The 120,870-nt window shown below is 41.5% G+C and overlaps 2 protein-coding genes, 1 non-coding gene and 1 pseudogene across 11 annotated transcripts; all 4 read left to right on the top strand.

The window, feature by feature from the left end:
• Window positions 1–3,055: 3,055 nt before the first annotated feature.
• LOC121498377 lies at window positions 3,056–3,189 on the top strand. The gene has a single exon (XR_005989756.1). It is a non-coding gene; the product is annotated as a U11 spliceosomal RNA (small nuclear RNA).
• Window positions 3,190–19,740: 16,551 nt separating this feature from the next.
• GMEB1 (glucocorticoid modulatory element binding protein 1) lies at window positions 19,741–63,091 on the top strand. 9 transcript variants are annotated; one of them, XM_041767893.1, is made up of 11 exons: window positions 19,741–19,862; window positions 20,524–20,624; window positions 35,072–35,228; window positions 41,362–41,474; window positions 42,394–42,518; window positions 43,353–43,456; window positions 47,904–48,061; window positions 50,577–50,708; window positions 52,255–52,392; window positions 56,850–56,972; window positions 59,778–63,091. In XM_041767893.1, the coding sequence occupies exons 3-11, from the start codon at window positions 35,101–35,103 to the stop codon at window positions 60,476–60,478; spliced, it is 1,722 nt and encodes a 573-aa protein (XP_041623827.1). In that variant the 5' UTR covers window positions 19,741–19,862; window positions 20,524–20,624; window positions 35,072–35,100; the 3' UTR covers window positions 60,479–63,091. The 9 variants fall into 9 exon arrangements, with proteins under 9 accessions (XP_041623827.1, XP_041623830.1, XP_041623825.1 ...); XM_041767890.1 differs by lacking the exons at window positions 19,741–19,862; window positions 20,524–20,624 and adding exons at window positions 27,752–27,893; window positions 28,169–28,320; XM_041767896.1 differs by lacking the exons at window positions 19,741–19,862; window positions 20,524–20,624 and adding an exon at window positions 26,566–26,936 and having other exon boundaries at window positions 35,075–35,228.
• Window positions 63,092–73,874: 10,783 nt separating this feature from the next.
• LOC121498243 lies at window positions 73,875–74,130 on the top strand (annotated as a pseudogene).
• A 2,237-nt stretch (window positions 74,131–76,367) lies between these two features.
• On the top strand, window positions 76,368–109,349 carry YTHDF2 (YTH N6-methyladenosine RNA binding protein 2). The gene is given in 6 exon segments (XM_041767640.1): window positions 76,368–76,722; window positions 77,220–77,244; window positions 77,828–77,907; window positions 81,021–81,595; window positions 81,597–82,308; window positions 108,501–109,349. Coding segments are annotated over 6 exon segments (1,443 nt in total). The 5' UTR covers window positions 76,368–76,695; the 3' UTR covers window positions 108,525–109,349.
• The last annotated feature ends 11,521 nt before the right edge of the window (window positions 109,350–120,870 follow it).

The following is a 120,870-nucleotide window of genomic DNA, read 5'->3' as shown; positions in this document are numbered from 1 at the left end:
GCCAATGTGGCATTTACCCTAAGATGAAGAAGAACCCACAAACGTAAAGGAATGTACAAAGGGTTGTGACAGCCCAAAGTGAGCCATGGTAACTGTCCACAGTAATCAGAAGAGATGTCTCCCGCCTGTATGTATCAGTGCAGTAACCTGCCCTTCTTATCTCTCTCTCTCTCTCTCTCTTTTTTTTTTTTTTTTTTTGTAATGTCTATATCCCACATAGGGTTCAAACCCAACCCTGAAAGTCCCACACTCTTCTCCTGAGCCAGCCAGGTGCCCCAGTGCCCTCCTCGTCTTTTTATCTTAAAATCCCACCAAACTCCCATTCCAGTCACCATCTACACTGCCACCAGATCCGAATTCTTAGATTCAAGTCCCCTTCACCATTAAGTTTTAAGCAGTCTTCCTTAGTCTAATTTCCCTGATACTATTCTCTTCACTCCTAAGGATCTGGGCACACACACTCCCCCCAACTCCCATCTTTCTTTTCTTTTTTTTTTTTTTTTTAATTTTGTTTTTCTCCCATCTTTTAAAACCAGTTTAAATGTACATTCAGGGCAGCCCGGGTGGCTCAGCAGTTTAGCGCTGCCTTCAGCCCAGGGCCTGATCCTGGATACTGGGAATTGAGTCCCACATCAGGCTCCCTGCATGGGGCCTGCTTCTCCCTCTGCCTGTGACTCTGCCTCTCTCTCTCTCTCTCCTCTCTGTGTATTCTCATGAATAAATAAATAAAATCTTTTAAAAAATAGTAAATGTACATTCATTCATTCAATAGAGTGTTCATTATGTGCCAAGCTATTTGCTAAATGCTGAGTCTGTTCTAGTAGATACCACAGACAATAAATATCCTTGTCCTTAGTTTACAATCTACAGTAGGAAAACAGACCATCAAAAAGTACACAAAAGTGTAAGAAGGGAGAATACAAGAATAAACCAGATTTATCTAACTGGGTGATGGGCGGGCCCTGAGCTAGGAAAGCATCTTTAAGGACCAAGATGGCCAACGTGGCTCTACCTTCATAGGTTATGGGGAGAGTGGCAGGTAAAGAGTTTGGAGAAGCAGGCAGGATTCAGCTCAGGCAGGACCTTGTAGGCTATGGTGGGAACTTGGGGTTTATTTATAAGGGGAAGGCACTGGAGTGTTGAATAGAGGAGTGAAATAATGATTTGTTTTGAAGAGATGTGCTTCTCCCTCTGCCTGTGTCTCTGCGTCTCTCTCAGTGTCTCTCATGAATAAATAAATAAAATCTGTTTTTTAAGAGATGAGTGGTGGATTATAGGAGGAGGCCCCAACAAACAGCTGATTGCCCATATCTAGGCTTTCCACGTTTATAGTACAAGTCGGCTTCCTATTATAGTGTAAGAGCTGTTTATGTGAATCCCTTTTCTTACAGCTTCTTTGTAGAGGCCAGTTACCTCTGTATGATATTAAAGTGCCTGTCTATAAAAATCTACATATATGTACACAGGAAACAGTCTGGCAAGAGAAAGACTAAACTTTTAGTAGTAGTTTGGGGAAAACATTCTCACATTTCTGTATTCTTTCAATTTTTTTTTACAATTAGCACATGTTGATTTTATATTAAAAATGAAGTCTATGTGAGTAGTTCCATTTTTATGCCACTCTGGAAAAGGCAAAACTACAGGGCCAGAGGAGCACTGATTACCAGGATTGGGACTAGGGGGTGTGGGGGTTGGCTAGAAAAGGAGACAAAGGAACTTTTGTGGGTGATAGAAATGTTTGATATTTTGATTTGATTGTGGTAAAAGGTACATGTCTATATTAGTTGAACCATATGATTAAAAAAAGGTGAAATTAATATATATAAATTACATATCAACAAGCCGGACTTTAAAAAATGAAATATAGGGAGGCACCTGATTGGCTTAGTCTGGAGAGCATGTGACCCCCCCCCTTTTTTTTTTAAGATTTTATTTATTTATGCATGAGAGACACCGAGAGAGGCAGAGACACAGGCAAAGGGAGAAGCAGGCTCCATGCAGGGAGCCTGACATGGGACTGGATCCCAGGTCTCCACAATCAGGCCCTGGGCTGAAGGCGGCGCTAAACCGCTGAGCCACCCGGGCTGCCCCCATTTTGCTTTTTAAAATAATTATAGGGGGGGCACCTGGGTGGCTTAGTGGGTTAAGTGTCTGCTGTCAGCTCAGGTTATAATTTCAGGGTCCTGGGATCCAGCCCCGCATCCCTGCTGAGCAGGGAGCCGGCTTCTCCCTCTCCTCCCCGTTCTGCTCTCTCTCAAATGTTTTTTTTTTTTAAAGGTTAAAGTATGTGGCATTAGAAAATATACAGCACTGTTTTATGTAATATGCTCTTTATTAATGATATGTGATAGCCTATTCAACCCCTTTTATATCTGTTTGTTAAAGATCTACTTTAACCAATCCAAATTTAGCATTGCTTTTTTTCCCCTTCACCTTAATGGCCATCACGCTGTACCTGATTCTGCAACTCAGTACTCAGTGGTGTTTGGTGTCTAATTCACTCCTTGGCAGCGCAGCAGATACCATTCATTCCACTTGAAGAACACACTACGTTCTGCTAATCCATTGGTCTTTCTCTCCGTGTGTCTCCAATGTTTCTATGGTGGGGCCGCTGCAGGGTAGATGGCTAGGGGTGGCCCAAGTTTGCGCATTTTCAATTTTAATAGAATGGGATTCGTGTCTTCCCCAGATGGGTACCCACCGCGCCAAGAAGCGGGTATCGTGCGCAGCGTACAACAGGTGCGAGCCGGCGCGCACTGCAGCTGGCCACAGCTTCCCGGCTCGCCGACTCCCTCTGCGCTCGCCGGCTCCTTCCCAGCAAGCACCGCGCACATTTGCATATTAGTTACGTCCTTGCCTTTACTTGCATATAAAAAATCGAAAGGACAAATCATAAAAGTCTCCCTGTGAAGATTGCCCTACGGCTCAGCATGTCTTGCAGTTCCCCACTTCAACTTGAGGAAGAGGAATTAGGAAATTGCTTGCACTTTGTTTTCACCTTTATCGAAAGAGGGGTTCGCCAGCACTGCCACCCTGTTTTTGGGCGCGTTAAGGCAAAAAGGGCTTCTGTCGTGAGTGGCACACGTAGGGCAGCTCCATTGCTCTTCGTGCGGAATCGACATCAAGAGATTTCGGAAGCATAATTTTTTGGTACCTGGGCAGCTGGTGATCGTTGGTCCCGGCGCCCCTGTCAGAGGTTAACTAAAATAAGAGCTTTTTGTGTTGTTCTGTTGTGTGTTTTTCTTAACAAGGAAATAACTGAAGTCTTCAACGTGTAGAAGGTCGACAAAGTGCTGGTTAGGTTAGCTAAGTCAACTATTTACGAGAAACATCAAAGAACCGTGGTTACACGCTGTGGTTTTTTCACAGTAAAGCGGGTGACGGTTGACGTAGGAAAAGCGGCTATTTTTCCATTTCACAGATTAGGGAATGGAGGTTTGAGCAAAGTTAAGTTACATGTTTATATAAAGGGCACTCTGGAGTCCAGAGGGACTATCCAGACTAAGTGTCTGCTTGCAGGGGTGATGGAATCAGCAAGCATAGCTGATTTTATAAAAATTCTTCCCCTCAACCAGGCGTATACATCCCTTTCTAAAGCTGTGTTAAAAAAATAATAATAAATAAAAATAAAGCTGTGTTAATGTTCTTTCGATAGCTTTTGGCCTTTAAAACCAGAAGCAATAGGGATCCCCGGCTGGCTCAGCGGTTTAGCGCCTGCCTTTGGCCCAGGGCGCGATCATGGAGATCTGGGATCAAGTCCCACGTCGGGCTCCCTGCATGGAGCCTGCTTCTCCCTCTGCCTGTGTCTCCGCCTCTCTCTCTATGTGTCTATCATGAACATATAAATAAATCTTAAAAAAAAAAAAAAACAGAAGCAATAGTTTTTTTTTTTTTTTTTTTTCATATAGAAGCAATAGTTTAAAGTATCAGTTTAGCACTTTCTTACTGCTGGCTACCAACAACCTTTCTGGATAACCATTCAACAAAGAGGTAAGAATCTAAAACCTTCAAAAAAAAAAAAAATCTCTCAGAGCAGTTGGGTGGCTCAGCCGCTTGGGTGGGTGACAATCTGCTCAGGTTGTGATCCTGGGGTCCTGGGATTGAGTCCCGCATCCAGCTCCCTGCAGGGAGCCTGCTTCTCTCTTTGCCTGCCTCTCTGACCCTCTCTCTGTGTCTCTCATGAATAAATAAAATTTAAAAAAAAATCATCTCTCAAGAATGTATCCTCATATGTAAAACTGTTTAAAAGGAGATTTAGGGGGGATCCCTGGGTGGCGCAGCGGTTTGGCGCCTGCCTTTGGCCCAGGGCGCGATCCTGGAGACCCGGGATCGAATCCCACATCGGGCTCCCGGTGCATGGAGCCTGCTTCTTCCTCCGCCTGTGTCTCTGCCTCTCTCTCTCTCTCTCTCTCTGTGACTATCATAAAAAAAAAGGAGCAACTAAAAAACTAAAAAAAAAAAAAAAAAAAAGATTTAGCAAGGGGTTCATCCATTGTAACAAGTGTATACTAGTGATTCAATATACAGTTGACCCTTGAACAACATGGGTTTGAACAACACAGTCCACTCTTATCGTAATATAAATGTATTTTCTCTCCTTTGTCTTTTTTTTTTTTTTTTAAGTAAGCTCTATGCCCAAGGTGGGTCTTGAACTTACACTTCTTCAAGAGTTGCATGCTCCACTGACTGAGCCAGCCAGGTGCCCTTCCCTTAGAATTTTATTTTATTTTTTTAATTTTTTTTTTTTGATTTTTATTTATTTATGATAGTCACAGAGAGAGAGAGAGAGAGGGGCAGAGAGACACAGGCAGAGGGAGAAGCAGGCTCCATGCCCTGGGAGCCCGACGTGGGATTCGATCCGGGGTCTCCAGGATCGCGCCCTGGGCCAAAGGCAGGCGCCAAACCGCTGCGCCACCCAGGGATCCCTAGAATTTTATTAATAGCATTTTCTTTTTCCTAGTTTTTTTATTAAAAGGCTGCAGCATATAATACACATAATACAAAAACATGTCTTAATCCACTGTTTATGTTATCAGTAAGACTTCTAGTCAACAGAATGCAGCTTTAGGGGAGTCAAAAGTTATACTGGGTGGGGAGTTATACTCGGATTTTTTTAAAAAGACATTTCTCTTAAAGAGGGGGTAAATGTGATGAGTGAGAGCAGGGTGAGGAACAGAGGGGGAGGGAGAGGCATAAGCAGAATCTTCGCTGTGTGTGGAGCTTGGTTGAGGCTTGATTTGGGGCTCTATCCCATGACCCAGAGGCCATGTCCTGAGCTGAAATCAGGAGCTGGATCCTCAACTGACTGAGCCACCCAGTTGCCCCTATAGTGGTATATTTTACAGTAGGGAGAGTGGGCGGGGGTTGGCACCCCTAACCTCTGCATTGTTCAAGGGTCAAGTGTAGTAGTGATCCATCAAGTGTCTAACTTCACAAGGCTTAGTGAGGGGAGAGAGAGCAAACTGAGTACTATGCTGAGTTTGGCTGGGAAGGGGAGTTTCTGGGAAAGCTTTCCTAAAGCAAAGAATTTGAAGCTGAAACCAAAAGAAGAAATAGAAGACCACCAAACAAAGTTGTTGGGGGAAGGGCTGTTTATGTAGAGGCAAACCATTGAGGGTGGATCCAATGTACTACAGTCCCAGAGCTGAAAGACCAGAATGGCCAGCATGAAACCAGCCAGGTGGCAAGACATAGGGAAGCCTGAAGAGACCAGCCCCTGAGACCTGGTCTCACAGGCCTTGGATGTTCCTTGCAGTATTTTTTATGAAGCATAAGAAATGAAGAATTATCTACACAATGTATCAGCAAACTTTCTGTAAAGAGGCTAGATGGTGTGTATTTTGGGTTTTGTGATCATAGGGTCTCTGTTAGCCACTCAACTCTGTTGTTGCAAAGCAGTAACAGACAATATATAAACAAATGGGTGTAACTGTGTTCCAATAAAATTTTATTTATAGACCCTGACATTTGAATTTCATATAATTTTTGTATGTCATGAAATAGTATTATTTTGATTTTTAAAAAATCCTACCAGCCATTTAAAAATGTGAAAACTAGGAATACTTCGGTGGCTCAGTGGCTGAGTGTCTACTTTTGGCTCAGGTCATGATCCCAGGGTCCTGGGATCTATTCCTGCATCAGGCTGCCTGCGGGGAGCCTGCTTCTCCCTCTGCCTATGTCTCTGCCCTCTCTGTGTCTCTCATGAATAAATAAAATCCTTTAAAAAATTAAATTAAAAACTTTTTTAAAATGTGAAAACCCTTCTTAGACTCCCAAGCAATAGCCAGGGAGCATAGTTAACTGGCCCCTGGCCTACATATTCAAGAGCAATGGTCAAACCAACTAAGGGATAGCCACAAATGGGATACAACGTACTCATTAAAATGTTGCATAGAAGCTAGTGCAGCCACTCTGGAAAACAATATAGAGTTTCCTCAAAAAATTGAAAATAGAGCTAACCTATGACCCAGCAATTGCACTACTAGGTATTTAGCCCCAAAGATACAAATGTAGTGATCCAAAGGGGCACCTGCACCTCAATGTTTATTTATTTTATTTATTTATTTTTTTTTTAAGATTTTATTTATTTATTCATCAGAGATACACAGAGAGAGAGAGAGAGGCGGAGACACAGGCAGAGGGAGAGGGAGAAGCAGGCTCCATGCACTGGGAGCCCGACGTGGGACTCAATCTCGGGTCTCCAGGATCGCGCCCTGGTCCAAAGGCAGGCGCCAAACCGCTGCGCCACCCAGGGATCCCCGACCTCAATGTTTATAGCAGGAATGTCCACAAGAGCTAAACTATGGAAAGAACCCAGATGTCCATCAACAGATGAATGGAGACGATGTGGTATATATACACAATGGAATATTACTCAGCCACCAAAAAGAATGAAATCTTGGGGCACCTGGGTGGCTCAGGGGTTGAGCATCTGCCTTTGGCTCAGGTTGTGATCCCGGGGTCCTGAACTGAGTCTTGCATCAGGCTCTTGCAGGGAGCCTGCTTCTCCTTCTGCCTATGTCTCTACCTCTCTCTCTGTGTCTCTCTATGTCTCTATGTCTCTATGTCTCTACCTCTCTCTCTGTCTCTCATGAGACAGATCATAAAATAAAATCTTAGAAAAAAAGAATGAAATCTTGCCATTTGCAATGATGTGAATGTAACTAGAGGGTATTAGGCCAAGCAAAATAAGTCAATCAGAGAAAGACAATTATAATATGATCTCACTCATGTGGAATTTCAGAAACAAAACAGAGGATCATAGGGGAAGGGAGGGAAAAATAAAACAAGACAAAATCAGAGAGGGACTCTTAACTATAGGAAACAAACCGAGGGGTGCTGGAGGGAAGGAGTTTGGGGAGATGGGGTAACTGGGTAATGGACATTAAGGAGGGTGTGTGATATAATGAGCACTGGGTATTACATAAGACTGATGAATCACTGGACTCTACCTCTGAAACTAACAGTAAATACACTATATGTTAATTAATTGAATTTAAATTTAAAAAATAATACAAAATGTTGCATAGAGGAGCACCTGGCTGGCTTAGTCTGTAAAGCATGGGACCCTTCATCTAGGGGCCATGAGTTCAAGCCCCATATTGAACACAGAGCTTACTATAAATAAATAAATAAATAAATTAATTAATTAATTGAAATGTTGCATAGGAACATTTATGGTAATGGCTCACCTCTGTGGAGCACTTATCAAGTGCCAGGCCCTTTATTGAGCACTTAGTATGCATTAGCTCCTATTACTCATCACATAAATCAATGAGGTAGGTAGTATTATTTTGCTCACTTTACAGATTAGAACACAGAAATTCCAAGAGGCCCAGATCACACAGCTAGAAAATAGCAGAGTCAAGAGGTGAGCTCAGGTCTTCTGACAGGAATCAGGTGCTCTGACTGCACAGAATGCTCCAGGAGAATGTCAACTACAGCAGAATCTGTTAGGAAAGATTTGTCGGGTGGACGCCTGGGTGGCTCATCAGTTGAGCATCTGCCTTCTGCTCAGGGCATGATCCCAGAGTGCAGGAATCTAGTCCCACATCAGGCTCCCTGCATGGAGCCTACTTCTCCCTCTGCCTGTCTCTGCCCCTCTCTCTCTCTCTCTCTGTCTCTCATGAATAAATAAATAAAATCTTTAAAATTAAAAAAAAAGGAAAGATTTATTGGGAAAGTGAAGCTTTTTTTTCTTTTGTTTACCCATATTTTCCTATTTCATTTTTTTTAAAGCTTTATTTATTTAACTAATCTCTATACCCATCATGGGACTCAAACTCACAACCCTGATATCAAGATTAGTACACTTCCAACGGAGCCAATCTGGCGCCACCATATTTTCCTATTTTCTGTGAAAGTACCGAGTGCACGAAAAGGTTAGAGAAATAATGGAGATACAGAGTCACTGAAAGGCAACTGATGACAAAACAAAACCACAAAGTAGCCAGTCACAGAAGACCAACTATTATATGATTTCTTTTATACAAAGTGCCCAGAAAGGGCAAATACAGAGAGACAGAAAAAAGATTAGTGGCTGCCTGTGGGGTGAGGCTTAACTACAATGGGTATGGGGGGTTTAGGAGAGGTGAAGGAAATGTCTGAAAACTACATTATGGTCAGAGGTGCCCATCTCTATAAATTTATTAAAAATCATTTGAATCATACACTTAAAATGAAAATTTAAAAAAAAATAAAATGGATGGGTTTTGCTCTTGGAGAAGATGTGGTGGCAGCTACAGCAGAGCCTTGGATGCCCTGCTCCTGCCTCGCTGCCATTCACTCTCCCTGGGGAACAAGTCAGGCAGAAAGCCACACCGGGAGGACACCGGCGGAACCAGAGGTGGCAATTCACTGAAGTAGAATTACTCTCACCAGCTGCAGCATAAAATCTTTGGAAGAGGTATGTGTTGACTTGATCAGAGGCACAAACAAAGAGAATCTCAATGTAAAACAACCAGTTCAGATGCCTACCAAGACTCTAAGAATCACTACAAGAAAAACTCCTGTGGTGAAGGTTCTAAAACTTGGGATAGTTTTCAGATGAGGATCCGAAAGCAACTGATTTGCACAGTTCTTCTGAGATAGTTAAAAGCAGATTACTTCCATCAGTATTGAGAAAGGAGTTGAGGTTGAAGTCCCCATTGCAGATGCTTAAACCGACCTTTTTAATAAATTACCAGTTGTTAAAAAAAAAAAGAGGTTTTGTAGTATGACAATTTTACTTGAATAAAGACATTTTTTAAAAAGTTCAAGGGCTAGAAGGAGAGTATACTCAGCTAGGAGCCTGAGAATCTGTAATCAGTTTATGGAATAAGTTCTCTAATTTATAAACTTGACCTTAGTGAATTTCCTGCATGCTGAGCTCCTGTGTGTTAGCTGATTATGTCACTGCCCCCCTCTCCCGCCTCCTCCTTCATTTAAGATCCTTCAGCGGCGCCTAACTAGTTTGGGTTAACATCCTGTAAGTCTCCATGACTCACCACCCTCTTTGTTCTCAGGGTTCCAGCCACACTGGTCTCTGTATATCTCTGAAGCCACTACTCTCTCCTCGCCCCAGGGCCTCCAAAAAATTTATCTTCTAGCTGAAAATGTTCTTTTTCAATAGGTCCTCCTCCTCCCCTCCTTTCCCATCATGGCTAACTTCTTCTTCTTCATATCTCAACTCAAATATCACTTCCTCAGAAAGGCCTTCCTTGATTGCCCACCCTTTACTAGGTTAGCTCTCCCACTCTGTTACACTCTTTCATGGCACCATGTACTTCTCACCAGAACATTATCATAATTGTTATTAATGCATTTACAAGTAATGTAAAATTAGTTGTTCAATATTTATGTTCCCCAGCCAGAATGTCTCTGATGTGAAGGTGTGGAACCTGTCTGTGTCTTGCATACAACTTACATCCTTGGTGTTTGCTGTAGTATCTGATTCAATATGTATTTAGTACACAATATGTACTTAGTACTCATTCAATATGTATTTATACAATCTTCATAATCCATAAGGTACTTATGTATATATGAGTATATTCACTGCTATTTATTAAGCACCTACTATGTCATAGGATATAGCTATAAACAAGACAGATTGCTTCTGTCCATTCTTCTAGGTAGGACAAGAACAGTCTTCCCATTTAACCGGTAGTCTAAGCCTACACCACCTGTAAGGAAGTTGCAGGACCTTCTGTAACTAGAATGGAACTCCTTCTAATCAGGTCATAGATTCCTAATAGGATGGATTTACTCCAGGTGGGTGGAGGCAAGGGATGTGGTTCAGGGAGATGGATTTTTTAATTTTTTTTTAAACAACTTTATTATTATTATTTTTTAATTTATTTATGATAGGCACACAGTGAGAGAGAGAGGCAGAGACACAGGCAGAGGGAGAAGCAGGCTCCATGCACCGGGAGCCCGACGTGGGATTCGATCCCGGGTCTCCAGGATCGCGCCCTGGGCCAAAGGCAGGCGCTAAACTGCTGCGCCACCCAGGGATCCCCAGGGAGATGGATTTTTTTTTTTTTTTTTTTTTTTAGTTTTTATTTATGTGAGGGAAAAAGACAGTACAGGGGCCAGGAAGGGAGGGAAAGAGAATCTCACACTCCTTGCTGAACACAGAGCCCAATGGAGGGCTCCATCCCATGGCCTCAAGATCATGACCTGAGTAGAAAACAAGAGTCAGGGACACCTGGGTAGCTTAGCGGTTGAGCATCTGCCTTCAGCTCAGGTCATCATTCCGCTGTCCCAGGATCAAGTCCCATATCAGGCTCCCTGCATGGAGCCTGCTTCTTCCTCTGCCTATATCTCTGCCTCTCTCTGTATGTCTCTCATGAGTAAATTAATAAGATCTTCAAAAGAAAAGAAGAGTCAGATGCCCAACCAACTGAGCCACCCAGACACCTCCAGAAAGATGCATTTTGAGAGGCTGTGAAGCTTTGGCATTTTAAGGAGAGAGGAAGAGAGTGTCAATTTGTCAGAGGGGAAGAGAGCATTTCTAACCTTCAGGTAGGCAGAGATGCAAGCATGGCTCCTCTTAAAATCAACCAAACCTAGGGGCACCTGGTTGGCTCAGTTGGTAGAGCATGCCACTCTTGATCTCAAGGTCATGGGTTCAAGCCCCATGTTGTGTATAGACCTTACTTAAGAAAACAAAAACCTGGTCCCTGTGCTCCCCTATTGGTCCATATCTACAATATTGGGATAATAAGACGGTCACACAAAAATTGTTTCTATACACTAACAATCCAAAAAGGAAATTAAGAAAACAATTCCATTTACAATAACATCAAAAAGAATAAAATACTCAGGAATAAGTTTAACAAGGAGGTAAAACTTAACCAAGGAGGAGTGTAAATTGTACATAAAAACTACAAAATAATGGGGCACCTGGGTAGCTCAGTGTTTGAGCATCTGTCTTTTGGCTCAGGTCGTGATCCCGGGATTCAATGCAATTTCTATAAAAATCCTAACTTCTTTTTTCAGAAATAGAAAAACCCACCCTAAAATTCAGATGGAATCTCAAGAGACCCCAAATAGCCAAAATACTCTTATAAAAGAAACAAAGTTGGAAGATTACACTTCCTGATTTCAAAACTTCCTACAAAGCTACAATAAATAAAACAGTGTGGTTTTGGTATAAGACAGACATATAGATCAATGAAATAGAATAGAAAGTCCTGGTATCAAATGATTTTTTTTCTTTAAAAATTTTATTTATTCATTCATGAGAGACACACACACACACACACACAGAGAGAGAGAGAGAGAGAGGCAGAGACACAGGCAGAGGGAGAAGCAGGCCCCATGCAGGGAACCCCATGTGGGACTCGATACCGGGTCTCCAGGATCAGGCCCTGAGCGGAAGGTGGCGCCAAACCCCTGAGCCACCTGGGCTGCCCTCAAATGACTTCTGATAAGAGTGCCAAAACTATTTTCCATTCAGTAGGGGAGAGACAGTCTTCAAGCAAATGGTTGCAGGGAAAACTAGGTATTCACATGTAACAGAGTGAATTTGTTTTTTTCTTTTTAAAGATTCTATTTATTTATTTATTCATGAGAGACATAGAGAGGGAGAGAGAGAGGCACAGAGACACAGGCAGAGGGAGAAGCAGGCTCCATGCAGAGATCCTGACATGGGACTCAATCCAGGGTCTCCAGGATCACTACCTGGGTTGAAGGCAGCACTAAACCTCTGAGCCACCCGGGCTGCCCAATAGAATGGGCAATAGAATGGATTCGAACTCTTACCTTATATCACATCCAAAAAATATCTCAAAGTGTATAGAAAGTTTCAATGTAAGAGCTAAAACTATAAAACTCTTAGAAGAAAACAGGGGGAAAGCTTCATGATATGGGATTTGGTAATTTCTTAAATATGATACCAAAAGCACAGGAAACAACAAGAAAAAAATAAGTAAATTGGAATTCATCAAAATTTGAGACTTTTATGCATTGAAGGCCAATAGGAAGATAGTGAAAAAGCAACTCCTAGAATGGAAGAAAATCTTTGTGAATTACATATCTGATAACAGCTGCCATCCAGACTCTATAAGGAACTCCTATAACTCAACAGTAAAAAAAGGAAACTCAATTCAACAATGGGCAAAGGACTTAAATAGATATCTCTCTAAAGATATAGGAATGGCCAATAAGCACATGAAAGGATGCTCAACATTAGTCATTAGGGTTATGCAAATCAAAATCACAATGTGTGGGGATCCCTGGGTGGCGCAGCGGTTTGGCGCCTGTCTTTGGCCCAGGGCGCGATCCTGGAGACCCGGGATCGAATCCCACATCGGGCTCCCGGTGCATGGAGCCTGCTTCTCCCTCTGCCTGTGTCTCTGTCTCTGTCTCTCTCTGTATGACTATCATAAATAAATAAAAAATTTAAAAAAAATCACAATGTGTGGGCATCTGGGTGGCTCAGTCAGTTAAGCGTCTGCCTTTGGTTCAGGTTATGATCTCGGGGTCCTGGGATGGAGCCCCAGGTCAGGCTCCCTGCTCAGCAAGGAATCTATTTCTCCCTCTTCCTCTCCTTCTCTGTCTTCCCCCTGCTCATCCTCTCTCTCTGGCTTGCTCTAAGTAAATAAATAAAATCTTTAAAAGCGAAAAAAACCCCAAAACAAACCCCAAATCACAATGAAATACCACTTCACACCTATCAGGATGGCTTCTATTAAAAATAAACAGGGGAGGGCAGCCCCAGTGGCCCAGTGGTTTGGCGCTGCCTTCAGCCAGGGGGTGTGACACTGGAGACTGGGGATCAAGTCCCACGTCGGGCTCCCTGCATGGAGCCTGCCTCTATCTCCGTGTCTCTCATGAACAAATATATAAAATCTTTTTTAAAAATGAACAAACAAAAAACAAATGTTGGCAGGACACTTGTTTAGCTCAGGAAGAGTGTGCAACTCTTGATCCCAGGGTTGTTAATTCAAGCCCCAAACTGGATGTAGAGATTACTTAAATAAATAAATAAACTTTAAAAAAAGTGTTGGCAAGGATGTCGAGGAATTGGAACTATTGTGAACTGCTGGTGGGAATGTGAAATGATACAGCAGCTGTGAAAAACAGTATGGCAATTCCTCACAAAATTGCAAGTAGAATTGCCAGATGATCTAGCAATTCCATTTCTGGAAATTTCTGGGTATATACCCAAAAGAGCTGAAAGGAGAGTCTCAGAGATATATTTGTACACCCATATTCATGGCAGCATGATTCACAATAGCCAAAAAGTAGAAACAATCCCAACGTCCATCAAAGGGTAAATGGATAGACAAAATAAATAAATATCCACATAATGGAATATTATTTGGTCTTAAAAAAGAATGAAGTACTGGTAACCACTACAACATGGATGAACCTTGACATTATGCTAAGTGAAATAAGCCAGACTCACATGAACAAGTATCATGTGTGATTCCACTTACTTGAGGTACCTTAAATGGTCAAATTCATAAAGGCAGAAAGTAGGACAGTGGTTCCTATGGGCTAAAGCGGGGGATATGAGAAGTTATTGTTTAATGGGCACAGAGTTTCAGCTGAGGATGATGAGAAAGTTCTGGAGATGGATGGTGCTGATGGTAGCACAAAAATGTGAATGTACTTAATGTCATTGAAGTGTACACTTAGAAATGGTTCAAATGCTAAGTTTTATGTTATGGATATTTTACCACAATCTTTAAAAATGAAAACTGAATACATCAAAATGAAAAATTTTAAAGGAAAAGAAACGATGGTAAAGAACAAGGTTTTGGGTGTGCCTAAGATGTCTCCTGCATCAAGGTGCCTTGGCTGGCTCAGTCGGTAGAGGGTGTGACTCTTGATCTCAGGGTTGTAGGTGCCAGGCCCACATTGGGTGTAGAGATTACTTAAAAATAAAATCTTTTTTTTTAAAAAGTCTCCAGCACTGGGGCTGGAAGCTGGCACCAGCTCAGGGAGCAAAAGAGTGTGTAAGCCAAGTGCCTGACATGGAGCGTGTACTCATGAAATGTAGCTACTAATGGGCCCCATCATAGATAAGGAGACTGAGGCCCAGAGAGGTCCTGTATCCAATAGAGGCCCCAGCTGACTGGGCTCTTGAGTTCTGTAAGGCAGGTGAATGTTGCCAGTTGGAGTATTAATAGTAATACCAGCTGGTATTTCTTGAGTTCTTAATACATTCCAGACATTATTCTCCATCTTTTTAACCCCATTTATTCTTCACAACTCCTCTGTAAATGAGGTACCTTTACCATCTTCTTTTTACAGATGAGGAAACTGAGGCTGAGACAGAGACAGATCCAAGTTCAAGGAGTCAGCATGACTTAAATCTTGGCCTCTCCAAAACCAGAAATTAAGCTTTTTGGTTTGGTCATGGTGGTGGACAGTGGGTGGTGGGTCTGGGGTGGGGGGAGTAGGTGACTCACTTGACAAAATCTAGATTCAACCCAGATTTTTTTTTTTTTTCACTCACTGGCAGAACTTCCTCCTTTTTTCTCTCCACCTATTTTTCTGATTCACTCTCCATCTGTTAGTGGGTTCTGGCTTCTGAAGATGTGATACAGAGGGTAGGGTAAGCTGTGGGAGTGGGTAAGTAGACACAAAAGCGTAGGCAGCCCTTAATAAATGTTTTTTGGGAACTCCCCTCGTACCAGGCAATGTTCTGGAGGTTGAATAAAACAGACTGTGTCCCTGCCTTCAAGGGGATTCCATTACAGGGTACATAGGCATGTCAGTGGCAGGTTAGGGGAAGAGAAGGGGATGGACTAGAAAGGGAAGTGGGGGAGGGGGAGGGAAGTTGATACAGACAAGGAAGATGTGGCCAGTGTCTGTAAGGGCTATAAAGGAGATGTGTGAGAGAGTGACTGGGGAGCAAGGCGAATGGAGACAGTGAGGACAGGGCAGGCCTGGCTCAGGAACTGAGGTGAGACCTGGAGCATGGAAAGGAGCCAGCTGAAGGTATGGGGGGAAGAACATTCCAGGATTCTTTGGGGAACAGCACGGGAAAGTCATGCAATCCATGTGTTGGAGGAACTTAGGAGAAGGCCAGTGAGGCTAGAGCAGGGTGACAAAAAGGAGTCAAGAGAAAAAAACAATTAAAAAAAAAAAAAAAGAGTCAAGAGGAGATGCCAGAGCCAGCTCACGAAAGGTCTTGTAGACCATGATGAGGAGTTCAAGATTAATTGTAAGAGGAAGAGAAGACATTGGAGGAAGTAACAGTGAAGCCTGGGAGGCAGCTCATGGTGGGAGCCCAGGTGTTGCTACATTTTTTAATGCAGGTCTTGAGATGTTTTTTTTCTTTTTAATTGGTATTTTTCTTGTCTTTTTTTTTTTGATTAATCTAAGGATTGATATGGTTGGGGTTTTCTTTAAAGATTTTTTTGCTTTTAATATAGTTTGTTTTATTAATTTTGTTAATGGCTACAAATATTCTAAACTGACAGGCCCGAAAATGCGTTTTCTGAAAGAGGCTGCTAACTCAGCGAATTTTAGTGCGTTAGATGCCAAGGCTCTCATGGTGGGGAGTAGCAACACGGGCCAAACATACCTACATGGCAGCGTCAAAGTAAGGTGAGTGCATCCATCACCCCTTCAATCAGGAGCGCTGTACGATTCTCAACGCAGGGTTTAGCGAGTCACTGATTCTGGGAGACTCCAGGATCGATCCCGAGACACCAACACGTCAGGCTCCTTGCATGGTGCCTGCTTCTTCCTCGCCCGTGTCTCTGCTTCTCTCTCTCCTCTCTGGTTTTTCTCAGAAATAAATAAATAAAATCTTAAAAAAAAAAAAAAAAAGGAGGTTCTGGCTCAGAAGCAGGTGATGATGGTCGTGTGGACTAGGTGGGATTCAGAGAGGAGGCAGTTGGGAGGTGACTGAGTGACGGAGGTACCATTCTCTGAGGTACAGGAGACAAGAGGTGGGGGAAGAGGGGGTTCTAAGGTGAAGTGGGGATAGAAATCATGAATTCAGTGTGGACATGTTGACTTTGCAGAATCCGTGGCTGGTCAGGCAGCTGGAAGTAGATGCCTGGGAAGAGAAACCAGACCCTGCCACCTGGGACCCATAGGCCACACCTCTTCACAGATGGGCAAGGTAGAGTCCAGAGTCCCTGCTTGAAATTTTGAATTGTTTTCATTTTTTTGAAATTGGTTATTGACACAAATCCACAGATATCAAATAAAACTCCGGATTTCTATTCCTCTTCCAAATTGAATGCTCTAGCCACACTGGACCCACATTCTGGTTCCATGGCAGACTGTGGCCCCTCAAAATAGGGCACAAACTCTCCAGCTGGTCTAACCCTAGTAGGTCTGCTCAATGCTTGGTCCTGGTGGTACTGATTTCAATCTCTGGCATGGGCAGGAGGTGATACCATAGAAGTGGTAAAAAGTTGTCCTGAGACAGAGCCTAGACTTTGGATGGACCCATGCAAGTGGCAGTTCAGCTGCTTCTCAATCTTGCAACCCAGAGTGTACCACTTAACTTCACTGAGTCTGTCTTGTTTTTTCTGGAAAATGAGATAACAATTCCTATGTGGAATTTCATCTATGGGAAAGCTCCTACACAGTAGCAGACACGGAAAAGGGGCTCAAGCAGTGTTTATTTCAGGGTTATGCAAATCAAAATCACAATGTGTGGGGATCCCTGGGTGGCGCAGCGGTTTGGCGCCTGTCTTTGGCCCAGGGCGCGATCCTGGAGACCCGGGATCGAATCCCACATCGGGCTCCCGGTGCATGGAGCCTGCTTCTCCCTCTGCCTGTGTCTCCTGTCTCTGTCTCTCTCTGTATGACTATCATAAATAAATAAAAAATTTAAAAAAATCACAATGTGTGGGCATCTGGGTGGCTCAGTCAGTTAAGCGTCTGCCTTTGGTTCAGGTTATGATCTCGGGGTCCTGGGATGGAGCCCCCAGGTCAGGCTCCCTGCTCAGCAAGGAATCTATTTCTCCCTCTTCCTCTCCTTCTCTGTCTTCCCCCTGCTCATCCTCTCTCTCTGGCTTGCTCTAAGTAAATAAATAAAATCTTTAAAAGCGAAAAAAACCCCAAAACAAACCCCAAATCACAATGAAATACCACTTCACACCTATCAGGATGGCTTCTATTAAAAATAAACAGGGGAGGGCAGCCCCAGTGGCCCAGTGGTTTGGCGCTGCCTTCAGCCAGGGGGTGTGACACTGGAGACTGGGGATCAAGTCCCACGTCGGGCTCCCTGCATGGAGCCTGCCTCTATCTCCGTGTCTCTCATGAACAAATATATAAAATCTTTTTTAAAAATGAACAAACAAAAAACAAATGTTGGCAGGACACTTGTTTAGCTCAGGAAGAGTGTGCAACTCTTGATCCCAGGGTTGTAAATTCAAGCCCCAAACTGGATGTAGAGATTACTTAAATAAATAAATAAACTTTAAAAAAAGTGTTGGCAAGGATGTCGAGGAATTGGAACTATTGTGAACTGCTGGTGGGAATGTGAAATGATACAGCAGCTGTGAAAAACAGTATGGCAATTCCTCACAAAATTGCAAGTAGAATTGCCAGATGATCTAGCAATTCCATTTCTGGAAATTTCTGGGTATATACCCAAAAGAGCTGAAAGGAGAGTCTCAGAGATATATTTGTACACCCATATTCATGGCAGCATGATTCACAATAGCCAAAAAGTAGAAACAATCCCAACGTCCATCAAAGGGTAAATGGATAGACAAAATAAATAAATATCCACATAATGGAATATTATTTGGTCTTAAAAAAGAATGAAGTACTGGTAACCACTACAACATGGATGAACCTTGACATTATGCTAAGTGAAATAAGCCAGACTCACATGAACAAGTATCATGTGTGATTCCACTTACTTGAGGTACCTTAAATGGTCAAATTCATAAAGGCAGAAAGTAGGACAGTGGTTCCTATGGGCTAAAGCGGGGGATATGAGAAGTTATTGTTTAATGGGCACAGAGTTTCAGCTGAGGATGATGAGAAAGTTCTGGAGATGGATGGTGCTGATGGTAGCACAAAAATGTGAATGTACTTAATGTCATTGAAGTGTACACTTAGAAATGGTTCAAATGCTAAGTTTTATGTTATGGATATTTTACCACAATCTTTAAAAATGAAAACTGAATACATCAAAATGAAAAATTTTAAAGGAAAAGAAACGATGGTAAAGAACAAGGTTTTGGGTGTGCCTAAGATGTCTCCTGCATCAAGGTGCCTTGGCTGGCTCAGTCGGTAGAGGGTGTGACTCTTGATCTCAGGGTTGTAGGTGCCAGGCCCACATTGGGTGTAGAGATTACTTAAAAATAAAATCTTTTTTTTTTAAAAAGTCTCCAGCACTGGGGCTGGAAGCTGGCACCAGCTCAGGGAGCAAAAGAGTGTGTAAGCCAAGTGCCTGACATGGAGCGTGTACTCATGAAATGTAGCTACTAATGGGCCCCATCATAGATAAGGAGACTGAGGCCCAGAGAGGTCCTGTATCCAATAGAGGCCCCAGCTGACTTCCAGCTGCCTGACCAGCCACGTAAGGCTGAGTTCTGTAAGGCAGGTGAATGTTGCCAGTTGGAGTATTAATAGTAATACCAGCTGGTATTTCTTGAGTTCTTAATACATTCCAGACATTATTCTCCATCTTTTTAACCCCATTTATTCTTCACAACTCCTCTGTAAATGAGGTACCTTTACCATCTTCTTTTTACAGATGAGGAAACTGAGGCTGAGACAGAGACAGATCCAAGTTCAAGGAGTCAGCATGACTTAAATCTTGGCCTCTCCAAAACCAGAAATTAAGCTTTTTGGTTTGGTCATGGTGGTGGACAGTGGGTGGTGGGTCTGGGGTGGGGGGAGTAGGTGACTCACTTGACAAAATCTAGATTCAACCCAGATTTTTTTTTTTTTTTCACTCACTGGCAGAACTTCCTCCTTTTTTCTCTCCACCTATTTTTCTGATTCACTCTCCATCTGTTAGTGGGTTCTGGCTTCTGAAGATGTGATACAGAGGGTAGGGTAAGCTGTGGGAGTGGGTAAGTAGACACAAAAGCGTAGGCAGCCCTTAATAAATGTTTTTTGGGAACTCCCCTCGTACCAGGCAATGTTCTGGAGGTTGAATAAAACAGACTGTGTCCCTGCCTTCAAGGGGATTCCATTACAGGGTACATAGGCATGTCAGTGGCAGGTTAGGGGAAGAGAAGGGGATGGACTAGAAAGGGAAGTGGGGGAGGGGGAGGGAAGTTGATACAGACAAGGAAGATGTGGCCAGTGTCTGTAAGGGCTATAAAGGAGATGTGTGAGAGAGTGACTGGGGAGCAAGGCGAATGGAGACAGTGAGGACAGGGCAGGCCTGGCTCAGGAACTGAGGTGAGACCTGGAGCATGGAAAGGAGCCAGCTGAAGGTATGGGGGGAAGAACATTCCAGGATTCTTTGGGGAACAGCACAGGGGAAAGTCATGCAATCCATGTGTTGGAGGAACTTAGGAGAAGGCCAGTGAGGCTAGAGCAGGGTGACAAAAAGGAGTCAAGAGAAAAAAACAATTAAAAAAAAAAAAAAAGAGTCAAGAGGAGATGCCAGAGCCAGCTCACGAAAGGTCTTGTAGACCATGATGAGGAGTTCAAGATTAATTGTAAGAGGAAGAGAAGACATTGGAGGAAGTAACAGTGAAGCCTGGGAGGCAGCTCATGGTGGGAGCCCAGGTGGCTCAAGCAGTTTAGCACTGATTCTGGAGACCCAGGATCGAGTCCCACGTCAGGCTCCTTGCATGGTGCCTGCTTCTTCCTCTGCCTGTGTCTCTGCTTCTCTCTCTCCTCTCTGTGTATTCTCAGAAATAAATAAATAAAATCTTAAAAAAAAAAAAAAAAAGGAGGTTCTGGCTCAGAAGCAGGTGATGATGGTCGTGTGGACTAGGTGGGATTCAGAGAGGAGGCAGTTGGGAGGTGACTGAGTGACGGAGGTACCATTCTCTGAGGTACAGGAGACAAGAGGTGGGGGAAGAGGGGGTTCTAAGGTGAAGTGGGGATAGAAATCATGAATTCAGTGTGGACATGTTGACTTTGCAGAATCCGTGGCTGGTCAGGCAGCTGGAAGTAGATGCCTGGGAAGAGAAACCAGACCCTGCCACCTGGGACCCATAGGCCACACCTCTTCACAGATGGGCAAGGTAGAGTCCAGAGTCCCTGCTTGAAATTTTGAATTGTTTTCATTTTTTTGAAATTGGTTATTGACACAAATCCACAGATATCAAATAAAACTCCGGATTTCTATTTCCTCTTCCAAATTGAATGCTCTAGCCACACTGGACCCACATTCTGGTTCCATGGCAGACTGTGGCCCCTCAAAATAGGGCACAAACTCTCCAGCTGGTCTAACCCTAGTAGGTCTGCTCAATGCTTGGTCCTGGTGGTACTGATTTCAATCTCTGGCATGGGCAGGAGGTGATACCATAGAAGTGGAAAAAGTTGTCCTGAGACAGAGCCTAGACTTTGGATGGACCCATGCAAGTGGCAGTTCAGCTGCTTCTCAATCTTGCAACCCAGAGTGTACCACTTAACTTCACTGAGTCTGTCTTGTTTTTTCTGGAAAATGAGGATAACAATTCCTATGTGGAATTTCATCTATGGGAAAGCTCCTAACACAGTAGCAGACACGGAAAAGGGGCTCAAGCAGTGTTTATTTCTTTCCCTTTCAATCTGATGAGCACCTAGTCTCAGGAAATCAGAATGGTCAGGCCATAGCAGAGGCTGAGGTGAAGAGTTCAGATTCTGGCTCTACCACTTGCTAACTATTGCAACCTCCTATCTGTAGGATGGGAACATCTATCACACCAAACTTGTGGGAATTAAATAAGTTAAAACAAAGTGTTTAAAATGGCATGGCACTGGGGGATTCCTGGGCAGCGGTTTAGCGCCTGCCTTTGGCCCGGGGCGTGATCCTGGAGTCCTGGGATTGAGTCCCGTGTCGGGCTCCTGGCATGGAGCCTGCTTCTCCATCCTCCTGTGTCTCTGCCTCTCTCTCTCTATCATAAATAAATAAATAAATCTTTAAAAAAATAAATAAAATAAAATGGCATGGCACTGAGTAAGGATTAGATTGGCCCTTGCATGTGGCTGGCCATTAGAGTCTTCTAAGGACATTTTATTTATTTTGCAAAAAGATTTATTTATTTATTTTAGAGAGAGAAAGAGAGCACCAGCTAGAGGGCGGGAGGGAGAGAGAGAAAAGCCGAAAGAGTCCACAGTGAGTACTGAGCCTGAGGCAGGGCTTGACACAGGGCTTGATCCCATGACCCTGAGATCAGGACCTGAGCCAAAACCAAGTCTGACTATTAACCAACTGTGCCACTTAGGCACCCTTTCTCTATCCTCAGAGATCTTCTCCAAATTCATCTGGGGTGGAGCCCTCGTATAGGTATTTTATAAAATCTCAAGTAATTCTATGTACAGCCAGGAATAGGAGCTCCACAATAGAGAGATAATTAAGAGCATGGGCTCTGGAGCACAACTTCCTGTGTCCAAATCCAACTGAGCCAATAAATAGATGTGTGAACGTGGGCAAGTTCTTAACCTCTCCTGTTAAATTGGGTTAATAAAAGGACCTAGGAGATTGTGTATTTTTTAGATGCTTACAGCAGTGTGTGGCAGCTAGCGGGCCCTTGGCAGACCTGGGCATCAGCATCCCTCAGTTCCCCTATTTCTTTTTTTTTTTTAATTTAATTAACATATAGTATATTATTAGTCTCAGAGGTAGTTTAGTGATTCATCAGTTGCAGATAACACCCAATGTCCATTACATCAAGTGCTCTCCTTAATGCCCATCATCCAGTTACCCCAACCCTCCACACACTTCCTGATCCCCTGTTATTTCCAAACTGACTGTAGCCACTGTAGGCCTGCATCCAGTTCACACTCACGATCTCCCCACAGGGGCCTGGATGCCTTGAACATCCCTCTCCTAACTGCTAGCTGTCTCTTAAAGTTGTTGATCCTTCTATTATTCAGCTGTTTTTTGTTTTTTTTTTTTAAGATTTTATTTATTTACTCATGAGAGACACAGAGGGAGAGGCAGAGACACAGGCAGAGAGAGAAGCAGGCTCCATGCAGGGAGCCTGACATGGGACTCGATCCTGGATCACCAGGATCAGGCCCTGGGCTCAAGGCAGCACTAAACCGCTGAGCTGCTGGGGCTGCCCTGCACTCTACAATTTTTTTTTAATATTTATTTTATTTTTATTTATGATAGACATAGAGAGAGGCAGAGACACAGGAGGAGGGAGAAGCAGGATCCATGCCGGGAGCCCGATGCGGGACTCGATCCCGGGACTCCAGGATCGTGCCCTGGGCCAAAGGCAGGCGCCAAATCGCTAAGCCACCCAGGGATCCCTCAATTTTCTATAGTGAGTAAGTAATTCACAGGGAAAACAAGTGAAAAAAAGGAAAGCTTTCACATGACTTTATGTCCTCTTAATCATCTTACTGCTTTGTGCCTTAGTCTCTCGTTTCTATCAAAAACATTTCTTTAAATTTTTACTTATTTTATTTAAAGATTTTATTACTGGGACGCCTGGGTGGCTCAGTGGTTGGGCATCTGCTTTCGGCTCAGGGTATGATCCTGGAGTCCCAGGATCGAGTCCCACGTTGGGCTCTCCATGGGGAGCCTGCTTCTCCCTCTACCTGTGTCTCTGCCTCTCTGTGTCTCTCATGAATGGATAAATAAAACTTTAAAAAATAATATTTTATTATTTTTTAGTTTTTAATTTTTAAGTAATCTCTACACCCAAAGCAGGGCTTGAACTTATAACCCTGAGGTCAAGAGTCACATGCTCTTACCAAATGAGCCAGCCAGGTATCCCTCTATAGAAATAATTAATTAATTAATTAATTAGAGAGAGAGAGAGAGAAAGAGAGGGTCTTAAGCACACTCCATACCGTGTGGAGCCTGACTTGGGGCTTGATCTCACGGCCCTGAGATCATGACCTGAGCTAAAACCAAGAGTTGGATACTTAAACCAACTATACCACCCAGACGCCCTTATAGAAAAATTTAAAAAAACTGTCTCCACTGGTTGGTACTGTTACTTCCCCTCCCATTTACTACTTGATCCACTACAATCTGGCCTCCTTCCCAACCTCAGAGGTGACCCCACCCTGGAAGGATCAACAGTGAAGTCTTAGTTGCCAAATTCAGTGGCTTCTCCTTTTTCCTTGTCAGAGCTTTCTGCAGTATCAGACATGGTTGGTGCTTTCCTCTTTCTGTAAGCTTCCTGCCTGTTCTCTGAGCTTCCTTTCTCCCCTTTGTCCAGGGACCTAACTTTTCTGACCATTTCCGGTTGGTCCCTGCAGGTTCCTCTCAGCTTAATGTTCCCTAGCTTTGGGCAGCTAGCCCCTCCCTCTCTGCATACTCTTGAGTGGCCTTAGCCACTCTTGGCCTGTATGATCACATCCACATGCCAGCTCCTAGATCCCAGCCCTGGCCTCTTGTATGGGACAAGTCAATCCAACTTCCTTTTGAACACCTTCATTTGGATGTCCCTCAAACACTTTACACCCAAAGGTCCAAACTGACTCATCATTTCTACTTTCTCTCAACCCCCACCAACTTTTCCTCCTTTGTTTCTTCCCTGGGAAGTCATCATTGTCTCATTCTTTCTCTCACCCCCCACATGCAGGTGGTTACTAACACCTATTGGTTCCAATTTGAAACTGTCTGGAGCACATCAGCTCCCTGAGGATTTGTTCTGGCCCTGCTCTGCAGGAGCCTCCCCACCTGGACGATCATAGCATTCTCTCTGACATAGCATCCTCTTCCTGGTCTTTCTCCTCCCCGTCCATACCTTAACATTTTTCTGATTTTTCATTCCTTCAATCAACAAACATTTGCCACGCACAAACGCTGCTCCAAATACTATGAGGAGTGGGATGCCTGGGTGGCTCAGTGGTTGAGTGCCTGCCTTTGCCTCAGGGCATGATCCTGGAGTCTCAGGATCGAGTCCCACATCAGGCTCCCTGTATGGGGCCTGCTTCTCCCTCTGCCTATGTCTCTGCCTCTCTCTGTCTCTCATGAATAAATTAAAAAAAAATACTATGAGGAATAAACAATACAGATTGACCCCAAATAGGTATATAAATAATCTAGGGGATTTTAAATTGTGGGGATTGCTATCAAAGTAAGCAGGGAGATTGAGAGAACGTAGGGCATGGGAAGGAGGGTTTTTCTCAGAGGTGGTCTTTGCCCTGGAATAGTCCCCCAGATGAACATAATAGTTGCCCTGATGGAATTGGGGGCAGTGATGATAGTAAAGAATGTGCCTGGGGACTCCACTTTAGGTTGGGAGCCAGGAAAGGCCTGTTAGGAATGAAGGATGAGAATGAGCTCGGCAGACCTGAAGGAGATGCTTTCCAGGTAGAGGAAAGAGTTAGTGATAAGGCCCCACAGGGTTCCTGGCACACAAAGGAGCCCAAGATGTCTGGAGCACAGTGAGTGAGGGGCAGAAAGAGGAGGGCAGGAAGATCATGCCTGGTAGCCCTGATGGTGGTGGTAAGGCTAGGTTTTATTCTGAATGCCATGGGAGGCTACTAAGGAGTTTTTAGAGGCACCTGGGTGGCTCAGTTTGTTGGGCATCTGCCTTCAGTTGGGGTTGTGATCCCAGAAGCCTGAGATCAAGCCCTGAGTCAGGCTCCCTGCTCAGTGGGGAGGAGCCTGCTTCTCCCTCTCCCTCTGCTGCTCCCCTGCTTATGCTCTCTCTGTGTCAAATAGATAAATAAAATCTTCTTAAAAAATTAAAAAGTAAAGAGCTTTTAAAGAAGCCACATTTGACTTTATCTCAATACATTACTCCCTCCAGGTGCATAGGTTGGAGAACATCTGAGGGTGAGGTGGATAGTGTGTCTGAATGCTAGGAAATTATTGCAGTGGTCAGGCAAGTCCTGTGGGTTGGGCTGGGAGTTATCAGTGCAATTGGAGAGGACCTAAACCTTCCTTGGGTCCCCAAGTCCTGCTTGCTAGCTCCATACTCCTTGGGATGACCATTTGGTTCTAGCTTCCCTCTTCAGCCCATCTCCCATCATTTCTTCTTTGTATTTGCACATGTTGTACTTTCTGCAATGCTCTTCCCCACTTTCCCTTTGATTTATCCCTGAGACCAGGCTCAAATACCCCCTCCTTCCTAAAGCTTTTCAGGAATTCTCCAGGGAGGGCCCTTTGAACTTTTTTAGGGCTTAGGTTATATCTCTAGGATAATATCTATCAAAAGATATACATGGTCCCACTATGGAATAATTCATACAGGTCAAGAGTACAGTCTTGACCAGCCTGTTATATTCAAAATCACCTGAAAATGTGTAAGTCCTTGATCATAAGAACAGATACTAATGTGGGTAGTACATCTCATTTGATCCTGGAAACAGCCCCGAGGAGTGGTCGCAGTAGGAAAATCATCCCTATTTTACAGATGAGTAAATCAAAGCTTAAGTTAGATGAGACTTGGCCAACATCTCATCCCAAATTCAGTTCCATTGTTGACTCCTGGGTCTCCTCACCTGTCCTCAAATCAAGAACTTGTAAGACTTCCTGGTCACCTCTTCATGGTGGAGGAGACATCCAACAGAGAGATGACTCACAGGAGGTGGCAAGATGGGGAAGCAATTCTCCTTCCCCCTCAAAAAAGTGCCCCCCACCTCATTTTTCCTACTAAGAAGAGCAACCATCTCAGCGATTAGACCCTTAGACTCTGCAGAAAGAGTGCCTGAAGTGAAAGCCTGCCCATCTCTACTATTTACAGGTTATATGACTTCTAGGAATTAGTTAACTTCCTTGGCCTCCCTGGGTCTTTGTTTCTATTTTGTTTGTTTTTGATCCATAAAACAGCAGTCAAAAGAAGTTACTTAAGTAGGATTGCCGGGAATATTTACTATAGGAGACAAAGCATCTTCCCCAACGCTTACCTTATAGGAAGGTCTTAATACTTGCTAATTAGTATTACTGGCCCCAGGAATCTTCTTCAGCATTTTTCAACTATCACCTCTTTTAACACTCACAACAACCTATGCCTTCGGCGACATACAGGCTTGCAGCTGTTAATAACGCCCCCCCCCATAAGTCAAGACTTGAACCCATAACCTCATGACCAGCCTAGGCTTGGCAAACACGCGTGGCTCAGAGAATGCAAGCAGCTTGCTCAAGGACTCGTGACCGGTTACTGACTCTATACTCAACCAGATCTTTGATTCCGAATTGATAGTTGGGCATAACTTCTGAAGGTCTGCAACACGTAAGCTCCATAAAACTGGATTTGGGGAAAAGGAATGGGCAGTCCTCCAGAGGAGTCGAGAGACCGGCTTCTGCCCCTGATTGTGGATGAGGCGAATCTTTAGCTCAGACCTCTTTCTCCTCACCGTCAATTGGGGGAAGAAGAGTCATTAGGGTTCCCAGAGCCCTTCCCAATACTGACTCTACAGAACAGAAGACCCCGGCTCAGGTAAAGGCTCACTCAAATCCCTCCGGCTGAGGTTCATCCTCCGCGGGGCCCGCAATAGGGACGCGTCCCCTTTAAGGCGCCAGCTCGCCGGCGGCGGCGGCCGGAAGTGTTGAAGCCCGGCCTGGCGGCGGCGGTGGCAGTAGCGGCCGTGGCGGCCTCTGCGCATGCTCCGTCGCCCGCCCGCCCTGGCCGCTCGCCGCCCGCCCGCCCGACGGAGACGGTGAGGAGGGGGAGGGGTGGGCGCGCGGGCGCGGGCGCGGGGTGGGGTGGGGGCGGGGGGGCGGGCGCGGGGGCCGCGCGGCGGCCGGCGAGGGCGGGCGGGCGCGCAGGGGGCGGGGGGCTGCTGCCTCCGCGGGCGCCTCCCCACGCCCTGTGCGTGCCGCCGCCGCCGCCGGGGAGCGAGCGGACGTCGCGGCGCCGCGGGGGGGTGGGGGGACGCTGCCGCTGGGTCCGCCCGAGCAGCCGGGCCGCCCCCAGCGCGGCCGGCCGCGCCGCCCGGGCTCGGCCCCTGGCCGAGGGCGGCGGGCGCGGGCGAGCGGGGCGCCGGGGGGCCCCGCGCCCCCGCACCGGGGGCCCCGGAAGTCCTAGTCTGAGGGGCCCGGAGGGGCCGGAGTGACTCCGGACTGAGAGGCCCGGACGCCCAGGACCCCGGCGAGGGGTCCGGGGATCCCTGGGTATCCCCAGAGGCGGGGCCCGGGAGCTGTAGGCCCTTAGACGCCGAGCTGGGGAGGGGCCTGGGTCGCGCTTGGTTGGGGGCGGGGGGGCGGGGGGCGGCTGGAGAGGGAGGGTGGGACGAAAGGTGAAGGAAGCCCGAATGCCCGCCGGGAAGGAGACCCTCAGGAAGCGTGGCGGGAGAGCAGGAGCAGAGAGTGCGTTCTGCTGAGGGAAGGAGGCCCGGGCTTCACCCGAGGGGCGCGTTAGAGGCCTCGGCCATTCAGTCCGGGGGAAAAGAAGCAGGTGCTGTTCGGAAGGCGTGGCGACAGGGTGGGTGGTGGGAGCAGGGGCCGAGGAAGAAGAGCTCCAGAGCCCCTGCCTCGCCAGAGGTGAGGGGGCGGTAGGAAGGCGCCTCAGAGCCTCCTCAAGTAGGACTGGGAAGGGACCAAACCTGTGAGGGAGCGAGTACTTTCTGATACATAGGTAGAGAGGCAGGCAGCCTGGTGTGTCGGGATGGGAAAGCCCATGTGTTTAAGTACGAGGGAGAAGATCGTTTGAGTGACCCCTCCTTTCTGAAGTGGCAGGGGAATTGGCCAAGTGTACCGTGAGAGGCAGGGACGATGACAGAATCTTACCTGAGGGTCCTGGAGAGTGACCCACCAGACTAACGCCTGTCAAGCCTTGACCTGGGGATCGGGGGAAGGCTCCACCATCCAAGGAACAGGAGAAGGTCTGAATTCTCTTAAGATGAGAGAAATCTCAGAAGGACTTCTACCAGACACAGAAGGGGCCTTGTTTGGGGTCTTATCTAGGAGAACCAAGAAATGGGATTCCTCCTTATCCTGGAGGATTAGGGAAACAGAGGGGTCAGATCATTCTAGACTCACGGAGTGATCCTTTTCTCCTTTGCTTCTGCTAATGGTTACCGAAGTGCTTTGGGGGGACTTTTTCGTTAAATGGTCCCTAATTTATGAGCCTTTAACAATTCAGAATATTTAATATCTACTGACTTGATAACTTTTTCGTTAGTCAACCATTTATTCACATTTACTTCAACAAACATGTATTAAATAGCTAATTTGTATTCAACTTCATTGGGTTGCCTTGGGCCCCAAATTGGTCTTGTCCTAAGCAGAAGTCCTCTAGATTCCAGTGTGATGACCCTTCAAAGAACCCTTTCATCTGGTTACTTCCCCCAAACACTTACACAGTAGTCTCCAATATATGACTTATCCCACACTTCATTTGTTTTGGCTGTGTCCCTCACAGTGGTCCTGTGTAGCTTTCTTGTTGGCTTTATTACATCTTATAGTGGTGCCCTGGATCACTTACTGAATGTATGGGAAGGAATGAAAGAGACCAAAAAAAAAAAAAAAATCCAGGAGTTTTGGCCTCAAGTAATAATAAAGTTTTAACTTGGAAATTTCTTAAGAATAGAGTCTACAGTTGGGGTACCTGGATGGCTCAGTCCATTAAGTGTCTGACTTCAGCTCAGGCTCCCTTTCAATGGGGAGCCTGCTTGTCCCTCTTTCTGCCCCTAGCTTCACTTATGTATGCTCTCTCAAATAAAATCTTTATTTTTTATTTTTATTTTTGTAAATGGATGTTTTTATTTTTAAAGATTTTATTTATTTATTTATTTATTTATTTATTTATTTATTTATTTATGAGAGATGCACAAGCAGAGGGAGAAGGAGGCTCCATGGAAGGAGCCTGACATGGGACCCGATCCCCAGTCTCCAGGATCAGGCCCTGAGCTGAAGGCGGCGCTAAACCGCTGAGCTGCCCAGGCTGCCCTCAAATAAAAATCTTTAAAAAGAAAAAAGAATATTTAACATAATATACACATTACAATACAATGTGGAATAAATAAATGCATTTTGGGGTTAGAAATTTTCAGGATATGTGCTATATCTTTTATTCCTTTTCAACTACCAACTCTGATGTCCCTCCAGTCATGTGACACTCATGTTCCTGCCATGTTTTATTTTTATTTTTTAAGATTTTATTTATTTATTCATGACAGACACACAGAGGCAGAGACAGACAGAGAAGCAGGCTCTCCACAAGAAGCCCGATGTGGGACTTGATCCTGGATCCTGGGATCACACCCTGGGCCAAAGGCAGACGCTCAACTGCTGAGCCACCCAGGCATCCCTCCTGCCATGTTTTAAATATCAGTATTCAGGGGTGCCTGGCTGCCTTAGTCAATGGAGTGTGGGACTCGACTTGGAGTCATGAGTTTGAGCCTCATGTTGGGCATAGAGATTACTTTAAAAAAAAAAAAAAAACAGCAAAAAAGAAACATTAGTTTTCAGAACGTAAGTCATGAATTTAATCCAGAGTAGGTCAGATGTCATTTGTTTTTCAGTAGCTTATGTGAGTCGTCACGTGCCTACTTTCAAGATGTCTTTTTTGGCTTTGAAAATAACTACACAATTTTTTTTTTAATATTTTATTTACTTATTCATGAGAGACAGAGAGGCAGAGGCAGAGGGAGAAGCAGGCTCCATGCAGGGAGCCGGACCTGGGCTGAAGGCGGTGCTAAACCTCTGAGCCACCCGGGCTGCCCAAAAATAACTCTTTTCACATAAATTTGACATCTTTCCCTTATGTGTCTTCCCCTAGAATTACAGGGTGTTGTGTGATTACACAATGAATACTCTAAGGTCCCATCCCTGAAATACCCAAAGGAACAACTCGGTCATCTTGCCTCAGGAGTTTCTGTTGCTATAAACAAGAGCTACTTTTCAGTTTATACTCACCTCAAAAAGATGACCTTGCATTTAGCGAGTGTAGTCTGTAGAGCTGGTTTCGGGTTACTTGTTAGGAATGTGGTATTTAGGGAAATAGATATTCAACCTATACTTGCTTCTCTAAAGAATGTAAGAATTGCCATGTTGGATCAGACTTGTGTCTCTTACTGACACTAAGAGACATATTGTGGATGATTATAATTACCTTCTCAGGTAAACTCAGAAGGTTAGAGAACATTCCTCTTGGGTTCCAAGGTATGGAAGGGCTAAGGAGTAAAATATGAGTTCCCATTGAGGAAAGTATTTTTTTTATTTTATTTTATTTTTTTTTTGAGGAAAGTATTAATCAAGTAGTTAGTCAACCACTTATTCAGAGTGTTGTAGAGAGGACTCAACCTTAGAGTAGAAGGTTAAAACTAGAAGCATCCTTCTAATTCTCCTCCTCTAATCCATTAATTTACTTAAGCTATTTTTAAAACTGTAAACCACTGTTTTAAAATAATAAATTCCATAAGTTTGTTACATGCTATAGCTTGTACCTTTTAAATTCATTAAGTATGTAATAGTAGTGCTTGACTAGTGTCTTACAAATATTAGCTGTGATTATTTTCATTCAAGCTACATTTTTATGGTTCAAACTTTGAAAGATATCCATTGGTTCAGTTATTCTAGGATTTGATAGCATTTGTATGCTTCGTCATATCCTTTTTTGTCTTTTTCTATACTCCAAGGTCCTAATTGTTTTGGTTCTGCTGGCAGCCAGCTGAACCAGTCCATTGATTCTCTTTTTTATTGCTAGTTTTATTTTTTTTATTTTTTAAAGATTTATGTATTTATTTATGATAGACATAGAGAGAGAGAGAGAGAGAGAGAGAGAGAGAGAGGCAGAGACACAGGAGGAGGGAGAAGCAGGCTCCATGCCGGGAGCCTGACGTGGGACTCCATCCCGGGACTCCAGGATCATGCCCTGGGCCAAAGGCAGGTGCTAAACAGCTGAGCCACCCAGGGATCCCCCCTAGTTTTATTTTTTTAAAGGTTTATTTATTAGAGAGGGGGGGAGGGGCAGAGGGAGAGTATTCTGAAGCAGACTCCCCCATGAGCTCAGAGTGCTGCAGGGCTTGATCCCAGGGCCCTGATATGACCTGAGCCAAAATCCAGAGTCATCTGCTTAATTGACTGAGCTGCCTAGGTGCTCCCCATCCCCTAGTTTTAAACCTTTCATTTACAGAAGTTAAGATAGTGTACTGTAATATCTTACAGTTAATTTTTTTCTCTAGTATGTAACAATGTCATGCATATCTTTCCCTTCTTTAGTTCTGTAAGAGCAGATCTTGTCCTGTCCCTTTTCATATCCATCAAGCCCAATAACTCTGTGCCTGACGTTTAGTAGAAACTACACGTAGTAAATATTGTGTGTGTGAATTACTCGTCTTGCCCTCAAAGACTTCCAGAATTTCCCACTTTTCTAAATTAAGGGATATAAATTTGTTAAGTTAGGCTAAACTTATTGCCTGTCATTATGGCCAGTTCAACAAATATTTACTACTACACAAAAATTTATTACATACAGTTATGTGCCAGATTTCCTTAGAAAGTTTTAGGTGGAGAGTTTTGTAAATTAAACTCTGATTGTTAAAAATTTTATTTACTTCTGTGTCCTGGGTACTGAGCTAGGCATGAAGAAGAAAAGCAATCTTTGCTCTCCCAGGATGTACTGTGCGTGGGGAGAGGCTGACAAAGTGGGGGTAATGGTTATGAGAGGAGTGCTGCAGCAGGTTCCAAGGGAGCAAGAACACAAGGTTAACATCTAGTCAAGGAAGTCACAGGCCTCCCTGTGAATGAACATTTTGTGTGTGTTTGGTATGTATTTTTAAAGATTTTATTTATTTGACAGAGGGGATAAGCAGGGGGAGTGGCAGAGGGAGAGGGAGAGACAGACTCCCCACTGATCAGGGAGCCCAATGTGGGGCTCCATCCCAGGATCCTAGGATCATGATCTGAGCTGAAGGCAGATGCTCAATTGAGTGAGCCACCCAGACACCCCCCCATACCAACACTTTTTAAGTAAACTCTATGCCCAATATGGGGCTTGAACTCATGACCCTGAGATTGGGAGTTGCATGTTCTACCAACTGAGCCAGCCAGGCATCCCAGGAAGTGATGTTTTAAATAAGTTATAGAAGTTTAGCCTCTTTGGCTAGTCACTGCTAAACTTCTATAACTTAGATGCACCTAGAAGAGAATTCTAGGTAGAGGAAACAACTGAAGGCTCAGGTGAGGAAATATTGAGAAACTGAAAACAATTCAGTGACAGGAGCCCACAGTGTGAGAGGAAGAACTATGAGAAATCAAGCTAGCACAGTGGACAGGGGATAGTTTTGGAGAATTCTGTAAGCACTGTTAAATGCTTACACTTTAATAGCAAAGAGAGTCCACTGAAGGATTCTGAAATGGGGAAATGGCCTGTGGCCTTTAGTAAGATGACTCTGTTGATTCTGTAGATAATGGAGTGGAAAACAAGACCAGATATTAGGATATAGATGAGAGAGAAGCAGCTGGAAAAATTCAAGTAACAGTGTGGCATCTTAGGATATGGTGGTAGCAGCACAGATGGAAAATGGGGGGTGGTTAAAAGAGAAATATAGATGATAGAATGGATAGGATTAAAAAAAAAAAGAAATGGATAGGATTTGGTAGTGGATTGGATTTAGAGAGAAAAGAATGAAAATGAAAGAATGAAACTCCCAAGTTTCTTGGGGTTTCTCAAGTCTTTAGTTTCTGACTTGAGAAAATGGGTAGAGGATTGTGCCATTTACAGAGGCAGGAAACAGGTTTATGAGAGAAAATGAGTTTAAGGTGCCTACAAAATAAATGTTAAGGTGCTTTTGGGTGCAGGAGGTATAGCATATAGCAGGAGGTATAAATAACAAAGTTTGAATGTGAGAATCATAAAAGGCAGAAGCATACCTCTGATATGAGGAATTTAGTCAAAAACAAAAGTTGATTGAATCAATGTGTCAGTGCCATGATAAACAGTGCTGTGGGAAACAAGCTTTTTAAAGAAGCAGCTCCTGCCCTTATAGAATTAAAAATGCCCCCAAAATTAAAAAACAAAAAAAGAGAAGCAACTCATGGAGAGTATAGTGCAGTTATGGAGATAGAGGTCTGTTCAGTCAACTATAATACAAAGCACAGTGTGATAATCATTAGAGGAGAGCTACAAACCAAGTGTTAGGGGACTAAAGACAAGAAAATGGTTTGGCAGGGGCTTTGCGGAGGAGTGAGCTTTGAACTGAGCCTTGAAAGGAGAAGGAGACAAGAAGAGAGTTTGGGCTTAAGGAATAACAAAGGTATAGAAACCTGAATGTACATATTGTATGTGCAGAGTATAGGGGGAGGCTGGTATGGCTGGCAATTAAGATTCTTGGGGAATTACAGTTGTAGATGAAATTGGAAAACTATTTGGGGGCTAGATGAGGGAGTTTTGAGGGCTGTGCTTAAGTATGCATATTATAGGCAAACAAGTGCTGTGACACAGCAAACAAGTGCTGTGGATTCAGTTGTTTGACTACCAATCACATACTCAAACATGCATCCACCATGTGCCTACTCTGTTCAACATGTCCTAATCATCTCACGTATCTAAGTAAACACAGTGGCTCCTACCTATACTCTCTTAAGTGACTCCTTTCTTTGCAACCGTGAGGACTAACTGCTGCAGAATGTCCTGGGGCCCTCTGAGTTTTCATTAAAATTGGGATAATGCTTTGAATTACATTAGAGTCAAGGAGCATATGGTGCTGGACACGGCTATCCCCAACAAGTCTGCAAGGGAGATGTCAGGCAAAATCATCCCTCCATTCAGTCTGAGGCAAAGAGGTAGTAAGAAGTTCCTAGAGGTCGTGCAATTGGATTCAGTATTTATTAAACAATCATGTAATGCAAGTCATTCTTCTTCCTACACAGTTTATTTCAGTTAGCAGGTACTTATTAAGTAATTCACAAAGGACAGAGCACTTAATGAGGTGTAATGGCTGGTTGCATAGAAAATAGATTATTCCTACTTTCTTGGGGTTTATTTGGGATGGAACTAGTAGTGTGCTGTAAATCAGTTTTCCAGAAAAAATAAAAACAAACAACAACAAGAACAATCTTGATTTGTAGTGCTTGCCAATTTCTGTGGTGTATAAACTCCCAGCATCACTGATTTCAAGCTACTAATTCGATGTCCCCAAACTTGGAGTTGGGAAGAGATGTGCACTGTTGGTTCTCAAGAGCAGGCTCCAGGGTGCCTGGGTGGCTCGTTCAGTTAAGTAACTGCTTTTGGCTCTAGTCATGATCTCAGGGTCCTGGGATTGAGTCCCACATTGGGCTCTCTGCTTAGTGGGGAGTATGCTTTTCCCTTTCCCTTTGTGGTCTCCCTCTCTCTCTTTCAAATAAATAAATGAAATCTTAAAAAAAAAAAAAAGAGAGAGAGAGAGAGAGAGAGAGAGCAAGCTCCAGTACAGCACTGGGTGAATCATATATACTAAGAAGCCCTAAATCAACAAGTGAGTACTAAGGCATTTCTGGAAAGATCAGAGCCTAGGTCAGCTGCTTCTCACAGTTCCCATCCTTTCAAAGGACCACGATCTTGGAATTGGTAGTCATAATTATCTTGGTGTTGCTTTCCTATGGTAGCCATCTTTTCATACCAAAGTCATTGGTGCTTCTTGTTTCTGACAGCAGTCCAGCTATCTGACTTCATGTGAAAGATGGCTAATGCAGAAGTGAGTGTTCCAGTGGGGGATGTGGTTGTGGTACCCACTGAAGGAAATGAAGGAGAGAACCCTGAAGACACTAAAACCCAAGTGATCCTGCAGTTACAGCCTGTGCAGCAAGGGTAAGTTACTAGAGATTTGGATATTGTGAAAAATTTGGGAGGTTTAAAGAGTGGGGAAATTATAACTGTATGATTGCTTAGCATGAGGGAACATTCAACATCAGTCTCTCAGAGCTGGCTAACATCTTTATTAAGTATTATGTGCTATATTTGTCATTGTAATACGACAGTGAATCGTGTCCTTGTCTCTCTCCCTCTTGTCTACTGTAAGCTCTTTGAGGATAAGTTACATGGTTCCTTCCTCTTATTTATCCACACTGTCTAGCACAGGGTCTTGGTACATGTTTACCAAAAGACAGTGTAGTTAGTCAGAGGAGGTTAGGCAAGGCAATTACAAAAGTTTTCCTATCAGAAGCAGTCTGGACTCTAAGAGATGGGCAAATTTTTTTTTTAAGATTTTATTTATTTATTTATTTATTCATTCATTCATTCATTCATTCGAGACACACACAGAGAGAGGTAGAGACACAGGCAGAGGGAGAAGCAGGCTCCATGCAGGGAGCCTAACGCGGGACTGGATCCTGGGTCCCCAGGATCCCGCCCTGGGCTGAAGGCGGCGCCAAACCGCCAAGCCACCAGGGCTGCCCGAGATGGGCAAATTAATCAAGCTTAGCTTATCAAAAAATATATATTAATGACCCTACTATTATCTAGGGTATTACAAAGCATTGGAAGAAATATAAATATAGCACATGGTTCCCACCATCATGGAGCCTGCAGTTTAGTTGTGCAAACCAAAATACATATATGTAAATAAAGAGGTCACTTCGCAAAAATCTAAAAAGTGCCAAGTATTATGGTTAGCAAGTAGCTTGAATTCAGAGGATCATTATGAATTTGAAAGAAGAGATAGGATCTTTTATTTATTTAGTTATTTTAAGATTTTATTTACTTATTCATGAGAGACACAGAGAGAGGCAGAGAGAGAGGGAAAGACAGGAGAAGCAGGCTCAAAGCAAGGAGCCCAATATGGGACTCCATCCTAGGACTCCGGGATCACACCCTGAGCCTAAGGCAGAGGCTCATCTGCTGAGCCTCCCAGGCATCCCGAGATAGGATCTTTTAAATGGTATTGAAGTTTAAATAAGAATTAGATCTACAGGGCAGCCTGGATGGCTCAGCTGTCGTGATCCTGGAGACCCAGGATCGAGTCCCACGGTGAGCTCCCTGTGTGGAGCCTGCTTCTCCCTTTGCCTGTGTCTCTGCCTCGCTCTCTCTGTGTGTCTCTCATGAAGAAATAAATAAAATCTTAAAAAAAAAAAAAAAAAAGAATTAGATCTACAGAGAGGAGGGAGGGGTATTTTATCTTCAATGTATGAAAGATTCTTTTTTTTTTTTGAAAGATTCTTTATACAGTTAGAAATGATCTTGGGGTTCCTGGCTGGCTCAGCCAGTAGAGCATGTGACTCTTGATCCTGGGGTTGTGAGTTTGAGCCCCGTGTTGGGTATAGAGATTACTTAAAGAAAGAAAGAAGAGGGGTGCCTGGGTGACTCAGTTGGCTAAGCATCCGGAGTCTTGATTTCAGCTCAGGTCTTGATCTCAGGGTTATGAGTTCAAGCCCTACATTGGGCTCCATACCCAGTGTGGAGCTTACTTTAAACAAACAAAAAACAACAAAAGAGAGAGAGAGAGAGAGAATGTCCTTGGGCAAACACATAATTCAATCTCAGTCTACTAAGTAACATACCTTGTTTTTTTGTTTGTTTTTTTTTTAGTATAGGAAATTTGAAATATACCCTAAAATTTAAAAAATACTATAATGAACCCTTGTGTACACACCCATCACCCAACTTCAACAGTTATCAACACATGGCCAGTCTTATTTCATCTCTACATCTGCCTACCCCTAAGTTTTTTGAAGCAAATCCTAGACATTAGTATGTGTCTTGTAAAAGTAAGGATTTTTTAGTTTTTAAAATATAACCATAGTCTGCTGGCATTTCTGAATATTGAAGGCAATATTCTAAGATCTGTAAGGGAAAGTTGACTTAAGTACTGATGGGGTGCCTGGCTGGCTCATTTGGACTGTACAATGCTTGATCTCAGGGTTGTGAATTCAAGCCCTACATTGGGTGGAAAGATGGCTTAAAAAAAATAAAATCTTAAGAAAAAATAATTACTGACATATAGTGGATACAGTGTTTAGAATTTTTATTGGCACCTAAAGATTATGCATGCTTATTTAAATTCACTTGTTTGGGAATTTCATTTCTTACCTACACACATATTCATAGTTGTTGCCCTTTGAGAAAGGGTAATGAGGAAGAATTAGCAGAAGATTCTTTTGTGCATGGCAGCTTTATTTTCTCTTGGAGTCATTGTTTCTTCTATTTTTCCTAAAGTGCTCTAATTGTCACTTAATCCTAGTCCTCCTAGAGACAGAAAACACTTAGAGACTTAATTATTTTGAAGGTCAGTTCCACTTGTTTTGTGTGTCTTTTTTATTTTCCAAATAATACTGCTTTTTTTGGAAAAGTCTCATTGCTTGATTAGATTATAGGCATCTTTGTACAATACGTTGACTCCCCAATCTACTGTTTACTCTAAATTTGCCATATGAGGGGATCTCTGGGTGGTGCAGCGGTTTAGCGCCTGCCTTTGGCCCAGGGCGCGATCCTGGAGACCCGGGATCGAATCCCACGTCGGGCTTCGGGTGCATGGAGCCTGCTTCTCTCTCTGCCTATGTCTCTGCCTCTTTCTCTCTCTCTCTCTCTCTCTCTCTCTCTCTCTCTCTCTCTGTGTGACTATCATAAATAAATAAAAATTAAAAAAAAAATTGCCATATGAGCTAATGAATACATTTTCAGGTCCTGAATTTTGAGATGGCTGCCAATCAATGCTCAGCTGATTTCTCTAGTTATATTTTATTTTGTTTTACTTATTATTTATTTATTTATTTATTTTATTTAATTTTAAGATTTTATTTATTTATTCATGAGAGATACAGAGAGGGAGAGAGTAGAGACACAGGCAGAGGGAGAAACAGCCTCCATGTAGGGAGCCTGATGTGGGACTTGATCCTAGGACTCCAGGATCGACCCTAGGCCAAAGGCAGGTGCTAAACCGCTGAGCTACCCAGGGATCCCCCATACTTATTTATTTTTTTGAGAGAGAGAACATGTGTGTGTACTTGCCCATGCAGGTGTGTGTTTGGGGGGGGGGGGGTGGCACAGAGGAAAAGAGAGAGAGAATCCCAAGCAGGCTGCACACTGAGTGTGGAGCCTGATACGGGGCTCAATCTTGAGACCCTGAGATCATGACCTGAGCTGAAATCATGAGTCAGACACTTAACTAACTGAGCCACCCAGGCACCCCAGGAAATTTTTTCTTGATAAAACCCTGTTTACTTACAAAAATATAGACTGTACCCCACTTCCCACCACAAGTGCAATTTACTGGCTGTTGAAATTATATATAAATAAGAATTTCTTCTTTTAAAGGATTTGCACATATTGGTCAATTTATTTTTTCTATTTTTTAAAGATTGTATTTATTTCTTCATGAGACACACAGAGAGAGGCAGAGACATAGGCAGAGGGAGAAGCAGACTCCTTGTAGGGAACCCGCTATGGGACTCTATCCCAGGACCCCGGGATCATGCCTTGAGCCAAAGGCAGATGCTCAACTGCTGAGCCACCCACGCGTCCCCATATTGGTCAATTTAGAATGAGTTTACAGAACTTACTTAAAGCAGCGATTTCTCATGTTTATCATAACACTCATTCACTGACTAGCCCTTATTGGGTGCTTTGCTATGTTTTAGTTATATTCGATACACTAGACATACAAAATTGAGTAAATAAATAAGACAGAATCTCTGCTCTCAGGGGCCTCTTAGACTATATCCAAGGGGAGGCAGACAGCTAAACAAACGTATAATATTAAGTGTTATATGTGTTGTGACAAAGTGTAAAGTACAATTGGATCACAAAAGAGGACGTAGGTGATTATACTGGTGGAATATCAGAAAGGAAAAGCATCATAGAGGCTACTCATTAAAAAATAAATAGAGGGGCACCTGATTGGCTCAGTCAGTAAAGCATGCAACTCTTTGTGGTTATAAGTTCAAGGCCCACATTAGGTGTAAAGATGACTTAAAAATAAAATCTTAAGAACAAACAAACAGATAGGAAAGGATGTTCTGGGGAAAGCAGGAAGTGAGATCAAAGATAGAAGGTGTAAAAGAAGATGATAATTCTGGGAGCCACAGATAATTTGGTATGACTGGGGCTTGGATTATAAAGTGGGGTTTAGGGAGAGTTGAAACCAGGGGCCAGATCTTGGAGCAACTTAAATATCTTATTAAGGATTTGAGGCTTTATTGTTACAGCAAGTAGAGGGTTCTTGGAAGGTTTTAAGGAGGGATTTATGTGATCACTCTGGTAGGAATACAGAAGATCCGTAGATGCAAGGAGACTAGTTCAGACTAGAGATGATGCAGCCTGAATTAAGGCAGTAGCAGTGGAAAAAGAGACAAGGAGGCTGGCTGGTGTTAAGGAGATACATCTGGTAGGATTTGGTGGCTGAGTATGTGGGAGTTGAGGAGGAGGAAGAGGGAGAAGTCTGATGTAATTCCCAGGCTTCTGTCTTAGGCTGTAAAGTACTGGTGGTGCCACTAACAAGCATAGGAAATAGAAGAATGGTTTAGGAGAGGGAAGAGAACTTGGTCATTTTATTTTAATTTTTAATTTTTTAAAGATTTTATTTATTCATGAGAGACATACAGAGAGAGGCAGACATAGGCAGAAGGAGAAGCAGGCTCCCTGTGGGGAGCCTGAGGTGGGACTCAATCCAGGGACCCTGAGCCAAAGAAAGACACTCATCCACTGAGCCACCCAGGAATCCCGAGAACTTGGTCATTTTAGACATAATGAATCAGCAAAGTCCTTTGGGACATCCAAATGCATTTATTTATTTAGCAGTTAACTGTATCCTGGTGTGAAATTCAGAGAAGAGGTCTGTGCTAGGGATGTCACCATGGGAGTGAGTGATCACTGATACAAGAGATATTTATTCAGGCAGTGCTTTCAAATAACAAGATGCAATGGTTAATACATGAACTTTATTATAGAAATTAAACATAGGTTGTTAGTGTATTAGGTTATCTGAGCCCATTTCTTAGAAGGTAGAAATATTTATTTATTTATTTATTTATTTATTTATTTATTTATTTATTTATTTATTTATTTATTTATTTATTTATTTATTTATAGAGGGATAGATGGGGATGAGGAGAGGGAAAGTAAGAGAATCTTAAGCAGGCTCCATGCCCAGTGCAGAGACTGATGTGGGGCTTGATCTCACGACTCTGATATCATGACCTGAGTAACAGTCAAGAGTCTGACACTTAACCAACTGAGCCACCCAGGCACCACAGAAGATAGAAACATTTTAGAGAGACTTTCCCTAAGTGATATTTTATTTATTTATTTATTTTTAAAGATTTTATTTATTTGTTCATGAGAGAGAGAGAGAGACTGGCAGAGACATTGGCAGAGGGAAAAGCAGGCTCCATGCAGGGAGCCCGACGTGGAACCCGATCCCGGGACTCCAGGATCAGGACCTGGGCCAAAGGCAGGCGCTAAACCACTGAGCCACCCAGGGATCTCCACTCTCTCTCTTTTCAACTAGGCTTTGCTCATGTCAATAGTTTGGTTATGATGCTTTGAAAAATACTAAAGTACTAAAAAAGACTAAAGTGTCTAGATTCCAACAAAGGACATCAGCTTCTATGGCCAGTGGGTTCTTCCTGTCTTGAAGTATCCAACAGTATTACTTTTAAGTCTTGTTTGGTTAATTCTATAATATAATTTAATCTTATACTTGAAGCAACATTTTATGTCACAAGCATTTAAAGTTATGAAGGCAAAAGTCTGTTGTAAACAGTAACAAGTGGTGATGTAAAGACAGTAGCAAGAGGAACTTTCTTTGAAATGAGGAAAGTTGTTGGATTCATGTTTATGGCAGTAGCTGCTAAGCAGTCCTGGGCAGTTTGGAGTTTAAATACAATGGGGAATTAGTCAAAGCACTAACATAGTTGTAAAGTATATTTATTTTATTCCTTTTGAGATAGATTATAACAAATTTCTTAACCCCATGCTGTGAATATTAATTTTTTCATGATTTATGTAGTTTGTTTATCGATGGACACTTTTACAACAGGATTTATGAACCTGGGTCCGAGAACAACACGGCAGTTGTAGCAGTAGAAACTCACACAATTCACAAAATTGAGGAAGGGATTGGTAAGTCTTTTTGTTACTCCAGTATCTTTGACCTTAGCTTTCTTACTTGAGATTTCATCCCTTTTGTGCCTTACAGTTTTTCCCCCCTACCCCATATGCCCTACCAATAATAATGCAGCCATCAATTTGACATCTCTAGTGCATCTAGAGACACTACTAAGATGCTAGAGCTGTCAGTTGATTGTTTAACATCAGTTTGCTAGGGTGCTGAAAAGATCTTCATCTACAAAAATTCCACAAAGAAATTGGAACCTCAAGGTTGATCCTGTCATTAGGGAAGTTGTTGATGAGAACTTAGGATGTGTTGATTGGAAAGCAGTCAGTGTAAAGAAACTGGGAAAAAAAAAAAAAAAACTTTGAAATTAGACAAACCTGGGTTTATTTATTTATTTTTTTTAAAGATGTATTTATTCATGAGAGACACACAGAGAGAGAGGTGCATAGACACAGGCAGAGGGAGAAGCAGGCTTCATGTAGGGATCCTGATGTGGGACTCCATCCCCGGTCTCCAGGATCACACCCTGGGCTGAAGGCAGCGCTAAACCACTGAGCCCTTGGGGCTGCCCTACAAACCTGAGTTTAAATTCTACTTTCTCACTTCTTAGCTGTGTGTCCTTGGGAAAGTCACTTCACCTTTCTGAGTCCCACCTATATACGTTGAAAACAGTCATTGCCTCACAGGATTGTTGTAAGAACAAAATAAAATTAAGCATGTAAAAGTACATAGGACTGTGTCTGGCACATAGTGTGAGCTTGGTAAGAGAGTTGTTTTGTCAAATTTTTCCAGAAGATTCCAAAACATTCTCAGCCAATGTAAACTGTTAGCTCCTCAGAGGAACCAAGAGATAAGAGATTTTGAATTAAGCTTTTGAGGAAAAGTGTTCAATAAATAACTAAATTTTTTTTTTTCTATTTTCAGATGCAAGCACTATAGAAGCAAATGAGGATATGGAAATTGCTTACCCCATAACTTGTGGGGAGAGCAAAGCCATTCTCCTCTGGAAGAAGTTTGTGTGTCCAGGAATAAATGTGAAATGTGTCAAGGTAATTGTCTTTTCTCCTTATTGGGGTCTATTTGGGGGCTCCTTATTTTCAAAGAGTATAGTTTCACTGCCTCTTCTCTCTTATCTATCATATCAATGTTTTCAGTTTTGTGGCTATAATCCCATGGTGTCACAGAAAAACATAAGGACTTTGGAGTGAAATTGACCTGGGTTCAAGTCCCATGCAGAATACAGGTTTTTTGAGAGCTGAGAACTTGTTTGTCTTGCTCACTGCCATATCCCCAGCACTTAGAATGATGCTTGGCATATTTATCAATAAATGTTTGTTGAATGAATAATAGAGTTTATTGAAAATTATTACTAATAAAAACAAATTTTCATGAGAGCACAAAGTAGAAATAATTGTTTATTCTGTCTCTATTGGTAGCCACTGTACCATCAGTGGCATCATCCTAGAATCATTAAGAATTATAGAGTTTTGAGGCTCTGCATTGATAGTGGTGTCTGTGGTACTTATTCTTTCTACCACATCTTGTCATCAGGGCTGGGTAGATTACTTCAGTTTATTTAAACAGCCTCTGCAGTGTTGGACCCAAGTGCCTGATTTAGGGCATAAATGGATTCAGATGCTAATCAGTGTATTAATCTCTGATCTTACTCCTGTCATATGTAGCTTTGTACCAGGACAGGGCACTGTGCCCAGAGAAGGATCATCTTCTCTGGCACAGCAGGGCAGGAGGCTGGAAGATACAAGGCTATGACTTAAGATGTCATCTGGGTATTTTTTGTACGTAACAAGTAGAGTTATCTTTCTTTCCCTCTTGGCCTGCCTAAGTTGACCTTGGGTTAATTTGGACTTTTCTTTTTACCTTAGTTCAATGATCAGTTGATCAGTCCCAAGCATTTTGTTCATCTGGCTGGCAAGTCCACCCTAAAGGACTGGAAGAGAGCCATTCGTCTGGGTGGAATCATGCTCAGGTGAGCTTTAGTAACAAGCACTTACCAGGGTGCCTGCCTGGTTCAGTCGGAAGAGTATGCAACTCTTGATCTCAGAGCCCCACATTGAGTGTAGAGTTTGCCAAAAATAAATAAATTTAAAAAACAACAAGCACATACCTTTTCTGTTTTTTGTTTTTTTAAAGATTTACTTGTTTTAGAAGGGAGAGCGTGGGGTGGGGAGAGAAAAAGAATCTTTTTTTCTTTATTAAGATTTATTTGTTTATTTTATTTTATTTAAAAGATTTTATATATTTATTCATGAGAGAGACAGAGAGAGAGGCAGAGACACAGGCAGAGGGAGAAGTAGGCTCTCTGTGGGAAGCCTGATATGGGACTCCATCCCCATACCCGGGGTCAATCCCTGAGCCAAAGGCAGATGCTCAACTACTGAGCCACCATGCATCCTTTATTTGTTTATTTTAGAGAAAGAGAGCACAGGAGCAGGATGGACAGAGGGAGAAAAAAAATCTCAAGCAGACTCCATGCTGAGTGGAGCTGGTCCCAGGGCTTGATCTCATGATCAACAACCTGAGTTTATTTTTTTTATTTTTTAATTTATTTTTATTTTTATTTATTTTTATTTTTATTTTTTTTATTTATTTATGATAGTCACAGAGAGAGAGAGAGAGAGAGAGAGAGGCAGAGACACAGGCAGAGGGAGAAGCAGGCTCCATGCACCGGGAGCCTGATGTGGGATTCGATCTCGGGTCTCCAGGATTGCGCCCTGGGCCAAAGGCACGCGCCAAACTGCTGCGCCACCCAGGGATCCCAACGACCTGAGTTTAAACCAAGAGTCAGGGATCCCTGGGTGGCGCAGTGGTTTGGCGCCTGCCTTTGGCCCAGGGCGTGATCCTCGAAACCCGGGATCAAATCCCACATTGGGCTCCTGGTGCATGGAGCCTGCTACTCCCTCTGCCTATGTCTCTGCCTCTCTCTCTCTCTGTATGACTATCATAAGTAAATAAAATTAAAAAAAAAAAATAAATAAACCAAGAGTCAGATGCTTTTGCCACCCAGGCACTCCTGGAAAGAGTCTTAAGTAGACTCTGTGGGGAGCATGGAGCTAGATGCAGGGTTCGATGTCACTACCCTGAGATCTCCACCTGAGCCGAAACCAAGCTGAAACCAAGAGTCAAATGCTTAACCAACTGCACCACCCAGGTGCCCCTCAGCATATACCTTTCAACTAACTTTGGGGGACTTAGTCATGGTAGAATACAAATAATTCCATATTTTTTCTTTAATTTGAAAATTTTATTGCCTCTGAAGAATTGGCTTGGCAATCTGTCTATTGACCTTCATCAACTAGTTTCTTAAAATTCTTTTATTTATTTATTTATTTAGTTAGTTCTTAAAATTCTTATTAGAAAAGGAAGATTGACTTAAATTAACTCTTCCCAGCACGCAGGGCAAATTTATCTGATGTCAGGATGTTAGGATCCTTTCTGGGTGGAGAAGTTCAGGAGTAGATGACAATCCTACTTGAGATCACCAAGCATAGGCAGGGCTAAACCTGCTGCTGAGTAAGTGTGCCAACCATGAATTGTGGGCTGACCGACAAGTTCTGTGATAATCTGGTAAAATAGAGAGTGCTATTAATAGTAACTCATACTCAGTGAATGCAATCCTTGCCTTCATTGTACCACAGAAATAAACTTCAGAATGTGTAATACCCTCATCCCCATCTCTTTATGCAACAAGCTTATTGTAACTTTCCCCCCTCTAGTGAAGATTAACATTAATTAGTATTCTTTGAGCACTCACCTATTGATAGAAATTTTTAAATGTGGCCAGGAATGGAAAGTTGCCCACAGAACATGTATCAACAGCCACAAGAGCATCCTACCCTTTGTCTTTAATTCTTTTTAAGGGATCTGTCCTAAGAAAAATCTGTAGTGCTTATAGAGATTCAGACATAGAGGTGTTCATTGCAGGGGTGCCTGGGTGGCCCAGTTGTCAAGTACTTGGCTTTCAACTCAGGTCATGAACCCAGGGTCCTGGGATTGGGTCCTGGGATGGAGCCCCATATTAGGCTCCCTGCTCAGCTGGTTGTCTACTTCTCCCTCTGCCCCTCACTCCGCTCCTGCTCTCTCTCTCAAATAAATAAATAAAATCTTAAAAAAAAAAAAAAAAAGATGTTCATTGCAACATTGTTGAAAATTATGGTCTGCTTTAGGGACACCTGAGTGGCTAAATCAGTTAAGCATCTGCCTTTGGCATAGTTTGTGATGCCAGGGTATCAGTAGGGAGCCTGCTTCTACCTCTCCCTCCGTCCCTCCCCCTATTTGTGCTTGATTTTTTTTCTCTCTCTCTCAAATAAAAAAAAATATTTTAGAAAAAGAAAAGATAGGGGTGCCTGGGTGGCTCAGTCAGTTAAGTGTCTGCCTTTGGCTAAGGTCACGATCCTAAGGCCCTGGGATCAAGCCACATCAGGCTTCCTGCTTGTAAAGTGCCCACTTCTACCTCTCCCTCTGCTGCTCCCCCTACTTGTGGGTGTGTGCTTTCTCTCTCTCTTACTCTCTTTGTCAAATAAAATCTTTCAAAAAATAAATTTATGGCTTATCTAAATATATATGATGTCATTTCTAAAGAGATTTTACATGGAAAAATGCTTATGACGTAAAGAAAGAAAGAAAAAAATATAAAATTGGGGGTGCCTGGTGGCTTCGTAGAGCATGCAACTCTTAATTTGGGGTTTGTGAGTTCAACCCACCCCCCCATGCTGGGTGTAGAGCTCACTTATATAGTTCCATATATATATATATATATATAAAATCTTAAAAAAAAAAAAAGGGCAGCCCCGGTGACACAGCGGTTTAGCACCGCCTGCAGCCCAGGGCGTGATCCTGGAGACCCTGGATCCAATCCCACATTGGGCTCTCTGTATGGTGCCTGCTTCTTCCTCTGCCTGTGTCTCTGCTTCTCTCTCTCTCTGTCTCTATGAATAAATAAATAAAAAATCTTAAAAAAAAAATACACACACACACACACACACACACACACATATGTACACACATATCCAAAGGGGCACCTGGATGGCTCCATTGGTTAAGTGTCTGACTCCTGCTTTCAGCTTGGGTCTTGATCTCAGGGTCGTGAGTTTACGTGAGTTCAAAATACATAATATTTGTATATATTATATATTACATATATACTGTATATATATATTACAGTATAATTTTATCTTATTTTATTTTATTATTATTATTTTTTAAAGATTTTATTTATTCACAAGAGACACAGAGAGAGAGAGAGGCAGAGACACAGGCAGAGGGAGAAGCAGACTCCATGCAGGGAGCCCGACATGGAACTTGATCCCGGGACTCCAGGATCATGCTCTGGGACAAAGGCAGGCTCTAAACTGCTGAGCTACCTGGGGATCCCCTACAGTGTGATTTTAGACTGTAGACACACATATATGTACTTAAAATTTAATGGAAGAAAATACGCCAAAATATTAATGTTATTTCTGTGTTGTTGGATTTTTTAAAGGGCAGCAGTTTTCCTTATAGTTTTCTGTATTTTTCACAGAAACTATTAATTTTTCTTCACATATTATTTTAATAGACACATTAAAAATTATTTTAGATGACTTGTATATAGAAATCAGTAGTTGAATAAGATTGGTAAGGAGTACTTTTAACTTTCATTGTTGTTATTCTTGGCCTGTTCTTTTTCCCAGAAAAACAAGCACATGCCAACTTTCCCCAAATGTAAGAAGGAATCAATGCCTGAAAGGTCTTTAGTGAAAGCCAAGTAACATAACATAGAGTTTAGTATAATGAAAATACCCCATGGTTTTGCTCATGGCCTATAATAACAATGTCTTGTGAATCTAGTTATAAGAGCATTTTATAGTGGGGGTATAGTATAATCAACTTGCTATGTATTTATAGAGTTTTATATTTTTTTATTTTTATTATTTTATTTTATTTTTTTAATTAAGGAAAGGAATGTGCTCAAGTTTTATGTCTTCAGTAGCAGCAACAGATATTGCTGGTCTAGGAATACTAATACATCAGAATCCCATCATAAAATTCTTATTCCCGTGTAGCATTTCTCAGTTGTGCTGAGATATATGAATTAGTCTTTTCCCATTTTGGGTTTGGTTTCAGTGAGATTCTACAGGGACACTTAGATATTGTCAGGAATGTGTCCCTAACTAAAGCTTGGTGATAATGGGAAATAAGAGAATACTCATTATGAACACACTAGGGAGGATAGAGGAGTACATGTAAATGTGGGCAGGATCAAAATTTTATAATCCCGATTAGAATTTTTGCAACCTAATGACTTTTAATGACATTAGGTTTCATTAATCTATGGAGTAGATACAGTAACTTTGTTTCTATTTGTCCTAGAGGCCTAGTTCCATCTAGATGTAGTGCAGGCTGAACTAGTAGTACTTTTTGTCTCCTTTACACAGGAAAATGATGGACTCTGGACAGATTGACTTTTACCAACATGACAAGGTTTGCTCCAATACCTGCAGAAGCACCAAATTTGACCTTCTGATCAGCAGTGCAAGAGCTCCAGTGCCAGGACAGCAGACAAGTGTGGTGCAGACACCCACTTCGGCCGATGGTAGGGGGTAGGAAACCACCTGAAACCCGAGTGTTTTTTAGTAACACATTTCCCTTTCTCTTTTGTGTTTCTTAATTTTAATTCTCATGAGCACTGATGTCCCTGTAAGGTATGCTAATCTTGGGTGCAATTCCATACTTTAGAAACAGATCTCTTTGTTTTCTCCCAGATGATTCCTATTGGCCATACTTCCTTACTGTTTCTTTCTAACTATGCATGATAAACATAAGAAAGATGGTTCAGAGATGCTTGGGTGGCTCAGTCAGTTAAGCATCCAACTCTTGATTTTAGCTCAGGTCATAATCTCAGGGTTGTGAGATCAACCTCCATGTCAGGCCCTGTGCTGGGTGTGGAGGCTGCTTAAGATTCTCTCTCTCTCTCTTTCTCTTTCTCCTGCCCCTTCCCTGCATGTGTGTGTGTGTGTGTGTGTGTGTGTGTGTGTACACATGCATTCTCTCTGTCTCTCAAAAGAAAGAAAGATGGTTCAGTGGTTATTATGTTTATTCAATGGTCTCATTTTGATGCTACTTGGCATACCTTTGAAATTAGATTGTTTTGAAAATCCTTTGTTCTGGGATCCCTGGGTGGCTCAGCGGTTTAGTGCCTGCCTTTGGCCCAGGGCGTGATCCTGGACTCCCCAGGATCGAGTCCCACATCGGGCTCTCTGCATGGAGCCTGCTTCTCCCTCTGTTTGTATCTCTCTCTCTCTCTGTCTCTCTCTCTCTGTCTCTCATAAATAAATAAATAAAATCTTAAAAAAAAAATAAAATCCTTTGTTCTGCTGGTGGTCAAGGCAGGAGGGTAGATTAGAATGGTGAATGGTTTTCAACTGTTGAGCTGAGATGTATCAAAGATAATGTATGGCTGGCTGGACTAGCCTCTGGAGACTGCGGTAAGGCTCAAAGAGCTCTGCTTGGAAGGGATCCATATAACCAAGTTGAGGCTTCCTCACAAATGAGGCAGGATGGGCATACGCTTAATTTCAGTATTGTTGACCTCGGGACTAAGCTCTCTGCCCTGCTCTAGGGAAGATGGAGCTACATGGGATAATTACTAAGGATTCAGTTAGTCCAGGGGCACCCAGTTGGCTCAGTTGGAAGAATGTGCAACTCTTGATCTCAGGGTCATGAGTTCAAGTCCCATATTGGGTGTAGAGGTTACATAAATAAGTAAATAAACTTTAAATAAAGATTCAGTTAGTCCAGCTGAAGACTTAACACAGTTAAGATTCTTATCTCAGCTACTTCCAGAAGGCTTATAACTATGCCTGATGGTCACAAGGATACTAACAGATGTAAGGGAAATAACATGTTTTAAAAATGACGTCTCAAGGTTTCTTTTGGTCAGCCCTAATATTCTATAAGTAACCACTGGGTGAGCAGTAACCACTGGGTGAGCAGAAGCCTAATCTCCTGGAACCTAAGTTCCCTTCAGGAGAGTATTAAATATCTAGCAGATTGAATTTTTGTGAGTCTTTCACTTAAAAAGTAAGAAATGCTATGAAATTTTTTACTTCTTTTATTTGCTGAAACTCCTTTAGTATTATTTTTTTGCTTGATTATTAATATTCTCCAGAATGTGGAGTCCACACTCATCTATATATCTATCTGGATCAGTTTGATATTTCTCAATTCTCTTTGTTTAAAATCTTAATGTATGAGGGGTGCCTGGCTGGCTCAGTCAAAAGAGCACATGACTTCTGATCTCAGGGTCATGAGTTTGAGCCTCATGTTGAGTGGAAAGATGACTTAAAAAAAATAACAAACTAAAATCTTAATACACTTTTTAAAAAGGATTTTATTTATTCGTGAGAGACAGAGAGAGAGGCAGAGACATAGAGGGAGAAGCAGGCTCCCTGTGGGGAGCCTGATGTGGGACGATCTGGGGACCCCAGGATGGCACCCTGAGCCAAAGGCAGACAGGCACTCAACTACCCAGGCATCCCAATACACAATATTAATAGGAAAAGTTCTTTTCTTCTGTGAATCTATTATTCTTGGATCTCTTATATGATTTTTTAGGTCTCATTTCTCTTGCTTTCTCTTACATAGCCTGATAAATAAGCTATATAGCAACTTCTGATAGTCTAGATGGTTAGTATCAAATATGCTTGTAGTAGGGCTGTTGGCTAAGCACCATACTTTTCTCTTAAATTATTTCAGGCCCTCTTCATCCTCACTAAATCTGGGCAGATAGCCTGGCAATCATGCTCACCTTCAGTTTTTTTTTAAAAAACGCCTGCTCAGGAAGCAGATTGCTCTTTTGTGATTTTATAAGTTATCTTTCACTTTCTATTAAGAGTAAGAAGAAAGCATTTTCTTTTGAAAGAAGGTTTTCTTTAGAAAATCCGATATTTGTCCTGGCTTACCAAAGATTCTAGTTTTTACTATATGGACCTCAAGGCAAAAAGGCCAGAATGTTAAAATAATAGGGTCTCTTCAGCTGTATGAGAAAAAGGATCGCTATGACTTTTTCATGAAATTCACTGGCTTTACCTCTGATGGACTACTTTTAGGTAGTATCACACAGATTGCCATCTCGGAAGAGAGCATGGAAGAGGCAGGGCTGGAATGGAACTCCGCTCTCACTGCTGCTGTCACCATGGCTACAGAGGAGGGTGTGAAGAAAGACTCAGAGGAAATATCAGGTACTTTTCTATGTGGCTCAGATATCTTGCAGGGTTTTGTTACTCTTCTCACCATTATGATTAGGGACACAATAGGTCTCTTAATTACTTTTGCTGATTTTTCTCATGCATATTGATTTAATTGTAGCTACAAACATTTTATTATAATCCATGCCACAACAGCCATGCACAGTCACATTTTACATAGGAGAAAAATTGAGATTCGAAACAGTTCAGCAGCTTGCCTAAGACCAGTCACCCAACCAATAGTGTCAGAGCCAAATTCAGCTGTTTGACTCTGTAGTCAGTGCGTTTCATCCTGTCAAACTGCCTCCAACTTTGGAACATTTCTTAGATAAACCAAGCTGCAAGATGTTAAAAGAAAAAAAATAGGTAGCAGGTGGTGTAGAGGATGGTGATTCATGATGATTCACTTAGAGGGGACCAGGAAAGGTTTCACATTATCCTCCATTCATTAATTCACTTGAAAAATATTTATTGCTGCCTATTTTTAGTTGGCACTGTTGTCAACATAGATGAAAAGACAGCCTCTGCCCTTAAGGAGCTTATAATCCCACCTATTCAACTGTTTTACTTTATCTTGTAAGTATAAGACTAGAGAGAGTATGGTTGATCCTTGAACAATGTGATGGTTTGGGGCACCAACCTCCTGTGCAGTTGAAAATCCGAGTGTGGGACGCTTGGGTGGTTCAGCAATTGAGCATCTGCCTTTGGCTCAGGTTGTGATCCCGTGGTCCTGGGATTGAGTCCCACCAAATCAGGTTCCCTGCATGGAGCCTGCTTCACCCTCAGGAGCAGAGGGGGGGGAATAAAATAAAATAAAAATAAAATAAAATAAAGATTTTATTTTAAATAAAATCTTAAAAAAAAAAAAAAAGTCATAAGATAAATTTACATCACTAGACTGTATTTATTGAAAAAAATTTGTATATAAGTGGACCTTCACAGTTCACACTATGTTGTACAAGGCTTACCTATATATCTCTAACTTAATGTATTTATTATTTAACTTTTAAGATATTAAATACTATTTAATTTTAAATTAAATTATTTAAATAAATAATACTTAGTATTTATTTAATATATTTTTTAAAGATTTTATTTATTTATTCATGAGAGACACAGAGAGAGAGAGAGGCAGAGACACAGGCAGAGGGAGAAGCAGGCTCCATGCAGGGAACCCGACGTGGGACTTGATCCCAGGTCTTCAGGATCAGGCCCTGGGCCAAAGGCAGCACTAAACCGCTGAACCACGCAGGCTGCCCTTATTTAATATCTTTATTGGAGGAAGATAACCCACTCCCTATAGCCAAAGCCATGACAAATTGAGGCAATTACCTCAAGTCCCTATGATGCTGAAGAGGCCAAATAATTGGGTACCAACTTAGAGGGGCAGCTAGTATTCCAAAAGCTTCTTCCTTTTTCCCAGAAATGGCTCAACAAGAAATCATTTCAGATTAAAATAATTTCAAGTTTAACTTGTAGAGATGTGCCTAAGTACCGTAGCATCTCTTATTTACCTTCTGTCTTATTTCTCTTGTGTCAGAGGACACTTTGATGTTCTGGAAAGGAATAGCTGATGTAGGTCTGATGGAAGAGGTTGTCTGCAATATACAGAAGGAAATAGAGGAGCTACTCAGGGGAGTTCAGCAGCGGCTCATTCAGGCTCCCTTCCAGGTAACAGGTAAGTGCCCTAATTCTAACAACAGTGGTCATTATTGAACACTAACAACTGTAAGCAGATCCTGTTAGCCTCATGAAAACACTGGGGTATTATTATCCCCATTTTACAGATTAGGAAATGAAGGTTCGTACAAGTTGTTTTTTTTTTTTAGTGTTATGTGCTGCCGAAGTGAGCACAGGTTCGTACAAGTTAAGTTACTTGTCCAGAGTTCATAAGAAGGTTTTGAACTCAAGTCTGGTCATACTTTTTCCACAGGTAATTTTTACTTTTATAAATGGTGCCAGAAAGCAGGCTTTCTCTCTCTGTTACATATATATAGATAGAGTCTGAAAATTGGAGAAAGCTACCTGGTTTTAGACAAGTCTCATATTCTGTCAGTTTAGGGTTTCCAGAACTATTATTTGCACTTACAGCTGTGTCTGAATACCCTTTGGGCACTTCCTGCTATGCATAATGTAAAAGGATATTCTAATCATCTGATACAAAAGGGTCATGATAATGGGGTGCCTGGTTGGCTCAGTTGGTGGAGCATGTGACTCTTAATCTTGGGGTCATGAGTTTGAGCCCCACATTGGGGGTAGAATGTATTTTTTAAAAAAGTTAGAATAATATCTCATAAGCTTGTGTGTCAGTGAGTTCCTAGATTTGTTACTTGTGTCTTATTACCTCTTTATAATTCCTACATTATATAAATACACTTAAACTTTACAGTAAAGTCTTTTTTTTTTTTTTTTTTTTATGTGCTTGGTGGAATAAAAAAAGCAAGTAACATAGAAAGCAGGGATGAGGGATCCCTGGGTGGCGCAGCGGTTTGGCGCCTGCCTTTGGCCCAGGGCGCGATCCTGGAGACCCGGGATCGAATCCCACATCAGGCTCCCGGTGCATGGAGCCTGCTTCTCCCTCCGCCTGTGTCTCTGCCTCTCTCTCTCTCTCTGTGACTATCATAAATAAATAAAAAATTAAAAAAAAAAAAAAAAAAGAAAGCAGGGATGACTCTTTTAGATAGGGTGGTCAAGGAAGGCCTCTCTAAAGGTGGCATTTGAACTGAAGAAGCTAGCCATGTGATGAACTGGGAGAAGGAACATTTCAGGGAGAAGGAACAAAGACCTTGAAGTTGCAATGGGCCTGATGGGTTCAAAGAATTAGAGAAGCATGGAGGCAGCCACAGTGGAATAGGGTATGGGAGAATGATAGGTGACGAGGTTGAAGGGCAATAAAGAGGATATTTTAGATAAGCTTTGGTTAGAATTTTTTTTTTTTTTAAGATTTTATTTTTATTCATGAGAGGCACACAGAGAGAAGGCAGAGATACAGGTAGAGGGAGAAGCAGGCTCCATGCAAGGAGCCCATATGGGACTTGATCCCAAGACTCCGGGATCATGCCCTGTGCCAAAGGCAGATGCTCAATCGCTGAGCCACCCAGGTGTCCCTAAACTTTGGTTTTATTTTAAGGTGATGGTAAGCTATCATAGTGCTTTTGAGCAGGGGAATAAAGTGATAACATTTATGTATATTTTTATATTTTCTATATAATTATATATTTTTTATATTTTTAAAAGATCACTTTGGTTGCTCTATGGAGAATATACTGTGGGGCAAGAAATCAGTTGGGAGGGGTGCCTGGCTAGCTCAGTTGGTGGAGAGTGCAACTCTTGCTCTCAGGGTTGTGAGTTTGAGCCCAACATTGGGCCTGGAGCTTACTTAAAAAAAAGACATGAGGGCAGCCCTGGTGGCTCAGTGGTTTAGCACTGCCTTCAGCCCAGGGTGTGATCCTGGAGACCCAGGATCCAGTCCCATGTCAGGCTCCCCGCATGGAGCCAGCCTGCTTCTCCCTCTGCCTGTGTCTCTGCCTCTCTCTCTCTCTCTCTCTCTCTCTCTCTCTCTGTGTGTGTCTCTCATGAATAAATAAATAAAATCTTAAAAGAAAACAAAACAAAAAAAAAAAAATGAGAAGAAATCAGGAGACTCTTGAAAGAATTACTCCAGACAAGAGATGATGGTGGCATGGCTTAGAGGTGATAGAGGTAAAACCTGGGAAGAAGTTATCATATTGGGGATATAACTTGAATGTGAAACTGATAAGTCCTACTGATGGATTGGATGTAGAGTAAAAGAGAAAGACAGAAATCCAGGATAACTCCTACATTTTTGGCCTGAGCCATGAATAGTGACACCGTTTCCTGAGATGAAGATCACTGGGAGAGGACATCAAAGTTAGTAGTTGGATTTTTATTTTTTTGTTTAAAATATTTTATTTATTTATTCATGAGAGACACACAAAGAGAGGCAGAGACACAGGCAGAGGGAGAAGCAGGCTCCATGCAGGGATCCTGATACAGACTCAATCCCAGGACCAGAATCACACCCTGAGCCGAAGGCAGACACTCAACCACTGAGCCACCCAGGCATCCCAGTAGTTAGATTTTTGTTGTTTTTAAAGTAGGCTCCAGGGCAGCCCCGGTGGCACAGCAGTTTATTGCTGCCTTCAGCCCGGGGTGTGATCCTGGAGACCGTCCCACGTCAGGCTCCTTGCATGGAGCCTGCGCCTCCCTCTGCCTGTCTCTCTGCCTGTCTCTCTCTCTCTGTCATGAATAAATAAATAAATAAATCTTTAAAAAAAATAATAAAGTAGGTTCCATAGCCAGTATATAGGGCTTAAACTCATGACCCTGAAATCAAGAGACACACACTCTTCTGACTGAGCCCGCCAGGCACCCCTCAAAGTTAGTTTGGACTTGGGGCACCTGGCCGGCTCAGTGGGTGGAGCATGTGATTTGTGATCTCAGGGTTGTGAGTTCAAGCCCCACGTTAGGTGTAGAGCTTACTTAAAAAAAAAAAAAAAAGGGAAGAAAAGAAAAAAGAAAATAATTCGTTTTGACTTGCTAAATGCTTATGCGGCTTTCAAATGGAGATGTCACTCAGCTAGATGGAAGTATGAGTCTGGCACACAGGAAAGAGGTTAGGGTTGGAGATCTGCATGTGGGAGTTCTCAGCATGTACATGTTATTTAAAAACATGAGACTGGGATCCCTGGGTGGCTCAGTGGTTTGGCACCTGCCTTCGGCCCAGGGCTTGATCCTGGAGTCCCACTCATTGAGTCCCACATCAGGCTCCCTGCATGGAGCCTGCTTCTCCCTCTGCCTTGTCTCTGCCTCTCCCTCTCTCTCTCTCTCTCTCTCTGTGTCTCTCATAATAAATAAATAACATCTTTAAAAAAATTGGGCAGCCCCGGTGGCACAGCGGTTTAGCACCACCTGCAGCCTAGGGTGTGATCCTGGAGACCGGGGATCGAGTCCATGTCAGGCTCCCTGCATGGAGCCTGCTTCTCCCTCTGCCTGTGTCTCTGCCTCTCAGTCTCTCTCTGTCTCTGAATAAAATAGATAAATCTTTTTTTTTTTTTAATTTTTTTTTTTTATTATTTATTTATGATAGTCACAGAGAGAGAGAGAGAGGCAGAGACATAGGCAGAGGGAGAAGCAGGCTCCATGCACCGGGAGCCCGACGTGGGATTCGATCCTGGGTCTCCAGGATCGCGCCCTGGGCCAAAGGCAGGCGCCAAACCACTGCGCCACCCAGGGATCCCAAAATAGATAAATCTTAAAAAAAAATTAAAAATAAAAGCATGGAACTAGATGAGATGACTAGGGAAGAGAGTTATGGGTGGAGAAGTGGTCTGAGTTAAGGAAGTAATGACCACAACTACTGACAATGCTTTCAAAAAGTTTTGTATAAAGAGGAACAGAGATAATGCTATGAATAACATTGCATACCAGTTCTCATGTCTGATACTTAAAATATGATACTTTTAAAAAAATTATATTTATTTATTTGAGAGAGAGAGAGAGAGAGAGAGAGAGTGAGCAGGGGGAAGAATAGAGAAAGAGGGACAAGCAGACTTTTTGCTGAGTGCAGAGCCCAATGTGGAGCTTGATCTCACAACCCTGAGAGCATGACCTGAGCCAAAATCAAGGGTTGGACACTTAACCAACTGAGCCACTCAGGTGCCTCTAAAATATGTTACTTCTAATCTTCATATCTGTCTTGCCAAGTAAGTATTATTAGGCCCTTTTTTTCAGTTGAGAAAACTGAGGAGTGAAATGACTTAACTAAGTTTACATAGATAGGAAACCATAAAACCGAGATTCAACCTTAGCTCTATCTGGCACAATGACCATGTTTTCTAAATCAGAAGTCAGAACTTATAACCAGATGCAAGATTTTTTTATTTTTGTATTTATTTATATCGAAAGATGTATAAAGTTGTAACGATTAAAAAAAAGTTATAACAATTAAATCAAAGTTAATTATACATGTGGTACATCTTTGCCAAAATTTCTAAAAATGCAATTGAATAATACTGTCATTTCTGAGTTGTTTCATATTTAATAAGCAGCACAACACAGGGCTGGGGGAACACTTCTGTTTTAACTTGACAGGCATATCTTTGTTTTAAATAGACGCTGCTGTTCTCAACAATGTAGCACATACATTTGGCCTAATGGACACGGTGAAGAAGGTTTTGGACAACAGAAGGAACCAAGTAGAACAGGGAGAAGAGCAGTTTCTCTATGCTCTGACAGGTGTGTATAACTTCTGTTTCTTCCTAGGTGATATTATAGTAATATCCTTGAGTCTTGCCATTTCTTTGTAGACTTGATTCTTCCCTCTCTAACTTCCTTCCTCATCATGGTCCTCCTTCTGTATCTTTTAGAAGGTTAAGATGTCTACTCAGTTGCTCCATTAATCCAGTAATATCAGTGGCAGAAGAAACAAATTGGCCCTTGTCTTTGTTATATTACATTGTTATCTTTTGATAAATTTAGCACCTTCTCCATTATTTGTGATAATCAGAAATTATGAGCATATGAATAATTTAACTCCTTTTATCAAGTACTTAATTTGTACTGTCTCCAAACTAGGTTGTAGAAATATAATGTTGACTAAGATAGCCTCACTCTCTACATGGTCTTTAAGGAGCTCAAGAGAAAGCAGACATAGAAATAAGTGCAAAAAGTAGTCAGTTTTGTAACTGGGGCATATAGTGGGTATGGATAGTGGAAGAACAAAGGAAGTTGTCACTTACATCCAAAGAGAATCAAGAAAAGGTTTTGGGTAAAGCAGGTCAAAGAAAACAACTCAGATTATCATCTTTGAATAATGTAGAATATATTATAGTTAGTCATGAAGGCAAAAGACAAGATTATTTGGTTAAGGGAAAAATAAGTTATGTTGTCTTAAACTCATTTTTATACTCAATATATATTTTAAACTCGTTTTACAGAGTACTCTGAGACCCTTTTTATTTAATCCTCCTAAGAATGTTATAAGCTATTATCCCTCTTTTATAGATGACCCAGTAGAGAGACAAGGAGGATAAATGATTTGCCTTGGGGCCACATCAGTACTTGGCAATGAAGCCTGGAATAGAATTTGGCTTTCTTATTCCTAATCCAGCGCTTTCACCTTGAAACTTCACACCATCCAAAAAATGGTTTTTCTTAAGAATCTGGGCTTCTGGTTCTTTGTATTTTTTTTTTTAAAGATAGGTTTAATCATAGTATACGTAAAGATTTGTTTTCTGCTTTTTTCACTGTGACATATTAATACTTTCCCAAGTTGCTACACAGTACTTTACCTAGACATTCTTCTAGGGATGACATTTAAATTTTCAGACTTTTCTTCAGTAGTTTATTTTGTTGCAGTGAACTTGTATGAATATAACTTTTTCTTTTTATATCCTTTTATTTATTTTATTTTATTTATTTATTTTTTAATATCCTTTTAAACTACTTACCAGAACTAAGTTTCAGGTTAAATGATACTTAATAATTGTTTTATGGATTTTTATGACATGTTGCCAAATTTCCAAGATTATGTCACCATTTTGAACACACCACCATTAAATGTTGTTATTTATAATATTCTCTGGTTTAAATTTTTTAAAAATTAGAGATGTAATTGTTAATCCTCTTGAGGTTCACATTTCTTTGGTTACTACTGAAAATGGAAAAAAATGTAGTATTTTATAACTTATGAGGCAGTATTTAAAATTTTTTTAATGAAAAAATATTTTTTAATTTTTTATATTTTTTAAAGATTTTATTTATTCGAAAGAGAGAGAGAGAGGCAGAGGGAGAAGCAGGCTCCATGCAGGGAGCCTGACCTGGGACTTGATCCCAGGTCTCCAGGATCACGCCCTGGGTCAAAGGTGGTGCTAAACCACTGAGCCACCGGGGCTGCCCACCAAAAATATATTTTTAAATATGTTCTTGATCCCTAGCTACTCCTTTTATTCCAGGCAAGGAATTGACTCACTCATGGTATTCCATAGGAGCAAAGAGCTCCACAGATGTAACGGATTATTTATTGACTGTTCCTCGGGTATTAATCAATAAAGGAGTTAAAGTGTAGAACCAGACTCATCAGTGGTCACCAGGGTTGGATTATACACTGGGAGAGGGATACTGATAGATGTAATACGGTGGAAAAGCCACGAAGTTGGCCATCAGAATTTTGTACAAGCTCTGAGACTTTAAGTTACTTTACCTCTCTGGATCCCAGTTAGAATGAATGTGTTAGAACTCTAAGACCTCTTTTAGTTCTCTAATTATTCTTAGGGACTTCCTGTATAACTTTCTGTAGACTTCTCTGGGTGGTAATGGTAGACTAAGGCCATTTGGTAGACTAAGGTCACCAGCAAGGTGATCATGCCTTAAAGGACAGTTTGGGAATCACTGTTTTTTGGAGCAGCCATTGTAGGTCTTCTGTAGGTCCATATTAGTTCCAAAGGGATTGTGCTTATATACCTTATTTTCATCTGTAGATCCAAGCAAGGCATCTGTAAGCTTCAAGATCAACTGCAGGCTTTGTTGGTTTGCATTTTGGTGACAGGTGACAAAATGCCACAGGAGCTTCTAGGGTTGAGCTATAGTAGGATCACGGCCTGAAAAAGATCCTTAATTTTTGCCCTGCCTATAATCACATAATGGAATGTAATTGCTGGAGGGACTTTTTTTTTTTTTTTCTGGAGGGATTTTTAAGATCATCCAGTTTGGTTTCTTGTTTCAAAAACAATGAAGCGGGCAGCCCAGGTGGCTCAGCGGTTTAGCGCTGCCTTTAGCCCAGGGCGTGATCCTGGAGACCTGGGATCGAGTCCCATGTCAGCCTCCCTGCATGGAGCCTGCTTCTCCTTCTGCTTGTGTTTCTGCCTCTCTCTGTGTCTCTCATGAATAAATAAATAAAATCTTAAAAAAAAAAAAAAAAAAAAAGAAAACAATGAAGCTGTATAATAGCAAAATCAGGACAAGATCTCAGGTTTCCTGACTCCGTTTACTGTTGGCAAGAATATGCTTCTGTCCACACAAAGTCTGTCTTTTTTTCCACAGAGTTGGAACGCCAGTTGGAAGAGCAGAAGAAGCAAGCTCAGGATCACAGGCTGAAATCCCAGACGGTTCAAAATGTGGTACTGATGCCTGTGAGCACTCCTAAGCCTCCAAAAAGGCCCCGGCTCCAGCGGCCAGCTTCTACCACAGTCCTGAGCCCTTCTCCTCCCGTCCAGCAGCCTCAATTCACAGTCATCTCACCCATCACCATCACCCCAGTGGGCCAGTCATTTTCCATGGGCAATATTCCGGTGGCCACCCTCAGCCAGGGCTCCAGTCCTGTGACTGTTCATACACTGCCTTCTGGCCCTCAGCTCTTCCGCTATGCCACAGTGGTCTCCTCTGCCAAGAGCAGCTCACCAGACACAGTGACCATCCACCCTTCATCTAGCTTGGCACTGCTAAGCTCTACTGCCATGCAGGATGGGAGTACCCTGGGCAACATGACCACCATGGTAAGCCCCGTGGAGCTGGTGGCCATGGAGTCTGGCCTGACCTCGGCAATCCAGGCTGTTGAAAGCACCTCGGAGGATGGGCAAACCATCATTGAGATTGACCCAGCCCCAGACCCAGAGGCTGAGGATACTGAGGGCAAAGCAGTCATTTTGGAGACAGAACTGAGGACTGAGGAGAAAGTTGTGGCTGAGATGGAAGACCACCAGCATCAAGTCCACAATGTGGAGATTGTGGTCTTAGAGGATTAACTGGGAATCTTGGGGCCAGGAGATATGTTTTGGTTTGGAATTTTAATTATTTGTTTATTTTTATCATTGTCCCACTCATTTCCACATAGGATCCTTTTTTTAAACAAAATTTCATTGTTGTAACTGAAAATGTTGGGTTCCTCCCACCCCCTCATTGAAAAATGGACAAAAACAAGTTGTCCTTCCAGAAGTTGAGAGTAGGTCACTCAATGTCCTAATCCTTTTGCACCAAGAAAGTTATTTCCTTTAGAGGAGGCATCAAAGATAATCAGAAACCCTGTTCAGAAAGCCCTTTCCAGGCTAGTCTGTCTATGTATGCATGTGGTTTTATTTTTGTAAAGATGCATTGACCAAACTTTGGAATATAGATCTGACACTGGAAGGCAACCCACCCACACATGGATGCAGAAGGATACTTTATTTTGTATCCTGGAAAGGGCCCTCAGAGGCAGGTGCAAAACTCTGAAATGAGAGAAGGTTGAACTATGCTTGGAGGGAAGGTGGCATACCAGCAGCAGCTTAAAAAGGGAAATGCTTTGGCCAGGATGGGGCAAGGAAATTATCTTTGTTCCAGAAGTGCAACTGATGCCTCTTGACATCTCTAAGGGTTATTACCATGGGTGCCATTTTGAGAAGAGGCCAGTAATAAGTGGAAGGGTACATCTCCATGGACCAAGTGGCATCAGGAGCCTAGGGGCCTGTGGCTTGGCAAAAATAGAAATCCTGGTTGTCACAGCTGTGCTTTGTGATTCAAGCTCACCTTCCCTCCCTTCCCCAACTTTGTCAAAGCACTTAACCCTCTTAAACTAGGAACAGTCTATTCATTTGCAAACTCTGTGATGTGGTGTGAATTTTTCTGGTTCTTGGACTGTGGCTGTCATGGGGGTGGGGCTCCAAGGCCATCATTTTTATTGCATGACTCCAGGTGCAGGGGAGTTCCTCATCCAGACCAGCTGCCCTTTTTGGTGGGGCCCTTTTTTGGCTTTGGAACCAAAAGCAGCCACTCATTTGGTGCTTCCTCTTGTTCTGCCCTCCATCCCTCAACTGTTAATAGCATCTGTCTCCTGGATCCCACGCTCTTCAGCTTTTTGGCTGATTTGGAGAACAGTGACAGGTGCCTGCCTGCCATCATCCTCTTTTAGATTCATTTATACCATTTATACCACAGATGTTTCTGTGAGATATTAAGCTCATAAAAAACAAAAACAAAAACAAAAACAAACAAAAAAAAAACAAACCTTATGCTTGGCAGGGAAGACTCAACAGCCCCAGCCTATCCTGAGGCACCGAGTAGATGTCTCCTCCTGAGTGAGCTGGACTCCCTGGGAAAGAAGCATTGTCTGCAACATTATATTATAGGAAATGTACCAGGAATGTCAATAATAATATCTTGGGGGGAGGGTTGGGTTTTTTTGTTGTTGTTTTGTTTTGTTTTTTATGTTGTATGTATATTTAGAGCTGGGCTATTTTCTGTGCTGTGATTCCTGCTCTTTGAACATCTTCAGTGTTTGGGGCAAGAATGGACCCTGGTTTTTATTTCTTTGATTACATTGTTTACTGCACTAGGACAAATATAGGGAAATTGCAGACAATTTAAAGGAAAAAGAGGTCAAAAAAGAAAGCACACAACCTTAGGAGTGGGAGGTTTTTGGTTTTTTTTTTTTTTTTTTTTTTTTTTTTTTAATTAAAAGCAAAACTTTGACCTGTAGTTTCCTTTTTTTTTTTTTTTTTTTTTTTTTTAAAGAAGGCACCCACCTGAAGCCATGTTTCTTCCAACAGATGTTGGAAACCCTGTTGTCAAGGAAGTGAAAACTACGTTCTGCCATCCCTCAGATGGCTTTAATAGCTAGAGAAGCCCTCAACTTGGGAGGGTCAATCTTAAAAGCCTTAAGGGTGAGATTTCTGAACCCCATATAGTTGTGGCTTTGAGCTTTAAAATTGTCTGGGGTTTTACTTTTCTCTTCAAAATGTTTAATAGATGTAGCAATCAGCTTAGAACAAACCTTTGGCCCTTTAGTGAGGGAATTGGCTTTCATTATTGCTTCTTTAGGTTTTCTGATGGTACATAAGCAAAAAGAAAATTTCTATCTCAGCCTGAAACTGAAACTCGAACCTAAAATGGCACATGTTATGTGCCTATGGTGGTTTTTAGGGACACTATTCTCTTTCCCAGAGATGGGAGGTCCAATTCAGGACAGAGGAGGAGCTCTGGAGAACACCCACACACTAGCTCAGGTTCCTTTCTTTCCTCCTCCAGCTGTCTGTAGTGTTTTAAGGCAGTGTGACCATCATGCTTCCAAAGTCAAGAGGTCTCCTCCTGAAGACAGAACCTGTTTACTTTCACTATCTGAATAGTCTGGCTGGTGGAAATACATGAGCTTTGTTGTTTTTCTGGTCTTCCAATAGCCTGTTGTTATTGCTAGCTGCTGTGGTACCCGTTGTTGAGTGGGGGTTTCCTCAGAGTCCTGGTCTAAATGATCTCAGACAGCGTGAGAAATATGCAAGCCGTCGGTATGTGCACAAGCAGTTGCAATGAATCATTCCTCAGGCTGACTTGCCAGTAGCCATCTATATTTCTGTTCATTCATTAAATAAACATTTATAAGTACCATCTTTGTGCCAGGCTTTGTGCTAGGCACCGCCAGTACAGAGATGAAGACAGAGTTCTGCACTCAAGGACTTCATACTTCAGAGGTTGTCTAGAGTGAAGAACTATATTTCAGTATAATTGGTTTCTTTTGTTATCCTATGTATTTTATTTTGTGCATTGAAAAACATTCTGAAAATTGGTCTGTAGGTTTCAGCAGACTACAAAAGTCATAAAAAAAAGTTAAGTCTTTTCTAGTGAAATATTGAAATATCGTCATACTGGGGCAAGTGCAGTGATGGAGCTGCTACCTGGGAGCAGAGGAACAAGGCATCAGGCACCTAACTTGGCTTGGGGAGGGGGTGTATGTGTCAGCAAATACAGGAGTACTTCCTGGAGAAGGTGTATACTTGAGCTAATTTAGGAGAGATCACTTTTGGCTAGTTTTTGTACTCCATTTTCAAGTAGTGGGGCTCATTTATGTAAGAGTGGGGAAAATCCTTAGTCTTTCTGCTTCTGACTCCGGAGCTAGGCAAAGTCAGCAGCATGGGCAGTCTCTGGAGAGTATCCTCCTAGAAAAAGCCGAGTTATGCGTCAGCTTCTCTGAGTTTCCATTAGAGAACTCCAGTGCCTGATGAGAATTTAGCTGGTAGAAGGTAAATGCCCCAACCTTCCTGTCATGTGGTTTCCACAAAAGCCTTGGTTGGAGTCAACTGTACAACCATCTCACCTTGATTATATCCCTGCCTTGTTCTTTTCCTCCTTTCAATTTCCAGGCTCCTTCCGTGATCCCATCCCCAAAACAAAACAACTCACAGTTATTCTAAAGTAAAAAATGAACAATATACATGAATATTCAAGATTCAAAGCCACTTCACGTGAAGTTTCTCTCATGCCTCTCCACAGTAGGGAAGGAAGACCAATGTTAATACGAATGCCTTAGAAATTGATATTCAGCTCAGATGGTCTGACACTCTTTAGAGGTGGTGTTTACCTCATTTCGTGAAAGGTACTAAGGTAAGTCTTTGTGGTGGAAAATACTGAAATACTGGTATTGGTAATATTTTGAGTATAAAGATCATATAATCAAGCATGAAATACGTAATTACTAGTTCACTGAATTATAACTGGTCCAGGTTTTAGTACTATTAGGCGGAAGAGATAAACAAAAGGTTGAATTCTGAAAATAGGCAAAAGGTTTTGATTCACTTTGGGCAATGCTCCTGAGGAGTCATCTCTGAAAAGAAAGTCACAAACTAGTCTAGGCCTTGCATTTTCAGACAATTTAACTAGCACCGTTGCTCACAGATTCCCTCACCCCTAGGATACCTCTTGGGGAAATTCTTACATGGTCTAAGGTATTATAATAATACCAAGGTTGTTGCGCTAGACAAGCTGTCAGTTCTATTAGATTTAGACTCTTTCCCTGGAATTTCTCTTAAGCAGCCCTAATTGAGTCCTTCTAAGGATTCCTTCCCAATCCAGGAACAACTTTCTTTGTCCTGATGTATATATACAGTTTGACTTTCTCTAGAAAGTTAAATTTTCCTCTAACTTCCTTATCCATATTCCTACTTCCTTAGCCCTTGTTCTTAGGAGGCAAAGTTGATTTGGTTCCTAAAGTCTGCCGTGTCAGTGATTCTACGTCAGTAACTCTTGAGACAATCATTTTTCTCAGGTACCCCAAGATCCAAACCTCAGCATACATGCATAGTCTGCAGTCTTCACTACTTAAAAAGTTTGCCCAACTCTATCAATCACCTGAATTGAAGGACCTTGGGGATGTGCTTGTGCAATGACTAAAATCTGTCAGGGCGGTGGGGAGGGGGCGCCTGGGTGGTTCAGTTGGTTAAGCAGCTGCCTTCAGCTCAGGTCATGTTCCTAGGGTCCTGGGATTGAGTCCCACATCAGGCCCCCCCTACTCAGTGGGGAGCCTGCTTCTCCCTCTCCCTCTCCCTCTGCCTGCTGCTCCCCCTGCTCATGCTCTTTCTCTCTCAAATAAATAAAATATTTTTTTAATAAGATTTTTATTTTTAAGTAATCTCTATATCCATCTTGGGTCCTGAACCCACAACCCCGAGATCAAGAGTTGCATGCTCCACTGACTAAGCCAACCAACCAGGTGCCCCTAACATCTATCTTTTATATCCAATTGATTCTCTACCCATGGCCCATGGTCCAGGCTAAGAGATGCCTGTTTCCTGGGTAGATTATTTCAGCCCGGTGTGATTCCTACCGCCTCTTCACAATTACCTGAAATTTCTGTTATGTTTTTTGAGCCTCTCAGCCTATAGTACACTACAACCTACTTGAAATTGCCTCTGGGTTCTCCTCTTGCATCTATGGTTTCTAATTATGTGCTTTTACTGACAGTTATGGCAAGTACTATGGTGTATAGGGATTTATTTTTCTAGTTTGAGAACACGAATGAAAAATAGTATTGGATCACATGTAAGGGTAAATGGAGGCTCATAATGACCCAGAAGGAAAGACAAATTCCTCAATGGACTTTGTAGAGGCTTCTAAAGAAAGCATACACAGAGAGGGCTTATTTGCATTCTGAAGTATAAATTTATTTTTTAAAAATTCTGTTTTCAAAAAAAAAAAAATCTGTTTTCTCTAAAGATGTCTATCTATGCATGATAGAGCAACCTAGAAGCCCAGAGCCTTGATCCTCCTGAGACTTTGGTCCACATTTTTGTCTTAACTTTTTACGAAATATAAATGCATACAGGAAAGTGCACAAATGACTGTACAGTTTGGTAAAGTTAAACTGAACACACTCATTAAATCAGCTACCAGATCAAGAAAAAAAAATTAGCACTTTACCCAACCAGGATAACCACTATCTAGCTAACACCATACAGCTCAGTTATACCTGGTTTTCTTTTTTTTAAGATTTTATTTATTAGAACACAAGCACGGGGAGCAATAGAGGGAGAAGGAGATGCAAACTCTGCTGAGCAGCGAGCATGATACAGGGCTTCATCTCAGGACCTTGAGATCATGACCCAAACCAAAATCAAGGGTCCAACACTTAACTGACTGAGCCACCTAGGCGCCCCTAGCATTATCTCATTCAACATTATGATGTGAGATTCACCCATGATGTTGTGTGAAGTTGTAGTTGGCTTCTTCTCACTGCAGTGCAGAAACTAACTGTGCCATAGCTGATCCATCCTAATGATGGTGCTTAGGTAATTTCCAGTTTGGGGCTATTAGAAATTGTGTGTCTGCACATTCTTGTACAGGCTTTTGATGTGCATATATATATGCATTTATGCCCACACAGACTTTCAAACTTAGGACAGTTCACATTAAAAATTCAAGGTACTGTTTTTCTTAAGAAACAAAAACAGTCTAGAAGATCTGACAACACTGGGTGCACATTCCCTCATAGCAACCCTTGAATGGAACTGAGGCCTATCTCTGGTGGAGCATGGTTTCTTTATCACGTAACCCTGTCACTCCCTGTTACAGACCAAGACTTTCTTATTTGGTAGCCTGTTTTTTTTGACTCCGTGATCTCTTAGGACACTCTTCCCCCAGATAACTGCAAAGCTTATTTCCTCACTTCCTTCAGGTCTCTGGTCACATGTTGCCTTATCAGAGTTATCAGAGAAGACTTCCCTGACCACCCACACTATAAAAAATGGCAACTTCCTCTGCACAATGCTTTCTAGTTGTCTTTACCATGTTTTATTTTCCTCCATTTTATGCATGTGACATATTTTTTTTTCTTCCTCAAACTAGAATGGAAGCTCCATGAGAACAGAGCATATTTGTCTCTCTGTCACTGCTGTTTCTAGGCCCAGGTGGCTTGTAGTAGAAACTGAACATGTATTTGATAAATGAATACTAAATAGCCAATACTCTTTGAAGGGGAACTATGTGTCAAACACTGTTCTAAGCACTTTACATATGTTAACCCATTTGATCCTCACAACAATCCTATGTGGTGGATAACATTACTTGCTTCATTTTACAATGAAGAAACATTTATATTCTACCATAAACAATAGATACATTTGAATCATTTAACTCATCAAATTTATTAAACAGAATCTTTAAACTACCAGAGAAGCCTAATACCTTTTAAAAGGAGCCCTTCAATGGATCATCATATAATAATGGTGTTTTATTTGATAATGTGTTTAGTTACCACTTAAGTTAAAATTTTCAGTTGTGGGATTGGGCCTTGATCAGCTGCAGCTTAGATTGAATTGTGAAGATCTGGAGCAGTGGTATAGTAGCTGATAAAATTTTGTGATCTATGCTGGGCAGCAAGTCCAGTTCCCCGTCTCTCCAGAGTTCTGGAGGAGTACTGGACGAAGGAAAAGTTCACTTACTGGATGAAGGATTTTATTTTATTTTATTTTAAAGATTTATTTATTTATTTGAGATAGAGTGCCCAGAAGAGTGAGAACAAGGGGCAGGGTGCCGGGAGGAGGGAAAAGCAGGCTCTCTGCTAAGCAGAGAGCCCAATGTGGGGCTCCATCCCAGGACCTTGGGATCATGACCTGAGCTCAAGGCAGATGCTTAACCAACTGAGCCACACAGGCATCCATGGATTAAGGATTAATTAATTAATTAATTAATTTTTAAAAATTTTATTTAGTAATTCATGAAAGACACAGAGTCAGAGACACAGACAGAGGGAGAAGCAGGCTCCCTGCAGGGAGTCCCATGTGGGACTCAGTCCCAGGACCCCAGATCACACCCTGAGCCGAAGGCAGATGCTCAACCACTGAGCCACCCAGGCGCCCCTGGATGAAGGATTTTAGAACCTAGATCATCTGTCCATCATAGGAAGTACTGACTTATTTATTATTATTTTTTACTTTTAATTTTTTGTGAGTAATCTCTATACTCAATATGGGGCTCAAACTCACGATCCCAAGATCAAATTGTACACTCTACTGACTGAGCCAACCAAGTGCCCCCGATTTATTGCTTTGTTAATGGCCCTGTTTGAAATGATGCTGGTGTCAAGGTCTTTGCTTAGAACTCCTTCATTTCTTTGTTAAGAACCTACTGTGCAAATAGAACCTACTGTGCAAATAAAAAAAAAAAAAAAAAAAAAGAACCTACTGTGCAGGGGATCCCTGGGTGGCACAGCGGTTTGGCACCTGCCTTTGGCCCAGGGTGCGATCCTGGAGACCCGGGATCGAATCCCACGTCAGGCTCCCGGTGCATGGAGCCTGCTTCTCCCTCTGCCTGTGTCTCTGATCTCTCTCTCCCTCTCTCTATCATGAATAAATAAATAAAAATCTTAAAAAAAAAAAAAAAAAGAACCTACTGTGCAGAACCCAACTCCATGTCCTAGTTTCTACATGGAGACCCTACTCCATAGAACATTAATAGAACTATAAAACCTTTACTAACTGAAAAAGCCAACATTGCCTTGCTCCAGGAACTACTGGAACTACTCTGCTACAGAAATGCTAGGTTCACACTGCTATTGACTGAAACACTCTAGTTAGCCTTTCTGAGCTGATTGGACCCAATTTTTTTTGGTAAATATTTTATTTATTTATTTATTCATGAGAGACACAGAGAGATGTAGAGACATCGGCAGAGGGGGAAGCAGGCTCCCTGCAGGGAGCCTGATGTGGGACTCGATCCCAGGACCCTGGGACCATGACCTGAGCCAAAGGCAGACGCTCAACCACTGAGCAACCCAGGTGTCCCTGGACCCAACTTCTTACATACTTGTCTTGTTTGAGTTCTCTGTAGTTTCTAGCCAAGGACCAGGGAAGGATTTATTTGTAAAACATTGTCACAAATCGTTCAGACACACATTTATTGGTTTCATTATTCTTTCTTAGCACACTTTTAAAATTGAACCAGCCCTTCCAGGAGATCCCTGGCTTCATTTCCTTTTGGCCTTATCTCCAGAAATCTTGTTTGCCCTCCATTTTTCTCTGTCTGATTGTCTTAGATTGAGACTATAAATTGATCCCTAGCACACTGCTACTTGGATTTCTAGCTTCTATGTATCAATAAAAGATTAAAAAAAAAAAAAAAGAGTCTTTGGAACCAACATGGGGTTCCAGACATATTTTACCAAATAAGGATGTTTTAAAAATGGCCACTCTTACTGTCATCATTTGAAAAGAAAGGGCATTTTACATCAAAAAGATAGGAGATAAATAATCTCATATTGATTAATTATTTTATTTTTAAAAAAGATTTTATTTATTTATTCATGAGACACACACACACACAGAGGCAGAGACACAGACAGAGAGAGAAGCAGGCTCTATGCAGGGAGCCTGATGTGGGACTCCATTCTGGGACTCAAGGATTACGCCCCTGGCCGAAGGCAGGTGCTAAACTGCTGAGCCGCCCAAGGATCCCCTCATATTATTAATTTAATAATAATAATAAAAAAGCCCTGTACATTGAATGAATACATTTAGCTTTATGAAAACTCATTACAGGGATCCCTGGGTAGCACAGTGGTTTGGCGCCTGCCTTTGGCCCAGGGCACGATCCTGGAGACCCGGGATCGAGTCCCACATCGGGCTCCCGGTGCATGGAGCCTGCTTCTCCCTCTGCCTGTGTCTCTGCCTCTCTCTCTCTGTGACTATCATAAGTAAATAAAAAAAGAAAACTCATTACATTATCATTATTGTTCTTACTTCCTGGAGGACTGGTGAAAATTTCTACTCTTAACCTCTAGACTCTAAGTTGAATCTTCAAGACTCCTTTACTGCTGGTCCTTTCTTGGTGCTGTTCTTCTCTGCCCTCAATATCTCTAACAGCTGCCTTTGGATTTGCACAGCTGTGAATTACTAGAGTCTAAAGGTCACCTGGCTCAGCTGCAGGTCTTTTCTTCCTTTTGCCTCGTTCTCATATTGCTCTTTTTATGCTTCCATTCAACCCATCATGAAATACACCTGCACATTACAAAGCCAATCACCCACTTACCTTGGGATTTCCACAGAGCCTTTCTTTTTAACAGTCAATTAAACTAGTTAAGTCTCTGCACATTTAACTTTTTTTAAAGTTTATATTTTTAGTAATCTCTACACCCAATGTGGGGCTTGAACTCATGATATAGAGATCAAGAATCACATGTTCTTCTGATTGAGCTAGCCAGGTGCTCTGCACATTTAGCTTTTTTTTTTTTTTTTTTTAAGATCTTATTTATTTGATAGGGCACAAGCAGGTGGAGCAACAGAGGGAGAGGGAGAAACAGGCTCCCGGCTGAGCAGGGAGCCTGATGCGGGGCTGGATCCCAAGACCCTGGGATCATGATCTAAGCTGAAGGCAGATGTTTAACTGACTGAGCCACCCAGTCACCCCTTACATTTAACTTTTTAATATATATGTTGGCCCCACCAGATTTTCATTACTAAAATGAGAATTGACATTACTAGGGAGAATTTTGAAATGAATGAGATAAATTAATTCAACAAATATTTACTTAGCTTTGGAATATAAAGATCAATAATAAAAATGTTCCTTATTCTTTTTCTTAAAATTTTTTTTATTTATTCATGAGAGACATACAGAGAGAGGCAGAGACACAGGCAGAGGGAGAAGCAGGCTCCATGCAGGGAGGGCAATGCAGTACTTGATCCCGGGACTCCAGGGTCACACCCTGGATCAAAGGCAGGCACTCAACTGCTGAGCCACCTGGGTGTCCTGATAAATGTTCCTTGTTCTATAGGCAGTCCTAGACTTACTGGAGAAGCAATATGTAAGCCCAAGGCTTGGTTCTTTTAACCTGGGGTCCATGGGATAGATGGGCTTGGGAAGGGAGTGCTCAATGCAATTGCTGGCAAAAATTTTGATGCATGTACCTTTTTCTAAGGAGAAAATTAATTTCTCCCATTAGATTATCAACTAAATGCAAAACTTCCAAAAGAAAAATGAACACTGATGTAAACAGAGAATTTTAATACAGTAAAATGTTACAATAAGGAAATATGACTAACATTATGAGTGAACAAAGAATAAAGCATGTTTCCACTTGGGGGAAGAAATAAGGCATCATTTGATGAGGGTCTCAAAGACAGATAGGAGCTGGGCAGGTGAAATGACCAGGCATTTGACGCAGAAAGAATTGCATGTGCATTACTTCAGGTTCCAGAAAAAATGTGTGTGGAGGGAAAAGTTCAGTGTGACTGGGGCATAAGTACATGGTGAGAAATACACAGGACCAGAGAGAGTGGCAAGCTTTTGTACATTGTATAGACTACCAGAAGAAATCTTTAAAAATAGGGTTTTACACTATCAGTTGTGTGAAGGATATAAACATTTCTCTATTCCTACCTTACTAAGGGGGTGACTTGGGCCATGAGGTCTATTACTTCTGAAGGCTGGAAAACTTTGAGAACTAGAGCTTGAGGACCCACCCCTGGCCTATGACATTCTCTCTCCCTATCTTTTTTTTTTATTGGTGTTCAATTTGCCAACATATAGAATAATACCCAGTGCTCATCCCATCAAGTGCCCCTCTCAGTGCCCGTCACCCAGTCACCCCCACCCCCCGCCCACCTCCCCTTCTACCACCCCGGCCTGTGACATTCTAGAGTATATGAAATCTGTCCTCTTTGCTACTTCTTTTTTCTCTCTTAGCCCTACTCCTCACTTCATGTATCTCTAAGGACTGCTTTGGTTTCTGCCTTCCAGAGGTTGAAAACGATGGAACCAGAATGGACTTTAGAATTTATTTTGGTCCAACTTCCTAATTTTACAGCTTTGGGAATAGATTCTGAGGGAATGATGTACTCTTCTTGTCTCCCCTTCTGTCTCTCTGGTTTGCTGTGGGGTCTTTTGCTCTTCTCCCTCTCTTCTGAGTGAATTGTAGGGATGCCTTTCACTTCCACTAATATCTTTATACCAAAGGCTCCAAGATTTGTAGTCCCAGCTATGTTTTTCTCTCTCTGTCCCCCGCCCTTTGTTTATAGAACATTTCTATCTGATGCTTTATGTTTTCCTGAGATGTCCAAAGATAAATGTATGGTCTTTTTCCATTATCTCCCCACATTAAAACATGCCACCTCATCCACTCAATTGCTCAAATCAAATCAGGTATCATCTTTGATAACTCTTCCTTTAGAACCCTTCTCCCAGTCTAATCCATCACCAAGACCTCTTATCTTACCTCCCAAAATGTTCATTTTGTCCATTTCTAACTGTCTTCACTGCCACTACGTTAGACCATTATCTTTTGCCTAGATTTACTACATGTCTCTTCTAACTCCTAATCAACTCTCTTCTTCCTAGATAGGTCTACTTCCCACACTGCAACCAAAAGGAACTTCTTAAAACATAAACCTGAGAATGCTATACTCCCATTAACTCCCTACTAGTTGATCATCATTTGCAGCTAATGACTAACGTCCCTGTTTTTCTTCTTTCTCCAGTCTCGTCTGGTGCCACCCTCTCTCTCATTATGCGCCCGTCATGCTGGCCTTCTTTCCATTCCTTATCAGTCAGTGCCAAGCTCCTTCCTCACACAGGGCCTTTGCACATATTGTTTCCGTACTTCCCTTCTCTCCTTGTCTGGTTAATTTCTGGTCATCCTTCAGGTTTTATTTTTTATTTTAATTTTTTTATTTTAAATTTTTTTTTATCCTTCAGGTTTTAGCTGAAGCTTATGACCTCAGGGAAAGCTTCCTTGCCCCCCTGATTAGGTTAGATCCATCTGTGCTTTCTCATTGCACTTTGCACAACTGTAATTGAATAACTATTTACTTACTGTCATTTTCCCTGACTAGTCTATAAGCTTCATGAGTAAGTGAACTCTTAAAATTTTCTCTCTAGCACATTGCCTGACCCTCAATAAATCCCTGTTAAAAGGGGTATTGAGTGCTTTATCCACCCAGAAGCAGAGCTGAAACTAGAACCCAAGCCTATTTCTAGTACGTTATTCCTTTCTTAAATCGTGAGGGGTCTATCCTGGTAATATGATACTCCACACTCCAGACTTCCTCTCCCTTTTCCCAGTGGTAAGTGATCTGTCTTGTGTATTCTATTCAGGGGTCTCTTACAGCTGATCTGGAGAATTAATAGGGGTTTAGAGATTACCCTTACTTCAAGGATATTTGCATTTTAACTCCTGGGAACTCCTGGAGGGCAGAAAGGAACCCCAAAGAAACTACAGTAGTCCCATTTTATCTACAAGGCATATGTTTCAAGATCTCCCAGTGGATATTTGAAACTGCAGATAGTACTGAACCTTATATATACTGTTTTTTTTTTCTATATGTACCTACCTAAAATAAAGTTTAATTTATAAATTAGGTGCAAAAAAAAAAGGTTAACAACAGGGATCCCTGGGTGGCGCAGCGGTTTGGTGCCTGCCTTTGGCCCAGGGCGCGATCCTCGAGACCCGGGATCAAATCCCACATCGGGCTCCCGGTGCATGGAGCCTGCTTCTCCCTCTGCCTATGTCTCTGCCTCTCTCTCTCTCTCTGTATGACTATCATAAGTAAATAAAATAAAATAAAAAGGTTAACAACAATAATAAAACAACTATAATGATATACTGGAATAAAGGTTATATGAATGGGGTCTATCAAAAATATCTTTTTAAAAATTTTTTTTTATTTTTTAAAGACTTTATTTATTTATTCACAAGAGACACGGAGAGAGGCAGAGACACAGGCAGAGGGAGAAGCAGGCTCCAAGCAGGGAGCCCAATGTGGGACTTGATCCCAGGACTCCAGGATCACACCCTGGGCCAGAGGCAGGTGCTAAACGGCTGAGCCACCCAGGGATCCCTATCAAAAATATCTTATTGTAGCTTTCTGTACTTGTCCTTGTGGTGGTGGCAGCAGGCACACCCTGGACATGCAATAGGATGCCAGCAAGTTTGTGGACCTGTACCTGTTGCAGAAATGCTCTGCCAGCTACTGCAACATGGGTGCTAAGGACCACACACGCCCATCCAGATGAACATGGCCAAGGTTGACAAGGTGACAGGTGGTTTCAAATGGCCAGTTTAAAATCTATGCTATCTGTGGGGGCCATTCATAGGTTAGGTGAGTCAGAGGATAGAATCCTCTGACTGATCGAGGCTGACAGCACCATTTCAAAGAACTTCTGACAGGAGAGGATTGCGGATGTGGGATATTTGTCATAAATAAATAGCACCCCCCCCCAAAATATTGTAATATACTCATTCTTCTTGTGATGATGTGAGATGATAAAATGCCTACATGATGCAATGATGAGAAATGAACGGCATAGGCATTATAACCAAGCATATACACAAAGCTACTGTTGATTTTCTGACCACACGTCAGAAAATCTTCTCTCTCTCTGTGTGACTATAGTAAATCTTCTCTGTGTGTGACTATCGTAAATAAATAAAAATAAAAAAAAAAGAAAAGAAAACCTCAGATAAGGGAGAACTATTGTAAGAAAACTTTCAGGCCCTGCAAATGTCATTGGAAGGAGGGAATTTTCACTATTATCCCTTAATGGGATTATAGGAAAGGAATCTGCAATGTACCAGACTGCTTCTGTGTTGCTTTTTTAACCTTTATCTTCACAACAAACCTGTTAGGTAAATATTATTATTCCATTTTTCAAATGAGTGAATCTCTGAAAGGTCTAGTAAATTACCTGTTACAAATCTGGTGATGAGGCCAATATTTAGTCCCTCCCCTCCGCAGGACATGACTCTTGGTCAATCCTTTTCTTAGCAAATCATGTTGCTTTCAAGGGTAAGTGTAAGCAACTGTTTATACAAAAATCAGAGTTATGGAGTTAACTGGCTAAGTGTCTTTAAAAAAAAAAAAAAAGGCTTACTAGGTTTCTCTAGGTTTCTTTCATTCCCTTGTTGGGATCTACGCTCCAAGACTTGACATTTTACTGTCTCTACAGAAGTCCATCACACATTGGTGTCTGACCTTATTCATTCCAAACATAAATGTGATTATGGGCAGATAAAAATGCCTTGAGCACTCTGAGCAAAATTATAATGCAAAATCCAAATTGCTATGTTGTCATTTATTTTACCACTGAGTCCACCAAACCTGTTTCCAGAGAGTGGATGGTATCAGGTTGACAACTCAACAGTGCATTATTTATCTGTTTACTACTATTTGCAATAACAGAAGCTAATAGGAGCTAGGCTGTCCTAGGATCAAATATCCCCTCATGAGTTTGGGTTTGCTGCTGATTAAAAATGGTTTTGCACATATTATGGATCTCATCTGGATTTTGATTCCTGAATACAGGATATTTTTTTGGGGGTGGAGGGTCACTATTATATTTCTCCTAGAAATATGTCAGCTATACACATGACTATTTAATAGACTTGTGACTTTGGGGGCATTGCTTAGTCTGTTTCCCCGGTTGTAAAACAGAGACTGAAGATTATTTGGAAGATGCTGCTAGCTTTTAAATGTTTGAAAGCACCTATCAACAAAACCTAACCCACAGCAGGTGTTCAAATAGAGTTAATTTCTCTCCTTTCACAGGTAAGGATATTCGCTCTTGAGGTCCATAGATTTATAGATTCTCGGGACTTGTCAAAAGTACGTGGGATATTTTGTGTAGATGTGTCAGGTGTGTTTTTCTTGGAAATAAAGGCCACAGTTTAACAGATTATCGTAGTGGCTAACAACTTCTCTCAGTGGTTGAGCATCTGCCTTTGGCCCAGGGCATGATCCCAGGATCCAGGATCAAGTCCCACATCGGGCTCCTTGCATGGAGCCTGCTTCGCCCTCTGCCTGTATCTCTGCCTCTCTCTCTATGTCTCTCATGAATAAATCAATAAATAATCTTATAAAAAAATTTCCCCCCTAAAACAGAGCTGTCGATTGTCCTCCCTGCAATGCCAAATCCCTCTTGCAGGGGACCGGATTTTTTTGTGGATGATTCTGTTCTCTGGGCGGTCTTTTTGCAGCCCAACAGAGGAATATAACCAGGTCCCCGGTGGTAGTGATGATGCTGTGTATGTCTCCGGGCAGTGCCCCCATGAACTTTCCCTGGGGGCTGTGACCCCTCTCAGGGTTCCCTCCCGCATGGGGGGGGGTGGGGTGCCATTTGCAGCTGGGAGGCAGGTTTATTTTGAGGTCTCTCGCGCTCCAGGGGGGGTGTCAATTCTTCCTTGAGAAACTCTGGCTTTTGTGGGTTTTCTTAAGCCAAAGCTACTCTCGGGAGGTGTTCGTCCAAACCTCGTGGCGCGACCCTGACCGCCCCCACCTTCCTACAGGCCCCAGTCCCGAGGCGGTGGGGGCGGGGAGGCCGCGCTCGCCGCTTCCGCTCCTCCAGCCCACCAGAGGGCTCTGCGGCCTCGCCTCTTCCTTCCCGGAGTGCTTCGCGCCGGGCCCCTTCCGCGTGGGTGAGTGAATGTGAGAGTCAGCGTCGCGCCGCGCGCGCCGTCCGCCTCCGCCGCTCGGCGCCCTTATTTCGGCTGCGAGGGGCGGGCGCGCGCGTAAAGGCATAGAGACGGGCGTTGAGCTCTCGGGCTAGAGCGTCGCCGAGTCGGAGCCGGAGCCCGAGCCGCGCGCTGTGTCTCCGCTGCGTCCGCCGAGGCCCCCGAGTGTCAGGGACAAAAGCCGCCGCCGCGCCGCCTGCTCCCGCCGCCAGGGCTCATCCGCCGCCGCCGCCGCCCTGACGAGAGTCCGCCGCCGTCGCCACCCGTGAGGATCCGAGAGCCATGTCGGCCAGCAGCCTCTTGGAGCAGGTACAGGCCCGGCCCGCATGCCTCGGCCATTGTGTGAGGCGAGAGGGAGCCCGACTAGGCCCGGGCCCGCCGCCCCCGGTCGGGCCGGGCCGAGGCGGCGCCTCTCGCGGGCCGGGTTTCGGGCCTCTCAGGCCGGCCGCGCCCAGCGCCTCGCCCTCAGCCCGCTCTCCCGCTTCGCCCCGGGCCTCGAAGCCCACGGGCCGCGCTGCGCGCCCTCCTCTCAGCCGGCCTCCTTTTCTTCCTTGTTTCCTTCCCCTTCCTTGAAGCCCTGGTCCGCTGGCGGGGCTGCTGGCGCGTCCCCCGCTTTTTCTCCGCGGGCCCCGCCGGCCTGCGCCTTTCCCCGCCTCCCATTTTCAGCCTCCCCCTCACCACCATTCCTGACGCCTCCCGTCAGGCCTGCTCCTTTATTCCTGCTCGGGCCCGGCTTTAATTCGTCTTTCCTTTTCCTTTCTCCCTCGGACGGCTTGCTGCTCGGCGACGTTTTTCTTCGCCCGCAGAGACCAAAAGGTCAAGGAAACAAAGGTGAGCCCAGCTCCGCCGGTGGCCCCGGGCCGGGAGGGGGACGCCGAGTGGTGGGGGCGGGGTCTCCGGGAAGCGCCCCGGGGAGAGGACCTTTCGGAAGCCGCTTAGTTCGCAGGTGCCTCACACTTAAGTGTTTGACCCTTTCGGTGTGTTCCTGCAGCTGGCGAGCAGCTTTCCAGTGAACAAGGAGTAATTCATCAGGGGTGGGGGTGGATTCGGTTTTGAAATGTCCCAGGTCCTTAGTTTCCTGTAGGTCTTAGGAGGCCTTTGTTTTTCATCCTCGTGGATCACACTCTGGAAGTACTCACATGTGATGGGGGGTGGGGGGAGGGGAAGCGGGAGGGAATTGAAATCTAGAGGAGCCAATAAAATGACCTTTTTTAGATCAGCTTGCTCCGGGTAGAGGGAGACATTTTCATTGACGAACGTTGCTCAGCGTTCACTTGCCTCTTAATCCGTTTGAAATTCAAACTTATTTGCTTTGTTGAGTAAGGTCCCCGTGGCTAGAATGTATTTTGCTTACTTTGGGAGGTAGATGGTACAATTAAGGCGCTGCTAATTTATTTGAATTTTTTCCCTTCAGTACAAAATGGATCTGTACATCAAAAGGATGGATTAAATGATGATGATTTTGAACCTTACTTGAGTCCACAGGCAAGGCCCGTGAGTAGTTAACCATTTACATGCCTGATCAAAGGGTGTAGGATACCGTATTTTTTTCTCTGTCCTATCAATAAATCTCATTATCAGGGGGTGACTTAATACCCGTCCATGTGTTGTAACAGGAGTTACTACAAATGATACAGGCTGTTAAGACTCCCATCTCTGTTGACAGCAAACATATTCTGAGATTAGAGGTGATAGCATTTTATAGTATACTAACCGCATGTGTTAGTAATTCTCCTTACCAAGAATGTAACAGTGCAAAACTGAAGAATACTTTTTAGCTTCAGTATTGTTTTTACCCCACAACCCTTTTTCTTTAAGGAAAACTGGATGCAAATGCGATGGGGAGAAAAGTAATAAAAAATCACCTGAACTTTATTCAGTACTGCAGAACTGGAATCTTCCTTTTCATCTGGTCACTAGTTAGTGGGTTCTTAGGTTACCCTAAATTTTGGACTTAGGTATTCCTTTTTCAAGCTGAGCTGTATCTGTAGGCACCAACTTTGTACACTTCGGGATTCTCACTTACGGGAGCTATAGGATTCATAAAATGGAGTTAAAGGAAGATAAAATACTGTTTAGCACAAATGAAGCTCAAGAATGATTGAGGTTTTTGCCATGTAACCTGTTCTAATTTCTTCTAGCTCTGCAGCCTCATATGTTAACATGATCTGTGCATGTAGAAACTACTTTGATTTGTCAGTTCTTTTGCATTAATATCTTGGGTCCCAAACACATAACACTCAGGGTTGTAGCTAATAAAAATCCACAGGTTAATAAACAAAAAGAAAAACTTAACAGTAACTCAAGATATCCTAAAAAATGAAAAAGCAGGGCAGCCCAGGTAGCTCAGCAGTTTAGCGCCACCTTTGGCCCAGGGCGTGATCCTGGAGACCCCAGATGGAGTCTCACGTCAGACTCCCTGCATGGAGCCTGCTTCTCCCTCTGCCTGTGTCTCTGCCCCACCCCCCCCTCTGTCTCTGTCTCTTGTGCATAAATAAAATCTTAAAAAAAAAAAAAAGAAAAAGCTTATGAAACATTTAAACGTGAACAGATGCCATGCGATAGAGAATATAGTTTTAAAACTTGACATATTGGTGCATGCTCATATTTGGACCTAATTCTTGCATAAAACTTTTAGATCCCTCATGAAATTTTCTCCATTGAGAGTGTAGAAACCACTTAAGCAAGTGATTGGGAAAAGTTTTCAGAGAAGTCAACCAGTTAATCAGGAAAAGTAGGAAGGAAGTAGAGGAATGAACTATTAATAGGTTCCTGCTATTGAAGTAGTTTGCTTACATAATCATTATAACAGGGAGAGTGGGAGCATTTAGAAACATAATTCTAGGTAGTTCTTGTGAAACATTGTGTAATTCAGATTTTTGAGCTCAGGGGCATGTGGGAACCTGCCAGTTCAGGTGTAGGCATTCAGCTATATAATGGCATAACCTGTGATATTAAGTCCATGTTTTTTACTTCTCAAATGAGCTAAAGCTTAAATATCTTAAAAATTTGGAAGGTTGGGGAGTAGAAATCTTGGTTGAATAGATGGGTAACTTGAGAATCTTTGTCCTTTGTAGTTTATTGTCAAGGGTAATTCACCTACTTTTTAACCACTATTCATCACCCTGTGTTGGAATAATCCTTCAGGGTTAATCCATTGATTCTAGACTAAATTTCTTATTCATAATGGATTTGAATCTGTTAAAGTTTTAATACTATCTTCAAGAAATAAACTTCTTTTAAACTTGAGGGTATGTGTGAAAGGACTTAGCTTTTTTTTTTTTTTTGGTAAGGAAATTTTGGCAGGGAAAAGCACCATTTTATCAAACCACATTAGTTGAAACATTTAATTTTCAAGACCTGTGTTTGGCTAGGGAGAAGTACTGTTCGCTTTGGTAAAACAAACTTAGGGCCTGACATACTTATGCACATCCAAGTTTCTTAACAAAATTTTTTATTCACTAGTTAATGGATTTTTACGTACCAGAGCTATTATTTTAATTCCAGTGTACTTAATACACAGTTATATTAGTTTCAGGGGTACAGTGTAGTAGTGATTCAACAATTTCATGTGTCCCTCTATGCCCATCAAGAAAATTTACTCTTGTACCAGAGCTATTTTGAAGATAGGGTAAAGTACTCTATTTTGACTTGAGCCGTATCTGTACTTATACAGACCAACTTTTTATATCTCCAGCTTCTTATTGAAGGGACTATTCTGTGAGTTAGTTACAGCATTTATAAAAAAGTTCAAATACAAAAAAAAGTTCAAATACTGTTCACAAACTAAGGTCAAGAATGATTGAGGTTTTTGCAATGGAATCTGTTTCCTAATGTGTAGACTAGTCGAGTGTAAGTTTATATTTTTGGTTATTCTTTAGGATAATTCTTAAAGATACAGAGTTTAGAGTGTTTTTGGAATTCTTTTAATGGAAAAATCAGGTGTGCATTTGAACCTACAGCCATTAATTTTATAATTAAAATTATAGGTAAAGTAGAACAGGTAGCAACGTTTTTTCTAGTTTTAAACTCTGGGAGCTATTGTGCCATTTCCTTCCAGGCTATAATTAAATAGTGGCATCTATTGATGTTCCCAGGTGGTTGGCTAAGAGGCTAATGATGTAAACGAGGTGTAGTGATTTATGGTTGAGGAACAGCTGCACAGATTTTGGGGCTAGAACTTGAAATACTCAGTTTTTTAGTTTTATCTATCATAGTATGGTTTTGATAGGAAGCTTTTAGGAACACTCCTCCAATCTGCCAAAATTTGCACTCCTTAAATCCAGGGAGAACTGGTTTTAATAAAAGCATCATCTCAACACTTCTATAGAGATGCTGGGTTTTCCCTTTTCTGAATTATAGTGCTAAGGTTAAGGCATATATCATTATATGTCAGTTTAATTTGAAATGTTTAAATATTGCAATTATGAAACCAAAATCTCTTGTAAGAATTGTAGCAGGTTTATGGAAAGAGACCACTTGAAATGGTCACTTGCTTTTTTAATTGGATTTGAATTGAGTGAATAGTTGGGGGAGGAAATGTCCTGATTGTTATTTTATTAATTTTTGTGTTTAGTTTTGATTTGTCTTTTTTTTCTTTTCCACAGAATAATGCATATACTGCCATGTCAGATTCCTACTTACCCAGTTACTACAGTCCCTCCATTGGCTTCTCCTATTCTTTGGGTGAAGCTGCTTGGTCTACTGGGGGTGATACAGCCATGCCCTATCTAACTTCTTATGGACAGCTGAGCAACGGAGAGCCTCATTTTCTACCAGATGCAATGTTTGGACAACCAGGAGCCCTAGGTAGCACTCCATTTCTTGGTCAGCATGGTTTTAATTTCTTTCCCAGTGGGATTGACTTCTCAGCTTGGGGAAATAACAGTTCTCAGGGACAGTCTACTCAGAGCTCTGGATATAGTAGCAATTATGCTTATGCACCTAGCTCCTTAGGTGGAGCCATGATCGATGGACAGTCAGCTTTTGCCAGTGAGACCCTCAATAAGGCTCCTGGCATGAATACAATAGACCAAGGGATGGCAGCACTGAAGTTGGGTAGCACAGAAGTTGCAAGCAATGTTCCAAAAGTTGTAGGTTCTGCAGTTGGTAGTGGGTCCATTACTGGTAACATCGTGGCTTCCAATAGTTTGCCTCCAGCTACTATTGCTCCTCCAAAACCAGCCTGCGCAGCTCTCAGTCCAGCAACAGGCAACTCAGCCAACCCGCTGGGTAGCACCTCGGAACCGTGGCAGTGGGTTCGGTCATAATGGGGTGGATGGTAATGGAGTAGGACAGTCTCAGGCTGGATCTGGATCTACTCCTTCAGAACCTCACCCAGTGTTGGAGAAGCTGCGGTCCATTAATAACTATAACCCCAAGGATTTTGACTGGAATCTGAAACATGGCCGGGTTTTCATCATTAAGAGCTACTCTGAGGACGATATCCACCGTTCCATTAAGTATAATATCTGGTGCAGCACAGAGCACGGTAACAAGAGACTGGATGCTGCTTATCGCTCCATGAACGGGAAAGGCCCCGTTTACTTACTTTTCAGTGTCAACGGCAGTGGACACTTCTGTGGCGTTGCAGAAATGAAATCTGCTGTGGACTACAACACATGTGCAGGTGTGTGGTCCCAGGACAAATGGAAGGGTCGTTTTGATGTCAGGTGGATTTTTGTGAAGGACGTTCCCAATAGCCAACTGCGACACATTCGCCTAGAGAACAACGAGAATAAACCAGTGACCAACTCCAGGGACACTCAGGAAGTGCCTCTGGAAAAGGCTAAGCAGGTGTTGAAAATCATAGCCAGCTACAAGCACACCACTTCGATTTTTGATGACTTCTCACACTATGAGAAACGCCAAGAGGAAGAAGAAAGTGTTAAAAAGGTAATCAGTTTACCATTCTTAAAGACTTTTAGGGAAGGAGAAGGAATGTAGAACAGGAGAGGTATTCTAAATGGTTAGTAAAAGCTCTGTAAATAACATATCACTTAACAGTTCAAGCCTTTATGGAAGTATAATTGGTGTTACTGTTTGACTTAGTGTGTAGAAATGTGGGCTTAAATTAACGGAAAGCAGAAACTGTAGAGAAACTGAATTTAAGTGATGCAACAGAGGTGAAGAACAAGGCCAAAAGAAATGCAAAGGGAGTAATTGAAGTGATAGAACCATAGAAATTCAAATAAGAAAAAGTTGAGACTGTAATATGGCAGAGAAAAGGTAAAAGTTCTGTTATAATGAACTTTTGGCCTAAGTCGGGTATGGTGGTTGAGTAAGGAGTTGGTGTGTCACCAAGGCCTGACATCGCTTTCTGCCTGCCTTTGACAATTAGCAGTATTTGGTATTTTTCAGAACTTTTTTCTTCCTATTCTTAGTTACTTTTTCTAAAACTCTTTTGTCATTTGAAAAGGTAACGTTTATTACATAAAACTTGCAAAACAGATAATCAGGAAAAGCTTAATCTCTTGCTCTTAGAATGCTGTTGTATTCCTGAAGAGTAACTGTATCTTGTTTCCTCTTTGTCACAAGTGACGATGGAGAATTAAGTCCAAATGAAAGAATTGGAATTTGTTGGAAAGTGTTGGGAATGCTTGGTCTGTGTGTGTTGAGTGAATGTAAACTTTTACGGCCATAAAGAATGGTAAAATACTGATTGGGGGGCAGAGCATGTATTATGTAGGACTTAGACATTTAAATGTAGGAAGTAGGTGAAGAGATTATTATGGGCAAGGAGACTTTTTTTTTTAAAAAAGATTACATATTAGTGATAGAATCCTAAGTGGTTAGCTTCAAATGTAAGATAGCCTATTAAGTTCATATAAATATTTGTCATGAATTCATAGATTTTATATATTTGATCTAGGAGTGCCTCTAAGAGGCACTTGTTAAAAGAAGCCTCTGTAAAAGCTTATTTTTTGAGCAGTGGAAGGAGGAGGGCTCTTTGGTTAGACTCTCCATCTCCATAACATAGAATTAGAGGTGCATAGTTGTCCAGCTAAATTAGGATGGTTGCCATCTTACCTTCTAGTGTGTGCAGATGAATAAAAATGGAGATCTGCTTGTCAGTGATGCTAAAAGTACAGAGCCACATTACTGAAAAAGTTCAGTGAAAAAATCCTTTAAAAAAAAAAATCCTCCTTTTTTGTCCTTTAAGTTCCCCTTTTCCTTTAAGTTTAATTTAAAATCTGCCATAATCTTGAAGAAATAGTTTATTGATTATTTGAAAGGCTCTAAAGATGTTTTAACAGGCTCCTATATTTAGAGAAACTCAAGGAAAGGACTTTTTAAGCATCATGTATGAAATCAGTTTCATAGCAGATTATTAATGTGTGAGGGGGCATCCAGGTGCTTAGTTTCACCACTTGAAACATGCATAAAATCAATCCCATGTTGTGAATCTGCTTTTTTTCATCTGCAAAGTTGTCTTACACTTTGTGATTAAAAATAGGAAGGCGGAAAAAATAAAAATAGGAAGGCAAAGACAGAATTACATTTTTAGGAATGTACAGCATAAATGATAAGATCAATTTGTATTTGTTAGAACTAGTGGGGAAACTTGGTTTTAAAAAGGCAGTAGCAAATTTGAGGGCTGTTAATTTATATAGACTTTTAATCAAATTTGCTTTTCACTTGAGTGGTTCAGTGAATAATAATTTCATAAGGAGGTGTAAGATTCACATTTTGGAATTGACCAGCTTTGTGGTGTTTTAATACTGAGTAATAATAATCAAAGTTTAGGGTCTTTGTTAAGACAGCTAACGGATCTTTCTTAAAACCATTCCATAAAGACTTCGATGAATGAGTATACCGATTGTTCTCAGGCTGGTGAACAAACCAAAAATAAAAAAAATAAAAGCTTTGATTATACTTGTGTCAGATTACTTTTCAGTTTATCTTTTGTGAGAAGAGATAGCTGCAGTTTTTCAGGAAGGTCCCTATGATTGCTTCTAAACCCAGTTACCTTTTCAGTTAGTATTGCCTTACTTGCCCACTGTTATCCTAAACATCCTTACATAACTGTAAAGCCAGTCCTTTTTTTTTTTTTTTTAAGATTTTATTTATTCATTGGAGAGACCTAGAGAGAAAGAGGGGCAGAGACATCGGCAGAGGGAGAAGTAGGCTCCCCTTAAAGATATGTGGGACTTGATCAGACTCCCAAAGAAAACAAGTTTCATGAGAGTTGAACTGATAATTCATTGAGGCAGCATACCCTTTTAGGTCGGGTGTTCATATGTGCACTTTTGTATTATTTACAAGATTATAAAATCGTGCCAAATGGGCATGGTAACTCAGTAAGTAGGGAAATACTTAAGCTTCATCCTGGAAATGATGTCACAGCTATTCTAAAATTCCATGATTGGGCATGTATCTTGGCAGAACACACTAAGCAGAACTATAGGCATTTTTGCCTACCATTACTGACTTGCTCTTTTCCATGATGTAATTCAGTATCCTAGAACTTCAAGCATTAGATCTATGTGGCTTGAAACTTCAACGAACTTTAGGGTCATTTTCCATATGTGGTTTTCTCTGTTGTATACTTCAGATACTATTTTGTAACCTGCTTTCTGCATTTATTTAGAACCTTTCCCTAATTGTTAAATATTCTTCTATGACATCACTTTTGATTGCTTCATAGTATTCTATCATAGATTAATTATAATTTACCAATCTTAGATTTGTCAGCTTTTTAAATTTTTTAATTTTTATTTATTTTTGTCAGCTTCTTTATATTTTTTTACAGCTAAAATGACACTCCAGTGAACATCCATTGATAAAAATACTGATTCACACCTGTCCTTCAATGTTATTGCTGCCTGAAAGGGTATAGGCTTTTTGAAGGTTTTGGCTGTGCTGTATATTGCCATATGGGACTTTTTCTTTCTGAAAGATTTTTTTGAAAGAATTACTGTCAGAAGAAGTGAGTTAACCTCTTTTGTTTAAACTTTAGAGTAGTATGGCGTAAAGGGAGAGTTATTCCCTGCATAAATGATGTGATATGTTTTTCATAAACTTCGTTAATAGTTGGTTTAATTTTTGTCTTACGTTCCCAGCCTTTTAACTATAGGTAAAAGTAAAAATAGTAGAGGGGACCAGGGACTGCATAATTTTCTTAAAGCCTATCCCAGTGTTAGATTCAGTCAGGGACTTGGGTCACTGATTTTTCTGAATAACTGGAAAGCTAATGGGAAAGAGACAGCTAGAGAAGATGTGACTATTGTGACAATGGCTTGAGGTGTATATTTTTAAAAATTTAATTGCTATTAAGGGAAAATATCAGGATTTCTTAAATACCTCTAAAAGTACTCTTCAAGCAGAAGACCTAAAAATAGTGATGCCTTGGAGTGTGCTTGGATATACATAAGATTTATTATGCTGCTTGAGAATTGCAATGAAGCTATATATCTGTTCTTTGCTGTGTGCTGGGTACTACAGAGAAAGCTGGAGTGTATTGTCAGGGAGCCTTACACTAGCGACAGGTAGGCATACAAAAGAGAAAATATTTTCTTAAGATATGCACAGGGTGCCAATTTGTAAGTGAGAACTTCCGTGCTTGGAGTGTGGGTGGATTGGTCACAGAAGAAATCCTGGAGGAGGACATGATCTTTGAGATGAGCCTTTAAAGATGTATAGAAGGTAGCCAGAGGTGTTTGGGGAAGACTGAACCTAGGTTCAGGACAGCCCACGTCTGTGACACCATATAGATGATAATTTGGAACTAGAAGTCCTGTACAGTTTAAGAGCAAGTCTAATTGGTATTTGTAGAATGGATTTCTCCACAATGGAAGCTTGTTGGAGATTAGAATAGGAGAGTTGAAAGAAACGTTTATGCGGTTAGTTTGAGATACAAGGAAACTGAGAAAGGCACAGTTGGTTTAAAAAAATTCTAGAGTTTAAAAGAAAGCATTAAGGTCTAATTTGAATCAGGATAGAGGAGCTCCTTGATGTTCACGTTTTCTTAATAAGTTTTTATTTTAATTCTAGTTAACATACAATGTTATATTAGCTTATATATATAACATAGTTATACTAGTTTAATTCCACTTAACATATAGTGTTATATTAGTTTTAGTACATACAGTGTACAGTATAGTAGTGATTCAACAATTCCATAAATCATGTGGTGTTCTCCTTGTTGTTACCTTTGCATGGAAGGCAATGGGAAGCTTGTAGAAGTAAAAGTGAACCCCGTTATATGGTAATAATAGATACCATTACTGAATACCTGTCAGCTCACTTCTTCCAGTGATGTGTGTGTGTTTAAAGATTTTATATATGTATTCATGAGAGAGACACAGAGAAACAGGCAGAGGCAGAGACATAGGCAGAGGAAGAAGCAAGCTCCCCGCCGGGAGCCCAATGCGGGACTCAATCCCAGGACCCCAGGATCGTGACCTGAGCCAAAGGCAGATGCTCAACCACTGAGCCATCCAGGTGCCCACCAGTGTTGTGTTTGATACCCATTACTTGTTTTTCCTCTTAGGCCTTAGTGTATATCAGAGTGTTTAGAAGAGATGATTTAGAAGGGGAATAGGATAGCTGTTATCAAATGCCTTAAAGAGTGGTAGGTTTCGGGGCACCTGACTAGCTCAGTCAGTAGAGCATGTGATTCTAGATCTCAGGGTCTGAGTTCAAGTTTCGTGTTGGGTGTAGAGTTCACTTAAAAAAAAAAAAAAAAAGACTGGTGGGTTTATTCTCCATGCCAAAAGACAGCAGCAGAACCAAAGGATAGAGGTTATAGGGAGGAAGATTTTAAAAGGGAGAACTTTTTAAAGTTCTTAGTCACAGGAGGGTTTCAAGAAGAGACCAAAACAACTTTTATTAGACACGTCGTAGGGAAGATTTATAGGTGGAATAGTCTAGTAGATCAGAGAGACAAAGGATAAAAGAGTTATCCAGCGCAAGATGACATTTGAAATTCTTGGAGAGGAATTGATGTTACTTAACAGAGCTTTATAGGAAGGTTATTTCTGTTTTATAATTTTTGACCTAATTATTACATATAAAGGACTTGAGGCTAGAAGGATATGGATAACAGAAAGGATTGGTAGATTCCCACTAAATCTTAGTACAGATAAGGTATATGGATAGTTATTTTTAAAACATTTACTACATTAGTATTAATGAAAAATTTGTTATCTGAAACATACCGAAGCGGGGGTACCTGGGTGGCTCAGGTATTAATTTTTCATTGATTCTAATGTAGTAGGCAGGTGCCTTTGGCTCAGGTCATGATTGAGGTATCCTGAGATCCAGCCCCACATTGGGCTCCCTGCTCAGCACGGTGGGGTGTGGGTGGTGGTGTCTATTTCTCTTCTCTTTGCTCCTTCCCTGGCTTGCATGTGTGTGCTTTCTCAAATACAATTTTAAAAAATTTAAAAACTTATTAAAGGATCATAGAAATCATTATTTAAGAAAAATATTTCCTTTTTCTTTAAATCCAGTTTGCCTATGGTGTTGGTGCAAGTAATATTTCAGTCTCTTTCTCTCTCTCTTTTTTTTTTTTAAAGAAAGCAGGGGAGGGAGAGGCAGAGGGAAAGATCATGGAGCCTGATCTCACGACCCTAAAATCCTGACCTGAGCAGAAATCAAGAGTTAGACAATTGACTGAGTCACCCAGGCGCCCAAGTGTTTCTCTTTATAAGGAAGTTTGGGGTTTTTTTTTTTGTTTGTTTAAAAAAATTTTTTTTTTTTTTTGGTCCATCTTCCTCCTAACCCTTTGATTTGTGCATTTAATCTTTTGTTGGGAAATATTTGAAGCAATCAACACTGGCTCCATTTTCTTTTCTTTCTTTCTTCCTTTCTTTTTAAGTACTGTGCCCAGTGTGGGGCTTTAACTCATGAGCCCAAGATCAAGAGTCACATGCTCCACTGACTGAGCCAGCCAGGTGCCCTCATTCTATTTTCAACTTTAGAAAAAAATTAAAAATATCCAAGTAAAGTTTGTGATACAAAATTTAGAAAACATTACTTTAAAAGCCAAATAATGTTTTCTTACTAAGTCCTTGGGGAATAAATAACTATGGGATATTGTTCCTTTCCATTTGGTATTTCTCCTTCCACCACTGGTTTAAATTGCCTCTTCAAAACTAATGGGATGCTGGTACCCTGTTTTAAGATTTTATTTATTCACGAGAGACACAGGCAGAGACATAGGCTGAGGGAGAAGCAGGATCCCCACATGGAGCCCGATGTGGGACTCAATCCCCAGACCCAGGGATCAAGCCCTGAGCCAAAGGCAGGCAGACGCTCAACCGCTGAGGCACCAGGTGTCCTTGGCTATCCTGTTTTGTTGTTGTTGTTGTTGTTGTTAATGTTTATTTATTCAGAGAGGCAGAGACACAAGGAGAGGGAGAAGCAGGCTCCTCACAGGGAGCCTGAAGTGGGAGTTCATCCCCAGACTGAGATCACACCCTGAGCCAAAGGCAGACACCCAACCACGGAGCCACCTAGGTGTCCCCCTGGTATCCTGTTTTAATTGGGATGGCAAATCTGGACTTTTTTTTTTTTTTAAATTCTAAGGCTGTTTATGTCTACTTCTGTCTTGAAGATAAGATTACTCGTCTCTCTGCCAAAAGGGTTGAGGAAATTCTACTTGTGTTACTCATCACTTTCCTTCAAGGATAGATAAAATGCCTTTCTGCAGCCTCCTTAGAAGAGGACTAGAAGAAAATAGATGAAACTGAATTTGCATCTCTTTCAGCCATGCCTTTTGTATCCATCTTTGAACAAGTGTTTGTTAATTGATAAGGTACAAAATGATAAAATACAGGATAAGAACTGTAATAGAGGAATGAAGAAAGGGTTTTCTTTTTTTCTTTTTTTTTTAAGATTTTATTTATTCACGAGAGACACAGTGAGGCAGAGACCCAGGGAGAGGGAGAAGCAGGTTCCATGTGGGACTTGATCCCAGGACTCCGGGATCACACCCTGAGCCAAAGGTTCAACCGCTGAGCCACCCAGGCATCCCAAGAAATGGTTTTCTGAAGAAGAGTGATAAATTTGGGGAAATTAAGGAAGGCTTTGTGGAAGAAATAACATTTGAACCATGTCAAATAGAATTAGTAGTAAGCACTCAGATAGCAACATAGTGTACACAAAAGTTCAGTATATTCTCATTTTAGATGAGGAAGCAGGCCCAAAGAGGTTATTTGTATAAGGACTCATTGCTTAATAAGTGGTAGAATTGGTATTTCAGTTAAGTCAATTATGTGAAGCTGGCTAATTGTTAGCTGTTGAGCTTTTAAGAATTTTAGCAAGCTGGCTGTTAAACATTATTTTAAAAAGTCATTATTAAGTGACAAAATTAGGGCAGCCCTGCAGGCGCAGCGCCGCCTGCAGCCGGGTGTGATCCTGGAGACCCGGTATCGAGTCCCATGTCAGGCTTCCTGTATGGAGCCTGCTTCTCCCTCTGCCTGTGTCTCTGCCCCTCTCTCCCTCTGTCTCTATGAATAAATAAAATCTTAAAAAAAAAAAAAAGACAAAATTAAATACATTGTATTAAGAGATGTTTTAAATGCTTTTGTATTTATGTTAAATTCATTATAAACTAGTTTATAATAAAAATTACAGTTAAACAACATAAACTTAGAATACCACTATTACTTTTCAGCCACAATATTTTAGTGTATGTGCTGCCGAAGTGAGCACTCAACCATAATAAATACTCAAATTTATCACTCTTGAAGTTATTTACATCTGTTGTATCAATATATACCGTGCCATTGCACATCTCTCCTCAGTCCCACTTTCAGTGGTGTCACATCGGTAGTTTGAAATATGCCATGTTATTTACACCATGAAAATAGGCAAATGCTATGTATACATGTCAGGACTTGGTTTTTGTTAATTGTCTAGCCTTAAAGTGATAGAGAAAATATTACTGTAAAGTGTGTCATGTCTGTAGCTCTACATATTTTGAATAGCACAAAATTTGAAGAAATAGTCTTCCAGAATTTTAAAATTATTACCCAGTTTAGCAAAGAAGTTGTTCAAATCATTGATAAACTAGTGAGGTTCTGACAGTGGATTCGTTTCACTTTTGTCTTGATAAACGAAAAGATGTTGGAACTACATCTGAATTAAACACAGAAATCTGTCTGGCGCCAAAGCCCATGGACCATTATATGATATGTGGAATTTGTAAGATAGAAAAGTAGGGAGAAGGGCATTCTAGGAAGAGGAGAGAGCATGTGCATAAACATGATCTCATGAATGCTTAGGTTCTGTTTTCAGAGTAATGAGAAGTTTAAGGTGGAAAAGAATGGTAAGGGATAAAGCTGCAGAGGTTGGGTAGGCCCAGCAGTATGTATGAAGGGCTTCTCCCCCCCCACTTTTTAAAGTAGGCTCCACACCCACTCCTGACCCTGAGATCATGACCTGAGTGGAAATCAAGAGTCAGATACTTAACTGACTGAGCCAACCAGGTGCTCTGGGGCTTTGCTTTTTTTTTTTTTTTTTTTAAGATTTTATTTGAGAGAGCTGGAGCATGGGCAAGGAGAGGGGCAACAGGAGAGGGAGAAAAGCAGGCTCTCCGCTGAACAGGGTTCTCCGCTGTGCCTGTTCTCTCCCAGAACGCTGGGATCATTCCCTGAGCAAAGGCAGATGCTTAACCCACCGAGCCACCCAGCACCCTGGGCTTTGCATTTATATTCTATACTTATGTTTTAGTTGGATTGTAAGGGATGGTAGTTAATGTGGAATGACAGTTTTGGAGGATGGGAAGGGTAAAATACTGAAGCACACTGGCTTTGTTAACCACTTCCATAATCTTCCTTTAATCTCCATATTAATAACCCTGGGAGGCAGTACTTACAGATAGGAAAATGGAAACTGAGGTTAGCAGTTTACCTAAACTCATCTATTAAATGACGGATACAAGTGGCTCAAAGACCAAATCAGAAGCTTTAATGAGTTTGGAAAAAAAGACAGACCTGAACCAAAACAATGATGGGAAAGGTAGATTTGAAGAAGGTAGATAAATTTCCTAACCAGTTACTATTAAAAAACAAACAAACAAGAACATGGGACGAACAGCAGATTAAGGTTAGGGGGTTTGGAGATGTGTTGGCTTTTGGAAATAGTGTTGGGGTACCTGTAGGAGACAGTAAGGTGATAGGGTCTGGAGCTCAGGAAAGAGATCTGTTGATAGAAATAAGAGAGTGTCTTTTAGACTTCAGTATAGGCAAAGGCATGAAAGAGTATAAGATTAGTCAAGAATATTGGTAATAAAAATAATGGCTGAAGTTATTAAACACTGTATATAGTGTCTAGCACACATCTGTCCTGAATATTTTACATATTTATAAATTTTCATCTAATTCTTACATTATTATGATGTAGATTGAACTAATTCTGTATATAAAGACCCTGAAGCACAAAAAAAATAGTATTGTAAAGTCACATAAGCTGAGAAAGCGGAGCTGGTATATACCTCTTTTCTGTGGTAGGGTTCTAGAGTTAACCCACAGTAAGAGAAGAGGGCCAAAAAAAGAACCCCCATAACACAATTTAAAGAATGGGTTAGGGACGCCTGGGTGGCTCTGTGGTTGAGCGTCTGCCTTCGGCTCAGGGCATGATCCTAGGGTCCAGGATCAAGTCCTACAGTGGGCTCCTTTTGGGAGCCTGCTTCTCCTCTGCCTGTGTCTCTGCCTCTCTCTCTCTCTGTCTCTGTCTCTCATGAGTAAATAAATCTTAAAAAAAGGGGGGGGGGAATGGGTTAAAGAGGGGGTGGTGAAGTTATAATCAACTTGTACAGAGAGGTAGCTGATAATGGGAAATGGCAATGGCTATCTGTTGAGTAAAAGTAACATGAGGGGGCTTTGTTGTTAGGTATTTGAAGGTTTTGGTGTCCATACATTATTCAACAGACTTTGCATTTGTTTTTTTCTATATTGTTCCAATACCTCCTCACCCACAAGGTGTTCCAAGCCTTAAAGAGATTTAGTGAAGTTTGAACTGCTGGAAGTAAGACCAGTTATTATCTAGTTAGTATGGGTTGTTTTGGTAATGTAGACCATATAAAAATGTCTGAAATACAATGAGTATTAAGAAATGGCCGTTTTTACTCTGAGCAAGTAACACATTGTGTGTGTGTATGTATATGTGTGTGTGTATATATATGTATATGTGTGTATACACACACACACACAGCTAAAGATTGATAGAGAGGGGACTGCTGTGTTTCCAGAAAATCCCCATTTTGGGATAAGGATAGTTAGTAACTCTAGAACCATTTACTATTAGTATCTATTCTGAATAGTTGAAACTGAGAATTACTCAGATGGGAGCCTTTGTGCTTACCAGAAGTAAAGATTAGTCCCATAACCATTTTCAAACTTTTTAGCAGTGAATTCTTTTTCTCTCAAACAAAACCTTACTCAGAACCCCATGAATTGCTAACCTTAGGTACTCAGCACCCTCCAACCCCCACTCGGAGGTCTCCAAAGCATCTCCCCTGTGAAGGATAATTTGGACCCCTTTGGATGATACAATTTTTTTTATTTTTTATTTATTTATTTATTTTTTAAATTTTTTTATTTATTTATGATAGTCACAGAGAGAGAGAGAGAGAGAGAGGCAGAGACACAGGCAGAGGGAGAAGCAGGCTCCATGCACCGGGAGCCCGACGTGGGATTCGATCCCGGATCTCCAGGATCGCGCCCTGGGCCAAAGGCAGGCGCCAAACCGCTGCGCCACCCAGGGATCCCTACAATTTTTTTTTAAATGAAAGAATGGTACAGGGAAGTTCTATTATGGTGGGATCTATGTTGTAACTAAAGAAATGTAAGGTTCTGCAGCTTCATTTCATCTAAGTGTGTTAGTTTATTTAGTCTGTGGGGAAGAGGGGTTGTGAGGAAGACCACACCTATCATAAGAGGTGGGGAGGGAGGCTACAGCATTGGTTTTGACTGTCCTCAAATGACAAAGGACTGTTATAGCTGTTCAGGAGTTTCATGTAGAGGAGGAAATAGCTTTATTCCCTGAATTAGGGCAAACAAAAGTGATCTCTTTCTTCCTCATTGAATCCTGCAAGTCTACAAATGAGCAAGGAGAAAAGCTTAGAGCATGGTAACTTAAATCATCCCTTCTGCCTTTCTCCTCCACAGAAGCGAATAATTCAGTTTAAATTTGCATGCTGTCACCTTCTCTGGACCAAATTCTTCTAGATACAGCAACTAGCTCGTTAAATAGTGCCCTAATAGTTTTCATCTCCTGCCAAATAACAATTCCTGATTGAACTGATTTAACTCCAATTAATCATAGGGAGAAGATATCATAAATGAAAGTACAGGACAGTGTATTTTAAAATGCTAATTTTATAGTATGAGACCAAGTGTAAAAGAAAAGAATAGTAAGACCAGTTAGGGTTAGAGTCAAGACAATGGAAGACTGTATTTGAGTTGACTCTGGAAGGATGGATAGGAAAAATAGTGGAAAGATGAAGAAAATGACTAAACTGGCCAAGTTTGAGCTGTTGGGTATAGAGGAGGAGGGGAAGGAAGAAGCAGGCAGTTAATCTTTCCAATTCTTTTGCGCTATTAAAAGATCTGGTAGTTCTTATGAGATACTTAGTACTTTCCTATATTTGTCAACGTTAAAAATTTGGCCATATCACTTACGTAATACACAAAGCCATTTAGAAAGGTAGATTTATATAAGCTTTTGACTTTATGTGAACTTTTTTTGGTAATCAGGGTGTGGGTAGTGTATAGAATTTTAAAGTGTTTGCGTGTGAAAAATTTCCAGTGTGCAAATTTTATAGTAGTATTTGCAAATTTTGCCTTTGAATTTATCTTTTATTGTGAAATCAAATTATAAAAAGTATAGAAAATGAAAAATCACACCTGATTTCTTTACTCTGACAAACCACTCATCATTTTGGCATGTTTGCTTGTCTTTACTTAACACAAGTGGTTTATATGGTAATAATCGTATTTTTTAAAAAGATTTATTTATTTATTTATTTTTTATTTATTATTTATGATAGTCAGAGAGAGAGAGAGAGAGAGGCAGAGACACAGAGGGAGAAGCAGGCTCCATGCACTGGGAGCCCGACGTGGGATTCGATCCCGGGTCTCCAGGATCGCGCCCTGGGCCAAAGACAGGCGCCAAACTGCTGCACCACCCAAGGATCCCAAAAGATTTATTTATTCACGGGGGGGGGGGGGGGGGCAGAGAGAGAAGCAGGCTCCCCACATACAGAGGATCCTGGATCCTGAGATCCAGGATCACGCCCTGGGCTGAAGACACTCACTCAACCACTGAGCCACCCAGAGGTTCCTAATCATATTCTACATAGTATTTTGATCTTTTTTTTTTCTCTTAGTACTTTAGGTGTATATCCATATTTAGCCATTTTGGGGGGCATCTATGTATTAGATACTTTTCATGCTTGTTTCTGATCCCTTTTAATATTCTTTATAAAATTATCTTCAGTTTACAGTTAGGGAACTCTGATTTGGAACGTATAACTTCCTCAAGATCACTAGCTAAATTGTAGATGAGCTGGAATTTGTTTTGCCCCAAAGCTTTTTTTTGTTGTTGTTCTTAATGCTTTGCTGCATCTTCACATTTATCTTTTTTTTTTTTTTTTTAAGATTTTATCTTTAAGTAATCTCTATACCCAATGTGGGCTCCAGCTCATAACCTTGAGATTGAGTCACATGCTTTACTGACTGAGCCAGCCAGGCGCCCCCACATTTATCATTCAGAACAGTTCAACAATGGTGTTCTGTTATCTGCAGATGCCATTCACCTCTTTGAGGGTATATGAGGAGAGCATAATTAATTGAAATTTAAACCTTTAACTACTCAGGTTATATACTCCCCTCATCACCAGCATCAAAACGGAGCTAATTGGATCTACTTTACCTAACCTTGTGAAAGTTGCTGCCTAATGACAGGCAGCAGGAATAAGGGGGAACACAAATGGCTCTAGATATAATGTACTCTGAAAAGGTTATAAAATTGAATGGAAAGGTTTTAGTGTATCCCACTCTCATTTGTACACAAAGTTGCAAGTTTACTTTTGTTTAGTGGCAGAGCCAGAACTAGAACCCAGACAAGTTCTTGGGTAACTGATATTATTTATGGCAAATGTTACTTTACTTGGAATCCATAAGCCTGCAGACAGATGGGGATGGGGAGGGGAGCCGGATGGGGATGGGGAGGGGAGCCGGGTGGACCTAGGTGAGTGTTTTAGAATATAAACAGAAAGATGGTAACAATGATATAAAATAAACTTTGAGTCATCTGAAAAGTATTTACAGAAATACTGGTAACTAGGTTTTTTTTTTTTTTTTTTTTTTTTTTTTTTTTTTTTAATTTTTACTTATTTATGATAGGCACACAGTGAGAGAGAGAGAGAGAGAGAGAGAGAGAGGCAGAGACACAGGCAGAGGGAGAAGCAGGCTCCATGCACCGGGAGCCCGATGTGGGATTCGATCCCCGGTCTCCAGGATCGCGCCCTGGGCCAAAGGCAAGCGCCAAACCGCTGCGCCACCCAGGGATCCCCTGGTAACTAGGTTTTATACTCAGACTTATTAAAGAAGAAAGTTAATTTAGGAAACTCCCCAGGTATTTTTATGGGATTAGAAATTGATGAGAAGTTTACATAAATTACCATCTCTGAGTATTTAAACTGCAGATTCTATTCTCTCACCTACTGAAGGAGCATCTTTGGAGACAGTCTTGGAATCTGCATTTTATCAGCTCTTTATCTATAGGTGACTCTTATATTTTTCAAGTTTGAGAACTCCTGGATTATGTATATCATTAGTGTTTTGTATGCCTTTTACCTCAAATTCTTCATGCTTATTTTTCCTGCAAATTTGGTTTCTAAAGTTTCTTTCTTTGTAATGTAGTCCTACCCTCCCCCCACAAAAAAAGTCTCTATTACCTGTTCCTCTCAAGACTTCACCTTTAAAAGCAGTGTTAGAATTCACATATATCTGATAAACCTGGCTGTACTTTTTAGTACTGTGGTATTTTGACCAGTTAGTCCATTTTTAATCAGCTACTAATATTATGAGTCTCTAGTGTGTTGCCAATAATTTTTGTCTATTAAAAGCTGACAGTCTCTTTGGCTTAATATCCTACAATTGTAACTTGATGTTACTTGTTTAATTTTTTATTTTTATTTTTATTTTTTTTAGTGAGGGGAAGGCCACCAGAGGGGGGGAGAGAGAGAATCTTTTTTTTAATTTATTTTATTTTATTTATTCATTCATGAGAGATAGAGAGGGGCAGAGACACAGGCAGAGGGAGAAGCAGGCCCCCTGTGGGGAGCCAGACATGGGACTCGATCCCAGGACCCCAGAATCATGACCCACCCAGGCGTCCTGAGAGAGAGAATCTTAAGCAGGCTCCATGCCCAGTGTGGAACCCAACATGGGGCCGGATCTCACGACCATGAGATCATGACCTCAGCCCAAATCAAGAGTTGGGCGCTTAATTGACCAAGCCACCCAGGCACCCCTGTAACTTGATGTTATAATATACTTTTTAGAGGCATTATGGCTGTTTCTTTCTTTTTCTTTTCTTTTTTTTTTTTATGGCTGTTTCTAAGAGACATTAATGGTTTTCAGTTTTACATTATTTGAAGATTTATTTATCTTAGAGCACACGAGTGGAAGAGGGAGAGGAAGAGAGCTCAACCAGGCTCCTTGCTCAACAGAGCCCTACTCGGTGCTCGATCCCAGAACCTTGAGATCATGACTTGAGCTGAAACTGAGAGACGCTTAAGCACCTGCACCAACCAGGCATCCCTAAGTTTTGCATTATTTAGTGTTCCTTTTATTGTATCTCTCCTTTTGTGAGCAGGTTAATTTTTTTTAGAAAGTTGTTAATCTTAAACTATAATATTTAGTGGTCACTAGCCATTTTGAAGTTGCCCAAACTAAGATATTTAAACGCTGATCTTTAAAGGTAACCTGTTTTTTTGGATGGAGAGGATTCAATAAAATATGTTAATTAAATGGGCCTTTATTTATTTAGGTATGTATAATGGTTGATATTATTTATAGAGAGCATTAATTTTAGATTCTGTGGTCTTGTTAACATATCATATTTTTTTTTTTTTTTTTTTTTTTTAACATATCATATTTATAGTAGCAGAAAGGCTAAAGGCTCTAGAAGACCTGATACCATATCTACCACTATGACTGATTGGAGCAAGTAAACTTCTCTGAGCTTTAGTATATTTATAAAAATCAGAAAAATACCTTATTGTGCTGTTAGGATTAAATTATATAGAAGTTCTTTGCATACAGGTCTTTTATGAATGATTGCTATCTATAATATTAGGCACACACAAATATACACTTGTTTATTTTGAATCATTCATTAAATTCTTCGGTAACCTTTGGCATGGTAATTAATAGTGCTGCTGAGTTTCCATTTTGAGGTCCAACCCTTGGAATACACTGAAGAGGGCATAAGAATAAAAGATCATTTAAGAGTCTGGCAAATTCCAGATGAGAGATAATAGTAGCTTGGACTAGAGAGGTATTAATGATTCTACTGGAAAGTTTTGGAGGTAGAGCTGGAGAGTATCCTCAGATAATTGGAAAGCATATTCTAATGATTACTTCATTCTGAATTTATCTGTCAAAAGCAAAATAATGCTTATACTGGGAATGGGGGGGATTTGAGAAGGTATTAAAACCTTATTTGTTGGGGTGCCTGGCTGACTCAGCTGTTGAGTGTCTGCCTTCAGCTCAGGCCATGAATCCCGGTTCTGGGGATCGAGTACCGCCTTGGGCTCCCTGTGAGGAACCAGCTTCTCCCTCTGCCTGTGTGTGTCTCTGCCTGCCTCTCTCTCTCTCTCTCTCTCTCTCTCTCATGAATAAATACAAACAAAACCAAAAACAAACCTTGTTTGCTAAATTGTATTCTGAAGTGTTTTGAGAAATTGATTTTATTGTGAAGTCAGGTTTGGTTCAAATGCAGTTTTTATTGGAAAGCCAGGGAGTGATTTAGACAATAGTTAACCTTGTCAGACCATTTCATTTAATTTAGAGCTAGTGTTTCCTCATTTTACTTTTAGTTAAGCTAAAAAATGTTAATGTATAAATTATCTTACCCCTTGTTAATATATAAATTATCTTACCCTTTGTTCTGTCGCTAGTCAGATTTCTTATTCAGGTACTGAAAATAGTGGCTTATTCAGGCTTTTTACTTCTAACCCGTTTGGCAAAATGTGTATGAGTTCAGCTTCTAATTAGTAATTTTGGGAATTAACTGGTAGTATGAAGTGTTACTAGTTAATGCATTAGCTTCATTTTGTTGTTCCTACTTTAATTCCCAGAAATTCATTCTAACTAAATGTCCATTTCTGCACCTAGAAAAGCTTAAAAGGGGATGAGCGGGTAGAAGATTTTTTTTTAAAGATTTGAGAGCTAGCATGAGTGGGGGGAGGGGCAGAGGGAGAGAGACAAGCAGACTCCCTGCTGAGTGAAGGTCCTGTGACAGGGCTCAGTCTCAGGACCCTGAGATCATGATGTGAGCCTAAGTCAGACGCTTAACCAGTCAAGCCACCCAGGTGCCCCCCACAGAATAGATATGTTTTAAGATATATTTACTTTAGAAAGGAAGTGGGAAAGAGAGGGAGAGAGGGTCTTAAGCAGATTCTGTGCTTATCAGGGAGTCCCACACAGGGCTCATTCCCATGACCCTGAGACCAGGACTAGAGTCAAAATCAAGAGTCAGACATCCAGCCAACCAGGTGCCTAAATACAACATAGTGATTTGACTGGACAAGTCTATATGTTATACTCTGCTCACCACAAATGTAGCTACCATCTGCTACCATACAAGGCTATGTCACCATATGATACCATTGACTATATTCCCTTTGCTTTTATGTTTTATCTTCTTACTTAATTCCATACCTGGAAGACTATCTCCCACCCTCCTTCACTGATTTCAACTCCCCTCTGGCAACCATTAGTTTGTTCTCTGTATTTATGGGTCTGTTACTGCTTTTTGTTTATTCATCTGAGTTTTCTTTTTTATTTCACATATAAATGAAATCATATGGTATTTGTCTCTGAAAGTGATTTTAGTATAATCACGGTTTTTTGTTTTTTTTTTTTTTTTTTCATATTAGCCCATCTTAGCATTCTCTTTCAGCCAGGGACAGCGAAATTTCTGTTCTTTCTCTCAAGGCCCATGGGGACATAGGAAAAATTAGTTGAGGGCTATGTAAATAAATTTAATTTGGGGGTGAATATCTGTTTTTATGGTTAAGTTATAGCCGGCAAATAAATATATGCCTCACTTGTGTTTTATGGCTTCTTAAAAGTGGAGGGAGTGGTATGCTAGTAGAAACAAGAGGATGTTAAGTTAAATAGAGGAAAAATAAATCCGTAGAGAGTTCTATATCTATTACAGGAAGAGGTTTCAGATGTCCACATTTTTTTTTTTTAAGATTTTATTTATTCATGAGAGACACAGAGGCAGAGACATAGAGAGAGAAGCAGGCTCCATGCAGGGAGCCTGATGTGGGACTCGATCCCAGGACTCCAGGATCATGCCCTAAGCCAAAGGCAGACACTCAACCACTGAGCCACTCAGGCATCCCTAGATGTGCACATTTTAAGTAACATTGCCACCTTGTGGTTTTTAGGATATTTTCTAGAGATGAAGTTTTGTATTTTATAATCATAGATGTAAAGTGGGGAGGGGCTCAGGGTGGGATGCATGATTAGTATGGGTATTACCTCTAGTTATTTAAGTAGCAGAACAGATGCTGAGGGCTAGAAATTTTTTCCCTTTTTATGCTTTCTTACTGTCTTTAAATTATCTTTCTTTTTCTTTCTTTCTTTTTTTTTAGATTTTATTCATGAGAGATGCAGAGAGAGAGAGACAGGCAGAGGGAGAAGCAGGCTCCATGTAGGGAGCCTGACGTGTGGGATCCCAGGTCTCCAGGATCACACCCTGGGCTGAAGGCTGCGCTAAATCGCTGAGCCACTGGGGTTGCCCTATCTTTATTTCTAAGATTGTTTCTTTAGTCTTGCTGTTTTTGTTGAGATTGTGAATTGATTGAAGATAGGATGAATGTGTCCTAATTAGAATTTTGAGGAAGGGGTGTGAATTCAGTAAGATCTTGGCTCTGTGATCTTCTGTTTGTTTATTATCAGTACAATATTCTTAAGCTCTAGAAATGCATGCATCTTCTCTAACTTCTAGTGTTTGGGTTGTTTTCTGGTTAACTGGGACTTTATGATTAATTTTGTGTTTGTGCTTGAGGATCTTATGTTTACCTTTCTGCAGACAGTAAATCACGGCAAGAGCTTAACCTTGACTGACCATTTCAGCCTATTCTTACCACAGATCTCATTGTAACTGTCCAGACTGTGGCTCTAGAAGTACTAAGTTAAAAAAAAAAGGGGGGGAGGGGAGTTGGTAGATCAGTTCCACATGACGGTACCATGGGGAGAAACAACTTGACATACCACTTGCACTGCTATGATGAGTCAGCAGTGTCTTCATGTATAATAAAAGCTGGAGTGTCCAGTGGCTCAGTGGTTGAGCTTTTGGCTCAGGTTGTGATCCTGGGATCAAGTCCCGCATTGGGCTCCCTGCAGGGAGTCTGCTTCACTGTCTGTCTCTGCCTCTCTGTGTCTCATGAATAAATAAATCTTAAAAAAAAGGCTGGCGTGTCCAACGAAACATAGATGTATGTTTTGCTCATGGCAATTCTGACTGGGATTTGGACCCATTGGAAATCCAATTTTGCTTTTATATGCTCTTCTCTCCTCCCTTTATTATATATCCATCATCATTCTTCTGGTTCCCCCCTCTCCTTGCTTTTTATTAATTAAATATTACTAGGGTAGGACTGGTTGATTAGGAATGTCAGCAGATACAGCCAACCTACAAGCAAAACCCTTTGGCCATAAGTTGTCAAAGCATTTAGTGAAATTGTTCTCAGTGGTAATAGGAGATAGTCACAAAAGTGAAAGAAAGCTGCTATAAGAGAAGTCATCTATAGAAACCTAAAAGATTGGGCAGGCCCGGTGGCGCAGCGGTTTAGCGCCTCCTGCAGCCCAGGGTGTGATCCTGGAGACCCTGGATCAAGTCCCACGTCGGGCTCTCAACATGGAGCCTGCTTCTCCCTCTGCCTGTGTCTCTGCCTCTCTCTCTCTCTCTGTGTCTCTATGAATAAATAAATAAAATCTTTAAAAAAAGAAAAAAAAGAAACCTAAAAGGAAAAAAAAAAGATACCTAAAAAGTTTAGGGACGCCTGGGTGGCTCAGCATGTGATCCCTGGGCCCCAGGATTGAGTCCCACATTGGGTCTCTGCCTCTATCTCTCATGAATAAATACATAAAATCTTTTTTTTTTAAAGTATTTTATTTTTTTATTTTTATTTATTTATGATAGTCACAGAGAGAGAGAGGCAGAGACACAGGCAGAGGGAGAAGCAGGCTCCATGCACCGGGAGCCCGACGTGGGATTCGATCCCGGGTCTCCAGGATCGCGCCCTGGGCCAAAGGCAGGCGCCAAACCGCTGCGCCACCCAGAGATCCCTGTCCTCTTTTCTCATTCTAAAAGACTTGTAAAAAGCTGCTAAGTAGACTTTTTCTTTTTTTTTTTCTTTTTTTACACTTAAACAGAATTTTAAAAAATTTATTTAAGTAATGTACATCCAGTGTGGGGTTGGAACTTACAACCCAGAGATCAAGAGTTGCATACTCCGCCAACTCGGCTAGCCAGGGGCTCCTGTTTTCTTTTTTTACTAAAATACTCTGTGTTTAGGGATTTTTAGTGTAGGTCTGAGGAAATAAACTCATTTCATTATTTTATTTATTTATTTTTCTTAGGGCGGAGGGGTAGAGGGAGGGAATCTCCAGCAGACTCCCTGCTGAGCATGAGGCTCAACTCTGAGATCAAGACTTGAGCCAAAATCGAATCAGATACTTAAACTGAGCCACCCAGGTGCTCCAGAAATAAACTTAATTCAAAGTTTTATGAATTGTTTTACATGACTTTTAGTGTAACCAGTATTTGCAGAAGAGTTAAATGAACATTCACTTTCTCCCCATTTATTTATTTTGAAATAATTTCAAACTTCAAGAAATTTCAAGAATAGTACATGAATGCCTATATACTTCTCACCCAGATTTGTCAGTGTACCGTTTTGGCTCATTTACTTTATTCTTTTTGATATGTGTGTGTAATTTTCTGACCATTTAAAAGTAAGTTTCAGATAGGTCCTTTCTCCTCAATATTTTGCTGTTAATTCCTGAAAATAAGAACATTGGCTTATAACCACAGTGTATTTACCAACATCAGGAAATTTAACTTTGACACACAACACTATTATCTATAGATCTTATTTATATTTTACAGTAAGTCTTAATGTCCTTGATAGCCATTTTTTATTTTTTTTATTTTTTTAATTAATTTTTATTGGTGTTCAGTTTACCAACATACAGAAAAACACCCAGTGCTCATCCCGTCAAGTGTCCACCTCCGTGCCCGTCACCCATTCCCCTCCAACACCCGCCCTCCTCCCCTTCCACCACCCCTAGTTCGTTTCCCCGAGTTAGGAGTCTTTATGTTCTGTCTCCCTTCCTGATATTTCCCAACATTTCTTTTCCCTTCCTTTATATTCCCTTTCACTATTATTTATATTCCCCAAATGAATGAGAACAAACACTGTTTGTCCTTCTCCGATTGACTTATTTCACTCAGCATAATACCCTCCAGTTCCATCCACGTTGAAGCAAATGGTGGGTATTTGTCGTTTCTAATTGCTGAGTAATATTCCATTGTATAGATAAACCACATCTTCTTTATCCATTCATCTTTCGATGGACACCGAGGCTCCTTCCACAGTTTGGCTATTGTGGCCATTGCTGATAGAAACATCGGGGTGCAGGTGTCCCGAGTTTCATTTGATAGCCATTTTTTAATAATCCAGGTTCTAGTCCGGGATCTTTCAGTTTTCATGTCTATTTTTTTTTCTTTTAATCTGCAGCGATTACATATGAATACCATACCCCACCCACTCAGCTGTTTTATGTCATTGCCTTTCTGAAGAGTATATGGTGTTTGTAGAATGCCCCTCAGTTTGTCTAAGGTTTCCTCATCATGTACATTCTGATTGTGTTTCTCTAGCAGGAATACCACATAAGTGACTGTGTCTTCAGTGCTTCACATTAGGAGGCTGTTTTATGTCATTATTGGGAATGTTATTTGATCACTTAAAGTGTTCACCAAATTCTCCATTGTAAAGCTATTTTCCTTTCAATAAGTGGGAAAATAGTTTGAGACTGTAAAATACCTTGTTCCTTACCAAAGTTTCACCTTTTAGTTTTTGCATGCATTGTTTTCTTGCCTTAATTCAGATAACACTATAATAATTCTTTTTTTTTTTAATTATTTATTTGACAGCCAGAGAGCATAAGCATGGGGAACAGCAGAGGGAGAGGGAGACACAGGCTTCCCACTCAGCAGGCAGCCCTGGGGGCTGCCTGTGGGGGCCCATCCCAGGACCCTGAGATCGTGACCTGAGCCGAAAGGCAGATGCTTAACTGAGCTACCCAGACACCCCGTGATAATGGTTTACTTACTGCGGTTATGTAATGCTTAAGTTGTCACAGATTTGAGCAGTGGGAGGACCTTCAAGCAAGATCCTACTGATTCCTGTTTCCAACCTATAATTTTTTTTTAAGTTTTTTTACAAAAAAAAAAAAAAAAGATTTTTTACTTGTTTATTTATTCATAGAGTCAGAGAAGAGGCAGAGACACAGGCAGAGGGAGAAGCAGGCTCCATGCAGGGAGCCCGACGTGGGACTCGATCCCGGGTCTCCAGGATCACACGGGCGGCGCTAAACCTTTGTGCCACCGGGACTGTCCTATATTTTTTTTAATGAAAAATTTTTTTTTAAAGATGTTATTTATTTATTCATGAGAGAGGCAGAGACAATAGGCAGAGGAAGCAGGCTCTCTGTGGAAAGCCTGATGCAGGACTCGATCCCAGGAGCCTGGGATCATGACCTGAGCCAGCTAGGTGCCCCTTAATTTTTATTTTTTAAAATAAATTTTAAGTAATCTTTACATCCACTGTGTGGCTCAAAACTCACAACTCCAGGATCAAGAGTTGCATGCTCTGTGGACTGAGCCAGGCACCCTGATGAAAATATTTTAAAAATTCAATCTAGTGTGTAAAATCTTGCTTGGGGGCACCTGGGGTTGGCTCAGTCAGTTAAGTGCATCTGAATTTTCATCTCAGCTTGAGTTCTGATCTTGGGGTTGTGAGTTCAGGCCTTTGTTGGTCTCCATGCTGGGCAGAGCCTACTTTAAAAAAAAACAAAAACAAAAAGATCCCTGGGTGCCTCAGCGGTTTGGCCCCTGCCTTTGGCCCAGGGCATGATCTTGGAGTCCTGGGATCGAGTCCCGCATTAGGCTCCTTGCATGCAGCCTGCTTTTCCCTCTGCCTCTCATGAATGAATAAATAAAAATATTTTAAAAACAAAACAAGGGACGCCTGGGTGACTCAGCGGTTGAGCATCTGCCTTTGGCTCAGAGCGTGATCCTGGGGTCCTGGAATCGAGTTCCACATCCGGCTCCCTGCATGGGGAGCTTCTCCCTCTGCCTGTGTCTGCCTCTTTCTGTGTGTCTCTCCTGAATAAATAAATAAAATCTTTTAAAAAAACAGCCTTGTGAATATTTTCTATAATCTCTGAGAAGATGGAGGTTCTCCTTATTTATAATTTTATAAATTTATTTTTGTATACACATCAAAACTATTTGGAAATAGGACAGCAGTTAATTGAGCTTGTTGAATTGTATATGATGTTTTCTTGATGTAGATCAGGAGATTAAGATTGTGAATGCCAGGCAGCCCCGGTGGTGCAACGGTTTGGCGCCGCCTGCAACCCAGGGCGTGATCCTGGAGACCCTGGATCGAGTCCCACGTCAGGCTCTCTGTATGCCTGCTTCTCCCTCTGCCTGTGTCTCTGCCTGTGTCTCTATGAATAAATAAATCTTAAAAAAAGATTTAAGATTGTGAATGCTATTTATTTGTATGTAATTTGCATAATTTAAGATAAACCTGGTGGGGTGCCTGGCTGGCTCAGCTGGAAGAGCATTTGACTCAATTTCGGGGTTGTGAGTTTGAGACCCACTGTAGGTGTAGAAATTACTTAAAAATAAAATCTTAGGGATGCCTGGGTAGCTCAACGATTGAGTATCTGCCTTCGGCTCAGGACATGATCCTAGAGTCCTGGATGGACTCCCACATCCGGCTCCCTGATGGGGATCCTGCTTCTCCCTCTGCCTGTATTTCTCTCTGCCACTGTCTCTGTGTCTCCCATGAGAAAATAAAATCTTTGTTGTTGTTGTTGTTTTGAAAAAATAAAATCTTAAATAAAAATCTTAAACCTTCTGGCATATAGGTTTATTTTATTTATTTATTTATTTTTTTAAAATTTTCTTTTCTTTTCTTTTCTTTTTTTTTAATTTTTTATTTATTTATGATAGTCACAGAGAGAGAGAGAGAGAGGCAGAGACACAGGCAGAGGGAGAAGCAGGCTCCATGCACCGGGAGCCCGATGTGGGATTCAATCCCGGGTCTCCAGGATCGCGCCCTGGGCCAAAGGCAGGCGCCAAACCGCTGCGCCACCCAGGGATCCCTGGCATATAGGTTTAAGTTAGGACACAGGTTGTATACTTGCCTTCTTGGTATCATTGTGTAGTGAAGATTCAAGAATAGCTTTATGTTTGGGGCAAAATTTGAACAGGTATTTGTGGAACTTAGCACATTATGAAGAGGAATTTGGTGTTTTAAAAGTCAGATGAAAAAAAAAAGTCAGATGATGCAGTACAATTGCAAAATGCTGGTTAGTTTCTTTTTTTTTTATTTCTTTTTTTTTTTAAATAATAAATTTATTTTTTATTAGTGTTCAATTTACCAACATACAGAATAACACCCAGTGCTCATCCCATCAAGTGCCCCCCTCAGGGGGTTAGTTTCTTTTGAATTAAAAATCCTGTTTTTGGGACGCCTGGGTGGCACAGTGGTTGAGTGTCTGCCTTCAGCCCAGGGCGTGGTCCTAGGATCCCGGGATTGAGTCCCACGTCGGGCTCCCTGCATGGAGCCTCCTTCTCCCTCTGCCTGTGTCTCTGCCTCTCTCCCACTCTCTGTGTCTTTCTTGAGTAAATAAATAAAATCTTAGAAAAAGATAACTGCTCAGGGTGCCTGGATGGCTCAGTTGGTTGAGTGTCCCAACTCTTCATTTTGGCTCAGGTTGTGATCTCAGGGTCATGGGATTGAGCTGTGGGATTGAGCCCTGTGTGGGGCTCTGTGCTTATCATAGAGTATGCTGGTCCCTCTCTGTCTCTTCCCCCCTGCCCCTTCCCCCACTCATGAGGGCCTTCTCACTCTCAAATGAATAAAATCTTTTAAAAAGAAAAAAGATAACTTCTTTCTGAATACTGTTTTTATACCTATGGATTAATTTAGTAGTAAGGGTAGTTCATCACAAAGCTTCAGTTTGTTGACTTTCACATAAGTATTTGTAATAACTGGTGTTCAGAAAGAGCCTATATAGTATGTGACCTTACGTTTGAATCTTGGTTATTAGGTAATACTAGTCAAGTAGCTTTTTTGAGCTTTAGTTTTCCTATCTCAGAAGTAATACAGTCCCTGCAGCATAGTTATGAAGATCATTATTATGTATGGTGTCTGGAACACGGAAACCCGTAAGTAGTAGTTGCTATTCCTTTTAGTAGGAGTCCTATTTTACTTCAGAATCGTAGTTACCATGGGGTAAATGGGAGCAGATGACTCTACTCAAGCAGATTGATGAATCAAGTATAAGTTCAGGCCTGTGTGCTCCTAACTACTTAATGTTTTTGCTTTTAAAAGGAATGTGGGGGATCCCTGGGTGGCTCAGCGGTTTAGCGCCTGCCTTTGGCCCAGGGTGTGATCCTGGAGTCCCGGGATCGAGTCCCACGTCAGGCTCCCGGCATGGAGCCTGCTTCTCCCTCCTCCTGTGTCTCTGCCTCTCTGTCTCTCTGTCTCTCTCTCTCTCTCTCTCTCTGTCTATCATAAATAAATAGATCTTTAAAAAAAATAAAAAAATAAAAGGAACGTGGATTGAGGGGTGCCTGGGTAGCTCAGTTGGTTAAACAGCTGACTCTTGATTTTAGTCCGGGTCATGATCTCAGGGTCATGATCTCAGGGTCATGAGACAGAGCCCTGCATGGGGTCTGTGCTGGGCTTGGAGCCTGCTAAAGACGCTCTCCTTCTCCCTCTGCCCCTCCTTCTCTTAAAAAAAAAAAAGAAAGAAAGAAAGGGCACATGGATTGAGTCATAGTTTAAAAGATTCCAGTACATGAGGTAGTGTGTGAAATGGAAGGCTGTTTAGGATAAGCTTCTAAAAGGCACACGAAGAATGATTTTTACTAAGAAATGAGCATTTAGATTTATTTCAAGGAAAACTTAAGTATTGAGGTCAGTTTTCAAAATCCATCTCTAAGTGGATTTTAAACTGTCCCTAGGGGAAAAGGATAATTTTCTTTTTGGCTATGGATAAAGAGCTTTCTGTATGTCAGCCCATTAATTCTCACACAACCCTGTGAGATATATAGCCTCACTTTACAAAAAAAAAAAAAAAAAAAAGGAAATTGAGGCCTGTGAATATGCCTAAGGCCTTAGGACTAGTATGGGATGACTCTAGTAGTGTTAAGTTTTTGTTTTTGTTTAGTATACTTTATGCTGCTTCCCTTCTTTAGGCTTTTGATGTATGTTTGAGTTACTTCCATTAGGCCCATTATTTGGGGGGACTGATAAGTATTAGCCTAAACCAACTGTAATTGGAAAACAGATCTGTTTAAGTCATGTAAGAAATTTTAAAGTCAAAGGAAAATAATTTTGTATTAATTGGGATGATTGTTTATTACTACTTTGGTTTAAATATAGGAAGTAAATATTTGTGAGGAATATTCTACTTAGCACAAATAACGAAGTTTCTGTTGAGTTGTAAAATTTTAATTCTTATGCATGTTCAGATAAGTTTTAACTAACCATTTCAAATTTTTTTTTTTTTTAACTTCTATAGGAACGTCAAGGTCGTGGCAAATAAAAGGCAGTTCTGCACAGACTGCAGCAACGGTTGCATCTGCATATCCTAAGAGGAAAAAAATGACCTTCAAGAGAATTAGGACTTTTTTCTTAATTTCATTGACTTCAGAGACGATTGCAGACTTGCAGTTTAAGTATTGGAATTTCACAAAAGACATAGGACTTAACTGGAAAATGAAAAAAAAAAGAAAAAGAAAAAACTAAACAAAAAATCCCTCTAGGTAGTTTAGGTGAAAAATGTCCCTTTTATTTTGGCTTTGGTTGTGATTTCAGAGCATAATGCTTTGTTTTTTTGTCTTTTTACTATGTTTTTTCGGATTTTAAAGTCCGTAAGTGCATACAGTTTTCTCTAATTTTTAAACCCTTTCCTCTCCCCATTTTGACATTTGCACTTGGAGAACACTTGAGTTTCGAAGATTTTGGGCCTCCACCCCAGAAAGTGGGAATTTGGTTTTTCCCTTCCGAACTGGAAGAACATTTTTATGAAGAATTTTTGTCTTGGAGAATTTAACAGTGTTACCCAAGGTTGTGTCTTTAAGGGTGGTTCATTTTCTCTGACCCTTTGTTACTCAAAGTAAAGTACTAGGAGTCCTAAGAAATTTTCTGTTCTTGTACATTATACTGATTAAGTCAGGATTAATTTGATTTCAAAGCTAAGAACAGTGGTAAAAACTTGTTTACAGAAATGCATTTTGGAAGAGAAAAATATTGTAAAACGTGTAGTGAATGTTTCTTCAGTTTATTGTTCAGCCAATGAGGAGAGGGCATTGCCTTTCTTTTTACCATTAATCACTTCTCAATAAACGTGAGATCCTGTTGAGCATCACTTCTAGTGCCATTTATTAATATGATTTGTGTCTTCTGTGTTTTATTAAAGATTTGGAGTGTAAGGAGTTGTATAGGTGAGATGGCAACTGTTTTTAGAAAGCTTGCTGAAATGAAATAGTTCAGGTTTGCTTTTGTATCCAGGGCCAGACAACCATGACCTCCATAAAGAAAAAGGTGGGCCAGAATTCATAAAGTCAAGCCATTGCTAAATCATTTCAGCAAATATTTTATTATGACTGCTTACTAGGTGCCAGGCACTGTGCTGACCCTTTAGAAACTGGCGAGATAGTGCATAATTTTATTTGCAAAGTAGGTAGAGCCCAATATCAACGATGTTAAGTGTTTAATTTGAAATACCACTTATCTAGAGAGTATTCCCTGTGGGTGCAGGTCAAACAATAAATTCCAGTGGGGCTTGGGTTTTTGTTAACCATATAACCATAATGGTATTTGATTTACCTTTGCTTTTCAGGGTTTGGGGCTTCTCTGCCTTAATGATTTTTTGTCTTTGGGGTGCCTGGCTGGCTTAGTTGGTAGAGCATGGACTCCTTTTTTTTTTTTTTAATGTGGAGGGGGGGGGAGAGGGAGAGGGACTCTAAAGCAGGCTCCACACCCAGTAAGGAGCCCAACATGAGGCTCAGTCAAAACCCTGAGATTATGACCTGAGCTACCCAGGCATCCCAAGTACGGGACTCTTGATCTCAAGGTGGTGTTTGAGCCCCATGTTGGGTATAGAGATTACTTTAAAAAAAAAATAAGGTGATGGGACACCTGGGTGGCTCAGTGGTTGAGTGTCTGCCTTAGGCTCTGGAACTCCAGGGTCGAGTCCCACATCAGACTCCTGCATGGAGCCTGCTTCTCCTGTCTGCCTCTCTCTGTGTCTCTCATGAATAAATAAATAAAGTCTTTTTTAAAAATAAGGTGAATAAGTTTAAAAAGATTGTTATTCTTTTTTCCTTAAGATTCTATTATTTTATTTGAGAGAGAGAATGAGCAGGGTGAGGAGAGAGAGAGAGGAACAGACTCCCCACTGAGCAGGAAGCCCAAAGGTGGGGCTCAATCCCAGGACCCTGGGATCATGATCTGAGCCACCCAGGTGCCCCAGGAGATATTTGGTTCTGAAGATGTCCCAATTTTATAGAGTTAAATCTGTGAAAACTTTTTATTTTATTTATTTTTTATTTTTTTATTTTTAAAACTAATGGGGATCCTTGTTGAGAAAATTGGTTTATTTTTATTTTTTTTAAGATTTTATTTATTCATGAGAGACACAGAGGCAGAGACACAGGCAGAGGGAGAAGCAAGCTCCTCGCAGGGAGCCCGAAGTGGGACTCGATCCCGGGACTCCAGGATCATGCCCTGAGCCGAAGGCAGATGCCCAACTGCTGAGCCACCCAGGTGTCCCTGTGAAAACTTTTTAAAGAAAGAGTTCTGAAAATGGATTTTAATGATATTTTGTCCTCAATTGACTTCTTTATTTGACTATTTGACATAGCCCAGGCTACTGAATCAAATAATTCTGATTTGTAGTTGAGTGGAGAACTTTTCTCTGCCTGAGGCACGGTACAATATACCTAGATATTCCTATTTCCCAAGCTCATTTTGAATTACATCCCCCCCCCCCCCCAATTGGGAGTCCTTTGCACTTTCATCAGTTTGAAGATGCTCATCTACATTCACTGTTTTCAGTTTTAGTCAAACTTCTCTGACTTGTAGAGAACTCCCTTGAACTTAATTTGTCCAGTATTTCACCTTCTAAAGGGAAAATATCCTGAGCAAAGCAAATTCAAAAGCAATTTTTCCTAGATTTTTCTACCTTGTATTCAAGTTGGATAGATTATTCAAGATGCTTGTTTTGTAATTTGGAATGTTAGTTTAAAGCCAGTGCTTGCCAGTTTTTCTTTTCACGTCACAGAAAATACTGGTATAGCTTTGGGAACAAACAGAATTTAGAACCCCTAACAAGGCTGTTCACTTAGCTCTCCCTTGAGGGGGAGATTGAGGGTGTCAGGATGTTGAATTTCTGTGTTAAAAATACACGCACAGAGAGGTGTTTGTAGTATAAAAAATTAGGCTATGTTCTCCCTAAGTTTTTGGTTCAAAAGTTGGTTTGGTGATCTCCCAGAGCAGCTAAAACTAGTTCTCTTGGGGACGCCTGGGTGGCTCAGTGGTTGAGCGCCTGCCTTCGGCCCATGACGTGATCCTGGAGTCTTGGGATTGGGTCCCGCATGGGCTTCCTGCATGGAGCCTGCTTTTCTCTCTGCCTATGTCTCTGCCTCTCTCTCCCTCTCTCTCTCTCTCTCTCTCTCAATCTGTGGCTCTCATGAATGAATGAATAAATAAAACTAGTTCTCTTATTTGCCAGTGACTGCTTTGCCAGTGGAAACTGCTGACTTGATTATTTGTCCTCTGTACTTTTGTTTTGTTCTTTACTTTGTGAATGTAAGACTTTGGATAGCCATGTTTGTTTACTTTTCTCCTCTGTTGAGGGGAAACTGAACAATATTACCACATATCATCATTGTCAATTCAAAGCATTCTAAACCTTTAAGATTTGAACAAAATGTGTAAGTCACTCAATCTTAGTCGCATTTGATGGGCTATTTTCCCCTAACGTTTTTATTTTTACATGTTCTGTTTTTTAAAAATTTACTTTAGAATAATTTCATTTTGTGAAAATAGTATAGAGTTCTCTCATACACTGTTCACTTCCCTTTCCCCACATGTCAACATTTATGTAACCATGGTACAATTATCAAAAACACTAAATACTAATTCAGTACTACTAACTAATCTATGAATTGTGCCAATTGTTCAAGGAATATCCTTTTGTTTCTCTGGCTCTGCATCCAATCTAGGATCCCATATTGTATTTTGGTTTTTTTAGGCTTCTAGCCTATGAGTTCTTCAGTCTTCACTTTTTATGATTGACACTTTTGGAGAAGTATTGGCCAAGTATTTTATAGAATGTCCCTTGAATTGGATTTGTCTCAAATTTTTCACTGTTAGATTGAGGTTATTTTTTGGCAAGACTACCACAAGAGTCCTGTACCCTTCTCACTGCATTACATCATGATACATGGTGTCCATATGTCTTAACTGGTGGTGATGTTGACTTTGGTCACTTGGTGTTTAGGTAGTGTCTGCCAGATTTCTCCACTGTATAGTTACTGATTTTCCCTTTATAATAAGTAACTCGTGGAGGGGTATACTTAAAAACTTCAATCTTTGGTTCACTAATTTTGACATCTGGATTGTTATTGCCTACAAGTATTACCGTGGTGTTTGCCAAGTGTTTATTTGTAGGTCTATTCTATATTTACACAAATTAGAATCCTGTAAGGAGGAACTGTGCCTTCTCCCGTTTTTAAAAAAATTGTACCAGTGTGGACTCAGGGATATATAATTCCATGGGTCAGTGCATCATTTATTTTCTTGCTCAGATTGTCCCAGAGTTGGCAATTGGGAGCTGCTTCTTTAAGTTGGCTTTTGTGTCTTTTTTTTTTTTTTTGGCTTTTGTGTCTTTTTGGCATGTCCTCAATGTTTTTTGGAGCCCTTCCTTACTTTCTGGTACAATATACTTAGATCCCAGTTAATCTTGTATTTTCTCTGCCCCAGCCCCATTTTCCCAAGGAATAAAGATTCCTTTTATTGGAGAGTATTTAGAAACCATCCCTTGATTTTTTTTTAAAGCAATTCTTTAAATTGCACAAGATTATTAGAGTTTTTATTACTGATGTAGGTCGAGAATTACTTAGCCCATTAAACACCTAACCACTTCATTTCTTTTACTCTTCACTTCTAGCCCTGTCATATGAATCTTGTGGAGTTGTGGAGAGGACTTCCACTTGGCATAATGCTTCACCTAGAGTGAGGCCCAGTGAATGTGGGTTGGTTTGTGCCCTTTCAGAATTTCTACTTTTAGTTTTATAAATAAGACCCAAAATGTTGGAAGACCTGGCTTTCACCCCATCTGAACTTTTAGGGATTGAGAGGTTTTTCAACCTGCAAGAAAACAAATGGTCATATGCTAAAGTTTTCAATTTTTCATTAGAATTATTGTGGCATTTGGGTATTGCCGATTATTTTTTACTTTTATTTGAAAAATGATTTCACAGACAGTCCCTGATTTATGATGTTTTGATCTAAGATTTTTCAACTTCATGCTGGTGTGCAAGTGATATGCATTCAGTAGAAACTGAACTTTGAATTTTGATCATTTTCCCAGGCTAGCTGTATGCCCAAAGATATTTTCTCATGACATAGCAAGACTACTGCAACTGCTAGTCCCATCAACATGATCAGGAGGGTCAACACTTATAATCATTTAGTGCTACACAACCATTTCGTTTTTCACTTTCAGTGAAAATTTTTTCTTATTTTTCAGTGAGTATTTTATTATAAAATAGGCTTGATGTTAGATAATATTGCCCAACTGTAGTTTGATGTAAATGTTCTGAGCACTTTTAAGGTAGGCAAGTCAAAACTATGATGTTTGGTAGATTATGTGTGATACATCTTTAAAGATTTTTTTTTTTTTGTAATCTTAACCCAATGTAGGGCTTGAACTCACAACCCTGAAATCAAGAGTTGCATATTCTACAGCCTGAGCCAGCCAGATGTCCCCCGTTATGTGTATTGAATGCATTTTCAACTTAAGGATATTTTTAACTTCATAGGTTTATCAGGACCCAACCTCATCAGGTTTTTAAAATTTTATTTATTCACGAGAGACCGGCAGAGACAGGCAGAGAAAGAAGCGGGCTCCGCATGGAGACCCTGATGTGGGACTTGATCCCAGGATCACTACCTGAGTCAAAAGCAGATGATCAACTGCTGAGCCACCCAGGCGTCCTAGGACCCAAACCCATCTTAAGTTGAAGGATATGTGCATTTGAAATGTGGCTTATGTCATGAATGTAGGACCCTTCTGATAAAGAGTAATCATGTATGTAGGATTCAGATCTGATAGTTTGCAGTTGATTCCCCTTTGCCCCCGCCTCCCTGGAAGTCATGCCACAGATGACTGTATGTCACTTCTCACTAGTGGCTTCTGGGCAGCTGGTGAGGCTCCTTACTTTTGAGAAGTCTTTCTTTAGAACGGTAGTATGTATTATAGGTAGGCTTGCATGTGGAAACCTGACGTGGTTGTGGGGTAAAACATCCCCAGCAAGATTAAGTAGGTTGGAGAAGTTCTCACAAAGCCTTCATGGCTCTGCATCAAGGATTCTGAGAATGGCTCTGCAATCTGGCCTGCCTGGGGAGCTTAGGGCAGGTCCTCCCACTCTGCCCCATCCGGCCGCTGGGTTAGGACACTGAATGGTGCGTGCTCAGCGCTGGCCCCTAGCTTCATAGCCTGCGGGTGGGACAACTTCTGTTAAAACCTGAATCCATAGTCCTGTGACCTTGCTGGCTCTAGCTCATTGCAACAACATGAGGGGCCGCTCTGCATATCCTCATTTTTGTAGACACTTCTCCTTCCTGACCGAAGAGCTTCAGGAACTGGGTTTGAAATGGGTTCTGTTTCCCTGAGCTAAACCCCTTACCTTCACAGGTGAGCAAGGTAGCCTGGGGGTAGGGATTTCACTCAACAGTGCAAATGGTGCAGATGACTTTAGTGTCATGCATGGTTTTATTGTTTTCTTTTACCTTTTAAAATAATGCTCAGGGGCAGCCCCAGTGGCGCAGCTGTTTAGCCGCCTGCAGCCCAGGGCGTGATCCTGGAGACCCTGGATCGAGTCCCACATCAGGCTCTCTGTATGATGCCTGCTTCTCCCTCTGCCTGTGTCTCTGCCTGTCTCTCACTGTCTCTATGAATAAATAAATAAATAAAAATCTTTAAAAAAAATAAAATAATGCTCAAATGTGTGGCTGCCAACTGACGGTTGGAAACTATTACTTCAGACCCACCTGCTAGCCATAGGCTCTGTTCCCCTGTTCGAAAAAGAAAAAAGTTACTTAATTGCCCCCCACCCCCCAAAAAAGAATTGCCCTTTAAGGGGAAGCTCCTTGAAGACACTCAATTTAGCTGCTTTGTCCAGTTTTTCGTGTGAGTGTACCCTGTTTTTTTCCATGTCTTCAGCCTATATTTTCTGAGCGCCTCTGAGGTGCTATTGTTGGGCAAGGGGGAAAGGGAAAGAACAAGATTCTTGTCCTCTCAGAATTCAGTTTAAGATTACATTGTATTTTAAAAAATTAAAAAAAAAAGATTACATTGTAATACTGTTTGGAGTTGTGGGAGATATAGGTTGCTTGGAGAAGAGAAGAGGGGCATCTGCCCAGAAGACTGCCCTTTCTTTTTTTTCTTTTTTTTTTTTTTAAAGATTTATTTATGAGAGAGAGAGAGAGAGAGAGAGAGAGAGAGAGGCAGAGACACAGGAGGAGGGAGAGAAGCAGGCTCCATGCTGGGAGCCCGATGCAGGACTCGATCCCTGGACTCCAGGATCGTGCGCTGGGCCAAAGGCAGGCGCCAAACCGCTGAGCCACCCAGGGATCCCCAAGACTGCCCTTTCTGTACTGGATTTTCCTTCCTTTTTCTTAGTGGAAACCACATTAGCCCCAGCCTTTTCATCTTGTTTCACAGCAGCAGCTCTCACTCGGTGGGCACTGTGCTCCAGTATCAGTGAGCTGTGTGATGTCAAGCAAATCAGTGAATTGCTCAGTGCACATTTTCTCGTTGAAAAGAGGAAATGTCTTCTGAAGCTAATAGATGTATGATTTTTGCAGGGATTTAAATTCATTTTAACTAGTAGTGCTTTTCTGATGAAAGAAGTGAAATAACCAGTTCAGTTACATATATAAAATAAAAAGATGTAGATCTTGATATAGCAGTTTGCTATTTACCCTTCTAAACTTTAAAAAAATTTTGCTTTATGACATAAAAATGTGTGTGTCTGTGTGTGGCATATATATGGCATGTATGTATTCCTAAATTGTATGGCATGTATGTATTCCTATATATTAGGAATAATATATATATTTAGGAATAATAATATATATATTTAGGAATAATAATAATTAGGAATAACCCATAATTTTAAGTTGTTTTATAAAAATAGAATAATACCAAACCATCTGCAGGGTTCTCCTTTGCTCTCCCTCCCCCAGTCACAATTCCATGAATTTTTTATTTTGGTCTGCTAAAGAAGGACACAGGTCTTCTATGACAATCTAATAAAGATGGCCTTCTAGCATCCTGGGGTGACTAGCACTCCAAGGGCCTACGTCTCTGTCACCAAAAGCAACTTGGCAGAAGCCTGTCCTCCTAAATTTGTTCCTCTGAAGCATTGGAATTCAAACTTTTCCAGATTTCTTCTTCCCCAAAGTCTTTCAACTTGAAGAGTTAGGCATTCCATTTTTAAATGAATGACATTCCAAATCAAAGGAAGTATAGGACATACTCTGGTCAGGTGGGTGAAGAGTAAACTGGCCAGGGTTGGATAGGGAGGATAGTGTGGGGAGGACTATTCTATGTCAGGCAGAGTGCTAGGCACTTGGGGCAACAGCAGAAAACGAAAAGCTCCTGCCTTCAACGGGACTTTAAATTCTGATGGAGAGACAAATTTGTCAGGTGATGAATGCTTCGGAGAAAATAACACAAGATAAACATCTGATGCTGGAAGAGATGTCAGCAGAAGCCCAATGAAGTGAGAGGGAAAAACAAGTTGGGTAAGACTGAGAAGAAAGTACCCACTTTTGACAAAAGTATATCCACTTTGCATTTTACCTCACCATGCCTCACATCTTTCCTTTCCCAGCTTAAATTCCATGGTTGACCATAATCCCCCTCCCACCTTGTATTCACCATCAGCTTCCTTGCCCCTTTCTTTCACTTCATTGACTTTAACTGACAAACCATAATCTGGGTTACATACAACGTTGCACCTGTGCCATTCAGAGTGGTTGGAGAGAAATGTGCAACTAGAGTCCTATTTTAAATTCATGATCTTCAGTCTTAGGAGGGGAATCACCAACATTTCCCCTTCTATTCATTTGCCTACTCAGAAGATGAACCATTTCGTGCCTTCGCCCTTTCTTCAAATCTCCAGCACCTCAGATGCCACTTTTTTTTTTTAGATGCCACATTTACATCAGTTAAGATTTCCTACTTAACTGAGGAAGCCGAAGCAATCAGAATGAAACATCACAGCCTCCCTCCACTTCATGTACTCATACATCATCATACATCAGTGTTTCTTGAAGCCTGATCTCAGGCCAGCAGCATCAGGACCTATGGAAGCTTGTCAGAAAGGCAAATTATTGGGTCCCACCTCAGACCTACTGAATTATAAATTCGTGAGATGGGGCCCAGTAAGCTGTGCTTTAATATGTGCTCCAGGTGATTCTGATGAACCTTCTGGTCTGAGAACCAATGCTCTTGGACTATGCATGTTTCTACCCAGAAAATCCCTCCAGCTATGCACCAGACCTTCGTCTCTCACCAACTCAAGAACATGGGTCCATCAAATCACTCCCTTTTCACATCCCAAGTTGAATTCTATTGAATCATTCCTGTCAGCATACAAACATGCTGTTGTTTCTCCTGTTTATTCTGTCAGTTACCATCCATTTCTCTATTCTTTACAGCAAAACCCCCAAGAGGAAGCTGTTACTCCCTGGCTTCACTTCTTCCATTCTCTCTAATCCACTCCAATCAGGCTTTCATCCTCTTCATCCCAGTAGACTAGTCTTGTCAAGGTCATGACCTATAAATAGCATGTGATGTTGTTTCCTCCTTGATACACTTCCTTCACTTGCAGTTTAGCACAGCATATCTCCTCTGATTTTCCTCCTGTTTCACTGGGTGTTCCTACATAGTCTTCTTGGCTGGTTCCTCCTCTGCTTTTTTGTCCTCTCCACACCAAAGTAACCCAGGACTCCGTCCTTGAGCCTCTATACTCACTAGATTTCATGCAGTCCTGTCTCTGAACACCATCCATGTGCCAACAACTCCCAACTAGAACCAGTTCAAATGTATCTCCTTGAACTCTGGTGTATTAGACTGCCAGCTCAGCCTCTCCATGGGATGCCTCACCAGCAGTTCAAACTCAACACTTTCAAACCCAAACCCCTTTCCTGACTATCTTATCTAATGCCAGATCTCCCTTGTTACTTTAAAATTCAGCTCACTGCTTATTTTCTGTTGCATCTTAACGTTTATAACAATGTAACATTATTTTCACTCATGCAATACTCACACGGTGGGATACCATACCACTGTAAAAAAGATGGAAATCTATGTATTGATATTGAATGATGTCTTAAGATAAATTGTTAAATGAAAAAAAATAAGTGGGGATCCCTGGGTGGCGCAGCGGTTTGGCGCCTGCCTTTGGCCCAGGGCGCGATCCTGGAGACCCTGGATCGAATCCCATGTCAGGCTCCCGGTGCATGGAGCCTGCTTCTCCCTCTGCCTATGTCTCTGCCTCTCTCTCTCTCTCTCTCTCTCTCTGTGACTATCATAAATAAATAAAAATTAAAAAAAATAAGTGAATATTTAAAAGTTGTGTACTTGCTCTGTTTCCTATCTCCCTAAGGAGAATATAAACGTCATGAGAGTGTATACCATGATCTTTCACGTTCACTATTATGTCCACAGCACTAAAACGATACCTGGCACTTACTTGTACTCAGTATTTACAGAATGAACGAACGAATGAATGAATGAATGAAGATCTCTTCCAGCTCTAACATTGTGGTTCCAATCTTAGGGCTTCAAGAATATAAGACATGGATTCCAGGACCCAGCCATTCAGAGGCACCGAGAGAGACACTGGTTTGTGGTGTGGTGTACTGTTTTTCTTCATTTCGATCAATAAGGTTAATAATAATAATAATAATAATAATAATAAAGTAACCGGGAGAATATGGAGGGTGGGATGTGGAGGACCTGCCTGGCACAGATGTGCTTTCCAGGTGAGAGCCCAGGTAGCCAAGAGAGGGCAATATCCTGCTCAGATCATGCCCCAGTCATGGCCTCTGGGGTTGGCAGCTGCGGTTGTGAGACTGTCTTCTGCACTGGATTCTAAGCTCCATGAGATCAGGAACTGACTTTGTCTTGCTTGCCAGTATACTATACTCAGAGCCTGGCACAGAATGGACAAAAGATCAATGAATGACAGAATAGAAGTTGAGAGGATTCCCAAGAACTAGGAGAGAAAGCCTGGAATCAGGAGCTATCATACCTCATGTAGCCAGCAGGTGGCACTAAAGGAGTGTTTTTTTTTTAAACAGCCTGAGCCTCTTTCTTTTCTTCCTTTTTTAAAAAAGATTTTATTTATTCATGAGAAACAGAGAGAGAGACAGAGACACAGAGACACACAGAGAGAGACAGAGAGAGAGACAGAGACACAGGCAGAGGGAGAAGCAGGCTCCATGCAGAGAGCCCGACGCGGAATTCGATTCTGGGTCTCCAGGATCAGGCCCTGGGGCTGAAGGTGGTGCTAAACCGCTGAGCCACCCAGGCTGCCCTCCTCTTCTTCTTTCTTTTTCTTTCTTTCTTTCTTTCCTTTCTTTTTTTTATTTTATTTATTTATTTATAGAGACAGAGGCAGAGATACAGGCAGAGGGAGAAGCAGGCTCCACGCAGAGAGCCTGACGTGGGACTCCATCCAGGGTCTCCAGGATAACGCCCTGGGCTGCAGGCGGCGCTAAACTGCTGCGCCACCGGGGCTGCCCTTTCTCTTTCTTTTTTCTTTTCTTTCTTTTCTTTTCTTTTCTTTTCTTTTCTTTTCTTTTCTTTTCTTTTCTTTTTTCTCTTTTTCTTTCTTTTCCTTTCCTTTCCTCTTTCCTTTCTTCTCTTTCTTCTCTTTTCATTTTTATTTATTTATTTATTTATTTTTAAATTTTTATTTATTTATGATAGTCACAGAGAGAGAGAGAGGCAGAGACACAGGCGGAGGGAGAAGCAGGCTCCATGCACCGGGAGCCTGATGTGGGATTCGATCCCGGGTCTCCAGGATCGCGCCCTGGGCCAAAGGCAGGCGCCAAACCGCTGCGCCACCCAGGGATCCCTCTTTTCATTTTTTTAAATTTTTTTTTTAATTTTTATTTATTTATGATAGTCACACAGAGATAGAGAGAGAGAGAGAGAGAGAGAGGCAGAGACACCGGCAGAGGGAGAAGCAGGCTCCATGCACCGGGAGCCCGACGTGGGACTCGATCCCGGGTCTCCAGGATCGCGCCCTGGGCCAAAGGCAGGCGCCAAACCGCTGCGCCACCCAGGGATCCCCCCTCTTTTCATTTTTAAATTGGGGGGGGGGGAAGAAGAAAGAGGGAGCACCGAGCGAGCGAGTGGGGAGGGACAGAGGAAGGAGAGCAAGAATCCCAAGGAGGCTCCACCCTTAGCACAGAGCCCGATGCGGGGCTCTATGTACAACCCAGAAGTCACCACCCTAGCTGAAACCAAGAGTTGAACACTTAACTGAGCCACTCAGGTGCCCCAGCCTAAGCCTTTCAGTGTGGAACACGCAACCTTGTTTTGACCAAGGGAGGGGGTAGCTGATTTTTGACAAATTTCC

The sequence above is a fragment of the Vulpes lagopus genome, chromosome 8 (assembly GCF_018345385.1).
Source record: "Vulpes lagopus strain Blue_001 chromosome 8, ASM1834538v1, whole genome shotgun sequence".
Classification (NCBI taxonomy): Eukaryota; Metazoa; Chordata; class Mammalia; order Carnivora; family Canidae; genus Vulpes; species Vulpes lagopus.
Note: the sequence above shows the minus strand (reverse complement) of the source record. Positions and strands in the feature narration are given on the sequence as shown.

Bases quoted from the DNA above. Each gene is read 5' to 3' on its own strand.
- GMEB1 (XM_041767893.1), top strand. From the start codon at position 35,101: ATGGCTAATGCAGAAGTGAGTGTTCCAGTGGGGGATGTGGTTGTGGTA. The intron at 35,229-41,361 runs GTAAGTTACTAG...TGATTTATGTAG, and splicing joins TTACAGCCTGTGCAGCAAGG to TTTGTTTATCGATGGACACT. The intron at 43,457-47,903 runs GTGAGCTTTAGT...TCCTTTACACAG, and splicing joins CTGGGTGGAATCATGCTCAG to GAAAATGATGGACTCTGGAC.